Source organism: Halichoeres trimaculatus, unplaced genomic scaffold, assembly GCF_033239565.1.
Source record: "Halichoeres trimaculatus isolate MK-OKI-2021-1 unplaced genomic scaffold, fHalTri1.1 fHalTri1_scaffold_1, whole genome shotgun sequence".
NCBI lineage: Eukaryota > Metazoa > Chordata > Actinopteri > Labriformes > Labridae > Halichoeres > Halichoeres trimaculatus.
In genome coordinates this window covers 40,101,446-40,243,839 of record NW_027437179.1, presented here as the reverse complement: position 1 = coordinate 40,243,839, position 142,394 = coordinate 40,101,446, and the positions used below count along the sequence as shown (strand labels likewise).

The following is a 142,394-nucleotide window of genomic DNA, read 5'->3' as shown; positions in this document are numbered from 1 at the left end:
ATTTCTGCACTTTCACATTATTACAGTTTATCAGTCAGAGTCTGAATAGAGCCGTACTCCAGGCAGCAGTTAGATCTTAGCAGTAGTATCTACCACTGAGAAATAAAAAGTTGCTGGGTCACAACCAATGAAATTTAGGTACTCGACAACTATGGGCATAAAACCATTCATTTTTATATTGAGCTTTAAATAATTTTCTAGAAGTTCTTGAACGTAAAATTATAGCTTATACTATTGTTTACTGAATACATTTTAGAAATTCAGACATAAAGAGAAATATAATGTGTAACTGCAAAAAATCTCAAACCTGAAGCTTTCCTGAGGAAGCAGTCTCATACTATTCTTGCAGAGTAAGTAAGACTGTGGACTGTTTTTTAAGACAAGGCAAGTTTATTTATAAAGCCCCATTCATAGTATTAATTGAATCAAACATCAGGTCCTGATGCATTGCTGAAACACATTTACAGAATGACACATTTAATCAGAGACACCTTACACTTTATTTTTGAAGGTTGAATAATGAATACATTTAAAAGTCAAAATAAGAGTAATCCAGAATAATCTGAAGCTGGTCACTTAATATAAAGTAAATATTATGAGTTGTATTTGTGTCCTTATCCCCTCTTCCTCTTATATTGTCATTTATTTTAAAGTAAAATGATTCTTGACAGTACAACCTCTCCCTATAATATTGGAAACAAAGTCTGGAAAACAACCATAACTTCATAATCAAACTAAACCCAATAAATAAAACTTAGTAACTCCCCAAAAGTACGATTGAAAAGAGATCTCTTATGTCAGATACAAGTTACATTATCTTATATTTGGGAAAGAAATGAGTTATGATTATCACAACACACACACTATCTCCATTCTCTAGTTTTCACATAAACTAAAGCTCTAACTTCAAATATTTACATCTATGCATATTTTTTCCCCAGTGTTAACACATGGTATATGTTAACTAGGGATATTTGATACCTCTTTTTTTCAGACCGATACCTCTATGAGTACTCCCTCTTGAGTACTCACCGATATCGAGTAACGATACTACTAGTTTTTTTGATACATAAAATTTACATTAACAGTGACAGATCATTTCGATCAAAGACAGCGTAATCACTCTGCCATTAAGTCCAAATAAAACACAAAGAACTCTCTCTGAGTTTATGATTTAAAAAAAAGAAAAAAGATAACAAAAGTACACAATAAAACTAACACCTGTCATAGTTAAGATATTTTTTAGAGTAAACTGAAGTGCAAAATAAAACGGTTTAAATGTTGCAAATAGTTGCAACTACTGCCAGAAGGACTTTCTTGATGTAAGATCGTGTTGCCTTGAGTATTGGCTACTGGTATCTGCAACCTTCACGAGTACCCATACCTTGAAAACAGGCTTGTATTGGCCTGTTACCAATACCTGGTATTGGTACTTGCCCATCCCCAATGTTAACACATGACAAATATAATTTTCTTAATTTACATTCATTTGAAACAAACAAACATGAAAGAGCTGTTCACATTGATCATGTTTGATTGGGTCAGTACCAAAAGCCACAAAATTACATGATAGACTTTAAGGTAATAGAAAAAAAAAACAATTATCTGCTTCTGATACAAAAATAATAATAATAATCACATGAACCACTGTGAAACTAGGTAAATAGAAATTATAAACAGGTTAAATGTTATAATAATGACGACACATTCACGCATCTAATAGATCACGATCAGATTTCCTTCTTTAAAAGTGTTTCACAGTACAATATCTGCTTGGATACCAACAAACAGCTCATTTCAAAAAGAGTTTCATTGAGCTGCTCAGTTAAGACCTGTAGGGGTTTGCCCATAAGCCTGAAGTAATGCTGGACTCATCCACCTTCACAGAGAAACTGGTAAAATCTTCACTGGGACTTTATTCAGGGTGCAAACAAAAGGAAACAGTCTCTCAGTGAAAGTGTGTGTGTAGGTGTGTATGAATGTGTTGGTTTGAAGGTCAAAAAATGAGAGTTTCCCTTTGTCGTAGTCCAGATGAACTCTAATCTTTTTTGGTTTAGTCTTCAATGACAGGAATTTGTCTGGGTCAGGTGGAGAGGCTGCCACAAATTTTCCATCAAAATAAGCTAATTCAAAGGAACCACTGACTAACTGTACCTTCTTTTTTACAGACTCTTGAATCACACCTATGCTCCAAAGTTCTTCATTTATCACCTCAACGTCCCAGCTGTGAGCCCCAGATATGAACCCCTCTGAGCTCACAACAATTGGATGGTATTCAAACCTCTCAGGATTATGTGGAAGCTTTTGTGTATCTCTGTTACTCACTCCTGTCAGATCATTAGACAGGACGAGTTCAGGATGAGCTGAGTTTGGATCCAGAATCACAGGACTGTATGAGACTATCGTCTTCATCTTGTTCCAGATGTTGTAACTCAGGTTGCCCAGGTGTTTGGCCTCATTTATCAGAGCCTCTGAGACCAGCTCTGGATCCTTCAGCAGGGGGCGCTGTTGGACTCTTTTCACTGCAGCCTTATAGTTCTGGAGGAACAGGCTATCATCAGCTCTCAGTTCATTTTCTATGACTCTGATAGTTTCTGAAAGAGCTGCTATCTCTCTGTTCAGACCCTCAATCTTCTCCTTCATTGTGCGACTCTTCTTCTTTTCTTCATCCCTCAGAGCCCAGATCCTGAACTCCTCTTCCTCTTCTAGGAACTTGTGAAGCTTCTTAAACTGCTCCTTAATCAGCTTCTCTGTGTTTCTGGCCTGGACTTTTATATACTCTGCTGTTTGATCACAGTTTCCTTTAACTTGTTGAAAGATTTTCAGTTTATTCCGTAAAGGATTCAGAGATTCCTTTAGCCCCTCTCTGTGATCCTTTGCAGCTTCATCAACAGGACTGAAACTGTGTCCACGATGTACTTTTGAATCCCGACAGACGACACACACTGGCTCCTGATGATCCAGACAGAAGAGTTTGAGTCTCTCAGCGTGCAGACTGCAGAACGCCTCTCCTGAACAGCTCTGATCTCTCTCCATTACAAAATTCTCACACAGGTTCTTTAAGGCCAGGTTACGAGGAGGATCACTCATCGCATTCACCTCCATGCAAAGAGGACACTGTTGGATCTGTTTCCATCTCCACCAGCTCTGCAGACAGTTTTTACAAAAGCTGTGACTGCACAACAAGACAACTGGATCAGTGAAGATGTTCTGACAGATGGCACACAAGAAATTCTCTTCTGATTGAAAAAACATTTTTAGTCCCTGTGTGAACGGAAAAAACAAGCATGAAAAAATTCAGTTGATCCAGAAAGTCCCCTCAGTTACTTTCACTTTGAGTTGTTTCTTTTCAAAATCATAACTTTGTTAAGTAGAATCAGCAGCAGGTCAAAGTAGAATCGGTATTCCGGTTATCCCAGGAACCCCAGTGTTTGTCCTCTTGTCAGTAGCCTGTCTTTGTAGAAGTCCTGTGTTTTCTCTTCTGATGAACTCTGGGCACAAAAAGCAGCAGCCTCTTATGACATGCTTCATGAACGGCCAACAACTGAGGAATGAAGAACACAGCAACAACTCACGCCCTTCAGGTGCATGTGACCACACCTTTACTGAATGTTGTATAAAGATGTGGTGGGACCATAAAAATGTCCCAGCGTCACCTAAATGGGTCACCTAAATGGGACACTAGATCTTGTAAATCTACCCTGTCTTGCCAATCAGTCTATCATCGGACTAACCTACCTTGAAATGCAGCCAGGATGATCTAACAGTGATCCAACACACACTGCGTACAAACGTTCTATATTATTGCAGATAAACGTTAGTCATTATTATTTTAATTTTTTTTTCCCATTTTTTCATTGATGTAATTTTGACCAAGGGATAATAAAGTGAGTACACCATATCAAAAGCAAGAAACGTTAATTTCTTAAGAGTATTTAACTGTAATTAAAAGGTCAGGATCTTTTAAATGAAATAAATTAACCAAAAAATATAATAAATTTAACAAACAAGAAAGACAAAAAAATACAATGAAAATGAAATGGACTCTCTTTTAGAAAAAAATACATGTCAATGAAAGTAATTAATACTAATCAAAAACAATAAAACATAGACCCTGTCTCTAAAGAAAAAACAAGACTCCAAAAAAAACAATAATAAAAACTATAGCCTAAATAAAAGGGAGTTTATACAGTTCTTGAATTGTTTGTAACATGTCCTTTTTCCCAGTCAATCCGTACTGTCTGTCAAACATTTTTAACATTTCTGGCTTTCGACCGTATTGAAGGGCTGCATTTCTTTGGCAATGTAGCTGTCTTTGAGTGCCCACCATTTGGCGCTTTTCTTTCTATTTACTTTGCAGACCAAAAGCCTCAGTAAGAGCGGATTGTCAAAGAACAAGGCTCCGCTGCACGTCCCCTTCTTCTTCTTCGTCGCCACTATTTTCAAACCAATGCAACATATCAGCTGGTTGGTGTTCATGAGCTCACACTTTGTTCATTCTGATAAAAAACAAAATATTCCCACACTGGGACTGTGGCAAGCGGCTTAAGAACCGTATCTTTGGTGCCATCACTCATATTAGCGTGTGTTTCCTCCTTACCCCTCAGGACGCTCGCTTCAGCTCTCTCCGTGTGTACGCGCGAGCAGCCCCGTCTTCACCCCAAAGTTCGCATTTTTGACAGATGCTCACTCCGCTATAAATCCGCTATAGAACCTATGCACCCCGATGTTAGGAAAGATAGACGTAGTGAGCCATCTTCTCATTTAGCCTCTTTGGTCGAAAAAGAGGAGGAAAACAAAAATGCATGCACGTGTCAGTTTATCGAGGCTGGCAAACTTACCGAGGACGTTTTTATTTATCGTTCAGTTAATCAATTTATTGATTATCGTGACAGGCCTAGTTGTATGTATAAAGAAAGGAGGTTAAGAGACCAAACCACCTTTTGTTCAGATTGTAAACGTGCCAATTCTATGGTAAGGTTGGACGTTTGGAAACAAGGACTGCTTTCTGAGGGCTTTCAGGAGCTGCAGATTTATTGAACTTCTTTTTTGTCTTCATGATTTGTTACCAGCGGCTGCAATTTCTCAGCCTGGTCCCAGGCTGAGAAATGACAGCTGTGTATAAGTTCTTTTCCAGAAAGTGCTCCACCAAACCACGTCCTACCTGTTTATCAGGTTAAAAGCGTCACTGGTTTTCCCCGGTACTTTTATACAACGTGACATCAAGTTAATTATGTTTTCAGGGCCTCCACTAATCATCCTGTTGAATGATAGCAGAATCTCTTTCTTTATTAAAAGTGGCTTTTGGCCTCATGATTTTACTATTTGTGCCCTGGTCCTGCCTCTTGGTTGAACCTGGAGGTCCAGTCTGGCTCTGTTATGGTCTGGTGGTTGAATACAGTTTGGTAAACTCGAGTCTCTCTGGAGTTTCTCAAGCTAACTGTAGCCTCTAGTGGAGAAAAGTACCTTCAACGTATGAAATGATACGGTACCTAGGAATCGTTATCAGTATTTAATGATACCAATTTTTGGTACTTTTCTGTATTTATGTGGTAAACATTAATTTGTGGAATAATAAGATCTCAAAGTTTTTCAATCTCCATTCCAATCCAATCCAATCCACTTTATTTATATAGCACATTTTAAAAAACATTTAAGTTCACCAAAGTGCTGCACAGTAAAAATAACACATGAGAATATCAATAAAATAAATAAAAGCATTTAAAATAACACATAGAAACAAATAAGAGTCATAAAAAAGGGGTTAAAACCATAAAAGACATTAAAGGACACAGATCACACAACTCTCATGCTGAGTTAAAAGCCAAAGAATAAAAATGAGTTTTCAGACGCGATTTAAAAGTCGTTAGGGTGGGGGATGTTTTTATTTTGAGTGGCAGATCATTCCACAGTTTGGGAGCCACCACCGAAAAGGCTCGATCACCTCGGGTCTTTAAACAAGTTTTTGGGACCGCGAGGTGAAAGTGATCAGCAGACCTCAGGAACCACGAGGGGGTGTAAATATTTAAAAGGTCAGAGATGTACTGAGGTGCTGATCCTTGAAAAGATTTAAAAACAAATAATAAAATTTTAGAATGAATCTTAAAATGAACGGGAAGCCAATGGAGGGACTCCAGGATCAGGGTGATGCGTTCGTGCCTTCGTGCTCCTGTTAAAAGACGAGCAGCTGCATTTTGGACTAACTGTTAGTGCGCGCGAGAGAAGCCTGATTTACACCTTTGTAGAGAGCATTACAGTAGTCTAGTCACGTAGAAATAAAAGCATGAATTACTTGCTCAAAGTCATTAAAAGATAAAACGGATTTAATCTTGGATAAAAGCCTAAGGTGATAAAAACTGGATTTTACAACTGAATTAATTTGTTGATCCAATTTAAAATCACTGTCAACCTTTACACCAAGATTTAAAACTGTGGGTTTAAAATAAGGTAAAAGAGGGTCCAGGTCCCTGAGAGGGGCCTCCTGGGCTCCATTAGGGCCAAAAATGATCAGTTCTGTTTTATTTTCATTGAAATTTAAAAAGCTCAGGGCCATCCAGTCTTTGATGTCCTTCAGACAGTCCAGCAGACGTTTAAAAGAGCTGCCATCGCTTTTCTTTATTGGCAGGTAAAGCTGTGTGTCGTCTGCATATCTAACATATCTATTCTTCGGTGTATAAACTTGCAATGCTGTGTTCATGTTCAGTACCTAATTTAGTACCCATCCTACCCTCTCGGACAGAGGCTACAGCCACTTTTTAGAGTAAGAGGGTATGGGTCAGTAATTTTATCATCCCCCAAAATGAAAGGGTGGAGACTCTTCTGTAGGCTCAGTTTAGATCCATCTGGACTTGTGTCTAACTCCTTCTGGCTCTATGAAGTGTGGTATGGCTCAGCCTGGATCTCTTTTTGAGACCTGGCTGTGTGTACCCTGTGAGTCCAGCTCGCTTTGTTGAACTAATATGCTCTGTTTGGCTCCATCTGGCCCTGCTTAGCCCAGTTTGTCTCTGTTTAAATATATTTGGCCTTGTCTCTGTATCCCTTTGGCTCTTCTTCGCTCTGCCCGGATCACTTTGTGCCTGTGGTTAACACCAGTTAGTCCCGTCTGGCTTTGATTGGCTCTGCCTGGTACCGTGGTGAACATTTTTCTGCAGAGCTGCAGAATGAGGGGAGGAGGAGAACTCACTGAATGTTTTCATTGGTTGAAGAGTTTTTCCAGCTCACTCTGATTGGCTTGCAGCGCGTGAGCAGGGATTTCCTCAGTGCTCTCCGTCTTTGTCTCAGATTAAAAACACAAACAGTCCAGTCAGGCTTCACTGGTCTTGATAAAGTCCTCCAGTTAGTCCAGGGTCTGGACTGTGAATTCACACAGATCTGCAGTCGAAGCACAAGTCATTAGCAACAGTTTGGCTGCTGTTTTTAACACAGCTGTAGATTCTTCTGTCACATAGAAAGTACCTGTGATATTTCACAAAACAAGGTGAATTCTGGGTAAATGGCACAGAGGTAAATGAATGAGTTACTGTTTCCCTGTGAGGCAGTTTGGGAGACTTATCAGTTTCCCTTCAGGGGCGTGTTGGAGCCAAATCAGGAGTTGAGGAAACCTGTGGAGTTCAAGTTGAGCAGGGTGGAGGGAGAGAGGGAGCAGCAGGGAGGAAATGGGAAGTTTTCAGGAGAAAAAATCACAGAACAGGAGGATTTAAAAGCCAAAGAGGAGAAAGGTGAGTCCTGAGTTCTTAAAACAAGGAAGAAGAAACTGATCTTGTCACTGAGGAGTTAAAAGTTATGAAATAGGATGATGTTTTTCAGCAGGAATGAGATGAAAGTCTAGACGGTGAGAGTCCAGTGGGCTGTGGAAAGCCGGCAGAGCAGAGCGGCGGCAGGAGCGACTGTGGGCGGGGAGAGAGGAAGTGTGGTCGACAGGAGAGGAATTTAAAGTCTCATTGTTCTGGAAGAGAGAGACGAGAGGGAGAGCTGACGAGGAGAGGAGACAAAACTCAGAGAGGGAAACAGGGACAACATGGACGTGAGCTCAGCCATGGAGAAGGTAGGACGGGTACATCCTGGTTTTTAGAGCTGTGTTAGAGTGTTATTCACACTGACTCTCAGGTGAAAACAAGAAGAGGAGCAGGGTCAGGGGTCAAAGGGTCAGTTAATCCGGCAAACACTGATGGAGGTCTGGAGCAATTAGTCTTAAAGTGAGAGTCTTAACTAAGCTAGAGAACTCAAAATTAGATTTGCTGTAACTATTTTAGAAAATCTAAAAGGTCAGCTAAAGTCATGATAATCAAGATTTCCAGGATATAAAAAACTGTTGCTGCTGTTCCTCTAGTAGGAAACCAAATTAAAATTATTTCCCAACTATTCCCCTTCGATGATGATATATAATTTTGAAAATTTTAAAATCTCGCACATTATTTTCCACAAGACCTCGACTATGTTTTGTCTCTCGTCATGTATTTTCTTTTTGTTTTGCTGCAACAGTGATATAAACTAAGGACAACAGCATGCTATTTAAACACACATGGCTCATTTGAAGAGTCAGTAGAGAAATGCACTTTGGTGCCAAACAGAATTTAAGAATCACAGAAGTACTCAGACTCTAAGCTGCCTCCTACAAGCGAAGCATACAGGTGCAGCTTATCAAACTGATGCCAGCTGCATCATATATATCATATATCTGTTTTGTAAAGCGTCTTTGAGTATCTTTAAAGGTCCCATATTATGCAAAAATCACTTTATTAAGTCTTTTTATTGAATTTGTGGGTCTTTGTCTTTCCTCCTAGCCCACAAAATGTGATATTTAATGACAAAACCTGTACTTAGTAGTGCTTGTGAATGTAAAATCCTGACCTAAAACGAGCTGTTTGGAATTTGGGGATTTGCCGACATCAGCAATTCCCTTTTTGACCAATCAGGAGCAAGTCTGACCTGATTGGTCCACCGGAGACGATACTCCCGAACCCCCTTTCCGCCCCACTGCCAAAGTTGAAGAGCCATCACTGCTCTGTTTTTGGCTGTAAACAGCCACATAGTTCCATGCTCAAGCTTCACATCTCAGAAGAAGACGGACTAAGTGTCTAGAGTTCATTTATCAAGGAAATGTTCCAGCTACACTCAGTAAAACTGTGCATGTGTGTGCTAGTCACTTTACGGCCGACTGCTTTTCCAACTTTGGACAGTCCAACAGAGGACTAGCCAATAGACTGGTCCTGAATCCAGGCGCATTACCAACCATCCACCAACAAACCTGGGACCCTGGAAATGTGAGTATTTTAAATGCTGTGTGCTGTGGAGCAGATGTAAGAGCTTTTCCTCAGTGTCCTCCCTGTCTCTGTGTTAGCTTCAGATGCTAACTTTAGCTGCAGTTAGCCTGTTGTTTTAGCCTGTAATGGTGGGGTAAACAAGCTTCGCTGTTTTCTTAACATTGTGCACTCAGAGCTCGTGGCGCTGCTCTCAGTGATGCTGAAGAGCGGGGCGGTATCAGCGGTGGCTCATTTACATATGAAGGCCACGCCCACTAAATCAGAGCGTTCTGAACAGAGGGGCTATGAGAGCCTGGAAACAATGCTGCTGTGCTTACTACCATTTCATGAAGACATCAATGATCCATATTAAAGTGCAGAAAAGGAGCAGAATATGGGACCTTTAAAAAGCACTATAGCACTGATTTAATATTATTACAATCACAAAAAATATCAGAGCTCATCAGTAAAGGAAATGTGTGTATGTTTATTTGATAAAACAAAAATGTTGTGACAAAACTTCTGAAGACTGCAGAATGAAAATGGGTTTTAACTGATACATGGCTTCATAGCCAACAGTCCACTTGACCCCAAAATAGCTCTGTGGGAATAAACAGATTAAAGCTGTTGAATTATCCGTCATGTCAAAGATTAAAAAATGCTGTCAGTGGTCTAAAAGTTGCTCAGGAGAAAGGAAAGGTTCAACAGATGCTAAACCTGTCAGTTTGGTCTGATGACGCCGATCTCTCCGTTCACATCCCTCCAGGTCAAACAGCTGGAGATTTCTAATTCAGTCTGTTAGGTAATCCAGGACCACGAGGTCCTGATCCCCCTTGCTGGGTATGTTCTGGTAGCAGAGTACAGTTTGTCTCCCACAGATCTCCTCCTGTAATTTGTCCAATCAGAGGTCACATTAGTCTGTGGCAGATAACCTGATGGATCAGTGTCACCTGTCGAAGGCTTGTCGATCCCTCTGTGTTCCCCTTTATGCTCTGAGGCTGGAAAAACTGTCATCACGGCTGGAAATAACCCCCTATACACACACCGACACACTGACAAACACACACACAATAGGAGTCAGGGTTACGCTGTGATACTGTATCTCTGCACACAACAAAGAACAAAATCTCTGCAAGATAAAGACAAAGATATACTGATTTATCATAGAAGTCCAAATTTATAATAGCTGTTTTAATGACGATAAAGTATGAAGGAGAAAACCGGCCAATCCTCAAAAATGAAGGGGTGAGATGAGAATCTTGTGATGACAGGGTGATAGCATATGTGAAAGTAAAACCAGTTTATGAAGCTATTTCTACCTTTTAACTCCTGCCCTTGGAAAAAGCTTTTAATGAAGTAAAAGATGTTGAATTCTGTTCAACAACAAGCTCAAAGCTTGATGAGAGAATTTGTCAAATACCTGATCAGAATAGGTGATCTACAGGGAACTGTTGGCCAAGTGATTTAACAATTTGCTGCATGTCTTCCTTTTCTCTCGGCTCCCAACTTTTCCAGTTTCTCCTCAGCTCTTCTATCCAATAAAGGTGATGATGCCCAAAAGATATAATTTAAAAAATCAATCACTCATTGAAAGCATCGTGAGAATAAACGTGATTTCTAGCTTTTCTGACCCAAGTCTAAATATGTCATTGTCATGAGTAAAGATTGCTGCCAGTGGTGTACACACAACCGTCAAGATCAGTTTCTGGAAAACAGTCATGAAAATAATAAATCAAAGCTGATTGATGCATCTGCAACTTACTTATTATGATCATTTGAATCTAAATTATTAGCTCTTAATATCTTTAAATGAGATTGAGGTTTTATCTAATCTAGTCAGATTTAGTTTAATTATATTTTTGACTGTTAAAAGACTGATACACTCTGTCAGATCAGGCTGCAATCTCTGGTGTCGATGAAGGCCAAGTGCACAAAAAAAATGCAGTTCCTTCATTGTCCACTAGAGGCTAGCTCCAAAAGCCAAGGAATCCCCGTCAACACCAGGTATTTTATCATGAATTTCATGGTCAGTCAACCACGTTATCTGACTATGAGCATCGATTTAAAGCACACTGACTGATAATATTTTGATTTCAACAAAAATTTTTGTAAGGAAACTCTAAAAGCAGCACCTATCTTAAGCGTGACACTGTCTGTCTACCTGGAGTCAGTTTTTTCATGCCTTTGAATACTGACAGGGACATGGCACTCATTGCTGGTCCATTGTCTCATTTTTCTGTATCAATAGATACACAGGAAATATCCATGATGCCATGTGCCAAAGTTTTGCAGTCAGGACATTAAACTCCATCAGATTGACTCCGCGTCTCTTTGACCTACAGCTCCTTATCTCGCAGCGTTTCCTGCAGTTTCCCCTTCACATAGTCCAAGTGTTTAGAATTACTCAGCGAGGCTCAGCGCCGTCTGATCCAAATACAACATACTCGCCTTATCAGACGACTAAATATAGAGCTGCCACGCTTTCAACCTTTCTGAGGAAATGTGCGCTTCTTGCTTGGCTCATATTTAGCATTTGGCAGATGCCTTCATTGGAAGTGATTCCTAATTTTTTTCCATGTTAGTGATTAGGATAACTCCATCAGATCAATTGAGGATGTGTGGGATGAACTAAAAATCAAGGACATCCAGGAAATGAAGAGGAGACTGAAACTCGAGCTTTAAATCAATCTTTCAGTACAATTTAAGAAGCCTGAAATAAATCAAAGTATGATTATTATATACAGCAAAATTTAATCATTTTTTATGACCAATAATTCTCAGACTCAGAAAACTTTGTCACAAGGAGAAAAATGTCTTTAATCTCATAGTTGTTTCCCATTATTATAGCTGATCTCCTCTTGTTTGCTGTCTCTTTACTTTTAATCCATAAAAGGGAAAAGTGCCCCCAACACACACACACACACACACACACACAGTCACACACACAGTCATGGTTGCATCATGTCAGCGCTGTAATGGCTGGTTTCAGGCTGAGTAATAAGTTTGTTTCTTAATTGAACAAACTATTCAGTCATGTCTCGACTGATCGTGACTCACATGCTCCTCCTCACTGAGCCGAAGTGACTACAGATCCACTTCCACAGAAGAAAATTCATCAAAACATCTCTGAACTGAAGTGACTTCTATGGTGTTTATATCTGTTCTCATTCAGCCTGATTAGCATCACAACTGTTTCTAATCTGTATAGTTTGAATCAACTATTCAAACTGATAAATACAAGCTAGTTGATGTTTCAGCTGATTGTTATAAGACAAGTGTAACTACCAGCAAATACTTAACCATCTTTTTAAACAAATATTTATTTGGTTTAAACCATAGACTGTTTATAGAGTGGACGTATCATTGTACGGTTTTGAAGCTAAAATTCCCTCGTCACAGGCGCCGCCATTGCAGCAGTTGTGGAGCCAAAGTCTGCGCAGTAGAGACTGTGAGGGATTCTGGGAGAATCTGGAGCCAAGTGACAAAAATAGTATATAGATTTTTTTTCTTTTGAGAGTCTAATCTCTTCTTGACTCTACCTCTTGACATATTTTACAATCCCCCCAAAAAAATACACGACAACGTTGGCTTTTAATCATCGCTACGTGACGTAAAACCTCGTTTTTAACCTCGTATAACTAATGAAAATGAAACTTTTTAGAAAAAAGGGGACTTGAATACAAGGCAGCCAAATTATATCTTCAAATCACCACAACAATCAGACGTGAGAAACATTTCTACGAGGTGTAATAATTTTTTAATGTTTGACCACAGCCCATCTGGAATGACTGGATAGACAGATTTTTTAACCTATACTGCAGCCAGCCACCAGGGGGAGACCTCACTTCGAGCCGAGCAAGCAGATGTCCATTTTTTTTTTACAGTCAATGGTCTAAACTTTGTATCAAAAACAAGTAGCAAGCTGTTTCTGCTGATTGTCTTTACTGTAGGTCATTACTTCACTAAAACTCAGGCCCCGTTTACACGACAAAGTTTCATCTGAAAATGGTAAAACGCAGTGAAAAAAATCTGTGTTTACACCGACTGAAAATGCTGTAGTAAGCATGCCAGGCCTGTAGGTGGTGCCATAACTGTCTTGTCCAGAAGTCGCTTTTGGTAGATTTGCACCGAAGTACAGTTGAGCCGATCATCTGGTGTTTTGGGGAATACTAAGAGCAGAAGTGAAGCAACAGATGAACATTTTGTTGAAAGACAGTCACAGATTCAGCAGATTGAGCAGATTGAGCAGCACAAGAACAACAGGGTAGTTCGCGACGATTGTAACAATGGTATTTGTTGTTTTGTTGTATGTGTGAAGTGGCATGTGACGTCATCGTTTCCACTGAAAACGCCGGCTTACGGTTTACACGGCAATGGTGTTGGCAGCGTTTCAGGAAATCCCACCCTGGAGGCTGTTTTCAAAAGTTTGCGCTTTAGGTCGGCTGAAACGAAACAAAACTTTTGCATTTCACCCTAAAACCATTGACGTGTTAACAGCCCCTCAAGCACTTCAGCTTCATAGTGAACTATTCTGTTTGCCTCATGGTAGAGTTGCCTACGTTATTACCTACAGAAGAAGAAAAAAATTGTTTGATTGAAATATCTAATTTAATTAATTTGAGGCTTCATGATCAATCGCATATCAATACTTGAAACACGGAACAATAGTTTTAAATCAAAAGAATTTTTGCAGATCACTGACTCAATGACATTTACAGAAGCTTAAACAACAAAATCATTTTTATTTTCAATCTCAAGTCCTTTTTAAATGTTTAGTGCAATTTAAGAAACATTATTGCCGGCAAATTTCACAAGAACAAATTCAGGTTTTTAAGGACTTTTCATAAACTTGAGTGTGGGTTGGCGATGCTGCGAGCTCTACTCAGACTGGCTCTAGTGTCTACCACATACAGTAAGGTTGTACGATGGTGCAAAATAAGATATCTATCTGATCCAAACTTCCATAAAATGTGTTAAAAATAACGCAACATTTTTTCTCTTATTAATTTGTAAAGACCCAGCACTAAATATTGTATTTATGTCATTATTATTTGTTTGTTTTATTTTCATTTCACTGACTTGGATTATATTTAAAAGATAATACGATACACTTTTGTATAGCTAAGTTTAAGCCAGCTTTTTAACCCAAATCCGTTCTTTAAGTGAACATTTTCAACAAATAATCCTTTCCTATTGTAGTTGGCTACTAAAAGTAGTTTAAAGTCTTTAATAGTTTTTATTCCTTTTATAATGTCAGGTTTTTGTAGAAACCATGAAAAGAGGGAAGGCCCTGGTGCAGATTAATGAAATTTTTGTGAAGGGAAAACACAAAACAACAAACGAAGGAGACGATCTTTTAATCCCATATCAACCATCAAGACCACTCAGGTCATCTGGATCAGGTCTGCTTTCAGTCCCCAAAGTCAGAACCAAACATGGAGGGGCAGCATTCAGCTTCTATGCTCCAAATATCTGGAACAAGCTGCCAGAAAATATCAGGTCTGCTAAAAACTCTGAGCTCCTTTAAATCCATTTGAAGACTTTTTACGGCTGCCTTTTTATTAGAGCATTTTAAAGACTCATTTTGATAACTTTTTTTTTAATCCCACATTTTTGCAGCTCTGCACTGCAACTTTTATCTCAAAATCTTTTTTACTTTTTTTTTATTGTATTTTATTATTTTTAATCTGCATTTTAATTATTTTCTTTTAATGTGTTTTCTCTGTAAAGCACTTTGAATTGCCTTGCTGAAATGTGCTATAGAAATAAACTTACCTTGACGAGACGAACTGACAAAAGAACTGGAGAAAAACTGAGACTATGGCCAAATTCACACGTAGCCGGGTATCTGGAAAACTGCAAATATTTTCATACGTTTTGTCCTGTCATCCTCACAAACGCAAAGTTTTACGTCACTAAAACATTTTCTGAAACAATGACACCAAAGTTGAGATTTTGGGAAACAGAGGTTCACTCTGATTGGCTGGCAGAGGTTTCACGTCTGAAAAACACTGCCACCTATGGGCTTGGCATGCCCCGAGCCTGGCTACGTGTGGACGAAAGCATTTTTTAAAACAAGTGAGATAGGATATTCATTTTTTAAAATTCCTGGCTCCATGTGGACAAGGCTTTAATTGAGAGAGGGTAAAATTAACTTGGGTATGAAAGGAGAGACATGTGAGAATCATGAGTGAAGTCAAAGAGGAGATAAAAAAGACTGGAGATAAAACTGGACCAGACACAGAGGAAACAAAAACTACAGAGTGAAACACTAAACACAAGGAAAAACACACCACCAGGACCACAAAGAATAACATTCAAGAAAACATGAGGCTGTGTCGTCTCCAGCATCTTATTCTTACATTTCTTACAAAACTAACCAGCTAAATTCATTCTCGTAAAGACGAGTGACTGTGACTCATCAGAGGTTATCAGAAGAGAGGGTGAGAAGCAGTCATTAGCTGCTGGAGATGATGGACGAGTGTGTTAAGAGGTGTGAGAAGAGAGACAGAGTGTGTGTGACTTTAAGAGGCGGCTGATTAGCCTGTGCTGAAAAGGTCAGCGTGATGACGGCTGAACAAAAGCAGCTGAAGAACAACGAGACTTCATTACGCCCCTCAGGAATACCCGACAGAGTGACAGGGTGTGTGTTCATCACTGTGTCTCCAGCTCTGGGAGGGTACGTCTGTGTTTCCCAAACAGGGTCACAAACACAGTTAGAAATGAGAAGTTACCAGTTCATTTTAGAAAGAAGTGCACTGCTACTTCACTGCTGCAGCCTGCTTGGTGTGTAGAAAAACTTCTTTCCTGTTCCAACATAAAGGCGCCTTCACGCACGGAGAAATCTCCATAAATAGATGTTTGTTTTACCAGTTTGATGCAGAAGAAGTTGGCCCATGCATCCTCCAGTCTGACTCACTCTAACATCAGTTTTCAACGTCAGGAATACTTTCTGCACAAACGTCTCTTGAGGGACGAGCTTGTTAATACCTGGTGACAGATGGACAGGTGGACACGCCGTCAGCGGGTTGTTTTTACAGAGCAGTGCTCAGGTTTCCTGCCAGAGGCTTTTCACGCTGTCAGTCATCTCTGAACGATGATAATCTGGTGAATAAACTTAGTTCATGAGGAGTAGGAGCAAACAGCGCAGCTAGGTTTGAAGTTTAAAGACAGTTACACATTTTGTGAAGGTAAAATCTGCCGTTTTAATCTTCGTTGTCTGGTTTGGTAGAATCGAATCTTCTGGAAAACATTGAAAAGAGTTAATCCTAAAAGTTTTTTTAGGTAGACAAAAGAGAAATGAGGTTAAGTGAGGACTGAAGGAGGAAAACAAAGTAGATGAGGAGGATGGGAAGTAGAGCTGGACAGATAAGACTGTTAATGCTGCGGTGATGATATCACTGGGTGGATCGATGAGATCATCTACACCCAACATGTGTGTGCGTAAGTGTGTGTGTGTCCTCTCTTCCTCCTACTCTGACTGAGAAAAGTAAAAACAACATCTTTTCTTTCTCATCCAACACCTCCTCCCGTCAGATTAACCCCCGTCACGTCCGGCTGTTGTACAAATAATGAGGGAAAAATATAAACACTGAACTCATTTGACTTCAAACTGTCAGACTCAGAGTTTTCTTTACTCCTCTCAGTTTATACAATCAGTGAAAAGCTGGTGTTTTTGATGCTGATCGATGAATCTCAGCTCGTGAACTGGAAAGACTCAGTACTGTCTGTGAATAGTTTTTCAAAGACTCAAAAAGGACTTTGAGTGTGATACACATTTTCCTCCTGTCTCCTCTCAGATGTCGGTGAAGCAGCCTGCAGGAGGCTCAGCAGCGTGTCTGGTTTGTAAGCAGAGGTGCTCAGGACTCCAGCCGCACTCTTGGAGGTAAAACCTCTCCCTTTTTTTCCCGAACTATCTCAACAGTCAAAAAACTTGTCATAAAGGTTTTTAAAACAAGTCACACCTGACTATAAGGCCATGTCCACACGTAGCCGGGTATCTGGGAAACATCATGTTTTTTTTTTATATGTTTAAAGTCACTAAAAACATTTTCTGAAAGCTCCAGCCAAAGTAAAGATTTCAGAAAACTTTGGTTTTATGGCTTCATGTGTATGCCGGGGAAAAAGAGTTTTTGGTTCTTGAACATCACAGCTGAATGACGAGGGCTCGTTCTGATTGGCTGGTGCAGGTTTTCACGTCTGAAAACACACTGCCCATTATGAGTTTGCTTCAAGCTGCACTTTTTCTTAATTTTTGAAGAAGAACGAATACCTAGGTATGTGTGTACAAGGCCTAAGTCACAGGACCTGCACAACTATGAAAGAAGCACAGCTTAAAGTCCAGAAAATATGGTACATTAAAACAAATAGATATACAGTATAAAGAATAAAATAAGTGAAAAGGATAAGCTGAGGAGTTTTCCTCTCTTCTCTGCCTCTTATCATTAACCCTTAACTGCCTGAATTAATTCACAATTATCAAAAAAAAAAAAAAATGTTTTTTCCATTCTTAAAGATGCTAAATTAAGACTGTACATTTAAATATAGCACACACAACAGTTATAAAAAGGTTATATGATATAGATATAGATAAGTTTACCCTATGACTTTGTAGAATATGAATCACTAGGTAATAATGAGATACAAACGACATGTCAGCAGCTAAAGACCTGACAGGGTATGTCACAAATTTACGAGAATAGACATCAAGGGGGTTAAGCCTCTCATATGTTGCTAATATAGACATTTGATAGAATAGAGTAGAAACTTTATTGTCATTTAAACAAGTACAACAAAATTGGAGTCACAACAGCAATCAAGAAAACAAAAGTAAGAAAGTGTATAGAAAGTGCAGAAAGCTCCTTTAGAAAATAGATGCTGACAGCTTGTCCATCATTGTCCAGTCAGCCAGCCTCCACCTCCACAGGGTCCAGGACTGAGCTTCTTCAGCAGTCTGTTCAGTGTCTGTCTCCTGGATCCTGTCTGCTCACAGCAGGTGAAGCTCTTCCAATGTGGCGTTGGTGTCTGGTGTTAGCTCTGTTAGCCATGTCTGTGAATAGCATGATGCTACTCTGCCCTCTGGTATTCCCTCTGTTGCTGGGTTAGCACGGCTAGCTCGTCCATCTTATTGGAGATAGATCTTACGTTCCCAATAACGATGGATGGAAGGACAGGTCCATGTCGTCACTTCTTAGCTCACACCTGAGAACCAGCACGTCATCCTCACCTCCTTCTCCTCACCTTGTGGGGAAACATCCGGCCTTGCACCAGTTAGCATTGACATGCTACAGGCTGCTAACAACTGATTTCACATGTAAACAATGCAGCCATGGTTACATGTAGGATCTCCAGACAAACACAGGAGAAAAATTAGTAAAAATATCATTGAAGACAAAAAGTTTGGTGTCCATGTTCAACAATGAACCATACAAAGTAATGATCCACTCCAAATATGAAGATGACAAAAAAGAGACGAAAAAATTACAAGAAACAGACAAAGAAGAGAGAGCTGCTGCAACAGGCAGCCATAGCCAATAGGGCGGCGCCTAGCAACCAGATAGGATAATATATAATGATAACCAGATAATATGTTTTTGTCGTCATACATCAAAGAGTTTGGTCATTTAAGCACAACAGTTGGTTTCCGAGTGGTCTATTCCCTTTATTCATTCTCTTTCTTTAGCTGTACCATCAAAAAAAGGCCCTAAAATCACTGAAATCAGCCCCATGAGCTTTGTAAAACAGGCTGCTCAAAGTCCTGCACTGTTATGAGGCCAAAGGTTTTCTGTTTGAGTCCTAAAAAATAAGTAAACAAGTCTTAATGATGCTGCTTTTTTGTTAATTTCTAAGATTCAACTCTTATCAGATACACACTTAGTGCTGCAGGTGGCGCCTTGGTGCTTGCTCTGTTTTTTTTGCTGTCTCCTCACTCCTCGTCTTCCTCTCCCTGTTGTCTCTTTGATCCGTCCTCTCTGCAGAAAAGCTTGTATCGCCTGTGGCTGCAGCACGCTCGACCACGCTCCAGGATCCGACGTCGAAGCTGACCAGCAGATCGGACGCCTGCTCGCCGACTCGCCCTGCGCTCATCTAACAGCTAAGATCAAAGGAGGAGGCGGCCTTCGCATGTACAAGAGGAACCGCATGATCGTGACCAACCCGGTGGTGTCACGCAAAGACCCGACCTTCAACACCACCACATACGACTGGGCGCCGGCCGGCCTCAACCAGACGCTGGTGAGGATCAGTGAGAAGTTCAGGAGGTTGGTTGTTCGTAGGAAGCTGAGGCCTTGTGAAACCTCAAAGGTGGAATGTCTCCTACAGATGATTGAGGTTTTTTTATTCATGGGTGCTTTTCAAGACACCTGAGATCACCTGGCACAAGCAGAAACAAGGAAAACAGGCTTGATATCAGAGGAAAAGAAAATTATCTATATAAAAAAATTGCAACTGTCAGCTTCCTGGTCTGTATTTGAAACTGGAAGAGAGTCAGAGTCCTGGAGACTTGTAGAGACTTCCAGAGAGTACGGGTTGGTGTTAAGGTATGAAATTGGAAAACTGGATACCAAGATTATGTTTCATCCAGCGGAGTCTGCTTTTTGCTTCTTGGTCACAACAGAAATTCACTGAATCATGATGAGAAGCTGCTGCTCAGACCTCAAACTGAAACCAGAAATGTTTCTGAGCAAACAAAGATTCAACGACGACTGTCGACAAAATTAAACGCGTGCCAAAAGTTACTGAAAACAAATAAGAATGAGAAAAGTAAACATGACACATCCAGAAAAATACTCCTCTACATGTTCTTTGTTAGTTTCTGCTGCGCTCTTTGTACATCAGACCGTCTTGGTCGTCTGGTTTCCATTAAAGACAGACTTCAGTATGTTTCAGGTTTCAGGGCCTATAATTATGAAGATGACAGTGATTACTGAGCTCAGCGGCTCAGCGGGAGAGACGAGGGGACGTTAACTCTTAAAGACACAAACTCTGAGTCCGCGCTCGTCTCGTTTGGTTCATCAAACACTTTTTTTTTCTGCTGTGAGATCAACACGAAGAGTCTGATCCTGCAGCTGCAGACCGTTAGTCACCATCTGACATCACACAGGTGTCATGTAAACACCTGGATGTGTGACGACATCAACAGACTCATTTCCTCTGTCGTCATTGCAAGATCGCAGTGTTTTGTAACAAACTCATTCACAGCGTGAAGTGAAAACTGCTAATAAATAAAGTTTGTTTACGTCCCCTCTGCTCCTCCTTCAGGCCATGCAGTACATGGAGCTCATCCCTGAGAAACAGCGTCCAGTCTCAGGGACGCCCGGCGCCATGGAGCGACGCAGACAGCTCCTCAGTCAACTCCCGATCTACGACCTCGACCCCATGAAGTGTCAGAGCCTGAGCGGCGAGGAGGAGGTACAGACACTCAGTTAGCACGCTAACGCTACCTCATCAGATCATGTTCAGTCTGTGTTTGGTTTTCACTCTTAAAGGGATAGTTCAGTTTTTTTGAAGTGGGGTTGTATGAGCTCTATGTGACCACTAAGGACATTAGATACAGTAGAAAGTTGTCTCCTCTCCCTCAGTAAGACACAAACTTTAATCGATGGTGACGAGGAAATAGGCGCTAACAGGGACAGACGGTACCAAATTCAAAGGCTATTTTCTCTGCCTACAAGAACTAAAATCAAAAAGTAATACCACAGTTTAAGAGTACGATACATAAAAGATTTTTTAAGTGCATTAAGTCTCCGTAAATATAAACATTTATCTGGACCTAACTAACTGGTCATGTGTCCTTACGCGCAGCGCTAGTGCGCTCCGTCCCCCCTCCTCCTTTCAGCTGTAGGGAATGTAAACAAGCTATGCTTCAGGCGCTGGTTGTAGCCTCCTGTAAGTTTGATCAAGTATCGTAATTCTTTTGTTTGTACTCTAAGGATTGGGAGGCAGCGTAGGAAATTCAAAATGAGTGACTATGACAGCGACTATGAAGTTTCATTCACTTTGGAACCAAAAGGATACCTGTATGAACCGGAGCACACAGAAGAAGAGCTGCTACAGATGGCGACTTAAAGGAATACAGAGGAAACATCCACGGACACTGGACATCAAGGTAGAGTCGGAAATACTCAGTGGTGTAAATGTCTGAGCTGTGACTCAATGCCCACGGATGCTGAGTGTTACTGCTGTCACGAGTGGAACTTGGTTACAGACACTCTTCAGGATTTGTCTGAGGACACTGCTGGCTCTCAAGCCGTCTGTATAACTCATCTCACAGATTTCCCTGCTCCTCTGAATTCTGGAGTGTCCTGTAACAGCAACAACAACAACAACAGTCGTGGCAGCAGTAACACTCAGCATTTCGATGTCCAGTGTCCGTGGATGTTTCCTCTGTATTTCTTTCAGCCTCCATCTGCAGCAGCTCTTCTTCTGTGTGCTCCGGTTCATACAGGTATCCTTTTGGTTCCAAAGTGAATGAAACTTCATCGTCGCTGTCATAGTCACTCATTTTGAATTTCCTACGCTGCCTCACAATCCTTAGAGTACAAACAAAAGAATTACGATACTTGATCAAACTTACACGAGGCTACAACCAGCGCCCGAAGCATAGCTTGTTTACATTCCCTACAGCTGAAAGGAGGAGGGGGGACGGAGCGCACTAGCGCTGCGCGGAAGGACACATGAGTTAGTTAGGTCCAGATAAATGTTTATATTTCCGAAGACTTAATGCACTTAAAAAATATTTTATGTATCGTACTCTTAATCTGTGGTATTACTTTTTGATTTGAGTTCTTGTAGGCAGAGAAAATAGCCTTTGAATTTGGTACCGTCTCTCTCTGTTAGCGTCTATTTCCTCGTCACCATCGATTACAGTTTGTGTCTTACTGGGGATGAGGAGACAATTTTCTACTGTATCTAATGTCCTTAGTGGTCACATAGAGCTCATACAACCCCACTTCAAAAAAACTGAACTATCCCTTTAACCTTCTCTGTCCCAGATCTCCTCCATGCTGCTCTTTGTGAAGGACTACAAACAGGAGGCGCTCGGAGTTGGGGAGGTGGCCTTACCTGGTGAAGGCGGAGCTCTGATGGAAGCAGCCAATCAGAGGACGGCGAAGGAGGCGAAGGACAACAGCAACAAGAAGGATTCTGTGGAGCACAATTCAACCAGTCACAGCCCCGCCATGGCTGTTGGTCCCACAAACGGGACGGAGGAATACGTAAGCACATCAGGACATGTTTGTAGTTCAGATCCTGGTCGTCGGCTGCAGCTGTAATCATGTTATTCATTCCTGTTTAAAACAACATTTGGGACATTTTTTAACTCTTAACCACAACATTTAAGTCGTGTTTTCCTCCCCCTTTTCACACAGATTAGGGTGACCGTTTCCCTCACTTGAATTATTCATCTGGAGCACACATTCCTAAGCTTTCAACCCACGACCCCTAAAATAACGGTGACAGAGACTGATGACCTCCACTGGGTTGTTGGATTTTGTTCACTGCCACAGGCGAATGTTATAAAACTGTGTCAGAACAGAAAACTCATTCAGAGAGGCCAGATCGTTTAAGCCCAAATCCTGCTGCAGCAGATTTCAGGATTTAGGAGCAGAGGACTCCAAACTCTGGAGGCTTTCAGCACCTTTCAAAAGAAGTAAATCGTATTACTGAGAGGGAAGTAAATAAAAGATCACCTTATAAATAAAGATTAGTGATTTGATCTGCAGTGGGGATTTAACATTAAAGAAGCGGCGCAATCGTGAGAAAAGACGACCATGGGGAGGATCAAAGGGTGTAGCACCTGAGATGAATGTGATAAAAAAAGTCTGTTTTGTCTGTTTTTTGGATCAAAAACAGGAAGAGAGACATAACAGAAGAGTCCACTCTTCTTAGGTAGTTTTGTTGTTTACATAGTCAGAGAAAACAAGATTATTTGGGTCTTAAAAGAGCGTTAAAGACGCTCTGAAAATGGCCGGCAGCTAATGAGCTAATATCGGCCGATACCTATATATGGTGCATCCTTAAAAGATTCTTTTGATTTAAGCTGCAAGCAGCGTTAGACGGGTCCTCGGGGCTCACGCCGGCTCCTGCCCCCCCACAGTCTGTCGTACCGTGCGTCTCAATGAGACGAACATTTTGGCGTTGGTTTGATCTCTGAACGACATTCCCAGCCCTCGTTAGGGCCATTTTAGTGTGTCCAGGGGGCGCTATAGGGCATATTATGGGATGTTGGGGGTTATGTTTGGTATCATATGGAAATTTAGGGTGCTCATAATGTGTGTGTCAGTTTTAGTGAATTTCTGAGCATGCTTGGGGGTGTAATAAGCAATCAAAAAGTGTAGAAAGCTTAAGAATGTGTGGAAATGTTATTTTTAAAGAGAAATAACCAACTTCCTGTCTGGGAAAGGTCAGGGTGTCGGCGTATAACTTGTTGTCTCAATGAGACAAACATTTTGGCGTTGGTTAGATCTCTGTACGACATTTCTACTGGCCCCTATGGCTGTTTAAGTGTGCCTAGATGGTGGGAGCATATTATGGGATGTTTGGAGTCATACATGTATAGCTGTGTTTCCACCAAGCAGTCCGGTTCAGTTCAGTACGGTTTGGTACGGTTTGGTAGAGTTAAGCCTGATTCCGTTTGCGTTTCCACAGCAAACTGTACCCTCTCATGGTAGGCAGCGTGTAAACCGGATGCCAGAAGCCGCAGCTGTTAAACTATAGCGCAACGCCGTAGCAGTGCGACACAGTTTACCCTGCTAATAAATCTAACAAAGAAGAAAAACGCGACACAGTAAACAAAGAGCACGATGGAAGACATGCAGCATTTTGTCCTCTCTGTGATTGTCATGTAGCTCTTTGATACAAAGAACAATCAAGCTTTGTTTCAGAGAAGTCTGTGTGCCGCCAGGAGAAATGCAGCCGTTGTCCTGTCAGGGTAATTGACGATTCTTTCCACCAATCAATGGTCTGCAGTGTGTTGCTCCACCTCCCGAGAGCGGATCGGTTCAGTCTGGCACCCATACAAAAGGGTCCCAAAAAAGTAGGTCGGCTCGTCTTGGTTTTCAGAAATCTGGCCAGGGATGAGTCAGTGGAAACGCTGCAAAAAGCGCGCTGTACCAAAACTAACCGAAGCGGTCTGCTTGGTGGAAACGCGGCCTTTTATATATAATACATTTTTAATGTGTGCGCGAGAAAAACAAAGCATTTCCCCTGTATAAGTTATATAAGTATAAGTTAAGCAGCTGCAGAGTTGGATGAGTTTTGATGCTCTCACGGGTCTGTCATACCTGTTTTACCTCCACTGTCAGAGTTTCGTACCTTTCTGGCCGTCTAACGTTAGTGTTGTTGTATTGTAGTTGTAATTGTAATGCTGACTCATTCCAGTAGATAGCGGTAATTCACCAAAACCTGTCACCCGCATTGACAAATAGCGTTAGCGCCGTGCATTGTGGGAAACTGTTTGCCTGATAGACTGGCCCGTTGCATACTGAGAAATTTTCCTGGATCAGTAAGACATCAGGGGATTTTTAGTAAACTGTAGATTTTGCAAGTTTTTTGCAAACTACCAACTACAGACTGAATTTCAGCCACAATAGTCGGAACTGTTAGTTTAGTAGGAGGTTTGGAAAACAGCCACCGTCTGTCTGTGTCAGCCCTGTGATTGGCTGGCGACTGCCTCTCGCCCAATGACAGCTGGGATAGGCTCCAGCCACCTGCAAACAAGAAAAGCAGTTCAGAAAATGAAAGAATGAATGAAGATCTCTTCAAATAAAAAATCTCAGGTTTGCATGTGATCCTAGTTTAGGAATTACAAGTTTTTTGTTTTTTTAAATCTGAGTTTGTTTAACTTCCTACTCTTCTCCTCTGTCCTCCCTCCGCTCTGTAGCGTTGTGCCGGCTGCCACAGTGAGGTATCAAAGGAGAGTCCAGCTGTGTATGCTGAGCGAGCTGGGTACCATAACGCTCTTTGGCATCCCACCTGCTTCAGGTGTTCAGAGTGTGACTTGGGATTGGTGGACCTGGTCTACTTCTGGTCCAATCAGAGGCTGTTCTGTGGAAGGCACTACTGTCAGACCGTGTGGCCTCGGTGCTCGGGTTGCGATGAGGTAAGACGACAACGCTGCCTCAGGCTGTCCGTAGTGATCATATCTCAATTTAATGGATTTCTATAAACAAACCGAAGTTTCTGATAGTTTTATCATTGTTTTTCTCTCCATTTAAACAAAAAAATTTCAAGATTTGATCCAATCTCCCTGCTGTAATCCCATCAGATTACTTTTAAACAACTTGGCCCTGGATACCAAATAAAGGTGGCGCCTTTTAAGGCCAGTAGCGAATGGGAATGCGTCCCATTACAGAGTGTGTCAGTGTTTGGGGAGATAGTGAAATTGGTGGAAGATTTTAAACTTTAATGACTTCTTTAGCCAATGTTTCCGTTTGAGTGAATAAAATCCTCCATAACTCAGAAATGAATCATAAAAGTCAAACCTGACCTTGTTTGGAGTTCAGGGTGTTCAATCAGCTGTTTGGTGATGGTGGCCTGTAGGGAAAGGGGTGAATTTTTGCTGCAGTACCACAAGTGGCCTCTGGGTGGACACAGTTGCACAAAACTGCTTACAGAGTTTAATGTAAGTTGTTAGCTGTATTTCTGCACCTTTAATCTCACATTAAGGTCTTTGTCAGAGCCTCACGTTAGGATGCTAGTTTGATATGAGGAGATATGCAAAGCTTTATTTCACATCTTTTGTATTTTAATGATTGAAACTTGATTAATTGTTGAAGTTTTGATTATTCTCTCTTATTTCCTCCTCCCTCAGCTGATCTTCTGTAAGTCGTTTCACACGTCAACAGATGGAAAAACGTGGCATCATCAACATTACTGCTGCTGGAAGTGCGGGCAAAACCTGGATACACCCTGTCAGCACTGAGACACACACACACAGTTTATAATCAGGGTAAAACAGATCAGATTGAAGACGTTCTGGTTTCTAAACCTAAAAATGTGAGACAACACAAAAACAAGTTATTACAGGAAATTGGAAATTTTCATCAACAGAACAAAGTAGCTCATAAATCCCATGAGTGAGGCTGACATTTGGTTTTTGAAGTGATCTGTAGTTAATATATTGATGTTTAAAACACTTAAAGTGAGGATGAAGTACACATACACTTGTTCAGTGGAGCAAACTGGTGTTTGAAGCACTTTGGGAAATGTCTGACTGACACAGAAGTGTTTAAAGTACTTCAGGACGTTTTGAATTTTTAGCACTTGAAGTGGAGACTGAGTGGATCCAGATGATCTGGTTTTAGTCTGTGTGTAGAGCTACTAGACCGAGGAGCAGAGCTGATAGAGAAACGTAGAAGTAAACTGACTCTAAATTATTTAAATAAAAAGTGAGAAATGGATTAGTTCCAGGAACTTTTCTGTTTGGACAGCAGGAACCAGGGTCTAAATTTAGTTCAGGGTTTTGGATCCTCCTCTTAAAAAGTCTTTGCAGTGGTTTAGGAGCTTTTTGGGGGACAGACACTCTACTTATGTTTGTAAATGATGAGATTACACAGAACCACTTTGTCCACAGGGGGCGCCAAATTCAACACGAATGAAAACATAGCACTTTCTGTGATGCTCATATTTACATCCTGATTTCAGACATGCAGCTTCATTCTTTAAAAGTTTCGGATTGTTATGAATTTATTTCATGTCGGGCCTTTCAAACTAAAGAAACGAGCCGTCTGATTAAAACCTCGGAGAACTGGACAGGTGGACGCTGGAACAGGCTTTTAGCTAATTAGCTTCTAGAAAACATTTCAGGAGTTTTGTCATTTCTAGACTCTTCACAGTTTTTACTGCTGAAGTTGTGATTTTTACGCTGGTTATGAAGATTAAGTTTTATTTAAATATTGTTTTATTCTCTTCCCTCGCTGTGTGATGTTTTGTTTCTTCTGCTTTTTTTGGTCCTTTACCTTTAACCCTGGGTCGATGCTGCTGTTAAACATTTTATGAATTATCGCCTGATAGTATTTTTTTTCAACATTTTCAGTAACTTTGTTCAATGAGAGAGGTCTTTGAGGTAGTCATTTGGTTTGATGCCTGTAAGTTTGTTTTTACAGTCTGCTAAAAGCTTTTTTAAACTGATATCAAATCTTTACTTTGCCAGAAATATTTTCTGTTTCATAAGTTTCTGAATTAAATATTAGAAAAATGTCAATAATTATGGTATTTGACAGGAAATATCAAAGAAAATAAAGTTATATCAAAGCGAAGAGAGGCAGTAAGCATTTTTTTTCCTCAGTTGAAAGGAAAAAGATAATATGTGTGACTTTAAAGAGGGGGTACTTTGCTTTTTTTAGGTCTTAACATTGTCCATCTGGTGCCCATTTTGCATCTTTACATGGTTAGTGACTAAAAAAAACAGCATTTTTTTTCTAATGCGTGTTTTAGGAAACCTGTATTTCATTTCTTTTTAGCTGCTGTCTCTTTAAGGTGCCCCCACCACACAAACCCCCTTTTTTCTGATTGGCCAGCCTTCCATGGTGCTGCTTTGGCAGACCTTGGTGTTTGAGGCCCTGCCCCTTCAACCTGTTAGAAGCTCCTTATGTGATGATATCATTTCAGTAAGTCTTGTCAAGATCTCGTGCTGATCTTTTTTTTTTAACGGACAGATTCGGGGATTTCTACAACACATGAATATGTAGAGGTTTTCAAATCTGAACATCCATTTTTAAAGTATGGGAAAGCAGGATACCCCCTCTTTAATCCCAAGGCATCTCGTCTTTTTCATGTCTATTGAAATAACTATTTGTTCTGGAAACTTGCAGGTCTGCATCTTTTTAAGCTTCTTATGCAGCCAGAACAATAAAATTAACAATGTTTCATGTTTTCAGAGTTAGATTTGTTTGAAACCCTTGAACTCCAGTTTTATTATGACTTTGTTTAAAAGTTTTGATGTGTTTAAAGTTTAAACCTTAAATGTTGCGACTGCAGATTTTCAGAGATCAGATGGTTTAGTTTCAGGTCAGAGGTGAGAGCTTTGATTCAGTGATTCAGTGGATTAAAAAAACAGCTTCCAACCTGACTCACACACTTTCACTGAGGTGTGTATGTGTGTGTGTTAATGTGTGTGTGTGCTGACCTACTGCCTGCAGGAATGTGAGGTATTCCTGTGGTTTGCAGCCCAGCGTTCCTTGGCCGTTACATCACCGCGCTGATCATCTGACAGCTGCTTCCTGAACCAAGACAGAAAATCCAGAAAAGGATATTTTTAGTCCCAAACGGAGATAAATGAGTTTGGTTTGGAGAGTTTTATGGCCTCTGGGAGCACGCAGCTCGGTCAGGGGGCGCTGGAGAGGGTTTCATAAAACTAAAATCTGGATGCTGTTTCTGTTTTCTGAGCGTGGGTCCCCAAAGTAGTTTAGAGAAACTGTTATTTTAATATTTCCCAAGTGTTGGTGCATATTTTAAATGTGTGTCTGTACAGTCAGGATGTGAGCGCACAGACACACTAGAACAGAAACAAATGGGCTGCATTTTCTTCTCTAAATTATTTTCATTGCTGGTTCAAAAGGTTTTCAATCATTCATTTTCAAAAATGGTTCATTAAATAAAATCACTTTTTATTTAGAAAACCTGTTTTCTTCACTGTTTTTCTTTGTCTGTTTCTTGTAGTTTTTCGTCTCTTTTTCATCGTCTTTGTATTTGGAGTGGATCATTACTTTATATGGCTCATTTGTTGGTCATGGACACAAAACTGGTTTTATCCTCAGTGATATTTTTACTACTTTTTCTCCTGTGTTTGTTTGGAGATCCTACATGTAACCATGGCTGCATTGTTTACATGTGAACTCAGCTGTTAGCAGCCTGTAGCATGTCAATGCTAACTGGTGCAAGGCCGGATGTTTCCTCACAAAGTGAGGAGAAGGAGGTGAGGACGACGTGCTGGTTCTCAGGTGTGAGCTAAGAAGTGACGACATGGACCTGTCCTTCCATCCATCGTTATTGGGAACGTAAGATCTATCTCCAGTAAGATGGACGAGGTAGCCTGGATGCAGGAGACAGAGATGGAGCATGACTGAAAAAGCTCAGTCCTGGATCCTGTGGAGGTGGAGGCTGGCTGACTGGGCAATGATGGACAAGCTGTCAGCATCTATTTTCTTATGGAGCTTTTTGCACTTTCTATACACTTTTGTATAGAAAGTATGCGCGTGTGATATATAAAATGCATCAACCAAAAAAATAATAATCATAATAATAATAAAATACCGCAGTAACTTACTAAACAATGATATTATTAGTGTATTCATGAGATAATATTTGTACATCTTGTGATATAATAAAGTATTTATCTAAGTATGTTTATGTAGCTGAAAGGGAAAAAAGAAAGATAAGATGAAAAAAGTAAAGAGATTTGTTTTAGTTTACCATAACTATTTGGTGTAAAAAAAAAAGAAAAAGAAAAACAGCCACATAATTCAAAAAATAAATAAAATAAAATAAGATAACAGGGGGACATATCTTGTAATATTCAAGATACAATTTATTTTCGACATTTTCTTTTTTTAATTATGATTTTTTAAAATTTATTTAATCTGGCATGGTGAGATGCTAGCTGGGTTAAATATGTTTTAAAGACATTCACTCTCTTAATGAAGGTTTAATTATAGAAATGTAGAGTTGTGAGTCTCTTTCTGTAAAACGAGGCGGTGGCGCCCTCGTGTGGTTTTACTTTCAAAGACATTTGTTATTGTTCACATGTCCGACGGTGCCTGAACGCAGCAGCGTCTTCTGATTGTACTTCCCCTTTAAGCGAGGATGAAAGGCTGTTGTGTAATTTGGGTGAAAGAGAAAGAGGAGGAGGAGGAGGAGGAAGCTTTATTTGACAGATCGAAGGAGACTCGCACAGGTAGGTTCCCTCCTGGTTTTTCTGTTTCTGTTTCAACACAGATTTTATTTGTCTTCACCACCTGCTGCGTCAGTCAGAGAGGGTGTGTTACCTTCAGTGTCCTCTTCGTGTTTCTGTTGTGGAGGTGTTTTTTCCTCCTGCAGGTTTTACAGATCAGCGATCAGGAAACACGTGTTTTTAGAGACGGTTTGTGTTTTCTGACTGTCAGTTTTCTGTTGGAGGTGTTAGGGTCTCACCGACAGCCTCAGGACGGAGAGTCCGTTTCCTGCACCTTTCACACACTTCTGACGTCTCTGTTTGATCATAGCGATAAGAGTTTATGTAACAGAAACACAACCTGGCTTAAAGTTGGAGAAAGTGTGTTAACACGCTGAATCTCTTCATGTTTTGAGTTAAGAAGATTCATCATTTCAGTGAAATGATTTTCAATGCTCGAAAACTCTGCCTCAGGGTTGGTGTCAGAATCCGAGTTTTCATAATAGAGACCAAGACCAGGATCAGATACTCAAAGGCGGACTTCATGAGTGATCCAGAAATAGTTTCGTCAAAATGAGATGCGGAAAAAAAAGAAATTAAGAGTTAAAAAGAAGAAATGCTCTCCAAAACAAATGCACACCTTGACAGGAAAGAGAGGCTGTATTTTAGAAAACACTACCGATTATGACCACAGGGGTCACTGCAATCAACACCAAACAGATCGTACTCGGAGCCTTCTTAAAGCGGACATATCATGCCCTGATTTAATACTTACATATAATATAATAAATTTGAAAACAAGACCTTACACCCCCTGAATTTTCAAAAAATGAGATATTGTATTTTTCGAGATTTGATGCCTCTGAAAATAGGTCATTGCCAGTTGGCCGCGAGATTTCGACCTTCGTGACGACACGAGGATCCTTTCTTTTTATTGGAGTAATCTGATAAAGCAGCTCCTCCTCTGTGATGTCAGTTAGTCACACAACCGCCACCGAGGGATACACCCACCAAGAGCCGACTGACTGAGTGCTGGATGCAGGGACTCTGCTCTGCTGAGCAGCTCGGCTTTACATGGTGAATTAGCAGTTGAAACACTATAGTTTAAGCAGACGTGGTAATACTTGTGAGACTGTGATATTTGCATGCTTGTTCTGAAATGCACTGTGAACCTGGACCACAATAATGCTGCGGTAATAACATAGTGAGGAACTGACGGTAGAGGCGATCTTTAGACGACACTTTCAGCATGATGGATAAAACAGACAGAGAAAAGTGAAGGAGCAGGATGGAACCCTGTTATAGAAATAGTTTATAGGTGAAGTCAGCCTATATTTCCACGTATAAACTATACATGTTACAGTACCGGTTTGACTCACCACACTGAAGCATCCTGAGATGATCTGTGTCCAGGTGGATTTTCTTCCTCCTGAGCTGCAGAACCGTCCGGGTCTGACTCGGGGTCCAATACAAAAGGACGTATCCTACACTCTGCCATTTTATTAGTGCTATCAATGCCTTACGGTGAAGTTTTGGCAAACAGCAATCTTGCTCGGTCTGCTCCATTCAATGTGGTGATTTTGTAAATACTGCAATGCTGGAAAAACCGCTCCCTGGCTCTACCCCCTCCATCCCTCTGATAGAACTGACCAATCAGAGCACAAAGGGCTGTGACGTTGTGAGGTTACTGGAGGTCATTCTCCAAACGGAGCGTTTCAACGAGATCTTCAGAATGGCCTAAAATGAGGATATTGAGAACGCCATTGTGGGGCAATGAAGGAACTAAATGACTTGTACTGAGGGCAGAAATGCTTTACAGGCATCCTAGTCTGGCATAGTGAAAAGGAGAAACAAGCAAGTTTTTAAAGCGTTTCAAAGTTTACAATGTCAAATCACGACCTAAGGAATATGAAAAAAAAATGCTCCACCTTAAAATGTCCGTTCGAGACACGGTCCTAGTTTTATTCGACAATTACCCAAAGAAAAAACTGCAAAAACATAAAATGTAGTTTAAAAACAGAGCTTGAAAATGTGACTTTTCCAATTAGTAAACAAAAATAACCATCTGTTTTCTCAGACCAGTGTTATCTTCTAATGCTCAGTAGGCATCAAAAACACATATAAGGAAACTAAACTTAATGTAAAAACCCACAATGGACTGAAAAACAGAATCAGGAGGTCATGTGATCAAACTGCACGCAGCATAATAACACAGTCATGGTTCATCTGCAGAAATATTACGTATACGCTCTTTTTATAACCACTGATGTTTCCTCGTTGTTTCAGATTTTAACGTTATAATCAGCTGTGTGGAGCATCTGTGAGACTTTGTCCTGATTTTTTAAATACTTAAATTCAAATACAAATCAAATCACCCCAAAAAAGTAAAAAAAAAAGAATTCTTGATGTTATAAAACTGTTTTTATGTCTCTGACTGACCGTGACGGACGCTGAACCGTGTCATATGGCCGTTTTATAAGTGTGACAATGAGTTAAAAACGCCCACATAACGCTGCTTTTTATGTCACAACTAAACATTGGAGAGAAATCCCCCATTACGTTCATGATTTAACAAAAATACACCACAGCTTTAGAGTTCAACATTTGTCAACAATGAATGATTATTCTGACATTTTAAGATATTTGAGCTGTAAGAACCCACAAAGGAAAGCCATGTGACATTATTTGCTGTTGGTATCATATCGAATTTTATTGCATAAGTTTTTACATTGCAGGATAAAATATGCTGTTTTGGAGGATTTGAGATTTTATGGATGTTTGGAAAGGCATCATGGGAGCCCAGAAGATGGTGATGCCCTGTTTGGGGAACACTGTCCTGCCTTATATCTTATTATGTTGCGTCCTGTTATCGCATATTCTGTTGTTTTGTACTCTTTCATTTCGTATCCCATCGTATCGTGTCATATCTTATTGTGTCCCACCCTGTTGTTCAGTTAATATCGTAACCAATCGAATCATTTGGTATCACAGCGTATCATAATATCGTATTGTATCCTGTCTTACGGTTCAATTCATATCGTCACAGTTTGTCGTACCTCACTGTATCATATCGCATCAAATTGTATTAACCATATCATAATGCATCATATGGTGTCCTAAATATTGTAGACTGTCATATCATAAAGCATTATACCTAGGGGTGCACCTGTCACAATTTCCTGGCTGATCATTGATCTTTAAAAGCCTGACTTGCCGATACTGATTTGGGCTGATATCGATTTTTATTTTTCATTTTTTGTAACTGAAGGTATATACCTTCAATGTTCCAATCTTATTTTATTGAAAACCATTGAACAATAGCTGTAAAACAATAAAATCTTTATGTTTTAACTAGGGATAGACTGATTATCAGCCGGGGCCGATTAACAGGGCCGATATTTGGCATTTTGAAGCAGATCGGCATCTGCCTTCTTTTTGATCCGACGGCCGATAAGAAACAAATTTAAAACTATGTTGTTGCAGCTGTCTGCAGTCACTACTAAATCCCCAGCACTATCCCACCAACAATATCATCCGATTGGTTACAAGCAGAGCCATGGCTTGGGTAACAGCCAATCAGCAGTGCAGTTACATTGAAATTTTGGAAAACTTAATTTACTGAAGAAAACTTTAGCTATTTTTTTACGTTTTTATTTAACTTTATAAAACATGCTGCTAAATAAACTCATGCTTAAAGGTATTTGAATGAAGTTTAGTGTTGGAGTTTTTATTGTTCAAAATTTTGACGCCAATATTTACTTTGACTGGAAATTAACATCAGCTTCAAATATCAGTTATCGTCTCCTTGCCTACCAATGATCGGTACCAGTATCGGTCCCAAAAAAAACATATTGGTCTATCTCCAGTAAGATCAGTTTCATATGTTTCTGTTCTTTTAACACATTTTTTATTCTTTTTTTTTTTTTTTTTTAAATTGCTTTAAGACTGTGCAGCACTTTGGTCAACCTTGGTTGTTTCAAAATGTGCTTTATAAATAAATGTGATTGATTGATTAATTGATATGTAAAGATGGGCCGATCACTGATCGTCAACCTCTGATCTTTGATCCCTGATCCCCCAAATTAAGGAAATCAGCACCGATCGATTGGTGCGTGTCTAATCATATCCTATTATAACCCGCCTGCCCATTGTATTGTATTGTATCCTATTATTTCATATCATATCCTATCATAACCTCATTGTTTCCATTCATATCATTGGTTTACTTATCCTATCATACATAGGGATGGGTACCTTTCACATTGGAAACAATATGTTACTGATGCTGGTACCTGGTGAAAAAGTACCGGCCCTCAACGGTACCAATTTGCGGTACTTTTCTGTGTGTTAATGTAATAGATGTAAAATTGTTTAATAATAACATCTCAAAATTTCTCAGTGTAACATATTTCTTTCTCAATTTATAAACTTGCAATGGTGCGTTCATGTCCAGCATGGAAAATCGCCTACTCTTCCTCACAGTCACAAAGATGTGTTTAGGTACCGGAAAAGGGTCATGTTTGATTTGAAGTACTCCAGTATTCGTGCTACAGACAGAATTCAGTTGGTATCTAAAAAAGTACCTAACTCTGCATCCAGGGGCGGATTAATGCACAGGCTTACCCCGGCTACAGCCTGGGGGCCCCACGTGTGAAGGGGCCCTCTGATTGGTTGGACTATTTTTGGAAATTTAAATATGCTACCTATCCAATCAACAGGTGCCAATGTGGCCACGCTAAACAATTTGTTTACTTGTGTTGGGGCTGTCACCAAAGTTGCCAAGTCTGCTTGTTATACACTTGCAAATCTCGTCAGTCCCGTAGGTTTTTGGGCTTGATTTCTGAAGTGTGGTTGCTGAAAAATTAAATAGTTTAAAGTTTTTATATTGATTATTTATTGTCAATTTGCTGTTATTTATGCATAATAGGGATGTATTTTCTTTTAATCAAAGTTTAAAAAATAAGTTAGTCAATGTCGAGGTCTGGCAACACTGCCTGGAGTGTGTGCGCCTGTGGGATAGTATGATCTATAAGGGAGGGGCATGAATACCTTGATCCTCCAATGTCTGTTTCCAGTCATTTGTACCAAATTGTTTTGTATTCCATCATTTTTTAATCTATTCTGTAATTTCAGATTACGCTGTATCATATCGTTGTATTTCTCATTATTCGACCGCTATCGGAAATCATCCTGTCATTTTATATCACAATGTATCACTTTGTATCGTTTCGTATCGTATTATCATTTAGTCATTCTTAAAGTTTGTACGTTGTTCAGTCTGTTCGTCACAGTGAAATTTGACGCTCTGCCCTCGGAGCTGTCTGTAAACTCTGCGTAACGTAATAAGAAAATGAAAATCTACCTGTTCTTCTTGATCCTCAGGACTTCCCCGACCTGAAACGAGCAGCAGAGGCTTTAAGGAAAACCATTCAGGCGAGCAGAGAGGGGAAGAAGTGAACATTTATTCTTTTTTTTTCTTTTTACAGGAGTATAAGCCAGGATGGTGCTGGTCATGCTGTCAGGAGGTGTTCTGGTTGTCCCCGTCCTCGCCTTCATCACCTCCTTCCTGTTCTGGCCTGGGGCGCTGTTAAAAATCTACAACTGGTAACAAAATCGAACACAGTGTCTCTGGTTTCTCTGAAAACTAAAATACATATAGTGTGTTTTTAACACTCCAACACATCATGACTGATCAGAACAGAGACATGTTTCTGTTTATCTGGGGCTTTTATTTTGAAGGAGCAGGTCTGTTAGCGTGACCTGGCCCAGTGGACTTTGCCTGAGCTGTAAAACAAAACCTGCATGTTGGCTACTTTGCAGATTATGATTGCTGTTTCTCTCTCTCTCTCACACACACACACACACACACACACACACACACACACACACACACACACACACACACACACACACACACACACACACACACACACACACACTCAGTGCTGAGTCAGAGTCATATAATGGGGTATTTGTCCACAGCTGTGCGTGAAAAAAGCTAAAATTTCCAAACTGTGTAAATGTAAAAATTTGGCAGGACAAAAGAGGAACTTTGTCACCGTGAAGGACTCGCATAAGCGGTTTATGGGGGTACAGCTGGTACTCTGTGAGTCCAAAAAGCCGGCCCGATACGGATCTTTGAATCTGGACTTAAAAAAAAAAAGTTTGAGTGTTTCCCAGAAGTTTCTGTTCTTAGGATAAATTTAGCTGCTGTGTTAGTGAAGCAGCTCTCTGGGATCTATGTCAGAGTAAAAACTTCAGACGTCTGACTGTGATCGTGATAACAGTTTGATTTCTGACTCTCTGCCGTCATCCTCTGCAGGTACTGGCGCCGCAGGCTTGGATTGGTGGTCCGATACTCTCACAGCGGGAGTTATCGCTTCTGTTATTCCAGCCGGGGGAAGCCAGGGGGCGCCACGCCATCTGTGCTCCTGCTGCACGGCTTCTCGGCCACCAAAGACATGTGGCTGCCTGTCATCAACGTAAGACACACACAGACGGTTTCACCATCACATTTACACAAAGATTATTTCCTCACTAGTGTTTCCTCAGAAGAAGCTGGACTCCTTTTTTATAAAGGTTTGGTGAGCTGTTATAAGCAGCCTTCAGTGCAGTGCATTCTGGGAGACTCATGTCCATAGATGGTTAAGTTTAGTTACACTCACCAGCCACTTTTTTAGGCTCACCTGTCCAACTGCTCACGAACACAAATTTCCAATCAGCCAATCACATGGCAGCAACTCAATGCATTTAGTCCTGTAGACATGGTCAGTTCAAAGCGAGCATCAGAATGGGGAAGAAAGGTGATTTAAGGGACTTTGAACGTGGCATGGTTGTTGGTCTGAGTATTTCAGAAACTGCTGATCTACTGGGATTTTAACCCACAACCATCTCTAGGGTTTACAGAGAATGGTCCCAAAAAGAGAAAATATCCAGTGAGCAGCAGTTCTGTGGGACAAAATGCCTTGTTGATGCCAGAGGTCAGAGGAGAATGGACAGACTGGTTGGAGCTGATAGAAAGGCAACAGTAACTCAAATAACCACTGGTTACAACCGAGGTCTGCAGAAGAGCATCTCTGAACACACAACACGTCCAACCTTGAGGCAGATGGGCTACAGCAGCAGAAGACCACACCGGGTGACCCTCCTGTCAGCTAAGAACAGGAAACTGAGGCTACAATTCACACAGCAACACCAAAACTGGACAATAGAAGATTGGAGAAACGTTGCCTGGTCTGATGAGTCTGGATTTCTGCTCCACATTCAGATGGGAGGGTCAGAATTTGGCCTCAACAACATGAAAGCATGGATCCATCCTGCCTTGTATCAACGGTTCAGGCTGCTACTGCTGGTGTAATGGTGTGGGGGAGATTTTCTTGGCTCACTTTGGGCCCCTTAGTACCAACTGAGCATGGTTTAAAGTCCACAGAAAAAAAGGGAAAAAACAAGAAAAAAAAAGAAAAAAAAAAGAAAAACAAGGGGAGACAAAAGAAAAAAAGACAGAAAAAAGGAAAAAAGGGGGGGGAAGGAAAAAAGAAAATAAGAAAAAAAGAAAAAAAAGAAAAAAGAAAAAAAGAGAAAAAAGAAAAAAGGGAAAAAAAGAAAGAAAAATGAAAAAAGAAACAAGAAGAAAAAAGAAAAGAAAAAGAAAGGAAAAAAAAAAAAAGAAAAAAAAAGTCCACAGCCTACCTGAGTATTGTTGCTGACCATGTCCATCCCTTTATGAGCACAGTGTACCCATCTTCTGATGGCTACTTCCAGCAGGATAACGCTCCATGTCATAAAGCTGGAATCATCTCAGACTGCTTTCTTCAACATGACAATGAGTTCCCTGTACTCAAATGTCCTCCACAGTCCCCAGATCTCAATCCAATAGAGCACCTTTGGGATGTGGTGAAACGGGAGATTCTCATCATGGATGTTCAGACGACAAATCTGCAGCAACTGTGTGATGCTATCATGTCAATATGGAGCAAACTCTCTGAGGAATGTTTCCAGGACCTTGTTGAATCTATGACGCCAAGGATTAAGGCAGTTCTGGAGGTAAAAGGGGGTCCAACCCGGGACTAGCAAGGTCTACCTGATAAAGTGGCCAGTGAGTATATATATAACGTAGGTAGTGTCAGCGTTGTCCAGTTGGGTCCCACTGGAACCCAGTTGGTAACCCTGGTGCCTTCAGGCTTTTGTTGAGTGAGCTTCTTCTCGTGAACACAACATGTAGTGAAACCAGTCGTTGACCTTTGTTTGCCTTGTGTGTGTGTGTGTTTGTATTCTCCTCCAGTATTTCCCCAAAGATCAGCACGTGGTGTGTGTGGACATGCCGGGTCATGAGGGGACGACTCGGACCGGAGCCCAGGACTACAGCATCGTGGGCCAGGTGGAGCGAATCCACCAGGTTTGTATGAGTGTGTGTGTGTGTGGGTGTTTGTCTGGTGTTTGGTGTTTGCTTCGAAGCGCTGATGGAGTCCTCTGTCTGTTTGTATGGTCTCTCTGATCAGTTCGTGAAGAGTATCGGTCTGGATCAGAGACCGTTCCACCTGGTCGGGACCTCGATGGGAGGAAACGTCGCTGGAGTGTACGCCGCTCACCATCCTGCTCACCTGTGCAGCGTCACCTTAGTCTGCCCGGCAGGTAAACTCAGACATCCGATCAGTGAGAGCTTTGAAACCTGAGACTGCTCCATGGATAATAAATCCCCCTCCTCCTCCTCTTCCTCCTCCTCCTCTTCCTCCTCCTCCTCCTGGGGGCCGTGCAGGTCTGGTTTATCCCACAGAGACTCCTTTCATCAGCCGTCTGAGGGAGCTGGAGAAGAGTCAGCGGGAGGAGTCGATCCCTCTGATCCCCTCAACTCCTCAGGAGCTGGAGGACATGCTGCGGCTCTGCTGCTACACACCCATCAAACTCCCCCGACAGGTGAGCACAGAGCGACTTTCCTGTCATTTTCACCAGTTTGTTTATTTCTCTGCACATTTCAACCTGTTTAGATCTGTATTTAAAGGTGTTACTGTGTGTGTGCTCAGGTGCTGAGAGGTCTCCTTGACAACAGGATCCCTAACAATGGTTTCTATAAAGAAGGTGGGTAGTCTCATCTCCCAGCATCCTCACACCTCTCAGTCATCTTTTCTCTGAATCTGAATTTTTGTATTTTTGAATTTAAAGAACATAGAAAGTTCATTTTTCAAGCAGATTAAAAATTAGTCCTGTCGCCATCAGAGAGGGTTTTTGTGGGTCTTAGCCTGAAAGTTACAGTGGGGAAAATAAGAGTCGAACACTTCAACTTTTTTGTCATTACATTTATTTCCAAAGCTGCAATTCAAACAAAATTTCTACCAGACATTGGTATTAACTCAAATAATCCACACATGAAAAGAAATCACAACGTTCAGGTCCATAAATAATGATTATGTGGAGTGAAGTACAGGAGCTCCTTGAAGATTTCTGACCAGGGAGTCAGAAAGATAGTCAGAAGAGTACTCAACGAGCCAAGGACCACCCTGAAAGTGCTCCAGAAAGACTTGGAGGCAGCAGGTACGATTGTTACAGAGAAAACAATAGGCAATGCACTCCACCACCATGGCCTCTATGAACGCTCAGCCCTCAAGAAAAGGCATGTTGAAGCTGGTTTAAAGTTTGCTAAACAGCATCTTGACAAGCCTGTAGAATACTGGGAGAGTGTTGTCTGGTCAGATGAGACCGAAACTGAACTTTTGGGCTGTCATACTACAGACCATGTTTGGAGGAGAAATGGCTCTGCACATCAGCCAAAAAACACTACACCATCAGTGAAGTTTGGAGGTGGAAGCATCATGGCATGGGGTTGTTTCTCATCTCATGGTGTTGGTAAACTTCATATAACTGACGGAGCAATGAATGGAGCCATGTATGGGGAAATTCTTGATCTGAATCTGCTGCCATCCACCAGGATGATGAAGATGAGACGTGGCTGGACCTTCCAGCAGGACAACCATCCAAAGCACACAGCAAAGTTGACTCTCAAATGGTTTCAGAAAAAGAAAATCAATCTGTTAGAACGGCCTAGTCAATCACCTGACTTCAATCAAGTTGAACATTTGTGGAAAGAGCTAAAGAAAAGGGTTCACCAGAGGGCACCAAAGAATATTCCAGATTTAAAGACAATCTGTGCAGAGGAATGGGCCAAAATCACACCTGAGCAGTGTGGGCCATTAGTTCAAACATACAAGAAGCTTCTGGAAGCTGTCATTGCAAACAAAGGCTTCTTCACTAAGTATTAGATGAGTCTCAGTTAACGTGTTCAATACTTTTTTCTTTTGTTATCGTACTGAATTCACCATAATCATTATTTATGGACCTGAACGTTGTGATTTCTTTTCATGTGTGGTTTATTTGAGTTAATACCAATGTCTGGTAGAGTTTTGAAATGTGATGAGAAACAAGTTGACGTGTTCAATACTTATTTTCCCCATTGTATACCCAAAAAATGTCAAGCATTTAGGTCGATTTTTATTCTTACTTGATATACAGCTGTACGTTCTATAGCTGTACTTAAAGCCCCCATCACTTCCAATATTGTCGTGATAGCCGATCTGCTTCAAAAATCCATTTCAGAAACAGACGGGTGACGTCAGGAAGACTACGTCCGTTAATCATACAGTCTATGATTTTTGCCATTAAATTCAGTTTTAGATCATGCTTTTCAAATTCTGCTTTGGCCTAAAGGTTTGAGTTGAACCTCAGCCGTTTAAGACCTGTAGCCTCTGTACATGGGGGCGCTTCAGTTAACCCTGAGCTCCATCTATCTTCTATTTTTCTGTGAGGCTGTGGTCAGTTAAACGCTTCCTGTCAAACACCTTTAATGTTAAAGGATTCCCTGAGAGAAACTAGTGACCGCCCGACATGCCATCCAAAATTTTATCGCAGTAAATTTAAATAGAGCATATTCTCCCTGGCGCACGTCACTACAAAACACTTTCTGAAACTGAAAAAATAAACTTTGTATCCGTGTGTGTTCATGTTTTGTTCAGTGTTCATGGAGATTGTCGGGGAGAAGTCTCGTCACTCGCTGCAGGAAAACCTGCATCTGATCAAAACACCTGTCCAGGTGATCTGGGGGAAAGAGGACCAGGTAAGAATAATGATTACCTTAAAATAAAGAATAATCTGTAAATCGGCATGAAACTCAAACTGGATTCATATATTTAAAAAGAAAACATATTTGATGACAACCTGCCTCTGCGTCTTCAGGTGGTGCACTCGTCCGGGGCGGCGGTGCTGGAGGCGGCGCTGCCAAACTGCCAGGTGGACGTGCTGGAGAACTGCGGTCACTCTGTGGCGTTGGAGCGTCCCAGAAAGGCCGCAAACCTCATCATGAACTTCCTGTCTGCACAGGAAGTCAGCGATGGAAATGTGAAGAAAGTCTCCTGAAGTGCACTTTTGAACTTTGACTGAAGGCTGCGATGAAGACGATGGATGAAGTGATGAAGACGATGGATGAAAATGAAGTCGAATGAGATTTTTCTATTTTCTAGTTTGATAAAAGAGTTTTCTACCCTGATAGAAAGTTCTGTGAAACTGAAAACAATGCACAAAGAGGGGGCTGACTTTCAAATGTTCCTGCAGTTTATACACACACCCACACACACAAATACACACATTATCACACATACACACTGTGTATGAGACTGTAATCCATGTTTAGATGTTCATATAAAACCATTCCATGTTGGGATTTTGCACATTTCTCTTCCAGAAAAACCTGAGTGTGATCTCTTGTTTTATGTTTATGTTGTGAGTGTTTATCCGTCCTTCATGTGACAATATATTTAACGTCATAAAATCCCTTTTAGATTTATTTAAAGTGTGTGAGGGGATTCAATGATTCCAGCACCAGAACAAAGAGTCTGTACATGTAGACTGCTGAAATAAATCTTATTTAAAAACATCAGGTTGTTTGACCGATGTTGACTTTTGTGTGGTAATGTGGCACCAGACCGCCAGGGGGAGACCCAACAGGAGATATTGATGTCAGACGTCAAAGAGCGCATAATACATTTTAGATGTATCACTCCGCAGCAAAAGTGTTCGACCTTCTGTGCTGTTTAAAACATGATTGGGGGTATGTTTCTATCACACAAAATGACAAAAAACGGTTCTCAAGCCTATTTTTGACTTCTTATAAAAGCCCAGAATTTTTAAGTCCTCATTAAGTCATCCACAATTTCCCAGCCTTCATATTATGGCTGTTTAAAAATCTTAGTTGAATCATAAGCCACTTTGATCATGGTGAAGTCAAGCTTATGAAAGGCTTAAATTCAAACTATAAGCTAATTTTGGCAAATTATAAATGATTTGTGTGATTTTCTGAAATAATCTACGTGAATAAAACATCCATAGTGTCAAAAGGCAATAATATCTTTTTTTATGAGAAAAGGATCAGTTTTGTGTTTCTAATGAGATGCACAAGGCTAATTTTTTCATTTTTTCTGACACATTTTCACCTTTTAAACCAGTTTGTTTTTCTGTTTCCAATATGTCAAAGATATGAAGGCCAGTTTGAAAACCATAAAAGTAGGGTAAAAGTCAAATACTGTTTATTACTTTACTTTATATGCCACGTATTATTAAATTCACAACGTGATAATAACTAATGCTATTTCTAATTTACCTCAACCCTAAACTGTATTTTCCACAATAACTAGAGGGGCAGATCTCAGTCTATTTTTTGGTATTCGATTTTGAGACCGAGTGATCCATCTTACTGTTTTACACCTCTGAGGGTGTTGACTGCGCCTGCGCAGATGAGCTGCACACTGGTTCAAAGTTTGGATGGACGCTCTGAGGATCATAACACGCTGACAGCTCTCATGTTGGTGTTTGAAGTGAGTCTAATACAGCAATTATCGGTTTATTTGAATATTAATTATTGTTAAACTTTAATATATCCACAGTTAATTACGTTTTACTGTCACTGAACCGTTATCGTGTCCGGAGAAAACATGCTAACCCGGTTTATCTCCTGTTTGACCTCCTGTTAGCTTCCTTTAGCTTCAGGTTGCTCAGCTCTGAGCTGCATGTTTGACATTTACACAGGAAACACCGAGCTGTTGGAAAAATCGAGACGGAAAATACAGTATGCAATATTTAACTACACTAAAATTGTTGGTTAGCTGGACGAAAAATAAGTTTTGTTAAGCAGTTTCGGTAATTAAAAAATATGTGTTTTTTTTATTTAAGAAAATATTTCCTATTGTTTTGTTAATTTGTTAATCCGTTTTTATTCCTTTGACTCTCTTATTATAATGGAGAATTAACCGTAAAATATTAAAATACACCATCCTTGGTAAATACTTTCATGTATTCATTTTAGTTTAGGAAAAATTTTCTGCATTTGTTTACTCAGACACTTTGTATTTTTGATTATACACTTGATTTTGTATTTCAGTTATTTATTTGATTTTTTTTTTTTTAAAGGTTTTTTTGTGTTTTTTTTTTTTTTTAAGTTTTTAAGTTTTTACTTATTTTATGCTCTGGCAAAAACAGTTTCCTTTGGGATTTGCAGAGCTAATGTTCTCACAGTCTTTTCTCAGGCTCCTTGAATCAATTAATATTAATAATAATAATAATAATAATAATAATAATAATAATAATCAGGTTTATATAGCGCTTTTTAAAGATACTCAAAGACACTTTACAAAAAAGAAACAAATATAAGAAAACAAAGAAAAGGGAGATTATATTGAAGGGGGTCAGGTCTTAAATATTTATTGTATTTGTTATAATTCTAGATTTAAATAATATATTATATTATATAGTATATTATTTAAACTTAAATAATTATTATACTTTTATAATTATCTTATAATTGTAATTATAATTATTTATTATAATAATATTTATATATAAACTTTATTGGGGTGAAAATCATGAATTTTCATTGACAAGCCAAGTTTGACATAAACAAATGTACACACAATTAAACACACTTCTCTCAGACTTCTCTGAAGCTTCTTTTGTGCGTCTCTCAGGCTCAGTAAAACCTTATTTGGCAATTTTTAACCTATATTTCACCACTTTCTGGGATATTACATGGCCGTTTGGTTGTGGTTGGATGGTAACTCACTTACTTCATGAGTTTTTTTTTTCTTGATCTTTGTTTTCTTCAGTCTCAGTTTTTGTTTTTGTTCCAGTGCGAAATCAGCTGATCCACCTGCTGAAGCTCGAGTCTCTGGTGTTCTAAAATAATGAGACGTGAAGACAAGAAGGACGACGCTTCTCTTTTCCAACGGGTCGTGCTGAAAAACGCTGCACCATACCACTACCTGAAAGTCTGCCTGTGAGTCGCTCTGACGTGTTTATCAGGGACGCTGTTTGTTCTCTTTTCTTCAGCCGTGTACTCACACGTGTTGTTTCTGTGTGCGCAGCGTGCTGGAGAATGAATCCATCAAACCGAGCGCAGTGGAGCTGAAGCAGTTCATGATCACGGGTCTGAAGAATCTCTTTGGAGAGGTGAGGTCGCTGAGGTCAAGCTTCGGCGTTAACGTGAGGCAGGCGAGAGTTTCTGTGACTGAGGAGGTTTTGTTTGTGCTTGTTTCTGTGCTCAGGTTGGAGCAGCTTTAAACTTTGACCTGTTGAAGTACGATGAGGACACCCTCGTCTCTCTGCTGCGAGTTCCAAGCAGGTGAGAAGTGCAGCGAGAAACTTTTAATCCTCTGAGACTGGGTGTTTTTTTTTAATGTGTTTGTTTGTTTTCAGGGGATTAGTGAGACTGTGGAGCTCCCTGACTCTGCTGGGCTTCTACAGAAACCAGGCCTGTGCCTTCAGAGTCCTGCAGGTCAGCAGAATCCACTTCAGAGTCCTGTGTGTGTGTGTGTGAAGGTGGAGGTTTTACTTCTTCCTCTGCTCTCCCCTCCAGGTGTCCCCGTACCTGCTCTCGCTGTCAGGAAACAGTCGGGAGCTGAAGCTGGACTGACGGAGGAGCAGGATGAGTTTCAGGTGGAGCCGCCTCTTCAACAACCTGCAGCGTTTCCTCTCCCCCGTCACCGCTCCTCCTCTCTCCTGCCGCCTGCTCCACATCGGCCAGCGAGCCTCCCTCTCCAAAGCCTTCTCGTCCCGTGACGTGGAGCTCTTCGCTGAGCTGACAGGCGACACAAACCCCCTCCACCTGGACCCCGTCTACGCCCGCACCACCTCCTTTGAGACGCCCATCGTCCACGGCGTCCTCATCAACGGGCTGATCTCCGCCGTGCTCGGCACCAAGATGCCAGGGCGCGGCTGCGTCTTCCTCTATCAGGAAATCCGCTTCCCGGCGCCGCTCTACGTTGGGGAGGAGGTGCTGGCGGAGGCGGAGGTCAGAAAGATCAAGATGTCGTTTGCTTTCATTGCCGTGACGTGCTCCGTGAAGGACAAGGTGGTGATGGAGGGGGAGGTGATGGTGATGATGCCCGAGGATCAGCAGCAGAAAGGGTGAGGAAGAGGAAGGAGACTCAGGACAGAGACGGTGAAGATGACCGTCTGCTCTGCCACGTGTTTCTCCATACTGGAAATCTTCATGAGGCGTTTATTTTTGTTTTTATGATCAAGAACTCAAACTCTGAAGCATTTTTCAGCAGTTATTTGATGTGTTATTTTTGAATGTTTGTTGAAGATCTCCCCTGTTTATTCTTTATTTGGAGAATTCTGTGCGTGGAATAAAAACATGAAAAACATTAATCAGTGAGTTGTTCATACCTATTTTCATACTTCATAATTAAAACTCTTAACTTTTATTTCTAAATCCTTCTCAAATTAAGTTCACCCAAAAAGAATCTACAAGACTCAGTTTGAATAATCCTTTCTGACCTTTTATGACCCTCTACAACCTTTAATTAGGGTCCACGGCCTGAGCCAAGGCACCTTCTATCAAGAGCTAGAAGGTGCCCTGGCTGAAGGCGGAAGGCACTATTGTTCCTGCTGCGTTTCTTTCTTATCATTATTATTACGCACTCCAGTAAATCACTTATTAGAGACCCTAAACATGCTCAAAAACTCACAAAAATTGGCACACAGGTTCTATGCGCCCCAAATTTTCGTTTGATACCAAACATGACCCTGGATATCCCATAATAAGCTCTGTAGACCAACTGAGGCACGCTAAAACGGCCCTAGTGGCCACTAGGAATGTCGTAGAGAGATGAAACCAACGCCAAAACATTCATCGCATTGAGACGCAAAAATCATACACTGATACCCCTGACCTATCTCCAACAGGAAGCCGGCAATTTCCCTTTCAAAATAAGATTCCCAAACATTTTTACCCTTTCTGAAAAAATTAGCTTGTCAAAAACCAAAAATGGTACTGGCTTGAGAAATTGGCTCACATGACAGACTAGACCCTGCTCTACAAAAGTAATGTAGGAAGTTGTTATTTTGGGCCCGGTTTTTGAACGGCGAGCCCTCAAAGTAGCCGACCGCTTTCGGCTACCTCCATGTTACCAGATGAGGAGAACACGTTTCAGCTTCAAGCACGCAACCCCCTGGTGCCGCATTAGGGCCTCTAGACAAAAAAGTAAAACTCATACAGCTTTAAAAATGACATGGTTGGATTTCTGACAAAATTTCCTACAAAAATATCAAATTTTTACACAGATTAAGTCAACATTGTGGTCTATAGGACAAGTAGTTTGGACATTTTGCTAAAATAAATCCGCTATTTTCAGCACTTAGGGCCAGGATTTCTCACGCATTTGGGCCTCTAGAGAAAAAGGTAAAACTCCTACAGCTTTAAAAATGCCAAAAATGGATTCCTTACAAAATTTCCTACAAAAATATGATATTATTACACAGACTGGGGTAAAATTGTGGACTCTGTGAGGACTTCTTTACATAAGATCACTGATAAATTGTCAGTCTGCACTGTACTTGATTTGTGTGTCACGCTAATTAGGAGTTCCATCCATGCAGCAACTGGTGATGTCATTCAGCATAGCAGAGGATACGTTACCATGGTATCAACTGACTCTCCCAACATCCCATAATATTCTCTCAGAGCCGTTAGGCTCACTTCCACCCTATGCACACCAAAACAGCCCTAACTGGGGCTAGGAATGTTGTAGAGAGATGAAACCAACGCCAAAATGTTCGTCTCATTTTGTTGGACACATTGGAGGGAAAACCGGCAGGAGCCAGAGGACCTGTCTAACGCTGCTTGCAGCTTTAATTTATGTTTGAAACCAGATCTGGCAGATTATGCGTGAATAGATTAGGTTGGTTCCTCAGCCACCGACAACAACACATCATCTCTCGAGACCCATGAATCACTGACAGAAGTTTTAATAGGTGTATTTGAAAAATTTTATCCTCAAATCAAGAAACAAAATTCATTGTGGTTCAATTTAATTATGATTTTACATAGAAACAGCATATTAATCATATCAGAGGAAAAACATCTAGATCAAATAGCAATACTGTATTTACATAAACTGAACGTTAAAGCCTTGTGTAAACTGCTCACAGATTTTTTTCTTAGTTGTGTGGAGTTTAAGGGATCTTTTTCTTAAAAAAATATCAACATAAATGCAATAGTGATTCTACAAAATTGAGCTATACTTATCAATAAGGCTGCTTATTATGTTCACACTGATCCCCTTGTTGTAATTCAAGTATAATGGAATTCACAGACTTATTCTATTACAAAGAAATGCAAAAAAATGTCCAAAAATTATATAAAATACTGTTTCCAAAATCTACATAAGGTCTTTTGAATGCAGAAGAGATTTGGGAGGTGTAAATATGCTGTACAAAAAGAAATAAAAGGAATTAAAAGGAGATGTGTTTCCGTTTTGGGTCACAATTTGATATGGTGCAGGTATGAATTAAAAAAACAAAAAGATGTCACTGTTATTTATTAAATTTAAAAAAGGATCACAAAGCAGTTCTTGAATACTGTAACTGTTAATGTGTCTGTTAAAAAAATGTGTTTTTTTAATCTGCAGCCTTAGAAAGCTAAATTAGATTGTTTTGTTTAAAAGGACGCCAGGCTAAAGAGTCACTACTTAGTATATGATAGGTTTTCTGACAATTTGATGCAAAAATCAACATTTAAAGTCAAAAATACTTAAAAAAAATAAATAAATAAAAAAAAATCTAAAACTATTTTCTATGACTCAAAGACACCTCAGTATTAATTTCATTTCGTTTCATACCAGTTAAAAACTAAAAAAAAAAAAGCTTTTTAAAATCAAAGTCAACTCAAAGTTTTGTTATCTGTTCCTGGTGTATCAGTTGCTCGCAGTTCCTCCCCGAACCAGCAGGGGGCGGTGACGGCCCTCCCCGTTTTCCTCAAACATCCAATCATAGCGCAAAAGCAGCCTGGTGACGTCAGATCGACGCAGAGCTAGGCTAAGTTACTTCTCTCCTCTCCGGTTGTTGATGTTTCCCAGCAGGGAGAGTCAGAGGTGTTTCCCCCGGCGTTCAGTGACTGACAGACGGATCTCCTGGTCAGGCCTCCACCGTTAACCCTCCGGGATGTCTTACCTGGAGAAGCCGTCCCCCGGCAGGCTGCTGCTGGACGACACCGTTCCTCTGACGGCGGTGATCGAAGCCAGCCAGAACCTGCAATCCCACACGGTGAGCGTTTACTGGATTTACCTGTCACCTGAGCGTTAACAACCTGAAGATTTACCTGTAAAATACACTTCAGTGTTTTAGTAAAGGGTGGCTGATCAACTCGTAGCGAATTATTTAACGATAACTGACAGAAAGGCAGGATTTCTGCGTCACTGGTTCCATTATCGGACACAGATGTTGACACTGTAGTTTGGGTCATTTATCTGTTCAATCTCACTGATAAACCTCCCGTGACTACTAGAACAGTTTTTAAAAACATACATGGATCCTTCTGACTGTTTTCAGACGTGATGTAGCTCGTTATTTATTCATGGTAGCTCTGTGCCAGCAGCGGGCTATAGCTCTGGATCCCTGGCACCGATTAAGCAATTTCCAGGAAGCTCGTCTGCATTCACAAAACTGCTGATATCAAAGGATGTAGACCCGGGCATTGACATCGACTATCTAAAGGCCCGGAAGCCGAAACTGTGCATATACTGCAGCTGGAACCATCGATTATGTACAGATCAAAGAATCCCATTTAAAAGTTTTGAGATTTACAGATTCCCTTATATTGACAGCTATATAAGCTTTTTGAAAATACATTTTAAGATTTTTTTGAGTTCATAATAACGTGCCAGAAAATTCGGCATACATTTTTTTGAAGGAAAAACTTGTGTATTTTAATAATTGATCAAAAATGAGAGCTTTTGCTGACAAAATTTGAGACGTTAGCGCCCGTTTGTCCAGGACAGAAATTTGGTGATGCAAACACAACCAAAGCTTTTTCATAAATGCTTTATCAGACGAATTGAAGAGAAAATAAAACTATTCTCATCTTTACATATAAAAATGTGATACGCTTTACAAATCCGTTGAAAAATGTAGAGATAAGAAATTAATAGGCTTTTAATTGGAGTTTGGTGCGGCGTGATTTCCCGTTAGCACTTTGCTTTTAGAGGTTTGCGTTCAGACAAAAGAAAAATGACACCTTTATGGTATTTTGTGAGTTGTTTTGAAATGTTTTGAAACAAAGTGACTCTCATTAACTGGGTCATGATAGAGCTAATCATCCGTCATGTGTCCGATAATGGGCTCATATGTGCGGCGGTTTGTTGTTGACAGTCCGGCTGGAATCAGCTGAGGTAGTCGGTTAGCTTAGCATGCTAATGTCACACATCAGACCATTCCTGGTGTTGTTGTGTTTATAAAACCTTACCGAAAACAACATGACCCACTTTTAATGACAGTTTTAATGATCAGATCGATGTGTGTGCTTCTGTTTTACCCAGATTTATGATATTTATGAAGAACTACTCCACCTAAACAGCAGCCAACCTGTCCCTCAGATGTAAATTATTCCTGAATTGTGAAATATAAACCAGGTCAGATGACTCTGCAGAATTTCTCAACCTGTAAGCAGCTCCAAAACTGTTGCAATATCACTGGGACAGGCCTCTAGATGTTATATACCACAATGTGCTCACTAAAACAGGACAAAGTTGAGACCTGTGTGGAGCTCTTTGGTCATTTCCTGTTAGTCAGCAATTAAAAGTCAGTCATTGACTCAAGTAAAGAGAACGTCATGATTCTTACTCTGCATATCTTCCCCTTTCGCAACCATTAATCACATTGCAATTGTAGTAAAATGTGCTTAAATGGAACTAATGTTTATTACTCAACTACAAGATGAACCACAGGGTCATTTTTTAACAGGAAAACACACTAATAGGATTATATAACAAAGGTATATGCTGACAGCTCCTTTCCTGAGACCTAAGTGGATCATGTAAATGTACATCAGCATGAGTACAGTGGTTCCTGAGGCACTGAGAAGGCCTGACACAGAAAACAGGACTCTGATCCAGTGTTTTGCTGCGTCACCATTGTTAAATATTTCTATTTTTAACTGCGTCCACAAGCAAAAGTACGGCAGGCTGAAGGTCAGGGCTGTGTTGAACCGCTTAATTCGAGTGGAGAAGAAACAGAATTGTCTGAGGGAGAATGTCAGGCCCTTTTTGGATACCGCGCTCTGCAATGAGGTGATTTAAAGTGCTGCAAAATGAAGGTTATGAGATCACGATGGATGAAAAAAGAAAAGACAAGCAGACTAAAAACTTTAACTCATGAGAAGCTTGTTTTCATAAAAACAGGACACACAGATGCAGAGAAATAGTGTCTGGTGGTTGATAGAGCGATCATACTGCATGGAAAACATCTGTCAGTGCACATGTACGGTGGCCCTGAAGTGCAAAAAAGAAACATGTCAGTAAAAACAAAAAACTAGATTTTATGGGTGGATGTTGAGATAAAAGAAGAGAGAGAAAAAAACATGTCATACTTGTGGCATACCACGGAGAGGATCGGCACACCGGTCTAGCGACTGTCACATGCCGCTGCCCCCTCCTGGCACGTTATTGGTCACATCCATCAGATGTTGTGGCGTGCTGTTCTGCTCTCTTTGATCTCATTGTCTGCGACAGGACGGGAATAGATGTCAGGACCTGAGCTGTGAACATCCTGAGTCTGGACTGTTTGTGAAGCTGCTCGATGAATGAGTGAATGAGTGAACGTGTGAGAGCAGGATTAAAGAAACCAGAGCCAGTCTGCAGGGTTTAGTCTGTGAGAGGATTAAACCTGGAAAATTCCATGTTTACATCAGAGATCGTGTTTTCTTAGTTTGGTTTCACTCTCAGACCTTCGCTGGGGAGCGAACAGAGCGCGGCGTGACCAAACAGATTCTCCGCTGATCAGCGTTTAGTCTGAGCCAAACAGAGAGTGAGCTCACCTGAAACCTGAAACCTTTGATTCAAGTTCAAGAGGGTTTATTCTCTGGCTCCAACCTCAGAACGAGACTTTGTTTTTTATTTCTAACGATTTGAGCTGCTGATGGCGTTTTCTGGTATTTCAGGCATTTGAGTATGAGCGGCATGCTTCATCTAGATCTTAAAGCACCATGTCCTGGACAGAAGCAGAACATGAAAAAGTAGAAAAGTCTGCACCCAACAGGTTGCTTTGATAGAAGTTTCACAATACCACAACCACAAGTGATGTTTTCTTCTTCTTGTGTGTGGATTCTTCTTCTTTTCCTGGTATTTTAGGCTCATTAACCCAATAAGTCTGCTGCTGCTGGGACCTAAAAATGAGAGTGACTGATTTAGCGTCTAGTCATCTTCAGTTTTGATGTTTCCTGATTAGTTAAGATCTGTCTGTTAATAAAAAACAACTTACTATTTGTGGTCAACAGATTGAGGCTCATTTATCTTAAAGGTTACAACATAAGCTAAAGGCTCAACCCAGAGGTCAAGGAGTAAACATGAGTAAAAGTCTAAAACACAATCAAAAGGCTAAAGGTTAAAAACAAGCTAAAGGCGAAAACACAAACTTGAGGCTAAAACATGAGCTAAAGGCTAAAACACAAACTTAAAGCTAAAGGCTAAAATAGAAGCTAAAGGCGAAAACATAAATTTAAGGCTGAAACACGAGCTAAAGGCGAAAACATAAATTTAAGGCTAAAACAGAAGCTAAAGGCGTAAATATAAACTTCAGTCTAAAACACGAGCTAAAGGCGTAAACATAAACTTAAGGCTAAAACACGAGTTAAAGGCGTTAACATAAACTTAAGGCTAAAACCCGAGCTATAGGCGTAAACACAAACTTAAGGCTAAAACACGAGCTAATGGAGTAAACATAAACTTAAGGCTCAAACACGAGCTAAAGGAGTAAACATAAAATTAAGGCTAAAACAGAAGCTAAGGGCGTAAACATAAACTTAAGGCTAAAACACGAGCTGAAGGCATAATCATAAACATAAGGCTAAAACACGAGTTAAAGGCGTGAACATAAACTCAAGGCTAAAGTGCGAGCCTAAGGGTTTGAACAAACTGAGGACTATAACACAAACTAAGGAGCTAAAACACGAGCTAAAGGCCAACTTTTAATTAATAGGGGTAAATACTTATAAAAGGCTAAAGTGCAAGCGTAAAGCTCTAACACAAATTAAAGGCTAAAACACAAGCTAAAGGTTAAAACACAAGACTTACAGATGGGCTAGAGCAGTAAAAATGAGCCAAAGACTTAAACAAAAGATTAGAAGAAACAGGAGCTAAAGGCTGAAACACAAGTTAAATGCTAAAACACAAGCTAAACGCTAAAACGCAAGGCGTTAAGATGAGCAGGAACAGTATACATGATTCAAAGACTAAAACACAAGCGTAAGATGAAACATGAGCTAAAGGCATTTACATAAGCTAAAGGGTGAAACACAAGCTAAAGTCTAGTAGCTCTACCTAACTGTTGATAACTACCCTACCCGCCGTGTCTTGAACAAAGAAAAGTAGAGTTAAAAAGAAAATCTGATCTTTATCCATTTCCTTTGTCCTGTTGAGAGTCACGTCTTCACCACAGTTTGTGTGAGACTCTGGCAAAAGGTATTGCTGCAGCTCAAATGAATCACACCTCACTCTGTCTTAATACTTTTACATATCATTTTAAATAGATTCAGGTCTAAGGATGGGTACAGAATTAGGTACTTTTATAGGTACCAACAAAAATCTGACTTTGAGGTCTTATTATCAAACAAGTTAATATTTTTTACCACATAAACACACAAAAGTACTGAAAATTGATACTGTTGAGTACCGATTGCCAGGTACCAGGTATCTTAACAAATGTGAAAGGTTCCCATTTCTATTCAGGTCTAATTCTTGTAGCTCTTTGAGACTTTCCGCCAAATGTTTCCCATATGATGTAACATTATCACATGATCCTCTTAGATTTCACCAGAATGCTGTAATATGACATTTTCATTGAGCTTTTAACAAATAATACCTCAACATTTTAAACATACCATCATTAATCCACTTTTTGATAACTTCTTTTTGTAATTCTTTGATCAAATTTTTCAGTTTTGAGTCTTACGTGAGTCACAAAGAGTTTTTATTAGTCTGTTTTTTTTAACTTTGGAATAAAATCTAAGAAGGAGCTGGACTTTCTTCTCCTGATTGTTTCCTCCTCTTATTTCACTCTGAACACGCTGTATTTGCTTCTCACCATATTTCTGACGTGACTCTTAAAGTGCTTCCAGCTGGACGACTGTTCAACATTAAACCGAGAAACAACCGTTTGAGTCTTTCAACAAATGTTCAGAGGTTTTAACGTTCAGCATAAGAGCTCTGTTTTTCTTCTTGGTCGTTAAAAATCGTCTTATGTTGTGTTTTATTTAGAAAACAGAAAATAAAGACTGTTTTTCTCTTCTCTTTCAGGAGTACATCATCAGAGTCCAGAGAGGAGTGTCTGCAGAAAACAGCTGGCAGGTAAACGAACCAATCACAGCCTGCGCTGAGGAGTTCACTTGAAGTGTTTCTCCTGGTAGATTATTTTGAAAAAGCAAAAACAGCTCGTGCACAGAGCAGAGAGAGATGAGCTGATGTTTGTCAGGTGATTGTGAGGTCACACACGGCGAGCTCTGAGGACACGAGGTCGATCAATCAGCAGCTGTTTGTGGAAACATCGACCAATGAAAACCCCTGTTAGACCAATCAGGAAGAGATAATTAACCACCGTGTTTCTGTGTTTGCAGGTCATCCGGCGGTACAGTGACTTCGACGTCCTGCACAGCGGTCTGATGGTGAGTTTCACGTCCTTCACTTTAGGTTTGAGGTGTTGTCTTCTTGCACTTCCTGTCCTGTAACGTTTTGTTTTCCTCGCCTGGTGTGACAGCGTTGATAAGAACGTTCTTGTTGGTCTGATCTGGTCTGCTTGTCCTGTAATGATTGGAGTGATTTTAATAATTTATTCCTGCATTAACACAGAGCTGATGATGTTCCTGCTCTAATGTGGAGCCACAGCTGAGATATTGTCTCTGAATAATTCAGGACTGATCAAACTTACAGTTTCTGCAGCTCTACGTGAGTTCACGTTATCACGTTTCTGATTTGTTGCGTCATGCTAACACCTTCTTTGTTCAACATCACACTCGTGGTTTAATCAGGAAGCCCTGAGCTGACTTACTGAGGTGATAACCAGGGTGGTGTAACACTGCAGAGACATGTTTTTGTCATAGTCAGGTTCACAGACGTGTGTTTAGTCATGTTTTCAGTTAGTCAGTACGTCTAGGGGAGAGGGGGAATTCAGGTGTAACAGCAAACAAGGAAACAAAAGTAAGAAAGTGTATAGAAAGTGCAAAAAAGCTCCATAAGAAAATAGATGCTGACAGCTTGTCCATCATTGTCCAGTCAGCCAGTCTCCACCTCCACAGGGTCCAGGACTGAGCTTCTTCAGCAGTCTGTTCAGTCTCTGTCTCCTGGATCCTGTCTGCTCACAGCTGGTGAAGCTCTTCCAATGCGGCCTTGGTGTCTGGTGTTAGCTCTGTTAGCCATGTCTGTGAATAGCATGATGCTACTCTGCCCTCTGGTATTCCCTCTATTGCTGGGTTAGCACAGCTAGCTCGTCCATCTTATTGGAGATAGATCTTACGTTCCCAATAACGATGGATGGAAAGACAGGTCCATGTGGCACTTCTTAGCTCACACCTGAGAACCAGCACATCGTCCTCACCTCCTTCTCCTCACCTTGTGGGGAAACATCCGGCCTAGCACCAGTTAGCATTGACATGCTACAGGCTGCTAACAGCTGAGTTCACATGTTAACAATGCAGCCATGGTTACATGTAGGATCTCCAGACAAACACAGGAGAAAAAGTAGTAAAAATATCACTGAAGACACAAAAATTCTTCTTCTTCTTCTTCTGGCTGAACACTGAGGCATACCAAGACCTGGTCTGATGTCTGAATCCCATGATCATGATTAATCTGATTAAAAATTTAATTCAATTCAACTCATCTGCAGAATGACTCAAAATCCCTTAAGTGTCACAGGCAACGCACTTTGGGCAGTTTGTTCAAGATGATTTAAGTAAAATAAAAATAAGAATAGTCAACCAACATAGAGTGTTATGCTCACTCTGCAGGAAAGAGTTTTCACCTCTGCTTCGTTGCTTCAGTCACACTACCTTTTGCAAGTTGCCTCTCAAGATACCTTGCACAAGGCTCCAACAAGAAGCACAAAGTTTTTGTTAACATGAACTATTAAAAGTGTTTAATAAACCGGCTAAGTGAAAAAATATTCATTCTTTCTTGAATCTATTTGCTCATGCAGAATGAAACATGATTAATATCCACAGCAACCCTGAGATTATTCTGATTCAATATTCAAATGTTTGACAGCACAACTCAAAACAAAATTCAACTCAGTTTTATTTTTTCAATAGATAGATTGTATCTATAGACTTTATTAACCCAAGGAAAATACGTGATTAATCATGATTTATCACAGGATAGACATGATTATCTTGATTAATTTTTTAATCCGTTGAAAGCATTAATTTTGAGAAATGAATGTGCTAAATTAAAAAAATGCTGAGACTATTTATGACACAAATTATTCTTTTTTTTTTTTTTACCATTTTTTGTTTCAAATGTGAAAGGTACGCATAGCAATCACATTATCTAGGTGTGTCAATTGAGCTATCCTTAGTCTGATTTCAGTCAGACTAAGCTGTTTACATGCATTTAATAGTCCAAACTGACTAAGCTCATAGTCCCATTTCTGAAGCTGCATGTTAACATACTGAGTATAAAACCTCCTTTCACAAGCACTAGTGAATATTTTTAAAAAACAATTTAGGACAATCAACCTCATAGGGATGGGAACCGTCCACATTTGAAATGATACAAAACTTATACCTGGTACCTGGCAATCGGTATCGGTACTCAACGGTACTAATTTTCAGTACTTTTTTGTGTTTATGTGGTAAAAAAAAATCAATGTTTTTAATGATAAAATTTAAATTTTATTTTCAATTTAACGTATTAATTCTTCAGTATAGGGCTGCACGGTGGCGCAACAGTTGCAACATGCATGCGTGGGGTCTCTCCGGGTACTCCAGCTTCCTCCCACAGTCCAAAAACATGCACATCAGGTTAATTGGTCACTCTAAATTGTCCCTAGGTGTGACTGAATGGTTGTCTGTCTCTGTATCAGCCCTGTGATTGGCTGGAGACCAGTCCAGGGTGTACCTCGCCTCTCGCCCAATGACAGCTGGGATAGGCTCCACCCACCCACGACCCTGAACAGGATAAGTGGGTCAGAAGACGAATGAATGAATCTTCAATATATAACCTTGCAATGCTGTGTTCATGTCCAGCATGGAAAATCTCCTACTCCTCCACTCCCTCACAAGGATTTTAGGTACCAAAACATGGTACCTTTTGGTTTTTTGTGAAATGGAACCCGGTACTTTTGACAGAATTTGAGGGTACCTATAAAAGTACCGGGTTCCTTACCCATCCCTATATCCTCAGACGATTTCCAGAGCTGCTTCAGACATGTTGTGACAGTCACCTTGCTAAAAAATTAGGGTAAAAGTAATAAAAAAATAAATAGGGATGCACGATATTATCGGCACAATATCGGTGTCGGCTGATAAAAGCTTAAAAACACGTTTATCGGTATCGGCAGATATGAAAATTTCTGCTGATAAGCACAGCCGATAAGGTGCTATTCAGTTAGGATTATTATTATTTTCCATCTGAAAAATAATCTCCTTAAATAAAATGTAGCACTTCATTTATTTGCACTGCAGAGCTCTGTGTCTGTCACCAGGTTGTTACAGTAGCTCTAAAACAATCAAATGCAACTTGGTTATGTTTAAAAATGCATTGTACATTTAAAGTTCATGTGATCTTAAGAAATTATTTTTCTGTATTTCAATACTGAATGTCTTGAGTTTGAAAAAATAATACATTTCTTATTTATGGTAAAATCAAATGTGTTTTGTCTTGTTTTATGTGTTTCTTAAACAAATAAGACCGTCACAATTAGAGTAACATATAAATTCCAGTACAGGATAGACTTAGCTTTCTTTACAGTGAAAATAACAAACAAACTTGTGATTATCAGTATCGGCCAAAAGGGGTTTCGATATATCGGCATATCGGATATCGGCAAAAATCCAATATCGTGCATCCCTAAAAAAAAGGAACAAAATAATGAAAATAACGTTAATTCTTGATCTTGATGGTCTTGTACTGAATCTCTGTGTTTTAAGTATGTGATGGGTACAATAAACTAATATCATAATGAACCAAAGGTTATAAAAAGGAGGATGTTGCGTGGAGGACTGGGAGGAAGAGTAGAGACAGAGAAAAAGAGCAGAAGCTGTGAACTACAGTTATGCTTTATAGTAAATTAACAGCAACTCAAAGGAGTTAATAACACTTTAAAAAGCAAAAAGAGGATTCGCTGTGGCTGTGACCTGCTGGTGGATGAGCACACGGTGGAGGACACAAAAAAAGCTGCGTGGCTGACTTTAAAATTGCTTCCCAGACCCTAGTGAGACAGTTATCCTTTTCCTTGAGTATTTTCCTAGTATACCAGTGTTTTTTGAGATCGATCATTTTTATTTTGGAGTGTTTTTTCCTTTCCTTCATGTGGTTGGACTGTTTTAAGCCCAAACTTTTGGGGCAGTAGGAGCGCAAGCGTGTCAACAGATTGTGTTTTTCTTTAGAGGGTGGTTGGGTGTAGTTTGAAACTCATAGAGATGCAGCTTTGAACAGTATTTGTTTTTATATTTCTAAACTTGTTATTGAGACGTTTGCTGAAGTGATTATTAAATAGCTCGTCTTTAAATGAAAGCTTTTTGGTTTGGTGCAATTTATGTTAAGAAGACTATCATGTTTCCTTAAAGATGTCTCCCTTTGGAGTAACATAGCGCCTGTTCCCGGCTGAGCGTTACAATGTCTGATTTGGACCATGTGTCCCTGCAGGGCTACCGTAGGCTTCTGTAAAGTGTTTTTCTACAACTGTGCACATGTTTTTCTGCAACAAAGATAAATCCGTAGCTTCATTTCCACATCAGTGTCCTGTTTAGTGAGTTTATCCAGGCAGGCTGGTGCAGACTCCTCCTCGTGTTGCTCTGCTGATGTCGGCGGCTTTAGTGGAGGTTTGTGTTGCTGTGGCGGTCTCGTGCACTTTGTGATAAGGCACATTTCTCGCTCTGTTTCAGGTGTTTAGATAAACAGGCCGAGCTGCAGCCTTTTGCTGAAACAGCTTTTGAATTTCACAGCAGATTAAAGTTTGTTTGTGGTCTGACGCCTCAAAACTTCTCCCTTTCCAAACAACTTTGACGGTTGAGTCTATTTGGGCACTAAAATGAAATGAGAAACTTTTAAAGAAGCTGTTTTTGTTTGACTGGGGAGTTTTTTTGTTTTCAGGAGGCTGAACAGGATTTCCTTTACACATCATTGAGTGAGTTTGTTGCAACACAAACCGCAGAAACCTGCTCTCTTCATGTCTTAAAGTCGGGACGCCACGCTCACCAGCTCGTCTTGGCCAACTCTGACTTCCTCTTTGAGACGTAGAGCGACCGTTTGTTACGACATGTTCCCGTCTCCTCCTTTCATCAAACACTAATGAGGCTTTCATGAGCTTAGGTTGTGTTGACACGTTTCAGTTGCTGTTGTGTATCAGCTCTGAATGATCTCTGGAGACAGTGCTGACACAGATTGAGCTGCTGGGATTGATCTGACCTTTCACCTGTTTACGATCTTTCTGTGAGCGGAGACGCTTTCAAGTTAAACTTTAGAAAGAGGGCACTGTGGTCATTGACTCCAGATCCATTAAAGATCAGAGAATATCTACTTCCTGTCACCAATAAGGGTTAACCATTGATGAGTCAGGTGTGTTGATGCAGATATCAGGGGTCTGCTTCATGTGTGTGATGAGCGTCTTCTCCTAAAGGAAACGAAATGTGATGAATGCGTCTAAAACGACCTCATTTAGCCTCAAACCATCGCTCAAACAGCCGAGGAGCTTAGCCGTGAAACTGCTCAGAGCTCACAAACATCTGAAACTTGTGACCAGGTGTTGCAGCACAAACTCTCGGACTCTAAGTAATAAATAATGTCAGATTATCTGGCTTACTCTGGAATAATCTGACCGCTTTAGAGCACAGATCTGATTATGGGGCGCTGACTCTGCAGGCTGTTTGTTTTCCTTCCAGTGGAGACGAGGAAGTGAGCAGATTTTCTGCTGAGGCTGGTTTCCTTCAGGGGTCTCCATCCGACCCTGACCCCCGTCAGCTCCTCTTCTCCTGTCAACAGGACACGGGGATGTGGGAACGCTGATGTTTGTCTGCTTTAATCTGTCAGAATGAAAACAGAAACGTGGTTTATTCCTCTCCTCAGGTGTGTGGCATCAGCCTCCCTCTTCCTCCCAAGAAGCTGATCGGAAACATGGACCGAGAGTTCATCGCAGAGCGGCAGAGAGGGCTGCAGGCTTATCTGGACTCCATTACCCAGCATCCTTTGCTCTGCAGCTCCTTGCTTGTGAAGAAGTTCCTGGACCCAAACAACTACTCTGCAAACTACACAGGTGTGTTCAGTGAATGACTTAAAATGTAAATGCAAATTCAAATTCTTAAGTGAAATCCTTTAATATTAAATTCATGTGTTCATAAGTCATAAGGTAATCATGACACGTGTGTGTGTGTGTTCTGCTTTCATTCCTCAGAGATCGCTCTGCAGCAGGTCTCCATGTTCTTCAGGTCAGACCCAAAGTGGGAGGTCCTGGAGCCTCTGAAGGAGATGGGTAAGCTTCCTCTTCAATCTGCAGCTGACTGTTAAACACGAGACTGTACGCAGTCTTACAGAAATGTAAACAAACAACAAAACCCACGTGTATCTTTCTGTGTTAATGGACTGTAAGAATAAACAGACTGGCTTTTTTATTTTTTATGATTTTATTTAATATTTTGCATTTTGCTGTGCAAAACAGGGTTGTTTAGTTTGCTCTGTTATAAGAGAGATCGTTTTGGCATTTATTTGGCTGGTTAAACATTATGGTTTTGAAATAATTGAACAACAGAAAAAAAATGGGTAGACTAATCTTCCAACTAATCGTTAGATTAGTCGACTAATCGATAAAATAATCGCCCGATTAATCATTTTAAAAATAATCGTTTACCCCCAGCCCTAGTGTTTACTGATTATAAAGTGCCACTAACAGCTGTTTTCTTAAAAAAAGAAAAACACCAAAAAAGCATTCGCAGTAAGAGTGTACAGATGAGGTTGTGAATGAAGGACTCTTATCAGTGACGAGTTAGTGAAGGTTTTTTGTCTTATTTTACTTTTCATGTTCGACAAATGGATATAGCGCCTTTGAGATATGGTTTCATGAGGTCTGGGTTTAGTTTTGTAAAACAAACTGTTGTGCAGAAAGTCCCACTCAATCGTACATGATGCTAACCTGCTATCCTGAGATGACGCCGCTAGCTCGCCACCATGGACTGTGATAAGGATGGGTGCCAAATTAGGTACTTTTATAGGTACCGACTGAATTCTGTCAAAAGCACCAGGTACCGATCCATGTGAAATCAAAAGGTACCATGTTCAGGTACCTAAATGCATCCTTGTGACTGTAAAGGAGTGGAAGAGTAGGAGATTTTCCATGCTAAAGATGAACTCAGCATTATAAGGTTATATATTGAAGAATGAATATGTTCAATTGGAAAAAGAAAGATTTGTTATTAAAGAAATTGATATTTTTAATCAATAAGTTACAATGACTTCCTGGTTCATGGCTCGATATCAGAGTTTGACCAGACGCCAAAGACACCCTTTAACTATAAAACATGACGTAATACATAACACTTTATGAAGGCTTGAAAAACATTTGTGAGCACAAATGAAAAGCAAATCCAAAGAAATTGAGGAATAAACATATTACTTCCTGTTGTACAGTGAGGGGCGCTGTACTCACTAATGCTGAGGAAATGGTCAACTTTGGCGGTGTTTTATAGCCGTGCCCAGTGAGTTACAGAAAAATCTTGAATAGATTTTCATAGTGAATGTGTGTAGCATATACAAGCCAAGTTTGGAGTTGATAAGATGAAAAACCTGGTACTAGTTCAATGAAATACATAGGCTATAAATCGTCAAAATCCAGTATTTATGTCCGAATTGCGAACTTCCTGTTAAGAATTCACCATGGTCTTAAGAGACTTTTTTATAGGTCTAGACATGATGGTCATGGGTGAAAAATTTCAGGGCTGTAGCTCAAAGTCAGTCCTGATCCAACATTGTACAAGAGAGCTGTTAAGGTTTTCATGAAGCGTCGGAAATGGTCATTTGTGGCCACGCCTTTTGAGTTACAAAATATCTTTTAATAACTTTTCATTGTTAATGTGTGAAGCATAAACAAGCCAAGTTCGGAGTTGATTGGATGAAAAACCTGAGAGTAGTTGGTTTAAATACGTACCCTGTAACTGCAATTCTTCCCGTTGCCATTTGGGGGCGCTGTACTTTCTATGGAGCATAATTTTGCGCTCATACTGAAATCATAAATTTTCACAGCTGAATAAATTTTGTGGCGAGGTGCGTTCATGACTATCTCAAGCAAGAAAAATGTTATGCTGTAAAAATGTTAACAAACAGGTGACGATCTCTGTTTGTTTCTTTCGTTTTCAGGCTGGAGGATCAGGAAGAAATATTTCCTGATCAAAAACAAAGAGCAGCCAAAGGAGCGGTATCTGCTGAGCTGGGTGAGTATAGATCAGTCTGTCACTATCAACAGGAAAACACTGATTTAAGGTGGAATCAATGAGGGCAGATCTGTCAACACACTTATTGAGTTACCTGTGTGGTCAGGAAAACCAAACGAAAATGGATTCAGATCTGAGATTTCGCAGCTTTGATTGAGGGCCAGGAGTTGATCAATACATTTCCTGGAACGAATCCTCGAACGTTCAGAGTTCTTCCTCCTGTTTCTTTCTGAAAAGACTCAAAAAGAAGAAGGAGAAGTTTTTCTTCCTCTTCTCTCTGACTGAACAGGAACATTTCCAGGAACATTTCACAAACTGAAGAAACTCTCACGATCCAGAACAGATTAAATCAGCTTAATTCAAACTCAATCAAATGTTCTTCACGGGTTTTAGCATCCTGTCCTGTTTGAAACAACAGATCTCTCAGATAAAATGAGTTTCATAAAAACTCAGTTTGAATCATCACACACATTTCTTCCTGATTTTGTTTGTCTGATTGTTTGAAGTGGAGGACTTGTATTGAGTCAGAAAAGCTTCCTCAAAGCCTCAGAGACCACGTCAGCATCTTGGGTGATTGATTGAAGACTTTCCAGGAGTAAATTGATAAATTTGATTTGAGCCACTCGGGTTTTTCCAAAGCTAATCTGGAGGAAAGCACATGTTGAAATAACTGATTCCCTATGTGTGTGTGTGTGTGTGTGTGTGTGTGTGTGTGTGTGTGTGTGTGTGTAGGTTGACCTGGGTCCTGATAAGTTCCTGTCAGACAAAGATCTGCAGTCAGCCATGAAGCTGCTGACCAGCTTTTCTGTGAGTACACACTCTGCTAGTCTGTGTGTCTGTGTGTGTTTGTGCTGTAAGCTCTACTTCAAAATGCTTAAAAACTACATATTTTTATCAGTTTCAAACACTTTTTAGTGCAAGCTTCTGCATCCAAAACAATTTATGTAAAATAAATGTATGGTTTTAAACATAACAATGTGAAAAATAAAAAATGTGGACTGAACATTGGGCAGAAACAGACTTATGGCTGTTAAAATCAAGGTGTGGAGAAGGTTAAAGGTCCCACATTCTGCTCCTTTCCTGCAGTTTAATCTGGATCATTGATGTCTTCATGAAATGGTAGTAACATGTTTTGGTCCAAAAAGCCAATAAATCAAGCACAGCAGCATTGTTTCCAGGCTCTCATAGCCCCTCTGTTCAGAACGCTCTGATTTAGTGGGCGTGGCTTTCATATGTAAATGAGCCACCGCTGATACCGCCCCGCTCTTCCACGTCACTGAGAGCGGCGCCACGAGCTCTGAGTGCACAATGTTTAGAAAACAGCGAAGCTTGTTTACCGTAACATTACAGGCTAAAACAACAGGCTAACTGCAGCTAAAGTTAGCATCCTGAAGCTAACACAGAGACAGGGGGGACACTGAGGAAAAGCTCTTCCATCTGCTCCACAGCACACAGCATTTAAAATACTCACATTTCCAGGGTCCCAGGTTTGTTGGAGGATGGTTGGTAATGCGCCTGGATTCAGGACCAGTCTATTGGCTAGCCCTCTGTTGGACTGTCCAAAGTTGGAAAAGCAGTCGGCTGTGAAGTGACTAGCACACACATGCACAGTTTTACTGAGTGTAGCTGGAACATTTCCTTGATAAATGAACTCTAGACACTTAGTCTTGTCTTCTTCTGAGATGGGAAGCTTGTGCATGGAACCATGTGGCTGATTACAGCCAAAAACAGAGCAGTGATGGCTCCTCAGTGATGCCTTAAAGGGAATCGCTGACGTCTGCAAATTAACAAAAATCCAAACGGCTCGTTTTAGGTCAGGATTTTACATTCACAAGCTCTACTAAGTACAGGTTTTGTCATTAAATATCACATTTTGTGGGCTGGGAGGAAAGACAAAGACCCACAAATTTCACTAAAAGACTTAATAAAGTGATTTTTGCATTATAGGTATTTGTACTAAGTAATTAAATGAGGTTATATCATGCAACAACCTCCTGTTGTGAGGGAAAAAAAGATGAAGTGTTAAAACTGCAGTACCACTAGTGTCCACTTGAGGCTGGCTCCAGAAAAGCAGAAGCCACATACACACCCATTCAACAAAGCCGATCTTTACGGCAGAAATCAACATGTTTAAAGCTTGGTTCAAAAAAAGTTTTTAGTCTGAATAGATCATTTCCCGTACGGCACACACTGTATGGGAGGAAGTATTTTTCATGACTCAGCAGTTTTAAAGATATTACAGGTACATGTTTCTAATAATTAGAGGCCCAGCTGACCCGGCTAACAAGTGGGCACTCTGTAGCTGTTAGAAAGGGGCCCAAAGCCAAACTGAAGTTAGGGTGACTCAGCATTAAAATTTGGCCCTTGAGAGTGACATACTTCAAAACTCAGCTTCAGAAACAGATGGGTGATGTCACAGAAACAACCTTCATGTTTTATAAACTCTAAATGATCAAACTCCTCTTCCTCTTCCTCCACAGACTCCCTATCTGTGTCCGCTGTTGTTCTCCAGCACCAGTGAGTCTTCAGCTCTGCTCATCAGACCGTTCAGCGAGAAGGGCTCTCTGAGAGACCACATATGCAAGGTATGCAGAGCGGCGTGGACGGCGTCACCGAGTGGGCAGGTTTCAGATAAACAACACAGGATTATTACATCAAAATGGGATTGATGAGATTTGGGATTTTTGTGGATTTAAAGATGTCTGTATTTTAGTTTTTCAGTTGAATCAAAAAGGAAAACAGAAAAATAACGCTGAGTTTAGTTTCTGTTTAGACTTTTTCTTGTGGTGAAAGAAGCGCTGACTCCTCTCTCCTCTCCTCTCCTCTTGTTTCCTCTCCTCTCTCCTCCCCTCTTGTGAGCAGGTGAAGCCCAGAGAGAGTTACCTGAAGAAGTACTGTAACCCAAAGAAGAGTCAGGGCCTCGAGCTGCAGCACATCAAACTGTACGGACGACAGATCCTGGAGGTAAACACACACACACACACACACAGATACAGTAACACACACACACTTTCTTCTTCTTCTAACACTCTCTGTGTGTGTGTTTTCAGGGTTTGAAGCTCCTCCATGACGGCGGTGTGTTTTTCGGTCACCTGCACGCATCAAACGTGATCGTGGATGAAGGTGTGTGTCGACTGACAGACGTAGAGAACGGCATGCTGGGAGTCCCGTCAGCGCTGCGGTCGGCTTTCACACAGCTCAGGAAGATTAATGTAAGTGACAGAGTCAGTTGTTACTTTTATATCTGCTCTGTTTCCCTTAAAGCCAAAGCTTTAACTGATTTTAATCCTGTTTTTATCAACTTTTTACACTAAACTCTGAAAGGTTGTTCTTAAATCTCGGAGGTCTGAGGCGTTAATCTCCAATAATTGATCACCAAAGTGTTTAACATCATGAATACAAAAGAAAAATAAAAAAGATGCTTTTTCGATTTGTGACTTTTCTTTAATGATAAATCACTTTACACATGAAATAACTGACTGAACAATCTAAAAACAAACTAAAACAGATATTGCAGTAACTCGTTTCTACCACTAGGGGTGCTCTTGAGGATAGAAAAGACAGAAACAAGGGTTTCAGAGCAGGAATTCATCGTCAACAAGTCTTTTGAGGTCATCTGCTCCTAATACAGCCACTGATTGAATAATGATGTTAAACTCAGATTTATTGATAATCATCACAGAGCGCCTTGTTTTGAAGAGACAGAGTCGTGAGAGTCTCTGAAAAGACATCGATTCTCTCCGGGTGAAGAAAATCTTCCTTTTTAAGGTTAATCCATATCCCTGTGTGTGTGTGTGTGTGTGTGTGTGTGTGTGTGTCCTCAGAGCACAGAAAGCATCGACGTCTTCTGTTTTGGACATTTACTCTACGAGATGACGTACGGCCGACCTCCAGACAGCGTCCCCGTCGAACAGTTCCCCCCTGTCCCCTACACGTCTGTGGGTCAGTTCATCTACACACACTCAGACCAGCAAACACACGGTGCTGGACATGTCTGAAATATCTTAAAATGTCCCAGTTTCACATCTTGATTCATTGTGTGTTTGTCTTTATTCGTCCAGTGTCGGTGCTGCAGTCCATCCTGTCCACAGAGGCCTGTAAGGGAAAGATGCCGACAGTTTCAGAGCTCATGCAGACACCGTGAGTTCACCTCGAGTTTTCATGATGCTGATCAGAAGAGGACACTTTATTTTTTATGTGGATTAGGGTTCTGCAACCTTTACTTTTATAGGAGCCTTTTTACCTCAGCTCACCTGGATTACAGTCATTCAAGAGCCACACAATTTACTTTATCTTCACAATGAGGATAAAAACATTCTGTACACAGTTAAAATCTAAACGAGAAAATTTTTCAAGTCATGAAATTTTATTTGTGATGACTTAGTTTTTTTTTTTTTTTTTTTTACATTTGCAAACATGTCAAAAAGGAAATTTAAAAACAGTTTCCAAAATTTGTAAACATTAAAAAAATGAAATGTCTGATTAAAAAAAAAAAATTAAATTAAAAAAAAAATTGCAAAACTTAAAAAAATGAAATTTCAAAACTTTGAATTTTTTTCCCCAGAAATTAATAAGTTTGAAAAAAAAATTAAAATTAAATTAAATTTGAAGAAATCATAACATTTTTGGAATTTAAAATAATTGCAAATTTCAATTTTATTTATTTATTTCTTTTTGCTAATGCCACATCCCAAGCAATTATATTAATCTGGCAAGTTGTCAGTTAAATTGAAAAAAATAAAAATGAAATATCTAATTAAAAAAATGAATTAACAAAATACAAAAAAATTGCTAAACTTAAAAAATTGAAATTTCAAACCTTTGCAAATTTTTTTTCCAAAAGTTAATAAGTTTGCAAAAAAAAATTAAAAAGAAAATTAAATTTTAAAAAATCACAAAATTTTTGGAATTTTAAAAAATTTCAAATTTCATTTTTTTTTTAAATTTTATTTTAGCTGATTATTTGCTATGGAAAGTTGGTGGGCTGTTGATGTCAAAAATATTTTTTTAAAGCTACAAGGAGCCACTGCAAAGGAGTCAAAGAGCCACAGGTTGCAGATCCTTGATGTTGATGATGCTTTGAGCTGTATTTTTCACCATTTGACACTTTTACAGGGTTTTCCATTGTTAAAGATCTGTAATATAACACTGTCAGTATTGTTAAGTGACTATAAAATACATTTTTCTTGAAATCTTCCCTGCACCCATACCAGAGCAGATGTCTTATTCTTATTTTTGCAGCTGATGAGTCTTTTTTGTGTTTTGCAGGTTGTTCAGTGACGTCCAGCTTCAACACTCAGAAAAACTACAGCTCAAGGTGAGAGGCTGTCCCTCCTATCAGACGGTCTGTGCACGCAGAGAGAGTTTTCCTGCAGGTTATCAGCTCAGGTTTGAGTAACATCATCTTCATCCACCCTTCCAGATTCCCAGCCGGCTAAAAGAGGCGCTGAAGACGGCGAAGGAGAGTCTGGAGAAGAGACTACAAGAGGAGCAGAGAGTGGTACGTAGCCTCCCTCTTTTCACGTCTTTGGATAATCTTTGTTTCTTCGCGGTGTGAGTGGGATAAAAGATATAAAGTCTGTGTTTTGTGTGAAGAATAATCCAGAGTTTGATGTTGGTTTAAAGCTCCACCAGCACAGGAGGCTGACCAGAGCTCAGTCCCACCACGGCTCAGAGGAAGAGAGGAAGAGGAGGAAGATTCTGGCGAGGAAGGTAGGAAACACTCCCAGACGGACAACAATAGACAGAAACGTCATAACAAACTGAACAAACTGAGGGATTTATTTCTGAACAGCTCTGCCTCGAAATGGTCTGTCAGACTGAGGCTCATGGGGTGTTTCTATTGTTCAGTGTGTGTGAGGATGACAGAGCTCGTCTGTGACCGAGGACAGACACCCACAGGAATGTTTCTGTTTATAGAGACTGAAAAATACACTTAGATGTTTTAAATGTTTGTTTGAGACCTAAAGATGTTGTTTTCTTACAGATGTGTTGTTTTCTTGTTTCTGCAGAAGTCCAGACAGTCGGCCTTTGAGAATGAAGAAGATGTGTCCGTCAGAAACAACAATAACTCTGGTATGGAGGCCTAACACGGCTTCAACGTGTCTGTTGTTCTTCACTCAACCTCCTGACATATTTTACAATCCCAGAAAGAAATACACAAGAACAGCAGCTCTCAATCATCATTAAACGTGACGTGAAGCCTGGTTTTAACCTTTAATAACTAATGAAAATAAAACTTCTCAGAAAAAAGAGGACTTAAATACAAGACAGCCAAATGATGTCTTCAAATCACCACAACAATCAAACGTGAGAAACATTTCTACCAGGTGTATTAATCTTTTAAAGTTTGACCACAGCCCATCTGGAATGACTGGGGAGATGGATTTTTTTTACCTATACTGCAACCAGCCACCAGGGGGAGCCGTTTTTTTTCACTGTCTGTGGTGTCTGACAAAAAACGTGTTTTTGAACCAGATGTTGCCCCTCGGCAGTGACGCAACAACTTCCACAGAGCAGATAGAACAGGACAGGAAGTCAAACACTGACACAGCATTAAAACATCCAGTAACCTTCAAAATAAAACAAACTGTCCAAAGCCAGACCACATTTAGTTTGACTACTTTACCTTTTTTTTTTAATTTTTTTTTGTTGTTTTTTTCTTTTTTCCTTTACAGAAGAAAGCAGCACAACTCAAAAATAATGAACACTAGGTTTTCTATTCTATACGTCCTTATGTCACAATAGTGAAAAATAGTCAGCTCATACAATATCAGTTCACTGGGCCTTCAATGTCGTATTCACAATCTGTTTTCCCGGTATTATAGAAAAGTTTCTGCCCTTAGATTTTGTGAAAAAGTTATTCTTTCCATACTTTCAGTTTGAGACATAATATTAATCCAGTCAGTCTTTGTTGGAGGACTAATTTGCGGCCATTTTCGTGTCACAGCCTTTTTACTAGCTGCAATAAAGTCTTTGATAGATATTTATCCTTCTTTGAAAAGTGGGTTGTGATGTTACCACGATAGTTTGAGGAGAATGAGCAGTCAATCCCACCATCAAAAATTTTGTTACTTTGCTTTTGAGTTTAAACCAAGGTCCAATATTTAACAGTGTGTTACTCAGCTCCTTTAGAGTCCACCAGTTTGTTGAATTCAGGACACTTTGAGCCTTCAACGCCTCATTTAAGGGATCCCTTGAAATAAGACAGCCGTTGACATGATGTTCCCCAGGGCCCTTTAGTCCTAAATTGTAACTCAGACGCTTTTTAATTCTTTAAATGGTGGTTTTTAATTTCATGTGCTGATTCCTTCAAGGAAGCAAATAAGAGACATAATTATTTGAATATTAGTGTCAATACGGTAAATTGCCTTTCCTGACCTGATGTTGAATTTAAGCATCCCCAATCATTTTATGTTGAGTTATGAACTTTAATTTTTTGGATCTGAATTTTCAAAAGGTGAATTAATAAAAAATAAATTCAGATTCCTGTTTTTCATAGCAGAATAATTCAATGCCATGAATTCAGTGGTGGTTTTATTTCAGTATCCAACATTCAGTTGCTGTTAAAATTCAAATAATTACGTCTCTTATTTGCTTCCTTATTCCTTTCATCTGGAGAGAAAGCTTTGATTTCTTTGTTGGGTTATTAGTAGGACAGATGGTTAATCTCATTCTTACAGACTATCTAAGCTCATACCTGGAACCTGGTGTGAGATTTTTTTTGTTCTGAATAATTAAACGACTGATGATGATGATGATGATGATGATGATGATGATTTTCTGTGTTTGTCTTCAGGTTCTGGAGCCAGCTCTCCTCCCACGTGTCCCTCCTCTCCCACACCTCCATCCACTACAGGTACGTCCACCTGTCTGTCCATCCATCTGTCCATCTGTCTGTCTCTGTTTGAGAACTAAACACGCAGATTAGCTCCCCCTTGTGGTGACAGGTCACCACGCAGCTCAGGTCAATAACAGCGTCTTCTTCATCAGCTCTGAAAGTGCACGAGTGATATGAATCTAACTACCTGAACTAACCTGTCTCTGTCTCTGTCTCTGTCTCTGTCTCTGTCTCTGTCTCTTCACCTCTTCTCTCCATCACATGATAACCTGGTTTTCAGACAGGTATCTGTCTCTGCTGTGAGATCCACTGTGTCCTGTCTTTAGATAAGAAGTCAGTTCAGGGAAGGAAACGCTGATGTTTCATTTTGGAGTTTGACAACAGGAATAAATGAAACATTTTTAGGGCCCAAAAACACAATACATCATTTATTTTTGAGAAGAATTCAGAAAAATATTAAATCAGCTGAGATTTTGGCTTTGAAGATGTATCAGGGCCACTAAAGAAATTTTTTAAATGACTAAATTTTTGAGAAAAAAATTTTTGAGAAAAAACTTTTTGAGAATTTTTTTTTTCGAGTTCGTAAATAGCAAATTTACAACTTTATAAACGAGTAAATTTGCTTATTCCATGGTACGACAGTGTTGGTTTACGTACCGAATGCTTATAATGATGCGATGACTCTGGGCTAAAACCAATAACATCATCTTATTGCTGAGTCTAACCCAAAAGTACAATCTGCTAAAGCTGTCAGTTCGGTCTATTTTTCTGTGAAGTACGTCACTTCATAACAACCTACAAATTTAAAGCCACATATTAATCTGTAGGAAACTGAAATTTACTAGTCCATAAAGTGGTATATTTGTGACTTTATAAACCAGTAAACTTTCGAGTTCAAAAAGTCAAACATTTGTGATTTTACAATCTCAGAAATTTTGAGTTTTCTTCTAGAAAATTCTATTATTTATGTCTTAAAGTGGCCTTAATACGCCGTCGTATTAAGCAAACATTCAAGTAGGGAGAAATCTACTGAACTGGTGCTCTACAGCACTTGGAAAGGCGCTTATAATATATGATAACAGGGAATTTATAGATACCATAGCATCAGACATCTTCAATTTTTTGTCTGATAAACCATTTTGTTTTTTTTAAATTAGGATTGATAATCTCTTCGGAAAACAAGTCAAAACAGGTTTTTAGGGTTTACATAAAAGTGTTTAAACTAACGGATAAATTAGGGATTTAAGGGTGTATTTGTGTTGTGGTAGTTTTCAAATAGTTTCTTTTGGTCAAGTAAAACCTGTCAAATCAGTCAAATCTCTCTGTTTGTTTCTGCTCAGCTGGTTATTTCTCTTACTGCAGGTTTCAGCTGCTCAGATGTGTCAGTTAGAAAAATATTTTAATAGTTTTTAAGTGACAGAAATGTGTTAGTTGATGAACCCTTAAATAGTTTTGGTCTTTTCCTGTAATTTATTTCCGTTAAAAACAGCAGCATATAGCTTTAACTTCAAATGTAGCATCAGTTTCCTACCCTGGTTTGAGTGTCTCCTCTTCTCCTTGATTCCTCTCTTCCTCCTCCTCTTCCTCTTCCTCCTCCTCGTCAGTCCTGGTCAAACTGTAAATACTGATTGAACAGATAATTGTCATCTCTTTCTCTCTCCTCTTCCTGTGCCGTCTCCACCATAGAGCATGCTCCATTCTGACCGTGTTGGGTAAAGTAAAAGATTTATAACATTGATGATGATGATGATGATGATGGTCGTCGATGGTTTTTGAGGATGTTGTTCACCGGGGTTCACAGCACGCTCTTCATCCAGACGGCTTCGTAATGATTAAATACAGTGAGAGATAAAAACAAGAGGATCAGAGGCAGGAAGCCGCTCTGTTATAGTCAGACAGGAGAGAAAACCATCTTTGTTTCTACCCTATGAAGTTTAAAAGACCTCAGTCTGTTTACAAATTTACCGATTCAAATCAAACTGATGCTTGATACTGACAGAAAGTGTTTGTGTTTCAGGAAGTTCAGAAAAAAGTTTGTTAGTCTTTGTTTACTTTTTTAAAAGTCTGTATCATGTTTGTGTGCCTTGGAAGACCTGAAGAAGTTCATCTTCTCCACCATCAAGCAGCTAAATCTGTGATTTAAAGGTACAGTGCAGAAAAATTCAGTGAAATCCAGCAGCCAGACTCTAGATTTAATCACTCCTTCCAGTTTTCAAAGCTATGGTAGCCTTCAGGGACAAATTTGTCACAATTTTACCGAATGTAGACATAGAAACTTGCTAGCTTGATGCCGTCTGAAGAGACGAGGTTGCTGCTGGTTTGGATCAGGGTGAACCAACATCTTCTTAAAAACCTCACAATCTGCAATGATGTCCAAACTTCAGACATCCAACCTGTCCTCCATTCAAACCTGCACTTCTCATTGGAGATTGTGATGTGTCAGTTCTGTCTGTCTGCTCGGTCAGTCGGTTGTAGCATGTCTGTCTGTTTCTGTCTGCCTGTGCGTCTGGTCCCGAGGCGGTTTGTCATCGGGACGTGTGTCAGTTATTTTAAATCTCTAAAATCTTCTTTTAAAAGTCGCCTTTTTGCCAGTTTTATCATTTTAATGAGGTTGAAGCTTTGTTTGGTGTGTATGGAGTGTGGATAAAGGTCTAAATCTGGTGATGAAGAGCCAGCTTTTATCGACAGATCGAGCAGAGATTTCACATTTCATAGTGAAGTGACTGCTGGACCCCTGTGAGGGAAACTGTGGACTTCACTTCACAAACACTAAACTGTTCTGTTCACTGCAGTAAAAAAAAGTGCATGTTATCCCTTTAAAGATGCTCATGAAGGTTTCTACAGGTTTGGTTTCCATCTGTCACACCGACGTGTCCTTTCATTACGCGGCAGATGAAAGTGAAGTCTGTGGATCCAGTCCAAGCTTTTTACCCCCGCTTCACGTCCGGCTCCACAACATTTTGTGTTCCCAGCAGTAACCTCTGGATTTTTATCCAGTTTGGGATGCAAAATGGCACAGCTGAAAGTCCCGTACCAGGTTTAAACTCAATTTACCATCAGTCCATCCGTTTATCAAAGTGAAGCTACAAAAATGAACAGAAAGTCTGGGAAACACAGAATACAGGGCTATAATTTTTGATAAAATGTGATAAATAACTGCTCGAACTCTCAGAGACAGTTGCTGTGAGAATCATCCAATCAGAGAGCTCCAGGCTCTGTTGCCATGCAGATTACAGTGAGGCGAAGGTGACAGGAATTCTGGAACTCTTTACAGTAAAGGGCTCTGAGGTCACTCTAATGTGAAAATTCTAGAACTGTTTACAGAAGCAAAGGTTCTTGGGTAGTGTAGTTTAAGCTGTAACACATATTGATAAATAAGCAAAGCATTTAAAAACAGCTTTAATACTAAAGTGTGGAATTTTTAAAGTTAAAAGCTGAAAGAGTAGTGTTAGTTAAGGATAACTTTAAATTTTCTGACCTAAGTTTGGTTGGAACTGATGGTGAATTGAGTTTAGCCTGAACCCTGATCTGAAGGAGCTGGTTTCACAAAGATAACAAACAGAATCCCAGAAAATCAACAGAAAATACAGGCTTCAAACATTTAACAGGAGAAACTTCATGAAGATTTGCTCGAGTTTTCAGTAAATAGACCTGAAAACCTGCCTTTGGACGGACAAAAACTGTTGCATCGAAAATACGAAATCGAAAATAAAGATACTTAAAATGTAAAAAGTCACAGACTTCCTTTGACTTAATTTTTCGAATTACTACTTAAAAGCTATTTTTAAAAGAAAAGCAGTTCCCCAAATCATCTCTAGGGTTGCTAGTCCCTCCATGAGAGAATCGCTAACCTCTGTACAGTTTGGTCAACAATGGTGAATTAAGTAGGAAAATTACAGTTTAATTAAATCAATTAGTATTTAGCTGAACCATGCAGATCATGACAGAAGAAATATACCTAAGCTGTTGTTTTGCACAGAAAAGCACGTACCTTCACTTTCATGAGGGCCTGTGTCCACTGTCTGCATTTTTTGTGCTAGCAGCAGCGCCAACATCAATTTTAGAGCACTACTGTTGCTAAGTTCTGCTGCTCTCATTCAATCATGTCTGTTGTGTCTGTTTAAGTTGATTTATTAGCTTCAGATTCCTTTTGTTTAAGTATCTTTGAAAATGTAGAAATGTAAACAAGTCATGTAAACAAGTCATGTCTTAAGTTTAACCGCAGCTCTCTTGAAAATAGTTTCCCCTAAAAGAAAGGCCAGGTTGCTGAGCGCTGAAAGCATCAAGCTGCACTGGTTTTAAATAAATGGACACAGGCCCTCAGGCTAGTTTAAAAGTGAAGCTAGGACCAGCATACATCAGTGATCCAGGCAGAACTACCTTTGTGAAACCAGCTCTCAGAGACGCTGCATGCTGCGCAGAGATCCCAGCTTTCTATTAGAAAAAAAAAAGAAAAATATCTGCACCTTTCATTCATTTTCCTTTTCTTTATTATTCCCAGGAGGCCAGTCTGCTCCCCCTCCTCCTCCTCCACCCCTGCCTCCTCCTATGCTGGACTCCTCCTCCTGTCCTCCTCCTCTGTCCCTCTCTGACGGAGCAGGAGGAGGCCGCGGCGCTTTGCTGAGCTCCATCCAGACTTTCAGTAAGGGCAAACTGAAGAAGGCCGAGACCGTGGACCGCAGCAAACCCGTCATCTGACCCCGCCCTGCCGCCTGAACCCGCCCTCCTCTACGGCAACATGAATGAGCTATGCACTGGTTCTGCACTGTGGTCTGAGCTGGTTCAGGTTCCTGAAAAACAGAATCAGTAAAGAAGAGAAAGTCCAAGTATGGTTTGGTTTTTATTCCTTTTTCTGCTTTTTTCCTGCTGTTTGAGTTTTGAATCCGTTGCTGTGGTTAAAGAGCGCCGAGGACGGGCGGTGTTAGCGTCAGTCTGCCCTTTGAGAAACTCCAGACAGTCCTATGCTCGGTGGTTTTCTGACCAACCAGCCGACCTGCTTGTCACCTGCGCTTCTTGCTTGTAAAATTTGCATTTGAACATTTGGAGTTTGACTTTTGGGAGCCACTGTGGGTGCTTCATCTCTCTGGATGATGAGGTTTAACTTCCTGGATCTAATCCTCTGATCCTGAAGAAGCCGGGGAACTGGACCAAACCTCAGCTTTCCTTCATGGAAGATCCTGTGTCCTCTTTGACGTGTAGCCTCCAGACTCTCCTGAGACTGTTCCCCTGCAGGACGACGGTGATGACGAACACCTCCATGAAAACATGAAGCATCAACACTTTTGTCTCCAAATCCCTTAATCATAATTTTCTTCAATCAAGTGCAGAGTTTTATCAGAAGAGTCTAAACACGTCTGCACCTTGACTCAAGAAAATAAACGCTGCATTTAAAGAAACTTTATCTTAAAGAATAAATATGATTTTATTTATTGGAAAGCTAACAGATCTATTTTCACGTGTTTTATGAAGCGACAAACAGCCTGGATGGATCTGAAGAAGTGTTGCGATGTGTTGGTCTGACGTCATAATTACCGTCAGGCTGTGTGGTTGTTTGAGAACAGAGATTCGTTTTATTAATATTGTGCAATGACTCACCTGCAGTCTTCATCCCTGACAGAAACACATCCCAAACTCTGCTCAGTCTTTTTAATCAGGCCCTCTGATTGGTCGCCTAGATTAGTTAAAACACGGACGTTTGAGACCAGGTCTGAGAAATATTTTTGCAAGAATAATTAGCTAACCCCACATTAGATTATTTTTATGCTCCCACTAATTATATAATCACATTTTGTTAGTGGATAGATCATTAACTGTATATAAAGATGGACAACGTGCCCCCACCTCTTTTTGTTGTACAAAAGTGAAGCCAAAATCTTTCCCATTTCTAGGAGACAGAGTCTGAGCTGTAGATGTTTTTTGATGGAGCTGTGATTTCGATGTCATGCCCCCTTTCCATGAATGTTAATATTAATTTAACTTCCTGTAACACCTTAGGTTGGTATATTTCACCACAGAAGAGATTTTTTTTTTTAATTTACAGCGGAAATTCACAGTTTTTGAAGCTCAGTAGCTCTTGTTTTAGTTTCTCTTTTGCTTAACATTCTTAAAAAGCTTTTCACTGCAACATTTAAACGTGTACACCTTTAAGGCCGGATGCGACGTATAAGTAATTCTAGACAATAACCTACACATTGCGTTCATCCTTAAAGGTGTATACCCATAAATGTCGCATCTGGTCTGAATGTGCTAAGAAACTCTAAAGCACTTTGGAACATAGCCTCCTTAACACTCCATGTCAGTTACTGTCCCTTTAAAAAACAAAACAACAATATGCATTCTGGAACACAGCATTCTAGAAGCCTCCTCCACTGCTGTCATGGGGTAAAGTTGTGTTTCTGTTTTTTAAATGGCAAATCCTCTTCTTTAAACTTGTTCATTTTTTGTTCACGCCGTGAAACGACACCTCAATTCTTTTTAATATACAGCCTATGGATTTGGCTTCACTTTTGAGGAGTGGCCACGTTGTCTATATTTATAACAATCCATGATATGTAATTCAAAACTTTTTTGTCCCATTTTTTTTCGAAACCTTACTTTCTTTTTTTGTTTCGTTTGGTAGGAAATCTACGAAAGATAGATTATAAAATTGCTGGAAAGAAAGATGCACAAGCTTGTTCTTTACAGCAACATGGTGCCATCATAGTTTAAATCCTGACTCCTGGGAAATATTATTTATACAGAGAAATGATTTCTGATACCTGTTGCTGAAGTAAGTTTAGGATGTGCCACTATGAGGTAGCTGCTCTCCATCTGACACCTGTTTGTCCTAAATCACATCTTCATGGATCAACAGTGACAGGAAGTTCAGCTCATATGAGATTTTGCTTCTTTGCACCAGATTAGAAGGTTTTGTTGGACACACAAAACCTGCTCCTTTGCTTTGCATGCTTGTTACTTACAGTCACATTTAGAAAACATCACAGCAGCTTCATAATTAAACTTACAATGGCTTGAAGCTGTCATGTCAAAATTGGAGTCTTTTTTTTTTTATTTCATTGAATGCAACATAAAGACAGATAGAGCATCATGTAGTCCAAATAAAGTATGAATGCAACAGATGGATCTCACTGCAGCAAGAATTCACACCCAGGTCGTCTGAGATGTGACGTTTGCTCATCGCTGCCTTCATGGAATCTGCAAACGTACTGATACAGGTTAACAGCACCTGAAGAAAACAGAAGTGACTTTAGTTTTCCTTCATTTTTCGGCTGTTGATGGTTAAATCAGACCCATGTTGTGTTCCTCTTTCTGATTGATTTTATTGTGCCATATGGATGCTTGTGCCTGTAAATGGAAACCTGAATGTTTTGTTAAAATATTGTTTATGACCAAGTGTTGGGTGTTTATGAAGAGCTGTCTGATTGGGATATTCACACTAAGGCACATGGGATGTTTTCATTTCAGTTAAACTGGATTATTTTATTATTGTTTGGTTGGGAAACTCGATGAAACACACTCACACTCAAGTGTTTTTTCTTTTTCGCTCTTTAATCCAAGTTTTATCTCTCAGACGGTTTGTTTTTGACAACTGCTTTGTGCTTGAATTGTTTGTTTTCTGTTATTCAGTGCAATCCGGTCCAATGGGATGGTCTTGAATGGTTATAGAATTGTATCTGAATGTTTCTCTGCAGCACTTTACCCAGGAGGGGTGGAAGATATGTCCAGAGGTGTTTGTGTCAAAATAAAGTCCTGGTGATAACACTGGACTATAAGTGACATTAATATAAAACCCACTCATCACATGTTTCAGATGCTTCAAATATTTTGTTCCTTTTGAGAAAGAAAGCTTCTCCATATTAAACTCTCCATTAAATGCAGCAATGAAAGGATTCTCCTCGTCATAAATGTTTGAATAAAACCGTCTAGCAACCCTGCTGTGATGACTGTATCAACTGAATGAAAATTTTATTAAAAAGTGGTTCAAGGAAAACTGTTTTGTTTATTACGAATGTTGTTTTTTTTCAACACACCGTATAGAGAGGGATTCATTTTTATTATCTAGGATTTATATTCCCCATCTATTAGTTCTTTACCCATATTAGGTATAAACAGGGGCGTATTTAGTTGTTTGGGGGCCCAAGGCAAACCCAGTCAATGGGGCCCTCCATGTCCTTGTAACTCATCTTCCTCAGAGCGAGACTGGCCTTCCCTGGGTCCACTGTCTCTTTCCCAGAATCAAGGCATGAGACAGTGCTAATCTTGTACATGGTAACTTAACGCAACTAAATGCATTTCCTCAAGTTCTGTACTTTAGTTTGATTTTGAAAAAAGTGAATACATAATTTAGTCCACTTTGTCCTGGATTTGAAATCTTTTATGGTCAATTGACAGCTTATTTGTCCCACAGTGGGGAATTTACAGAGTAACAGTAACAAACAAGAAAGTATGACGTGAAAAACATTACAATAGGTAAAAATTGAAAAAAATAATTTAGTAAAGAAAAAATATGTAAATATCAAGCACAACATAAAACTGGAAAAAAATCTACTGAAAGAGGTGATATTTACAGTTACCATACTTTTTGGTACTATTATTTTAAAGTTAATGTATTTTTATTTGACCCCCTGTCCAGTGAGTTATGTTTCCAAAACAGAGATTTTGTACAATAATGTTTATCACCAACTCAAAAAGTTTGATTTTGAGAAAATGATCCTGTTTCCTGGGCTCGATAAAGTCCTTAAAATCCTAAAAGTCTCATATGTTCATCTCAGATCTCAGAGGAACATTGGTTTTATTTCCGACTTGGTTGAAAATAAGAAAAAAAATGGGGAAAAAGTGTTTTTTACCACTTTCTTCCTGAATCAAATTTTCAGATGTGCTGTAACATGGAATAGCCCATTGAATAAGAAGGGAGGGGGAGTACCCAAAACCATCATTTAAGATTAAGCCTTTTGATCAAGTCAATACGAATATTAATCATCAATAAAAAACATATAGACAGTTATGATCTACTGCCAAAAAATAGTGAGTTAATAAAGTCCATTTGAAAAGTCTCTGTGTGAAAAGTCTCACATTAAGGCCATTTTTCCAATATAATTTGTAAAATGAGGGAGTGGTAAAAACAAAATAATTTTTCAAATAAATTTTTCCTCTTTTCTGATTCCCAGTATTTTGTCTGCTCGTGCTTGAAGCAGATGAAACGATTTTCCACTCCCTATAACAGCGCTTCACAGTGTCCTTGGATTTCTCCAAGTTTCCCCGCCTCTGTCCCCACCGCCCTGCTATGATTGGCTCCGAGTCCTGACGCGTCCGAGCTGATATGTAAACTAAAGCTGTGATTGGTTGAAGTCCTCTGACCTCGTCGGGGCTCCTCCTTCTCTCCGGCAGAGGACAGGTTCAACATGGCGGCGTCCCTGAGGTGCTTTCTCCGCTCAGGAAAAGTGAGAGATTATTCAGATGTTTATCGTTTAAATTATGACCGGATGTTTGTCAGTGATATGAGGGATTAACGAGGCCTTTGTGTGTCCTTACAGAATGCTGTGTCGGCGCTCGGACGGCGGGAGTTTCACAGGAGTTCTCCTGCGGCTGTGCAGGTCAGTGTTAGCAGCTAGCAGGCTAACCCTCTAGCTGCTGCTAACCCTCTCAATTTATATCACTAGGTAACATTGTCAGCTGATAAAATACGGCCTTTGATCGCTTTCATTCAATTCTAGCCTTTTATACTAGGTTACACCCCCTCATTAAAGTGACATGTCAGTATTTCCTGCTGTTGTCTGCTCAGTGTGCAGTGATGCGGGCTGTCACTTCATGTCAAACCTGAGCTACATGTTACCCTGCTCTAAAAATCACTGATCATGTTATACTGATGGCTTTAGGGGGTTGTTTGTGTTATTTTTGGGGGTTAAACTCACAAAAACAAGACAGATTTCTTTCAACCTGAGTGTATGATTTGTGTTTTTGGCTTATAAAATAGGATAATCTGATCTAGTTTGAGGTCATAAATGTTAAGTCAGCACTCATGATCTATGAATGAAGGTGAGTTTCTTGTTGTAGTTGAATATTTTGGGCTTTGTTTGCATTTTTTTTGTAGTTGAAATGTGTCAAACATGGAGTTGTTTTATTGTTTTTATTTATTTTTAAGCTTTAGCAGAGTTTGAGCTAACAACAACAACAACAGCAACAACAACAAACATGTTTTGCTTGATAAAGATAGAAAATAATAACACTGAACCAAGATAAAATCATAAATCCATTTTTTACGCACATGATCTACAGAGAATGATGTGAACCCTTTTGATTGATAAAACTAAATATGTACCCAAACCCCAGCCTGAGAGGAAACAGCAGTTGGGAAATAACAGTTATAACAAAGGAAGAAAGGAAGAATTAGAATAAGTTAGTTAGCTAGAATTGGGACCACTACAGTAGCATTAAGAAATAATAAACATGACATACAAGGAAAAGAATCCTGGTAAAAAAAAATGCACAAAAAGTCAGCTGTCAGCTAAAGTGACTTTGGAGTCTTCAAAAAGCATTCAGACTTAATTAGTCCAAGATGAAAGATTCCAAACGTCTGTAATGTAAACTGTTGCTTTGAAGGAAAAGACACATTTCATTTGAATATATTCATCATAACAAAGTGCTGCTGTTTCCTCAGGTGACGGTCCGTGATGCCCTGAACCAGGCGATGGACGAGGAGCTGGAGAGGGACGAGCGGGTGTTCCTGCTGGGGGAGGAGGTGGCTCAGTACGATGGAGCTTACAAGGTGAGACAGGCTCTGAACACTTCAGAGGGGCCTTTTCTTTTCTTTTTGGGGCTTTACACCTTTGTTGGACAGTGAACAGAGCAGGAAACAGGGAGAAAACAGGGAATGACATGAGGGAAAGGTGCCTCAGGCTGCAGCAGACTCGGGCCTCCCTCTGCATGGGCATGTGACTGAACCAGTTGGCCAAGCCTACGCCCCTATTGAGACAAAATGTAGACTTAGTTTATGAGGATAATGATGGCGTTGATGTTATAGTAATGATACTAATATTAATGATGATAATAACAAAACACTTCAGTTAAAAGCAGATCCCAAAGTGCTTAAAGACGGACAGTGATATCACTAGAGAAAAACAGCATCTTCTGGTCCAAAATCAAACTTGTTCTGGAGAGATAAATTTGATGCATCAAAAGAGATTTTTAAAAAGGAAATTCCACATGACCCCCTGGTGGCAATACTTGGAGTAACACCTGCTGGCTTGAATGGGAGGGCTGGAAAATACTTCATCACTATCTCACTTACAGCGGCCCTGAAGTGTATCACCATACGCTGGCTGAACCCAGACTCTCCCACTTCCAGAAAGTTTGGGACATTTATCAAATGGAATAAATTATAAACCAATTAAGACTTCAAAAAGAAACTTTCAAAAACATATGGAGACCTGGACTGGCTTTGTTAATGCAGTAGAGAGGGATGATTAATTTAGGGGCAGCCCAAGATCATACACCTCTTTCCTAGGGATTAAATTTGCATCTGTACATGTGATATCTCTGAGTGGATTAGACTTTATTTCTTTAAGTAGACATTTTTATTTATTTATTTACTTTTAAAAAATTATATATTTTTATGCTTCAGATTCCCATCCTGCTTTGAGGACCATTTGTGTACTTGTTTGTCCATGCTCGGGCTGTATCACTCCATAATACAGGAGCTAAACTGTTTGTGCTTGAGAGTCTATCAATAAAATGAAGAGTGAGGTTACGTTAGCTCTGATTGGTAGATGACTGGCAGGACATAACCAGGATTTACTAACGATACACATTACAGACACGTGTATGAGCACCGGACTGCTAAACTACTTACAAACTGACAGTGTTTACATGTTGTCACGTTAGCCTAAAAATACATCAGAGCACAGGCCTGGCACTAGCACAACAAATAGCTGACTACTACAACATTTGCTAGATGTCACGTTTCAAACCATAGCGCTACGTAACTGTACTGATAAATACCTAACCACAGCGTGTTGTATCCAGTGAAAAGTTAACTTGAACAAAGAAAATTTGTTTTGATTCAATCTTCATTTAATTCCAACACGAACAAATGCCTCTCTAAAAGCCATTTGTGCAGAGACTCCTGGCCACAAGGTGGCGAGGGAGTGCAATCAAAACAGATCCTCCTCGTAGCATCTTTAATATCCAGATTTACAGCTGTAAGAAGAAAATGAGAAAAATAAAGAAAAAATATAAATGTGAACACACATATTTATTTTTATAGTTGTTGATGAGAAAAATGGATAAAAACTAAGTAAAAAAAAAAATACAGAAAACAGCAAATTCAAAAACAAGACTTTGAGAAAGACAAATGAGAGTCTCTTCTGCACTTCTTGCAGCTTGTTTTATCAGTTTAATTTTTTTGTGCTTTAATTGGGAGACAGGAGATAGGGCTGTCCCTGCATTAGGCCGAGAAGTGAATCTCTGATCAGTCACTTCAAGTAGGGATGGGTTCCCTTTCACATTTGAAATGATACGGTACCAATGCCCGGTACCTGGAAACCGGTATCGGTATTTAAAGGTACCAATTTTTGATACTTTTTTTGTGTTTATGTGTTAAAAAAATATAGTTAAAAAAAAATCAAATCTCAAACTTTTTCAATTTAACACATTTATTCTTCAGTATTCAAACTTGCAATGCTGCGTTCATGTCCAGCATGGAAAATCTCCTACTTTTCCACTTCCTCACAGTCACAAGGATGTGTTTAGGTAGCCGAACATGGTAACTTTCGAGTTTATGTGAGTCGGTACCTGGTACTTTTGACGGACTTAGGTCGATACGTATAAAAGTAGCTAATTTGTTACCCATCCCTTTCTTCAAGGACTGTTTATTTCACACCAACATCTCACCAAACTAAACCAATCCTTGACAAACTTAGTAAAGGAAGATGAGCGGAAAAACAGGAAAAATGGTGAACTTTGGTGAGTTTTATCAGGTCTTCACAAATAAAACGGACAAATAAAAGTTCAAAAAAGTCTGTGTGGGCTAAGAAACACTCGAGTGACATTTAGAAAAATACTCCTCATAGATTCTTCAGATGTGTCTGGCACAGCGACAGTCTAAATGTGTGTTCTTTGTGCCTGGTGTGTGTGTGTGTAGGTCAGCAGGGGTCTGTGGAAGAAATACGGAGACAAGCGCATCATCGACACTCCAATCACAGAGGTGAGACGTCTTCACCCACTTCACTCATTGTTGTTTTCTGTTGTTCTTACAATAACTTCTTCTTCTCTTTTCTTCAGATGGGCTTTGCTGGTATTGCAGTTGGAGCCGCCATGGTGAGTTTTATTTAACCCAGCCAGAATCTAAGTGACATCCCTAAATCATGTCACTAGCTTTATAAAAATGAAGTTAATTATCATTTCTGTCCATGATTGTTGATCTGATCCGTCCTGCAGGCCGGCCTGAGACCCATCTGTGAGTTCATGACCTTCAACTTCTCCATGCAAGCCATCGATCAGGTCATCAACTCTGCAGCAAAGACCTACTACATGTCCGCCGGTCTGCAGCCAGTGCCCATCGTCTTCAGGGGCCCCAACGGAGCGTCGGCCGGCGTGGCTGCTCAGCACTCGCAGTGTTTCGCTGCATGGTGTGTTCACTGACCCCTGACAGTTTCATAGTGTAGTTCTTTGAGATGACTACAGCTTGTATCACTGTATCTATCTGCAGGTACGGACACTGTCCTGGTCTGAAGGTCGTGAGTCCCTGGAGCTCAGAAGATGCCAAAGGTCTCCTGAAATCCGCCATCAGAGACGACAACCCTGGTGAGACGCTAGATTTGAAAAGATAATGAAGTCTTTTTAAGAATAACTTGATTTGTCTAATTGTACATTTTGACACGACCTGGTCTCTGCCTGATCCACAGAACATACTAGAAGTGACGATCTGTTGGTGCAGCTTTTCTAAACTCTGCTGAATGTGTGGCTTGTTCATGTTACAGTGGTGTTCCTGGAGAACGAGCTGATGTACGGCGTTCCCTTTGAGATGTCAGAGGAGTCCCAGTCCAAAGATTTCACCATTCCCATCGGCAAGGCCAAGATCGAGAGAGCAGGTGAGACCTAACAGCCTCACTATGACTCCCTGTGATTTCTCTGTTCCTGCTCTCCTGACTCTCTGTCTTTCCTCAGGGAGCACTATAACCTTAGTGACTCACTCTCGGTACGTCAGTCACTGTCTGGATGCTGCTGCCGTCCTCGCTAAGGAGGGAATCGAGTGTGAGGTAAAAATAAAAAAAATAAAGGGTTTTTATGTCTGATGTTACCCTGACAGTAGTTTAACAGACACTTCCTGTCCTCCTTTGTGTCAGGTGATCAACCTGCGAACCATCCGTCCAATGGATGTGGACACTATTGAGGCCAGCGTGATAAAGACGAACCACCTGGTGACGGTGGAGGGCGGCTGGCCTCAGTTTGGTGTCGGAGCGGAGATCTGTGCCAGGATCATGGAAGGTAACGGCTGCATGATGACGTGTAACAGAGCTGCTCTGTCAGTCTGATACAGTTTGTTTATGGTTGATTTGACATTTAGATGAAAACGGAGGTCTGAATCAAATTTATCGCCTGGGTTTTAGCTTTTATTAGGAAAACAAAGAATGTGATCTATCAGGATTGGACTTTCAAAAGTTTGAGCATTTAAAGGAGCTGTGAGGAGTTTCAAAGTGATCTTGAAAAAGTCTCTTTTCTAGATATCTGCCTGATCCTAATCCACACTTTATAATGAGACTCTCAGCACTAATATTGCAGGTTTCAGGTTATTCTAAATTGCTACTTCTTAGCTTCCAGTTGGGTGTAAGTCTCAACACCACGCTGGCTGATGAAGTCTAGCAGTGAGAAGAGAGATTTGTGTTTTTCTCTGCTGAAAATGATTTCTGTGATTAATTTTGTAGTGATGGTGGACACTGGAGCCTAACTGTCAGACAGAAAAAGGACAGAAAAGAAGAAGAAAGAGAAACAGGAGAGAGATAGAGCACGAGCTAAAGGCTAAAAGGGCTAAACTGTTTGTGATAGTGTTGACTCCAACCCACAGTCAGCAGTTATTCTGCAGTGGTCTGTTCAAACTTGTGAGTCTATCAATAAGGCCCCGTTTACACGACAACGTTTCATCTGAAAACACTAAAACGCAGCGAAAACACAGGGAAAAAAAACCTGACTGAAAACGCTGTAGTAAGCATGCCAGGCCTGTAGGTGGTGCTATAACTGTCTTGTCCAGAAGCAGCTTTTGGGAGATCTCCGCTGAAGTAGAGTGCAGCTGATGCAGCAGATTGAGCAACACAAGCACAACATGGTAGTTCGCGGTGATTGTAACAACGGTACTGTGTGACGTCAGAGTGTGACGTCAGCGTTTCCACTGAAAACGCTGGCCTACTGTTTACAGTTGCCGGCAACGGTGTTGGCAGCGTTTCAGAAAAATCCCACTCTGGAGGCTGTTTTCAAAAGTTAGCGTTTTAGGTCGGCTGAAACGCTGTTTCCGTGTAAATGTGAGGCTGAAACGCAACAAAACTTTTGCGTTTCACTCTAAAACCGTTGTCGTGTAAACGGCCCCTAAAAATGAAGAGTGAGATTACAGTAGCTCTGATTGCATCTTAGGGCACCAGGCTGCTAGCTGAGCTAAATATAGACAGCTACTAAACTACAAACAAACTGACAGTGTTTACTTGTTGTTAGTGATGGTGAGATGAAGCCTCATGAAGCATCGAACCACTTGAGCCAAGTGGTTCGAGAAAGGGTTCATCTCTCGAAGCTTCATTTGCTCACAAAACCACCTGCTGGTCAGGCACATAATCACAGGCAGTTATAGCTTAACCACATAATGTGTGATTCATTGAACTTCTGTGCCTGTTTTTGCTCTTGGGAACGACTGTTAATTACAAAAATAAAAATGAAAAAATGTTCAACCAAATAATTTCTCTACAAAAATGAACACATATAGCATTTTTTTATATTCTGTGTGTAAATTTCCCATAAATGGTAGTATCAATGATATGGCAGGTCGTGTAATAATGTTTTTCTGTTGCTTTAGGAAAATTGCATGAGCTCAAACAGGCAGAGCACAGTGAAAGTGTGGAACTAGGGAGCACTGAATATGCTTATATATGGGCAATATAATATAATATACAGTACAGGGGAGATTTTACTCATTTTTATTTTGAATAAACGGTTCTTCAACTGTTTCAAACTATTTTCAAACTAAAAACGCTATCCCAACTCTAGTATCAACACTATCAGTGACCGATTAACTCTATCAAAAGCCTACATTTTGAATGGAGCCTGATGGGCTTATGCTGCTGTCAAACCTTGCGGTAAACTCTTAACCACTTTCCGAAGCAGTCACGTGGTACAGTCGGGCAACGAGGCTTCGGACGTCATCATTTTTGGCTCCTCCTCCTAATGAAGCAAGCCTCGATATGCGCTTCACGGGAACGCCCCCTCCATTACTCGATACACGCTTCGAAGCCTCGACACATCTTGGTAACATCACTACTTGTTGTCACATTAGCCTAAAAATACATCAGAGCACCGGGCTGCCGATAGCACTACATGTAGCCAGCTGCAACAACCTTTGAAAGAAAACTTGAACCCAAGAAAACTTGTTTTGATCCGATCTCCATTTAATTCCAAAACAAACACACACCTCACTAAAAGTTATTTACGACAGTGTGCAGAGACTCCAGGCCACAAGGTGGCGAGGGAGTGCAATTCAAACAGATCCTCCTCATAGCATCTTAAATGTCAGCGAGGGAATTAAATGAATGATTTAATCTGTTTGGATTTTGAGGACATACAGCTGTGTGTCGTCTGCATATGTGTGAAAAGAGGCACTGTGTTTCTGATCGATCTGGGTGAGGGGTAGCATGTAAAGAGAAAACAGAAGAGGACCGAGATTAGATCCCTGAGGTACACCACTTCAGAAAAATATCTCATCTTTTGGGTAAACTAATGTGGAATTGCCGCCAAAAATGGCTGCAAATTAAATTCATGTGTTGTTTTACGATGCTAAAATCAAATAATGCTGTTTTAAAGGGACAATTCGGTGTTTTTGTAATGGGCATAAGGTTCTAGATAACTGTAACTTTATGTATAACTGTACTATAAACATCTACTTGAAGCACTCTGACATACATGATAAATTATTTCCATTTCTAAAATCTCCAGCGATCCAGCCGTGATCAAAGAGGAATCTAGTTGTGTGGTTAGTCCCATGTGAGGACATCAGACTTTAGCTTTTTGAAGCTTTACAGAGTTTTTATGTGATGGAGAGCAGTGGTAAGCTGACCGGCCAAACCTGGAAGTCCTGATTTTAGTATTTCCTGGCACACAGCACCTTGATTTGTGGTGTGACATTTTAGCATTGAGTTTGTAAGAATATGAATCCAAAGGACACGTGATAAACTTTGACCCTCCTCTGCGTGTTTTCAGGTCCGGCCTTTAACTACCTGGACGCTCCGGTCACCAGGGTAACAGGCGTGGACATCCCCATGCCCTACGCCAAAATCCTGGAGGACAACAGCCTGCCACAGATCAAAGACATCATCATGTCCGTCAAAAAGACCCTCAATGTCTGAGAAACACACACACCTACACACACACACACACACGGGACAGACCAAACCTGAATCCTCTTTGTCTCTTACGCACAGATGGCGCTAACATCGTCAGATAAAACATGTAAACCACGTGTAAATACAGCCAAACGCTCCTTTTAAAAACGCTCCTGATTAAAACGTGTGACAGCCAGATGTTGAAGCTCACAGATGTTTGTACCAGAGCTGTGGACACACACACACACACACACACACACACACACACACACACACACAGCTCAGCCAAGTCCTTTCATCAAACTCTGTGCGGCTCTGGCTGCTCTTTCCACTTCCTCCCTTTCAAAATAAGTCGCTCTCTTCTGTACGGTTTTAATTCACTCTGAGGGACTTTGGTAACAACAGAACTATGGTTTGAGAATAAAAACACCATGGTTGGATCAGTTTGTGTGTCTGAGATCAGCTCAAACGTTTGTTTCCTAAAGAATTGTGTGAATTTACTTTCCTGTGCACCTTCCTGCTTTGTGTTTCAATGCAGACTTTAATGTTTCTGTAGAACGGAGTATGAAGCAAAGTTAAATATTAAATCTCTAATTATTGGTTAGACCACACTTTATATTTTATTTATAAACACATATTTCTTTTTTATGAATTCGGAAAGGTTTCTTTTGTGGTGTCTTCAAATGAAAAAAGGGTCAAAACTTGTTAAAACACCCCGAACTTTAAGTAGTGAGTAAGTTTAGACTAACAGACTGATTTAAACCTTGTTGTAGTTCTGTTGTTAATAAACTCCATTTTAGACTAAAACATGTCAGACTCAGTCTGTAAACCTAATTCCTCGCACTGACCCGGGTTGGTCTCTGACATCAGTGAAGACTGGAGGAGTCCAGCTCTGGAGACGGGGGGTCGTCAGGAGTATTTATTGTAGCTGCAGCAGCTCTGTGGATGTTTTTGTTGCTGTAAATGAATCTGTTACAGAAATAAAAACCTTTCAGTCCCTTATCCAGTCTGCTTCTTCTATACTTCACTACACACACTCACCACTTTATGAGGCACACCTGTCCAACTGCTCGTTATCGCACATTTCTAATCAGCCAATCACAGCGAGCATCAGAATGAGGAAGACAGGTGATTTAAGGGACTTTGAACGTGGCATGGTTGTTGGTCTGAGTATTTCAGAAACTGCTGATCTACTGGGATTTTAACCCACAACCATCTCTATGGTTTACAGAGAATGGTCCCAAAAAGAGAAAATATCCAGTGAGCAGCAGTTCTGTGGGACAAAATGCCTTGTTGATGCCAGAGGTCAGAGGAGAATGGACAGACTGGTTGGAGCTGATAGAAAGGCAACAGTAACTCAAATAACCACTGGTTACAACCGAGGTCTGCAGAAGAGCATCTCTGAACACAACACGTCCAACCTTGAGGCAGATGGGCTACAGCAGCAGAAGACCACACCGGGTGACCCTCCTGTCAGCTAAGAACAGGAAACTGAGGCGTCAATTCACACAGCAACACCAAAACTGGACAATAGAAGATTGGAGAAACGTTGCCTGGTCTGATGAGTCTGGATTTCTGCTCCACATTCAGATGGTAGGGTCAGAATTTGGCCTCAACAACATGAAAGCATGGATCCATCCTGCCTTGTATCAACGGTTCAGGCTGCTGCTGCTGGTGTAATGGTGTGGGGGAGATTTTCTTGGCTCACTTTGGGCCCCTTAGTACCAACTGAGCCTGGTTTAAAGTCCACAGCCTACCTGAGTATTGTTCAGGGGTCTGCAACCTTTACTTTCCAAAGAGCCGTTTTGCCTCAGCTCACCTAGATAAAGTCAATCGGGGGCCGCAAAATCTTCACATAAAGACAAAAAGTGTATAATCAGGTGAATAATTATCTAAACGAGAAGTTTTTGTGTTTATAAATTTGCACTTGTGATTTCTTAGTTTTTTATTTTTAATAAATTTTCAAATTAAAAAAAAAAAAAAGAAACTTGTAGAGTTATAGATTTTATAAATTTGCAAAATGTATGAAATTTGAATAAGTTAGAAATTTAAAAAAAATCACAAATTTACAAAACAAAAAAATGTAAATTAAAACGTGCAAAATGTAAAAAAAATTCTGAAATGTCATAAATTTGCAAAAATAACTAAAAAATGCAATTTCAAAATTTTGCTTCATTTCCAAAACTTGTAAAAACTTTCTAAAATTGCAAAAAAGGGATTTTTATTTTAAAAAAATCAAAAATTTGCTAAATTTTCAAAAAAATGTGGAACTTTTTTTTAATTTGCAAAAATGTAAAAAATTGAAAAAAAAAAAAATCAATTTTTTTTTTTTAAAACTGCAAAAAAAATCCCCCAAAATTAAAAGCTTTGTTTCAAAAGGTAATGCATTTTTAGTAAAAAATAAAATTACATTAATTTTTTTACTTAGTGTCTGTTTAGTTATTATTAATAACCTCTGTAAGAAAAATACTAAAAGACCTTTATTTTAAGGATATTTTTAAAGCTACAAGGAGCCACTGCAAAGGATTCAAAAAGCTGCATAAGGCTCCAGAGCCACAGGTTGAAGACCCCTGGTGTAGTTGCTGACCATGTCCATCCCTTTATGAGCACAGTGTACCCATCTTCTGATGCTACTTCCAGCAGGATAACGCTCCATGTCATAAAGCTGGAATCATCTCAGACTGCTTTCTTCAACATGACAATGAGTTCCCTGTACTCAAATGTCCTCCACAGTCCCCAGATCTCAATCCAATAGAGCACCTTTGGGATGTGGTGGAACGGGAGATTCTCATCATGGATGTTCAGACGACAAATCTGCAGCAACTGTGTGATGCTATCATGTCAATATGGACCAAACTCTCTGAGGAATGTTTCCAGGACCTTGTTGAATCTATGCCACCAAGGATTAAGGCGGGTCTGAAGGCAAAAGGGGGTCCAACCTGGTACCAGCAAGGTCTACCTGATAAAGTGGCCGGTGAGTGTATACTCCACTATACTCAACTATACCAAACTACTCTCAACTAGGTTGTGCTGAATAACTGCAGTTCATCCAGTGTCCACTTGAGGCTGACTCTGGAAGTACAACAAATGTAACGATACACACCGTACGAGGGTTAATTTTTGATAGTCTAAAATATATAAAGATCAGACTTTTACCCATCCAGAGCCAGAGGTCAGCTGATTGACAGCTAGGCGCTCAATAGCTGTTAGCATGGAGGCTCAAAGCCCGTCTCATTTACGGAATGGCTACCATCAATGACGTGCTTCAAAACTCTGTTTCATAAACAGATAGGTGATGTCACAGAGACTTAGTCCACTTGTTGCACTTGTGTTTTAGTTGATTAATTATTCATTCTAAGGTCTAAGGCTGTTAATCTTCTATTTCTGTTTATGACGGGTGGCAAAGGTGGTCATTTAATTGACGTACAATTCTATGCCTTTTCAATTTTTTTGAATTTGAAAATTTTAATTTTTAATTTTTAAAACAGGACCCTGAAATCTCCTTGAATTTGTTGTTTTTCTTAATTAATTTAAAATTAAATTAAACTATAGAAAATAAACAAAAAACCATAACCACAAAAAAATCATACAATTGCTTAAATAAACAATAACAAAAAAAACTCCTTACTGAAATATTACTATTCTCCACCACTGATTGATTCATAAAATGCCTCGTCCAGCCGTCTCTTTGCATTAATAACTGAAATCTCAGGATGCGCCCATGGTTTGTTTTGCCTTTTGGAGTCTCTGTGTTGAAGCTGCTTTCTGTCGCCTTGTTGTGTTAAAGAAAAGGAAAAACTCAGAAGAAGCTTCCAGCGTTTTTATTTGGCAAACCTTTACGTACAACCAGCAGAGATTAAATGATCTGCAGCAAACCGAACAGTCAAAAAATCGCTCTGTCTCCATCTTTCTCAGCTCAAACATAAAAATATAAACATTTTCTGACGTCGCTCTGAAAAGTCACAGAACAAACCCTGGTTAGAAAAAAACTATACAACCATAAAGCTCAGCGTGTTTTTACAAAATGAGGGATTATTCAGTCAGCGTCACCACGAAGGATCGATATCAGGACGAACGGAGCAAAAAATAAAAATGTCTGGAGTCACTTCAGACTGACTTAAAGATTTAACCACACGGCTTTCTCCTGCAGTCGAAACTATCAAATAAAAAAGATCAAATTTCTTGATTTCTTTGTGTTAAAGTCTCTGATTGCTCGTGTCATTTTGATTTTACGTCTAAAGCGCTACAGATTCTGAGATTAAACAAAGATGTCTTTATAAACTCATCTTTGATGGTAAATAATGGTGAACAACTAGATGTCAACACGGGACATGTTTGAGCTCTGATCCTTCGATCAAGTGTTTCCACGTCTGCACGACTCAAAACTTCCCAAACACCTTCATCAAAAATCATTAAAGTAAAGAAATTTGAGGCTTTTCTTTCACGATTGTTAACACAAGAGCACAAAACCACAGCTTCGGTCTGCATTAAAAATAAAGATTTTTAAATTGAGGCGCCAGACGAATCTGTAAAGAATGAAAGATCCAAAATTTAAAGAGTGTAATCATTGTTCGATCATTTTGAGAAGCTAAACTTCAAAATCTGCTGGATTCAGGCTTCAAGATTGGAAATGAAAAAACTTTGGACGAATTTAAACTCCTGGAAAATCAAAACGCAAGGAGGCAGAGTGAGGAAATTCATATAATGTAGCTAGAGTAAACTAAAGAGGAACACAACAGGGTGATTTAAGAATCTAATTAAAGACTGAGGATCATTTTATGAGACGTGAAATGTCGGAAAAAAGCATCGATAAAGAAGCAGAAACCGTCAAAGTGTACCTCCGTGTTCAACAGGAAGACTTCACGCTGCAAATGAGGAAGCATCTGGAAAAGTTTGAGGAGCAGAAGAGCACAAATTAAAACATTTTTAGACATTTTCAGGAGCACGTGTGTGAAAGAGGCTGACGTAACTAACCGCGATTGGATTTGATAATCATTAATTCCTGCTTGTTCGACCGTTATCCAGAAAGAAAAGCAAAGTTTTCTTACTTTTAAATCAGCGCCACTTCTCTGTAGAAAGACTTTTTATCTCTAACTTTTTGCTTCAAACATCTTTGAGTTAAAGATTTGTTTAAAAAAACTGAACGAAAACACAAACTTCTCATTCCAGAGAACTCACGCTCAAGTTTAACCGTTTGTGTGGAAATCAGAAAAAAGATACGCTTCTTTATTCCTCCCTTAAAGTAGATCCTGATGAAGTAAATAAGAAAAAAACGAAAAAAACAGATTTGATGAACCCAACCGTCAGAGGCAGAAACGATGCTGATAATCTCGTGATGAAGAATCTCGAGAGTTTTGTTCTTGAGCAGTTTTGTTTTTAGCGTCTCCATCGATTCCACGTAAAAGTAAAGCTCTTTTTAGTTCTCTGACCTCCTACAACTCCCACAATGCCTTTCAGCGTTTTCTGCCTGAAAAAAGTGGGTGGGGCTCATGTCCTTTGTTCTGTCTTGGAGGCGGGGTTTGTTGAGTTTCTGGGCGGGGCTTACACAGTCTCAAGGAGCTGATAGGTCGGACCGTCCAACCTCTGAGTGTCCCTTCAGCAAATCCAGCCTCACCACCACCACCTTCCTCTTCTTCTGCTCCGAGCCTTCATCCTCCTCCTCCTCCACCTCCTGCTGCTGCTCCTCCACCTTCCGTTTGGCTCTCTCCTTCCTCTTCTCCTTCTTCTGCTTCTTCGCCTTCTTCCTCCTCCTCTTCTTCTCCTCCTCCGCTGCGTGGTCGTCCTCCTCCGCCATCGGGACTTCACCCTGCACTTCCGCCTCTTCCACTTCTTCCTCCACCGCCATCTCTATCTCCTCCTCTTCTTCTTCTTCCTCCTCTTCTTCTTCCTCTTCTTCTTCCTCCTCCTCCTCCTCTTCTTCCTCTTCATCCTCCTCGATGTCTTCTTCCTCCATGTCAGTCATCTGTTCTCCTTTCAGCTGCATTTGTTTCATCCTCCTCTGTCGTCCGTTCTGCGTTTGCTGATGGAGAAACAGAAGTTAAACACCTGCTGTGCTGCCACCGTGTGGATGTAAAGATAACTACACCACCAGCTGATGGAGCGACTCACCGTCTTCTTGTCCCGGAGCCGGTGCAGCAGCAGCCTGACGGTGTCTTTGTTCTGACACAGCCCCATGGTGTTGAGGGCGTCGAGGGTGGAGCCGGTGCAGCCCTGCTGGCGGAGCTCGGCGCCCAGAGACGCCTGCAGGAAGTTGTTCTTCCAGACGTTCCTGGTGAAGAGCGGGATGGAGAGCGCCACCACGGCCCGGCGCTCCAGCTGCATCTGAGCCTGCTCCTCGGACAGCTGACTGCAGAAACAAACACAGGACAGTCGAGGAAGTGCTTCAGAAAGAGAAATCTCATTTCAACAATTATATAAAGACGGTAAAAACATGTTTTTCTATAAGCTGATTTTTTCTCTGCATCATAGAAACATGTTTGCGCCCTGTGTCCTGACTTACTGTCCGCTCTTGGAGAGCGCGTTGAGGTCAGGAAACAGCGAGGTGAGGCAGGTAAAGACCAGCGGAGCCTTCTCCTGAGTCCAATCCAGACAGCGCCTCCAGGGAAAAGTCGCCAGCGGCTTCTTGCTCGAAACCTTCTCCTGGAAAGGACTGTCGGTCTGCCGCGTCAGCGTCTTCATCTGCAAAACATCAAAAACAATAAAACAGTGATAAATACGCGGGTGGAGATGACTGGAAGCAGTATGTAGGAGGTGCAGGGTGAGCAGGGCCGGCCCTTGGCATAGGTGCGCCATCTGCTGGTGGGGGCGCGAATAAACATTGGTTCGGTGTTCATTTGCTGGCGTGAAATAAAAGACGAGGAGGGATGTCTGACTGATGCTGACTTGGCCCTTTTACTGCTGGAAGAATTTGTTGATTGTTCCGTTTACAGTATTCTTGAGAATGTACCAGGATGTAGTTTTGTTTAGACCTATTTCAAGTGCGTGATATCGCCAGCTCGTCCGGTTGAAGCTCATCACTTCAACAGGACGAGCGCAGCAACTTCACGGTAATAAAACCAGTTGAACTTAGCGATTTTAAACATCGTCATTTAGTCAAAATTAAATAAATGACCTCGTCACTATCCATCCTGCAAACAGCCGCTGAAGACAGAAGAAACTTTTGAGTGAAGTCCTGGCTTCTGTGATTAGCCTCCAAAACAAATGCACGCGACCCGCAGATCTGTACCTTTACGGCAGTATGCACGCGCTAGCGCTCATGGGTAGTTGAGTTCTCCTCCCGGTCAAGTGGGGATCTTCCATAGTGCTGCTTTTAAAAAATATACGCTTACTTGATACGCCATGTGTTCTCTCTTGTATAATAAATAAAAAATATGTAAAAAAATAAATAAATAAAAGGGTATTTAAAATAATCTGTTCTGTCATGTTAACCTCCTTGCGCCCCCTGACCTGCTGCTGCCGCTGCTTAAGCTGATCAAAACTTATCTAAGGTCCACAATGTCACAAGAGCGCCTTAATGGACCTGCAATAATGAGTGTTAATAAGGAAATATCCAGAAATGTCCAATAGATGCTTTTGCAGCTCGTAAGTCAAGACGTGTCAAGTTTTAAATTCTAACATGAGAGAAAGTGTTGTGTTGTACTTTTAGTTTGCCTTGGTTGTTTTGTTTTGTTGATTATTTTAACGACAGGAAGTGGGATGTTACCGTGTTGTAATAGAGAGAGAGGTTTTTTTGAATTGCACTTTTTCCCCCCCAGGGACTTTTGCACAAAACTTGGAAGTGTTATTTATTTTATTTATTTTTATTATGGTTCTAAATTAGAGGTAGACCGATATATCGGCCGGCCGATATATCGGGCCGATATTTGGACATTTGTCTCTATCGGCCATCGGCCGTATTTTCTTTTAAAAAGCCGATTTTTGATCCGTTGTATAAAATGACGCAATTTTTGATCAGGCACAAAAAAGATGAGCACCTCAAACTTGTGGAACCACTTGGATACATTACATACTTTTGTTCAAATTATATTAATAAGTTTAAATTTCTTTTTTGACATTTTAAGAAGAGTGTAAGAGTGTTGTAATAGATTTCTTTTAGTTGCTCAGAAATTGCTGCGTTTCACAAAAATGTGATAAATATATATTTATTTAACAATCGGCCTGAATATCAAATTGGAAAAATCGGCTATGCATATCTGCATCAGCTGCCCAAATTTGGAAAGCATCGGCATCGGCATCGGCCCCCAAAAAACCCATATCAGTCGACCTCTATTCTAAATATTCCAATGATGTGCATTTTTGCTCATTGCACTGTTTTTACAAAAGTTCTGTTTGTAAAGTTTTAGTGCACATTGAAGTAATAAAGATTTATATATGTTTATCTTCACAATTTATTATGTGTCTATTTTATTGTTTGCATGTTTGCGTGTTTGCCACGGAGGGCGGGGGGTGGCGCGTTTTTGTCTTTCGCCCAGGGCGCCTGCTGAGCTAGGGTGAGCCGGCCCTGAGGGTGAGCTACTTTCCTCACCTCCTCCTTCAGCTGTTTCCTCCAGAACTCCATCATGGGCTTGTGGGCTCCTTTGGTGGACCAGAGGGTTTTTAAAGCGGCCCTGTAGCAGGACTTGCTCACCAACAGAGCAGCTTTGCTCTTCTTCCCCATCTTGCGTTCTGTGCTCTTCTTATCTTTCAGCTTTGACTGAAAACACAAAGACAGATAATGGTTTAACAAGTGTTGACTCCTGTTGTTGTTTCTGATGGTTCTCATGTGCTCTCAGCAGATATTTATAATCTATGTGGGAAACTACAAACAATACAACTCAGAGTGTGGCAACAGAGGCCTGGAAAAGTTTTAAAATGCTAAAAGAAAACACTCACTGTAGAGCTAAATCGATTCCTCGAATGATTCGAGGTACTCCATTATAAAAATTAATCGAGTAATTTTCTCCGCCTCGAGGAATCGTTTAATTTTAAAAAAAGATCAAAGAGTGGTATTTCAAATAGAGCTGAGGCCATATTAAGAGTTTTCAAACCCCTCAAGCTACCTCTTAAACAAAATAGCAACTAGCAACAAATCTAGCTTCTTTTCTGGAGTTTGAAGACTAACGGGTCATTCTACGAAACGGGTGCCATTTGGGTCCGCAACATTTGATGAGATGTACAAGACAAAAAATTTGTCAAAGTGTGTTTACAAATTTTGGAGCTACCAAAGCAAGTGCTCTTATTGACATGCTGTATCAGAAAATTCTATTTCTTAAAGAGAAAAATTTTCATTTGAAAAATAACTGCTCTATAAATAAACAAAAATGTATTTTATCCGATTACTCGATTAATCGATTGGATTTCCAGTAGAATACTCGAATACTAAAATATTAATAGCTGCAGCCCTAACTCACTGGAACATCTTACAATAAATACAGATTAACAAAACCAGGTGAGTGGTATGAAAGGGTGTAAACAGAGCGTCCCAAAGAGGCTGAGTTTTTCAGAAAGTTAGGATAAGGTCAGGTTCCTCACTTACAGAGTCTGCAGTGATAAAATAGTGCATAAAGGAGTGAGTAATGGGAAGATAATGAGACAAAATGTGGGTATTACTGAGTGGTAATCATTAACCAGCCCAAAACAGTTGCTGATGTGTTTACTCCTTATGTGACAATGAAAGAAAACATACCAGATTACATCTATATCATTCTACAGAAGCTACAGTCTCTTTAAACCCTTCAGAGTTATGACACATGTATTCATTGGTGTAGGTGTCAGTGACCCACCTGCTGTGGGGGCTTCAGCCATATGGACCGCTTCGAGTTCTGTTTGCGTTTGCATTTGCTCCTGATGAGCTGCGCGCAGGTCTCACACATGAAGGACTTGTCGTTCACGGTGATGTCCGGGAAGACCCAGTGCACGGTGTCCGGGGTGGTGAAGGTGTACACCGCCCTCCGGCTGAAGCAGCGACCCTGCCGCTCGAACTCCCGCTTACAGCCGCAGCAGTGTCTGTCCTCCGGCCGCCGCACTGAGTTCCTGCGGCGGTTGCCTTGAGACGTGCAGAGAGAAAACACCGGCGTCTTCTGGGGGTCTCCTGAAGTCTGTGGCTGAGCTGAGTCCTCCACATCAGGTTCACCAGGACAGTCCACTTCCGCCCCCACAGCCGGCTCCGGGAGCTCTACAGGCAGCGGCGGCTCCTGCTCTGCCGACGGAGTGAAGCTTCCCTGGGTGTGTGAGGCCGGGCCGTCCGCTCCCGGTGCTCCGGAGCTGGAGCAGGGCTCCGTGGAAGCTGCAGAGTGGGCATAGTCGTGTTCGTTCGTCTCTGAGTTTGGGTTGATTTCTTCTCCGCGGGGATCTGGTTTTACACTCGTCATTTTAACAGAAAGTCTCAAATTCTGTGAGTAGAGAAAAACTCCTCACTGCTCATGGAGCATCAGGCTAACAGTGAGTCCGCCAGAACTGACCCCAAGACCCCCACACCGCGTTTCACAGACCGTTACAACTTAACGCTCCAACACGGGAGCAGTTTGGGATTTATGCGTGAAAAACTGAAGAGAAAGCAAATAAAGATGTTTTGAATCCAAAAACGACTCCAGAGTTAGAGAAAACCCACAGAGGAACAGGATGTGGACAGTGATAAACACAACAGTTTCCGTTTTTCAAATGAGTGCAGGCTGCAACCGGCGCCCTCCAGTGGTGGGAGGCCAGTATTACATCCCCGTTTAACTTTAATTTAATTTAATTTTAATTTACAGAGTAACAGGACCATATAGGAAAGTATGAAGTGAAAAACATCACAATAGGTAAATATTGAAAAAAAAAAAAAAATAGTAAAGAAAAATTATGTCAGTCAAGCACAACATAAAACTGGAAAAAAATCTACTGAAAGAGGTGATATTTACAGTTACCACACTTTTTGGTACTGTTATTTTAAAGTTAATGTATTTTTATTTGACTTCCTGTCCAGTGAGTTATGTTTCCAAAAAAGAGATTTTGTACAATAATGTTTATCACCAACTCAAAAAGTTTGATTTTGAGAAAATGATCCAGTTTCCTGGGCTAGATCAAGTCCTTCAAATCCTAAAAGTCTTATATGTTTATCTCAGATCTCAGAGCAACATTGTTTTTATTTCTGACTTGGTTGAAAATAAGAAAAAAATGGAGAAAAAGTGTTTTTTACCACTTTCTTCCTGAATCAAATTTTCAGATGTGTTGTAACATGGAATAGCCCATTGAATAAGAAGGGAGGGGGAGGACCCAAAACCATCATTAAAGATTAAGCCTTTTGATGTATTTTGAAGCATGTGAAGTAAGATTTAGAAAAAAGAAATGCTTTCAATTGAAGAGAATTTCATATATCAGTTTTTAAGAGATGCTTTGGGGGTTCCTGGGAATCTTGGGGCCCCAGGCAACTGCCTGTGTTTGCCTAATTGTAGCTACGCCCCTGGGTGGGTATAGGCCCCCTCCAAAACGTTTTCTACCATTATTGTCTTTTCAATGTATATTTATCTTATTTTTTCATCAATATACAGCGCTTTGACCTACATTTTATTTGTACTAAGGGTTGTTAAAAATTTAAATCAATAAAAAATTAATACTAAACTCAGCATGGCATCTTGAGAAGGGAAATACACTAAATTTCCTTCAAACAACTCTTAATTTTCTTTTCCTTTTTTAAAAAATAAAATCCTTGACAAAATTAACTAAACACAAAATGACAAACTATTCTGTGAAAGCAAGACTTTTATTTTCCATTAACTCTTAGAATTTTTAGACTTTAAAGCCTTAGTCTACTTAACTTGATTATACATTGCATTGCTACGTTTTTTTTTTCTAGATCAGACTGAAATACTTAAAGGGTACATCAACGTTCAATTTTGTTGTTGTTTTTTTCTTCACTTTTATACTATTTAGGTCTGTAAATAAAGTGTAAACTGTTGTTGCTTGTTGTCCCCTTTTTTTCATTATTTTTAGATGAAAAAAAAAGTCAGAAGTCTGTCACTTTTTTTAGTGTAAAAAAAATTTTGTTGTCAAAAAAAACCCCCAAAGCCCTAAAAAAGGGTTGGGGAGCTCCTGAAAAGAAAATGCTGTAAGAGAATTGATGAGTTACCGTGATTTGTTTTCAGTGCCTTACTTTGAAAGGTCGCACCGGAAGCGGAGTTTAACCGCGGTGTTCTGATGAATCTAAATGGATGTTGGTTAGGAGCTTTAACCCTCTGATTTTTCTCTTGCAACCTTTTTACAGCAGCCATTCTTCTTTTAAAGGTAAGACAGGAATGTTTTTATATTATATATTCTTTTAAACTGAGGCTTTGACGGTTTGCTTGTGCTATGCTAACTATGCTATCCGCTGTGAACCTCTGTCGCTCTGATTAGCTTCATTCAGACAGAGAGAGGGGAGGGGGTTCAGAGACCACCAAACACAGCATTCAATTACAGGTTAACATCAACCCTTTCATGAACCAAATACTCTCCAAAACGCATTCAGTATACGAGCAGGATCATTAAAGCACAGCACAGACTGTAAACAAGAGCTGGAGATGCAGCGCGGTGCTGGGTTAATAGAAAGTCTGTGTTTGTGCTTTAAAGCAGGGGCGACTTTAGGATATGACGTCAGGGGGGCTCAGCCCCTCTGGAGACTGTGTTATGGAGACTTTCTTGCAAGTGTGTGAACCCTAGTGTAATTTAATACATCCAAATTTCTACTTGTATAAATAATACTAAATAATTTGTGTTTACATCACACAACACTAGAGATAATGGAATGGAAGGTGGAATAAGCTGCTTTTGCAGGTAAAAAAAAATATCATGAAACATTAGTGTACTACATATTGTAAAACAGGAGTCAACCCTGTTGGTTAATTGTAAAATTTTGCTTATTCTAAGTTTTTTTTTTTTTTTAATCTTAGTCCTATTCTCACTTACTGAACACAGATCTGTTCTCCGTTACCCTTTTTACCCATAGATAAGACATTGTTTGCATTTTAATCCTTGTTTTTTTTCCTGAGGAACACTTTTTCCCCTTAACATAAAAATTCATTGAGAATTAAGTGCTTAGTGTTCTCTTGTGTCCTGACTCTGTTTCTGAGGCTAGCAGAAGTCTCTGGTTGTGTCTGAAATCACTCACTCATTTACTCACTACTCACTATATAGTGAATTAGATGTATTGGACTATATAGTCCACTCAATCAGCTAAATTAAAACAACATTTTGGACACTAGTCACTCATTCGCACGCCGCTGACAGTGATGTATTTACTCTTGCGCCGCTCACGGACGGCTGGGGATTTACAGTTCTATCTTTTCTTAAAAACTGCAAAACAGTATTATTTTAGTGATACCTCATATTATATTTAGCTTATTTTCTGCAACAGCTAAATATAATAGAAACATTTATTACATGTTATTTTTAAAAAAATAAACCATATATTTGCGAGGAACTTATGCTGTGTTTAAGAATTACAAGGTCCAGTGAATGCATCACCCGCGTGGAACGATTCAGCGGCTAACGTCCGCACTTTGAATTGCATTGCTGAAATGTGCTATAGAAATAAACTTGCCTTGCCTTGTTTGTTTCTCAGCTCAAAGTTGTGAGACGGGCTCGTCTGAAAGTTAAACAGGGAGCTGAGTGTTATTCTCTGACAGTTTTTAATGTTGTTTCATGCTATTAGTAATCAGTGTGAGTCATTTCGGACACAGTCTCTGTATCTTTAGGTTTACTCAAGGACGTCAAGAATCAGAAGGAAAAGCTTTCCAGGTTGCATCCAAAGGTACTTTATTCATCAAACAGGTGAACAAAGCTTCTGAGGATGAATTCTGCAGAATTCAGACTGACTACACAAAGACAAACACTGTCTTTTATACAGTTTCAGTGTGTCCAGTCAGATTATAGATGCATGGAGCTCCTCCCCTCAACTTTCCTTATGTAGGCTTAAGTCAAATTGTGTCCTGCATTCATCATTTTCCACATTATTGTAACAGTCTTCAGTTTTAATGGTGACCTGACGTTCTGACCTTTCTAATTAAAAAATTAGGCCCATAAAGGCCTCAGTTTATTAAATCAGGCCCATACAGGCCTCAGTTCATTACCTTTTCATTGCATTACTTGTCTTACCATGCATGATATATCACAACATAGGGAGCTTACACGGCCGTAGCACAGCGCGGAAAATATCTAACATCTCAGAGTATATCAAGGCTACAGATTGCACAATTTCTTCCAAACTCGACAGGTGTGTTCCCCATGGGTTAATAGCCTATCTTACAGGTTTTAGCCAGAGGGAGATATCCTCACTGAGCAACATGAAGAGGAATTCATAAAATGATCCCACAGTTTTACTTCATGTGTCATTTCATATGAACATCATAAACCTTAAAAGGGTCCAAAGCCCCTGCTTTAAAGTGATACTCCGGGATGGAACAAGTTGGGTCCTATCACAAGGTTTAGGGCAGAAATTACCCCTACAGCAGTGTTTTTGTGCAGCAGAAGCCCAGAGCGCTCGCACCAAACACCCCCTCCCTGCTCCTCTGCCGGTTTCCTCTGCACCCAGACGGGGCCATATTTTACTTGACCAAAAACACAAATAAACGGACTCCCACCGAAAAAATCTGATATCAGTCTGCATTCACGCTTTATTTAGAGAATTTTCAGCGCGCTACTTTCACACAAAAACACAGCTAAATAAGGCTCATCTTCTCATCTCTTCTCATTTCTTCTCATCGTGTCGTAAAACGGCGCTACCTCCGCTGCAGAGCCACAGCTGGCTACGTGGTGCTCGCCGCTTAGTGTATCAGTCCGCGCGTGGTGTGCCAGATATAAACAAACGCAGGTAGTCTGCCAGGACTAAGAGACACGGAGACGAAGGGTCATAACTCACTATTAATTTCATTGCTCTAAGACTAAAATTGATCTGCAGGACAGTTTTTCCAAAGTTATGTTTTCTAGCTTTTTGTGCCTTTAATGAGAGAGGCTGGATAGAGCATGAAACAGGGTGAGAGTGGGAATGGCATGTGGGACACAAGCCACAGGCCGAATTCAAACCCAGGCCACGCGCTCAAGGGCGAAACCCATGGCCCGCAGACGACCTAGACCACGAGGCCATCTGTTCCCCATCTGCAGGACTACTGACAAGTTTTCTTCACCATCATTTTGACCACTATACAGATCCAGATTGCTATTTGGCACTTTAATTTGGGAATACACTCATTTTTTTAGATTGAAATTAAAACATTAATGCTTCCAGTTTCAATTTGTGCTACTTGAGTCATAATTTCTTCTTGTAAAAAAACGAGCAAAGAAAAAAATGAAAAGATGTTTTTTTGTGCGGGAGAAGTGCAGCATCAGATGTTCAGGGACTCATTTGAGCCTTAAAATCAAATCAAGACAAAAACAAAGGAAGTCTGCTCTAACCTGAAGAATATATCAAGTGTTAAAGGTTTTATTTGTCAGTAGGACCTGGAAAGAAACAGTCTCCCTGTCTGTCAGAGAGTAGATTTTGATCCAGCTGTTGGGTCATAAAGCTCTAAATGGTTTAAGGTCAGATTTCTTCAGTCATCATTCGATTCGAACCATCCAGACTGTTCAGATCATCTGCTTCCTGTCCTCAGAGACAAAGACGGAGAAGCATCGTTCAGTTTTATGCTCAAAATATCTGGAATGAGCTTTGATGATACCAGGTCTGCTGAAACCCTTTACAGCTGCCAGTTTCTGTTTATTCTTACATTTAAAAACTGTCTTTTCACCCTTTAACCTTCTGTTTTTACAGTTTTTATTTTTTCTTTGCTTTAATGGCTTGTTTTCATGATTCTTAAATGTCTTCTTTCAGTATTTTTCCCTGACCTTTGATCCCATTAATGCCTTTTTGAAGCACTTTGAATTGCCTTGATGCCAAAATGTGCAACATAAATTACTTTTCACTACTTTACATTCCAGCTGAGTTATGAATTTTGCATCAAACTAAGACTTGAAACAAGGATCTCTTCCTGACTTTGGTCCATAAGAAGGATGCAAAGAGATCTTGCCAGAGGAAATTTTATAAGACAATTTTTGTAAACAATAAACTTTATTTAATTTAATATCATTTAATTTGATTAAATTAGATTTAATTTGATTTTAATTTATTTTATTTTATTTTATTTGTTTAAATTTAATTTACTTTAATCCAATATTATTTTATTTTATTTTATTTCATTTTATCTAATTTTATTTTATTTCAATTTAATTCAATTTGATTAAATTGAATTATATTTTAATTTATTTTATTTTGTTTTCTTTTCTTTTCTTTTCTTTTGATTTATTTTATTTTATTTTATTTTATTTTATTTTATTTTATTTTATTATATAATTTTTTTTAATTTAAACTTGCCTCTGTTGGTGCCGGTCTGTCTGCCACATGAGAACAGAGCAAAAGCAAGTGAGGTTTTAAAACAGCACGTGGAGTTGAGCCCCTCTGCACCCGGTGGGAGCTTAGTTTCAGTTCTGCTTCTCAGGTTTCACAGGAAATAGGCTGAGCTGACCAGGATCCCCGCACCTCACATAACCCCACTTAAAAAAGCACAGACTGTCCCTTTAAATATTCCATACAGCAGCTTATAGACATTAACATTTTAACGGTTACTCAGATGCTGCCAGGTTTTCCTGCCTCAGCTGAGTCTGATTCTGATTTCTGATGTAGGACTGGATGAGAATAACTCCCTGAAGCTGTGTGAGCTGTTTCATCCTCATCTGCCGCGTTCATTCATGTTTTTAATCTGCATTTGCTCCTGTTGCTCATGAAAGGATGTCCGCAGCTTCTCGCCGGCGATTTATGGACACATCAGAGACGGCAGACTAGTCAGCCACATGATGTCTGGACCATAGCAACACAGCATCAGCTGGCTGCCTATCTCCATGGCAACCGTCTCACAAGCTGTTCGTCCTCTCGTTGCAGGTGTCGGCGGAGACAGAAATGATCTACTCAGCAGTCTGACCCGAAGGGAACCAGCGCAGGGAGACGACAAGACGCCTCAGAGCTGCTGATGGAGAATGGAGACCTGGGTCACATGGTGTGTGTGTGTGTGTGTGTGTGTGTGTGTGTGTGGATGTGTGTGTGTGGCCTTTAAAGCTGTACTGTGTTATAGCAGGCTTGCTGAATTCACAGAGCTTTCTCTATGAGACTTTTATGTTTAGTTTGATAGATTGTGTTGAGGTGCTTTGATCCTGCATCATTTCTAACGACCAGCAGGGGGCCATAGCACAGAAAATGGTGCTAATTTGTTGATTAATCTGTTTTCTTCATAAACTTTTTTTCATTATGAGTCCATAAATTAGGTAGTCTTTCTTAATGTGATACAAAGCTGGTTATTTTAGGGGGGCCGTGTTTACCATTTAGCGGTATTTAGCAGAACAGACTTGGAAGAAATGTAAGATAACATACATAGATATGTCAAACTTGTGTTGAATCACACAAATGTAAAATTTGGTCATCTGTTTGTGCTATTATAGAATTAGCATATTTATGTATCCTACCTTTTTCTGTGCGTCATTTGTGCCCCCTTATCATACAGTAGGAAAGCCCCCAAAGTTAAAATGCCATCTCATAACCCAAGAAAGCTAAACCCTGCATCGACGATTATATATATATACTATTAATAGTATTGATTTGCAGAATAGTCTCGTTCTGTAAACTTAAATTAATCACAGAGATAATATAAGAATAGAATACAACATACTTTAACTCTTATATATATTTATATATATATATATATATATATATATATATATATATATATATATATATATATATATATATATATATATATATATATATATATATATATTTATATATATATATATATATATATATATATTTATTTATTAGGGATGGACCAATATGGATTTTTTGGGGCCAACACTGATATTGATTATTTGTCATCAAAGAGGCTGATAACCGATATTTGAAGCGAATATTAATTTGCAGTCAAAGTGAAAATATTTATGTAAAAATTTTGAACAATACAAACTCCATCACGTAACTGCATTCAAATGCCTTCAAGCATATGTTTATCAAACAGCTCCACCGCTTAGCAGCATGTTTTATAAAGTTAAATGAAAACTAAAAAAATAAATAGTTAAAGTTTCCTACAGTAAATTAAGTTTTCCAAAATTTCTGTGTAACTGTAATAAAACTGGACAGAATTGAGATTGTGCTGCTTTTTACAGGCATGTAATGAAGTTGAATTATTTTTCTGTTTGGTTTTACATGACTGATTTTAAATGACCATCTAGGGCTTCCATAGTGTAGACAGGGAGAAATTCTGTGCAGAGAGGCATCAAAACAACACAGTTTTGGATGGGTTTCGTATCGGCTGTCTGATTAAAAAATAGGCAGATACCGATATGCCCCAAACTGCCAAATATCGGCCCCGATAATTAGTCTATCCCTAATATATATATATATATATATATATATATATATATATATATATATATATATATATATATATATATATATATATATATATATATATATATATGTATATATATAAATTTATGAATTATAAAAATATTTTTATAACTCATAAATTAATTAATAAATTTAGTTATTTATATTTATTTGTGCAAGTTCCACCTGTGGTGTGGATGTGTTGGCATGTTTCATCAACAAACTTTTATATTGTGTGCCATCATAACCTTGGAACTGGCTAACAATGCAGTAATGACGTCATTCAGGAAACTGGAATTCACCATTATCATACCAGATATTTCTTCCCTCTCTAAGGCCACTATTTGGAATTCAACAAATGAGTTTAGCAGTGAAGGGCTTTAATTCAGAATCTGGCCACAAGATATTACTAAATATTTCCATTTCACAAGGTACGCATAGAGTGTGACTAGCAATCACTGAACGGCCCCTACTGTGACACTCTAAAAGGGAGGATAGGGATGTACTGCAGTAACATGTATTCAACTATTTGTCAAAATATGGTCACCTTATCTGTGGGTGGAAAAAAACCGAGAATTGAAAATCATGGGACACTGCACAAAAGTGGAACCTACTTCTTTACTTTATGTTCGTCTATGAAACAGTCCAGACATGAGGCTAGGTCTCCAAGTCTGTTGTAAAATTATAGCACGTACCAATATGTCATATTATTCTCAGAAGTTCAGAAAGAGGCTCTGAATGGACAATATTGATGATAATGGACGAGTTGTTTATACCTGCTGTTCCATCTCCGTCCAGATGGGGGAGCCGGTGAGTCTGAACGTAGGGGGCTGTGTGTACAGCACGTCTCTGTCCACGCTGCAGCGTTACCCTGACTCAATGCTGGGCGCCATGTTTGGAGGAGACCTCCCCACTGTCAGGGACGCTCGCGGGAACTACTTCATCGACCGTGACGGGCCGCTGTTCCGGTGAGTGGGTTTGTTTTGGATAACCAAACACATGTAAGTGCAAGGTGGGCGGTCAACCAAACGTTTCAGATATGTTTCTGTTTTAAGAAGTTTTTGCAGATATTCAGGTTGGAAGAAAGCAAATGCATACGTACGTGTTGTTATGTTTGCAAAATAAAATCAGCCAATCACAGCAAAGTGGGCGGGGTGTAGCTGGAGTCCTGTTGAGGGGAAAACAGCCATGAGGACTGGAACATTCCTGATGATCATTTTTTCCATGATCCAACAGCTGTAGCTCTAGCCCACGTTATCAGCTCAGGGAATAAGGCCGAGGTGCAGCAGGTGTTTCTCTCCTGACCCCTCAGACTCTCACAGAATCTTCAGCTCAGCACTCTGGATTGATCCGGTCTTTGTGTCTGCTGTCTCAGCTACATCCTCAACTTCCTGCGGACGTCGGAGCTCACTCTCCCGTGTGACTTTAAGGAAACCGAGCTCCTCAGGAAGGAAGCTGACTTCTATCAGATTGAGCCCCTGATCCAGTGCCTGGGAGACCCCAAACCACTGCTTCCCTATCCCACGGACTCCTACGAGGAGGTTGTGGAGCTGTCCAGCACCAGGAAGCTGTCCAAGTACTCCAACCCTGTCGCTGTCATCATCACTCAGCTCACCATCACCACCAAGGTCAGTGCCACGGGATCTCTCAGTGATGTTAGAGAGTCAGAGAATGTAGAGGGACTGGAAACAGGTGATATGACCAGCATGGGAAGTGCACTGCCACCTAGTGTTTGGGAGTATACATAGCTCTAGCTGCTACAGCAATAATCAAATATTTTTCCCTCCTTTTCCCAGGTCAAAGCAATGTTGGAGTCCATCTCCAGCAGTTTTACAAAGTGGAACAAACACATGATGGACACCAGAGACTACCAGGTGTCCTTCACCTTCGGACCATGTGACCACCAGCAGGAAGTCAGCCTGCGTGTCCACCTGCTCGACTTCATCTCTAAAGCTGTATGCCACCATTTTCTCACAGGGATCTAAAAAAAAAAGCATCCAGTTATGATGTGTTTGGTTGAATCTGTTTATCTTTTTCAGGGTTTCACGATACGCAACACACGTGTTCACCACATGAGCGAGCGGGCCAATGAGAACACCGTGGAGCATCACTGGACGTTCTGCAGACGGACTCATAAAATCAACGACTGATTGGAAAAACTCATGACAGGACTTGAACAGATGACACCAGACTGTGCACACAGGAAGAGGCTGACTGTTTGTTTTCTTGTTTACGTTTTCTCTGACGTCTTATTTGGATCTTTCTCTGTTTCCTCTGAGCTAAAGCACAATGTGAGGTTACAGGAAGGCTTTTACATTGGCAACATGGGAAGTATTGTGAGATACAAGCCTTACTCTATCATCTTTACTGTGTGGCCTAAAGTATGCGGACAGCTCTTTAATGTTTAAAGCTCCTCTAGGAAGATTTCAGCTGGTAATGAGACTGACTGGAATTATCGCTAATGTCTTAATATGAGCTACAAAAGACGAATATCAACAATAGATAAAGCTCTTGCGAACTACAAGTAACACTAATTGTGAGCTAGAATTCATCACTGAACTTCAGTTTCGACATTATTCATGTTCTTGGGACCAAATGGGTGAAAATCCTGTCAATAAGTTTGCCAAATTTCAAAATAAAAGCCTAAAAGCAGAAAAATGAAAATACTTAAGCAATGAGATTATTACATGAAGCTTAGCAATTGTATATCAAAATCAGTCTCTGGAGGTCAAATCAGTGTAGAAGTAATAAAACTACAGTTCCTCCTGTGACCACTTGAGGCTGTCTCCATAAGCACTAGAAGCCACATACACACCCATTCAAAAAGGCTGATCTTTACAGCAGTAACTAACGTATTTACAGTCTTGTACAAGAAACTTTTTTAGTCTAAGTAGCACATTTCTCTTTGGGATGAATTTTTAGATAACTCATGTTTTGAAGATATCAGAGCTATGAAGTTGGCTGAGCCTGAGCTATTTACAGGAAGGCTAAAACCCACCTCAACTCCATCTCTTTGCCTCTGGTAAGGCTGACCAAAAATTAGTTTTAGCTACCATGTCCATTAAGGCAACTGCTAATAACTGGGTCCATGTAATTCACAGTCTATGACAACAATATAATGATCCCTGATAGCTGTGATGTTTGGGGGGAAGTCACACATTGTACGGTACTATAAGGATGTCTGTAGCTTTTCAGTAGTATAACAAATCTGATGTAAACTGATTCATTTTGATTGTGATTAAATAAATTTAAAGCTGAATACTTGGGTACCTTCAGGTTTTTGCAAGTAGTGCTTCTGTTGGTCCTTAGACTCAAGTAAATGCTGTTAAAGTGATACTCTAGGATGGAACAAGTTGGGTCCTATCACAAGGTTTAGGGCAGAAATTACCCCTACAGCAGTGTTTTTGTGCAGCAGAAGCCCAGAGCGCTCGCACCAAACACCCCCCCCCGCTCCTCTGCCGGTTTCCTCTGCACTCAGACGGGGCCATATTTTACTTGACCAAAAACACAAAACACAACTAAATGATATAGGTCTGCATTCAGGCTTTATTTAAAGAATTTTCAGTGCGTTACTTTCACACAAATCTCATCGTGTCGTAAAAAGGCGCTACCTCCGCTGCAGAGCCACAGCTGGCCACGAGGCGCTCGCAGCTTAGTGTATCAGTCCGCATGCGCGGCGTGCCAGATATAAACAAACGCAGGTAGTCTGCCAGGACGAAGAGAACTAGATGAGAACTAGAGCCTTATTTAGTGGTGTTTTTGTGTGAAAGTAACGCACTGAAAATTCTCTAAATAAAGCGTGAATGCAGACCGATATCAGATTTTTCAGTGGGAGTCCGTTTATTTGTGTTTTTGGTCAAGTAAAATATGGCCCCGTCAGAGTGCAGAGGAAACCTGTAGAGGAGCAGGGAGGGGGTGTTTGGTGTGAGCGCTCTGGGCTTCTGCTGCACAAAAACACTGCTGTAGGGGTAATTTCTGCCCTAAACCTTGTGATAGGACCCAACTTGTTCCATCCCGGAGTATCACTTTAAGGAAGGCAAGACAGGCCCTTGCGATTTCCTGCATCGACTCCTGCAGGCCTCCCTGTGTGTCCATTTAAGCCTCAGCAGATTACCCAGAATGCAGCTGCACGTCTGGTCAGCTTCCAGTAACAGCTACAATCAAATTCAAAGCTCTTCTTCTGGCTTACCAAACATTGACAAGAACAGCTCCTGCCTACCTGGGGTCCCTCATCCAGGTCTACACTCTTTCTGGTCCTCTACGCTCTGCTTGTGAAAGACGCCTGGTGCTCTTAGCCCAGCGTGGCTCCAAATCACTAGCCAGACTCTTCTCTTCTGTTGTTCCCAAATGGTGGAATGGATTACCAACTCTATACGATCCACAGAGTCCCTTTCTACTTTAAGATTTCTGAAGTCTCATCGATTCAGGGAGCACTTCTCCTCTTTGTCGTTAGGGGGAGAATGAGTCAGGAGGTCTCAGACCCAGCTCATAGGGAATATTTAGCAACAATCACCGTATGATTTTGAAGGTTGAATTGTATTGTTGCAGTGATTAATTATAGGTAATTATGGCTACAATATGGCACTGACTAAGGTTTTCCCTTCTGTCTAAGTTCTTGCTTGTGTCGTGTCGCTTTGGACAAAACGTCTGCTAAATGAAACTGTAGAACAGAAATTGTAGAAGACGCACAGGAAGTTGTAGGAAGAAGTGATCAAGGTAGACATGAGTCACAGGGTCATGGCCTGGTGCCTTTGTTTATGGCGCGCCTTTCTGCTCAACTAAGCTCCTTAGAAAAACACATTTTGAACTTCCTTTGTGTACCAGGCTGCTAAGTTCAAACTGACTTTTAAACATAAAACTGTCAGTAAATGCTGGATAAAGATTTCACTGAGCTTTTAAGCCTCTTTTAGCTTCTAGATTTCATTTTACGGCAGCTTCACAATACCTGTGCTTTCAATGTGTAAGATTTATTTAATGTATAAAGCTGCTTTGAGCTGCACAGTGGTTAATGGTTGGCACTGCCACCTTACAGCAAGAAGGTCACCAGTCTGAATTGTGGTTTGGGCAAGTTGGGCCTTTCTATGTGGAGATTGTATGTTCCTCCATGCATGCGAGGGTTCATTACATGTACTTTGACTGATTGGTGATACTAAATTACCCGTAGGTGTAAGTGTGCATGTGAAAGATTGTCTCTGTGTGCCAGCCCTTTGATTGACTAGCTACCAGTCCAGTCTCCAGGGTGTGCCCCACCTCTCACCTGAAGACGGCTGGGATAGGCTCCAACCTACCGTGACCCTGAGCAGGATGAGCGGTAGAAATTGGGTGGTTGAATTTAGCAGCTTTGACGGACCAAAGACCGATTGGAAACATGGTATTGACTCACCAAATGCTCACAGGTTGGGATTACCAGTGACAGGACTCCAAGGACTCTTGTTTTACCAACAGACCTAAAGGATCATGTTGTTTTATAAATAATCTCCATTAAATGCAGATGAATGCAAACAATGTGGGCGGGGCTAAGACTTTGGGTGTCTGCAAGCATTTCTGGCAGGTATGAGAAAAGCTTCGAGATAGTGGAACACATAGGCCGAAACCAGACAATGGTGGCCGTATGAAAATGAATTAGCGTTCATAACATGTTTTCAGATTAGCTTTTGGCTTTTCGCCTTGATTTGACAGGAGAGCTTGAAGGTGAGTCGTATCTAGGGTGTAAACATCGCGCCTTAAACTGACAGTATGAAGAGGATGTTACAGAGACGAGATCACCGTGAGCTGACAGATCATCAGAGTGTGTGTGTGTGTGTGTGGGGAGAAGGAGCCCTCACTGGATGTCCTGTCACGCTTCCGCACCGCAATAACGCAATGTGACATGACATTAAACATCCACAGCAAACTACAGAGAATCCTGCTGATTCAAAAGGATGGTTTATGCTGCTCAACAGCTGAAGATGGGATTACTTTACCAAATAAAAATAAATGACTTATTTAAAGAAGCAGTATTATATTTCTATTATCTGAAACAAATATTAAGGCAAAAAGGTGAAGATAAATATTAAACGAGAGTCAACTTTTAAATTTTGAGGGTGAATGAATCGGAATAATCCCACAAGCTGCTCTTGATGGCCCGACTAAAAGATCACATGTGATCTGGGAGAGATCAATACGAGATCTGCTCAATTTGTGACATCATCAAATGAGGAATTTTCTTAACAGGTGAAATTTGACTTTCTTATGATAGTATGATAGTATAATATATAAATAAGTAATACAATATAAATGTATTAAAATTATATATATATATATATATATATATATATATATATATATATATATATATATATATATATATATATATATATATATATATATATATATATAGAGAGAGAGAGAGAGAGAGAGAGAGAGAGAGAGAGAGAGAGAGAGAAATATTATTACCTCAAGGAAAATAAGTTGTACACAGGGCTACTTGTCCGATACAAACTTGCTCAACAAAATTGATCACTTCTTGATAACAATTATAACAGTATTTCAGAAAATGTTCACAATGGGATAAGGAAGTAGTGATTAAATTTTGGAGGTGATTCGGATCACTGTCTGGATCCAGGACTTTTTTAAGGATTCTCTATTATTGTGAGATAGGGCTGCTTTCACCATATGTGTAAATAACTCCACCATAAATGGTCGGATTGATTTGCAAAACAATACAAGACAAGGTCACCATAATTTCTGACAGATGTAAAAGTACGATCCAGATCCTGGCAATATTCTGGATACTAAGATCTGGGATATGAAATAAGTACTGGGTCATCATATTTTTTTTCAACACTGTCAGGTAACAAATTGTGTTGTGTTTTTCAAGTGATTAATGATTTACACAAAATGTTGGTAGGAAACATCTATACATTTCTGAAAGGAGCTCCTTTGGGTCTAGTCCTGTTTTTTGGAACATGCCTTGCAAGTGCCTACAGTGGGCATCGCATTGGTGACAGCTGCCCCTGCTCTCTGGAGGTTCTAGAATGCCTGGTTCTCAAGTGCTTTGAAGTTCTTAACACTAGAAGTCCCAGGGTTTTCTTACCCCTGCTGCCATGCCCAGAGGACAGCCAAATGGCTGCTCAGTTAGAATGTACAACTGAACGGCCTTCAATTAGCCACCATTGTTTTGCAAATGCAGCCTTTACCTGACAGATTGGCAGTCCACAGATGTGATACATGATCAGGGGGGAGGGGTGTGCCTGAAAAGAGCCTGGAAGCTTCCAACATCTACTGAAACTTTTTGCATCGGGCTGTTAGAGTGTGAGGCAAGTGTAGCTGTAAATATCTCTGATATAATTAGAAAAAATATTTCTTCCATAACCCGTATTAGAGTGCCCTTGTCCAAAACAGCTGTTGACTGTTTAGTTTAAGTTTACTTTATTTATTTTGAAGTTTGTTTTTTTATAGCTATACTATCTCTATATTCTTCTTGATAGAACTTTGTTTATGTCTGTACAGCCTTTTGTGTGACTGTGAACACTGTAAGCTGCTTCATAAAAGAAACCTAAACTGAACTGACTGCCTCTGTCACAAGCTCCCTTCAGGTCCATTGTTTGAATGGCTGCTATTTTTTTTTGGCAATATATCTGCTTGTATAACTGTTGGTTCACATTTCACACACACACACACACACACACACACACACACACACACACACACACACACACACACACACACACACACACACACACACACACACACACACACACACACACACACGCATATTAAAAGAAAAAGATCCCGTGTTTTTTTCACTTTAATAGAGTGTTGAGTCTCAAGCATGCAAAGTTGACATGGGGTGCTTTGAGTAGCCTGGATAAAGTTTAGCTTTATCTACCCATATTTGACATTTACTCCTGAGAAACACAGAAAATCCTGGTAAAAACAATAAAATAAGAAAAGAAATAGTTAGAAAGATGGATGGAAAATGTAAAAGCAGGCCAACTGGATGTAAGGTGGAAGGGTGGGTGTGGCTGTGACCGATGGCTAAACTAGGGACCCGAGGTGGATAAAAAGCTCGCTCACGGCCGGTGATAGTTCATTTACTCAACCTGTGCATCAGCAATAAATTTCAGCAAGAAATAAAAATCATAAACTGTGTTGACCTCATACTGAGAAGGGAGGGGAAAATAACTTTCTGTCGTGATCACAAAAGTGGACAAATTATAGCTTGTTGAACATAAAATGAAGTCATTGACATTTTATACTAGTTCTAAACCTCTACCTCTCTCTCATAACATTACAGCACATTGGTTTATTCAGGTGAAGGCATAGCAACATCTTTCCCTTTTTCAGTAGTTCAGGAGAAAGTAATTGCCTCATTTACAAAACAATGGTGATCAGATGGCTGTTCACACCTAAAGTAGAGATGTTGATTCCAGACTAATCCAGCCACTTGGCTGCCCCTTGGGCATGGAAGGTAGAAAAGCCAAATGGCTGGGCTGTGGGACTTCTAGTGTTAAAGAGACAGTAGCTTCAATCTAGATTTTTGGGTTTAACTTCTAAAAATTAAAGAAAGCAGCATTCGTTAAAGCAGGGAACTCTAAATGGTGACTTGTCCTTTTGTTGCCTGATCCAATGTGTTACCTGTCTCACTTCTAGAGGAGGGTTTGTCATGTAGCTCAGAGCTACTGTTGGCTCTAATGTACGGTAAGGTAAAACAATGCAAACAAGAGCAGGTTTTACTCAAGGGACAACATCTAGAATCCACTTGAGGCTGGCTGCAGAGAGACCAGAAACCATTTTTATGGCAACATATAAACAGCCTGGTTCAAAAACACAGCTTGACTCTGAAATGCTAACTTTGCTATCGGCACACACTGTACAGTGGAGGATTTTTTTCAAACTCCAGGGTTTAGAAGTTATAATTATCACAAGTTTGTCCAACCAGAGGCACAGCTCAGCTCACATGACTGTCGCCCTACAGCTTTTGGAAAGGAAGCTCGTAGTCCGCGTCATATCCAACATGGCCTCGTCCAGCAATGGGCTTCATTTCACTGAATCAGGAACAGATGGTTGACGTTGCAGAGACTATGTTTATATCCATTACAGTCTATGCATAACCAGACAGAAAAAGGACAGAAGAGCAGAAGAAAGATAAACAGGAGAGAGATAGAGCATGAGCTAAATGCTAAAAGGGCTAAACTGTTTGTGCTAATGTTGATTCCAACCCACAGTCAGCAGTTATTCTGCAGCGGTCTGTTCAAACTTGAGAGTCTATCAATAAAATGAAGAGTGAGGTTACGTTAGCTCTGATTGGTAGATGACTGGCAGGATATAACACTACAGAGATGTCTTCATGGGTTCAGTTCAGTTCGTGTCAGTTCTCCACAAATTTTGTAGCATTTCCACTGACAAATCCTATGACAGATCTCCAAATAATCAAACTGTACCGTCCCAGCCTTCTGTTGGGGTGCCAGACTTCCAATCCGACCCAGAAGGTGGAGCTACAACACTGCAGCGTGTTGACTGGTTGAAAAGAATTGTCACTTTCCGTGTGACAGCGGCTGCTGTATTTCTCCAGGCGGCACACAGCCTTCTCTGAAACAAAGCTTGATTGTTCTTTGTAACAAAGAGCCACATGCCAATCACAAAAGAGACAAATTGCTGGATGTCTTCCATCGCTGCTCTTTGTTTACTGTGTCACGTTTGTCTTCTTTGTTGAATTTATCAGTGGGGTAAACTGTGTTGCGCTGCTATGGCATCACGTTATTATATAACTGAACGCTGCCTACCAAGAGGGGGCATGGTTGGCTGTGGAAACGCAAATGGGCTTAGGCTTTACCAATCCAACCTGTACCAAGCTGTACTAATCCATACCGGACTACTACAGAGCCCTTTTTGGAGCCAAACGTGTGCTCTTCCAGTTAGCAAAACACACTAAACAGCTCTCCTGTTGGAAAAACACATTTAAATGTCTCTTTGACTGATTAAAATATGATGAACTGCCCTCTTGGGTGGCAAAAACGTCGCTGTATGCGCCTTATTTCTGCACATTTGCACACCACTGGATACAAGACAAGTAGGCAAGTTAAACAATAGGGGTGGGCGTATCGATCTAAATATCGATGGTATCAATACCAAGATGAGTATTGGTATAGGATCGATACTAGCGTGATGATATCGATATTGCAGTTTCTCTTATGTCGTCCAGCAATTTACTTTACTTTACCTTCCTATGCAAATGGGAACTTTTTGTTATTTTGCACTTGTGATTTTTTTTCTTAAACAATTGTGGTGGTAATTATTTTATTACTTTTATACAGTTACAATGTTTTTTTTTATTGTTGTGGTTAGTTTTAAAAAAGCATTTGTATTGCCTAAAACCTTTGTGCTGTGTTTTACTATAATCATAATCATAATCAACCAACTCAAGGCAAAACCACAAAATTATGCAATGATCATTACATTTCATGTAGGAAGTATCAGTATCGGTATCAGGGATACTAGACCTGTATTTACTTGGTATCGTATCAATACCAAAATTCCCAGTATCACCCACCCCTATTAAACAAAGTTGATACAATTTTTTAGAAGGTAGCTGAGCTAAAAAACAAAAATAAATGAATATAGATACATATTAGTTATTATGTAATTTTGTTTATGGATCTGTCTACTTGTCAAAAATGTAAAATTAAACAGTAAGCTAGTTATAGTAAGAGTTACAGTAAAATTATTTTGCATTTTAAGCTCCCTTGTATTGACTTAAATCAGTTAACAGATGTATACAATTAGTTAGAAGGCTAATTTATGCATTTTTATGCTTTGAAATAGTCTACTTTGAGACTGTTTTTGCATTTTTCTTCTAGCTTGCCTTGTTTGCTATTCAGTTAGACCACAAACACAAAAATAAGGATTAGCTCCGCCCAGTTATGACATCACAAAAATATATTCATAAACAGGGAGAGCTGCTCCTTTAAAAAAAAAAAAAAACACTTGCTGTGATAGCTGTTTTTTCTGTTTTAAACTTATTTAGATAAATCTATAACTTTTTCCTGGTGGTGTTTTAAATGCTCCTGGTGAGTTAGACCTGAGAGTATTTACGGTCACTCGTGCCTGTTCCCAACCCCCACCCCTCGGCGGGGTTACTAGAGCCCGCCCCCTCTGCTCTCTCCCCGGCAGCCTCCGCCTCTCCTCTCTGGTCTGTCATCCACACCGCTGTTGTTGCAGCCATTTTACCGTGGAGCGTCGGCAACAGCGGCGACCGGAGGATGCCGAAACAGCAACGTTGAACGGTAATTTTCCCCTTTGGTTGTGTGCTCTCATTCGCGCGTGTAACCCTTACGTTACCGACTTCGCAGTTTCGTGGATAGACGGTGGCGGGCTGAGGGCCAGGCCGATCACAGGGCTGAGGGAGCCTGTGAACTAAGAGCTGCTCAGACAGAGGAAAGATTACTGGGAGAGTGTTTGGCGACCAATGATTTTCACTGGCACTTCACAAGTCTGTGTTAAAAATGGCGACGTTTCCTAACTAACCACTGGAAGTATAAATTAGCCTCCATGTGGGGAATAAATGTGTGTATTTTTGATCACAGCTCAAGGGTGCAGACTATAAGTGTTACCACAAATTCAACGTGTTGGTGCGTTCGTAAGGGGGGCGCCCGTGAGCTAAAACAACGTACGTTTGCGCATGTTTTTTTGGCTTGCCTCTTATTGTTTGTAGCGTTTTATTAGCCTTTCTGATCAACTCATCTGGATATAAAAATAATGTTTTAAGGTTTCTTTGTTCTTATCAGTGAGGTGACCTGGTTGTTTTGGAGGGTTTTTTTTTCAAGCTAGTTTTAAACAAGCTAGCTAGCTAACTAGGAGGGGTCTGTTTAACCTTCCAACACATCTAACTGTGATTTACCAAGCTTATTACTGTAGCTTTAGCCTAATTAGTCAAATATTATTGGTTGAAGCTAGCATATGGTTAGTCACAAATTAATAAACCCCATTTATGACCTATGTTATCAAATAGGCGGGCACGCTTTTTGGCTATGGAAACAGCGTTTAGCTCCGTTTATGCTTAAAGTTAGCGTTCATCAAACTCTGACTTGTTTGGTTGTTTCGAGGTCAGAGAGCTGATACTATACCTCAGAATCATTTTCTATCGAGTTAGGACAAATTGATGCTAGCACAGAATAGCTGATGTTTTGAAGTAAAGAGTGACCATGCTAACTGGCCACCCTCATTTGAATTAGAGGTGTCCCAGTCCGATATTGATATCGGCTATTGGTCCGATATCAGCAAAAAAACAAGTATCGGTATCGTATCGGAATGCATCTAAAATCTACGATATAAGCAGTTTATGTTTAATGCTGATTTCGTATCGGATTAATATTGGTATCGGCCAATACTCAATGCTGTAGTATCGGTATCGTATCGGAAGTGAAAATGTAAGGGACATCCCTAATTTGAATATATCAGTGATTGTGAGCTGGCGGTCCCCAGTCGACATGGTCACATTTTACTCTGAAACACCAGCGGCAACTGGCTGCGAGCCAAATTTGTTTTCTGTCACAACCAGATTGAACTGTAAATGAATAATAACTTCTAATATTCGTATACCAGTTTTTAAGTTGTGTAGGTTATAAAAAAGTTGGTCGGAGCCAAGGCTACTGCAAAACTTTGGACCCAAAGTGGCTAGTAAATATGTTAAGATTTAACTACGATAAGCAGAACCAGATTTTAAAGTAAAACTACCATGTGTAATCAAGCTATTAGCAGTCCTAGAATATAAATTCATTATTATTTTTATATTTGGTGCAGTTCTCTGTAGTTTTCTGGCCTGTTAAACAAAAAACAGGTCTGATACTCTGCAAGGGTTTGTGGTTTAATGACTCAAGGTTATGTCTCCATATTTTACTATCTGTGAATGAACACAGATAATGCAGTCATTAGCATCAAGTGAGTGCTAGATTCTGTCTAAATACATCTGTCCTCTAAATATCTGTCCACTTGCTTATGTATTCTTACAAATTGGGGAGTTGTTTACCATCCATCAAAGTGATGTTATTTAGGTTTAAGAATGTGTTTTTTTGGTGGTTAACCCCATCGCTTATCTTGATAGCCATTACTATTTTCAGACGGCAAAGGCATCTGTTATGGCAGAAGCTAACAAGTTACTAATTTGTTGCGATTTTATTGTCCTTTGTAACAATCAAGTCAGTGGCTGGTCAGTCTCTACTAGGCTGAGACAAGCTAACTGGTCGTCAGGAAATCACATAATAGCTATGTGCTTTAGGGACTAGACCCAGTTTAAGAAACAAACCAAAACGATGTACACCTCAAAATAGCTTTTCCCACCCCTACTGTAAAAGACTGTTTCTCTAACCTAGCTAGCTGGCTAACAAGTTTACATAGCTAACATTGTAAACTGTAGTGTAATATTTTGAAGATAGTTGTAAATTACATGGCAACTTTGTTTACTTTTGACTCTTTGATCCAGAGATACTGAAGTACATTGAAACCAGATACTATCACTTGAAAATGTACTTGTTTGTCGTATGAAAGTTTGCCTGTTCTACTTGTTTGAATCAGAAGGTAATATAACTCGGGTTATATTTAGCCATAAAGAATGGACTGGATACATTCCCATTCACCTGTAATTAAAAAAGTGCTTCTGTTGGGCACATTGGACAGTTGTTCTGGATGTGTTATTTGAATGGTGTAGTTGTGGAATTAGCATACAGCTGTTTAACAGGACTGGCTAGCTATCATTCAGATAGGTGCACATTGATTGTGGAAAACTAGCTAGTATCTTATTACTGACGGACTGATGTGAAAATAATTTATAGACTGCCAGTTGCTGAATAGTATTTCGATAAACTCATTGAAATTATAGGAAAAGGATCCAGCTTTGTTGACCATGAAGGCCAAACTGAAATGAGACAATGAAGTCTACTGGAAAATTACTGCATTTGTGCTGTTTTACTTGTTTCACCGGTAGCTAGCTGTCTAACTAGCTAACAGAGCTAGTTTTTTTACATTGACTTCCAAAATATTCCACATTTTTACTGCTTTCTCTGATCCCTTGGTCTCACTGTAACAAAACAAACCACTTGATTGGATTGCTGTACCAAGAATTGTGGGAAATGTTGTGTTGCAAACAAGGACTGCTTTCAACACCGTGGCGCAGTTGGTTTTCAAAAGGCACTCTACAAAGGAAGCAGCCTCTGAAATGGGTCACAGCTGTAACTAGAGATTCTCTAGATAGCTAGCTCCTGTAGATTTCCCTTCATCATCTTAACCTCATAGTACTTTGTCATGTTTGTGACCAAGGCTAACTAGCTAATGCAACTAGCCAATGCTAGCATGTTTGAGTGTGAGTGATAGTCATTGCCTTTTTAGCTACAGTTGTGAATCGAAACACCACCAGGCCTCTTAATCAACATAATCCCAAGGATACAAAATGGGCTGCGTGCATTTAGTCGTGCATATTCTTGCCTGAGTTGGAACAATCATGGCTGTTTATTGCTAACAAGGTATAAATGATAAACACATACAGCAATACAGCTTATTCTGAAACCCATTATAGTTGAACTGGCTATTTTAACACAAATACTGAATTTGAACTAGACTACAAAAAGTTTAGGCTGGCTCAAGAGTCTTTTTCATACATTAGTCTTGAAAAGTTGGCTGTTAAACACTTTGCGTTTTTGACCAGAAGCACCAGAGTCTACACTTAGTTTAGGGGTAATAACTTACCACTAAATTCAGCTAGAAGTGCGTTATCGACAAAACCCAATAATAAAATTTTTCGGCAATAGTTGGTTACATAAGCGTGCCTGAGTCACCACAACAGGCGACGGACAAGCAACTGCGACAACACCCCAAGCAAAAACATAGAAAGTATGGGAAAGTTTCACCCTAAAAACTAAAAAGACACCAAAAACTTACTTGATTTGCAAAGTAGACCTTGCCTTTCATAGAAGTACTTCTGTGGTGAACATCTTCCGCGACAGGACAAATCTTCTCTACAGTGGGGAATATCTGCTTTAGGGGTGTAACAATAAGAAACAGCCAAATAAATTAAAAATCAAGCAAAAAATTAGAAGGGCCTGAATTTTGGTGCGTGACTGCAGGTACTCCACACGAAGTATTCAGTTTCTGGAAGTCTGGTGCTGATTATGTAAGATATATATTCATACAATTGCTCTGAATAACTAACAGCAAGTTTTTACAAGGTTGTGTGAAGTACAGATCGGCTAACATCAGCCATCAGTCTGGGGGGCCGTTTACACGACAACAGTTTTAGGATTAAACATCAGGTGATAAAAGGTATTGTTGTGTTTCAGCCTCTTTTTACATGTAAACGTTGTTTTAGCCGAGCTTAAACGCAAACTTTTGAAAATGGCCTCCAGACTTGATTTTTTTCTGACACGCTGTTGCCCTGTGAACAGTAAGCCTGTGTTTTCAGTGAAAACGCTGATGTCACAAGCGTACAACAGTATCGCTGTACACTAACGCCACAGTACTACCATGTTGTGCTTGTGCTGCTCAATCTGTTGAATCTACGGACCGTCTTTTAACAAAATGTTGTTTTTTAATTGGGAGTTGTTATGTGGTGTTTAGTGTAATGGGGTCTGAAAAGTGGATATGACTTTACTTTTTTTCAGGCTAATCCACTGAGAGCTGTCGGCTGCTTCATTAACACACATGGTGTTACGAAGGGTGCTTAGGGATGGGTACCAAATTAGGTACTTTTAAAGGTACTGACCAAATTCTGTCTAAAGTACTGGGTACCCATTCACGTGAAATCAAAAGATACCATGTTTAGGTTCCTAAACACATCCTTGTGACTGTGATGGAATGGAAGAGTGGGCAATTTTCCATACTAGACATGAACACAGCATTGCAAGGTTATATGTTGAAGAAGAAATATGTTAAAATGAAAAAATATATATTTCATTATTAAACAAATTGATATTTTTTACCACATACAGCCAAAAAAGTACAGAGAATTGGTGCTGTTGAGAACCGGTAACGATTACCAGGTACCGGGCATTGGCACAGTATCGTTTCAAATATGATAGGTACCCACCCCTAATTGTGCTGTGATACTGTGATTTTTTTTTTATAACTTCTAATACTACTCCTTTTTCTAAAGATAACAATGCCAGTTCTCTGAGGAAGTAGTGAAAAAAACAAGCATCAGGGAAAAAAGGGAAAGATTAGTCCACTATCAAAAAAGTCCTGGAGCTCTGAGGGGTAGGACCTGCGAAGGAAACTTTTCTATGGTGTCATTCTTTCTAAGTGGCCCTCATCATTTTTGTACTGCCCTCTACTGGTATAGTGGTGTTTCGTAATAACCTTTATGTTCTCACCATACGTCACTGCTCTGATTTGGATAACCTACCTGGTTCTTCGGCCTGTGATTGAAACACAGACAATGGGCAATAACACGTCAATGGTTTTAGGGTGAAATGCAAAAGTTTCGTTGTGTTTCAGCCTCGCGTTTACACAGAAATGGCGTTTCAGCCATCCTAAAATGTTAACTTTTGAAAACAGCCTCCAGTGTGGGATTTTTCCAAAACGCTGCAGACACCGTTAAGCCGGTGTTTTCAGTTGAAACGCTGACGTCACGCTCCGCTCAGAGCGCAAACAACGCTCACAATCTGCTGTATCTGTGACTGTCTTTAACAAAATGAGCATCTGTTGCTCCACTTCTGCACAATACACCAGATGATCGGCTCAACTCTACTTCAGCAGAGATCCACCAAAAGCACCTTCTGGACAAGACAGTTGTAGCGCCGACTTTAGGCCTGGCATGCTTACTGCAGCTTCAGGCCCTTTGCGTTTCTGTTTACGCAGATATTTTTCACTGCGTTTTAGCGTTTTCAGATGAAATGTTGTTGTGTAACCAGGCCTTAATCTTCTGGTTGAGAAACACCCATTGCTTGGCTTTTCAACTGAGTGCATTTTGTGTACTTGATTGAATTGATCAATCTTTGTTGTGAAGGGAGCCATGTGCCTGTTGTTCATTATGCATTTTGATGCCCTGATGAGAATCAAGTGGTAGGGTATTGTACGGTTAGGGGCTTGTTGTGAAAATGAGTCCCTCAGATGTAATACGCAAGATTTGTAATGCAACCAGCTGCCACGCGCTGGAGCTGTTGTCCAATCTGCTTTTGTTATGGATACATACATTTTTCATCTTGGTGATTTTAATTTCCCAGTAAAAGATTGTCTCTGCATGCAAGTTGCTGTGACAATCACACAACCCACTATCCAAACAGTGTGAAAAGCAAACCTCCCCGTCCTTTACATTTCCGCTTATTGTGATGCAGCCTCTGTGTTTATACCCAAAACAAAGCCGTGAGTGTCATCAGTCACTGGATCCCTGTGAGGTTGTCTTATCTCTTGGGTTGTTCAACAGGGTGGCAGATTGGCTGTTTGCCCACCATTCATCTCTGTTGGTCAACAGTCATTGACCAGAGGGCCCTTTACCACAGCAAGTCCGATGAAATGATGGTGCACCAATTCAAGGAATGAAAAGGGCTGATGGGATACATTACGCATGTTCCTTCAAAAGTCTTTCTCTCTGCATTATGTCGTCCCTAGAATCTGAGTATCAATCCAAGACCATAGCTCGAGAGATCTTCAAGCTCCTGCTTCTCATTTGTTGTGGCTGCCTTATGCAGTATGCTCCGTGCTACTAGTGGTAACCTCAGCTAAAGCATCACTAAGGGTTCAGCTGTGGCATTAAACCCTCTTTAAATTTAAGCTGATTGCATGTGCAAAGCAGCCCACTCGTCAAGCATTCTGTGGATTTGCATGACGTATGACATGCACTTAAGTCAGCAGCACAGGCCCATGTGGTAGCACATCGTTGATGGCATCCTACATCAGGGTGTGTGCTCCCATGGGGGTTTGTTGGTTGTTGTACTGCACTGTGGAGCGTCTGACTTGTGTCCAGCCAGTTCGAGATGAAACGCGACAAACCGGTGATGGTCAGACATTGTGTTATCTGTGTTGAAGCTTGTAACTGTTGCATCTTCTAACTGAGCTTGAGTCGTCTAAATGACTTTACATCGGCATCTGATCAGTTATGGGCCCAAAATGCTCATCATATGTTGTCTTCGAAATTGACTTACTGCAAACCAATTTGGTACTCTTTACCTGTGGACATTGTGCTGCATTCACTAACAAATGTGTAAGTGTTACTCTACACACCACCCAGTTTTCTTCTCACCATTGTGCATATGGTAGTGAACCAGAATCATTGTTAACTGACAGGCACGTGCCTCAGTTCATCTATAAAAGGTAAAAGGACATCTGTTCGGTGCCTCAGGAGGAGGCGCCGTCAACCTCGCCATCCTCGTTGCCAGCGTTGGCCACAAAGCCCACTCCCCCGTCCGCTCACTTATGAGGTGATCAGTAATCAGCTGGTGCTCCTGGGTGCTGTGATGGACATCACAACAGGTGTCCAAAACAGACGACGCATTAAAACAGTTGCTGGATATTTTGCACACAAATACTCAAGTATGTGTGAAGAGTGAAGCTGTATGTGCTTATGTCTTTATTTGGTTTGCATTTTGAAACGTGCGGTATAACTTTCCTTCCTTAGAAACTCTGCATTTACCATACTCAATTATCTACTTAAGATAAAAGTTGGTTCATTTAAAAGTGTACATTGTTATGTTTTGAATTGTAAAACTAAGTATTGAATTGAAGATTCCATTACAAATGTATAATATGGATGAATATGCATCAACTTCAGGGTTATTTAAGACATCCAGTCAATTCACAGTTTTCATTACTGAATTCTATTCAAGTCTGAAACTAGTTTAAAAATATCAGACATTTAAGTCAAAAGAGTATGCGTTTACATTTTTTGTTGAGTGGGTCGTCATCATTTGGGTGCCCCTGGTCTGAGGAGGCTCTGAATTTGTTTGCAGATTGAGAACAAATTCAACTTAGAAAATAGTAACCCCCAGTCCAAAAATATGAGGCCTATGCAGAAGTGGTACTCACCATTCAAGATTCCTCTTAAGAAACATTTTAGACAGGAGCCAAAAAATCCAGAAAAACATGTTAACAGTTCTTTTTGAAAAATAACATGTGTCATAGTACCTCATATCTCTATCAGCACACACTGTATGGAGGTTGAATTTTTGTGGAACTTTTTTTCCCCAAAGTTATCAAATGTATGAGTTTTGCCCATATAAGGGCATTGCCAACCTTACTGATGGACTGGTACTCTTTACCCTCCTCTTTGCTGCTTTCAAACACAAAGCTAGGTTGCTTCAGCATTTCCAGTTTGGCCTCCATCATTGATGGGCTTTAGAACTCTGCATCAGAAACAAATGGGTGATGTCACCAACCCTACTCTCATAAAATGTTTTGCTTTAGAGTACTGCATTAGTCAAATATCTGAACACCAAATTTTCATGCCCCACACCAGAACAATTTCCCACTTAGATGAACCAAAGTTCCAAGTGTCCAAAGTACAAAAAATACTGACTTTTAATTGATTCATCACACCAAGTTCAATGAGATAAACAAAACCTCTGGTGTGGCCTGGGCCAAAAACAAATTTTGCTAGGTGATATAATGTCCATCAAATTTTTAACATAAAACAATGTTGTTGTTAACATTATTTTGAAACCAAATTAAACATTAATATAATGGTATTATATCTTAATAATGCATTACAACCTTTCAAATGCAATAAACTTTTATTTCTTATGAGTGTTTTGGCTATTATAATTGGAATATCATTAACTTTCAAATATCGTAACAAAACAAAACAAAAAAATAAATAAAATGAACTCTTAGTCAAAAATCGCTCTCAGCCTAATCCCAAAATATAAACAGTCCAGTTGTCTGGGTGGGTTAGATGTGTCTGCAATAAACTTTCTGTGAGTGCACACCATTTTACGCCGTTCTTTTGGATTTGACTTAGTCTATTAAGTGTCTCAGTGAGTGTTGACTGTCAGGACGAAGACGCTTAATCTACAGGTGCAGTTTTTCCCCCAGATGGGCAAACTGGGTCTGGTGGTTGTGTTTTAGGTGGACATGCTAGTTTTGTTGTGCTGCCTTTTTTTGTTGCTGCACACTGGCTTGTTCATGATGATGGGCTCACCTTGTTCATTCAGTTTGAAGCTGAAACATTTCTACAATTGGGCTGTGGTCTTAAGCTGTATAATCATCTTTTTTCTAATTTCTACTACCTTAACTTGCATTTCCCAGGACAAGCTCATGAGGCTCACTTGCTGCGCTCTGTGTGTTTACGCTAGCCTGATGCTAGCAATCCTGCCTCCCCTCGGAAACAAAGATTCTGGATTACGGACAAGAGCGTTCACTCCATTCATTCAGCTACAAAACAAACGCGCCCAAGTGCCGAGAGCGATGCACTGAGTGAACCCTCAAAACCCTGCAAAATGATAGAATTAATTTCATTTATCATGTGATTAATGGATTATTATTATTAATCCATTGTCCCAGGCTTACCTCTGGCTACATACAGCTGCCTGAATGTGGGCTTGGGTCCAAATCTCTCTCATCAGCAAATCAAGGCGCTGCTCTTCCTCTCTCTGGTTTACCGTTTTGCTGCCCCGAAGCTGCAGCTGAAGGCAGCTCCTGTGTTTTCCCTTCAAAGGCCACCTGTGACATCACCCTGTGAAGTTGCCTACCTCACACTACCTGCTGTGTTCACACATTGCCCTAACCTGAATTCACACAGACGTTTTACTGAACGGCTGGCAGGAAATTTTTGCATTTGCATTCGTACACCCAGACAATGAGGTGATCTGAAACCAGGCCGGTGTTGATCTGAAGGGAAGTTGTGCCCTGACGGATAAGCACTGATTTATAAATGTTTGGCATTGATAGATTTTGATTCACATGGTCTGTTTCAAACTAATCCAGGCGTTTCATCGTGAAGCAGTTAACCAAAACACCTCCCTCACACACCTGCGCGAGCTTTCCCCATCCAGCCCATCCCCCCATCGGCTCATCCCTTTATCACATTCTGCCAAGAGAGAAACTCCCTACAAGCCTCGTGCAGTTATGGTGAATCATGACAAGTTGGCTGGTTCAAGTTGCTCGGCTCTTTGTCTTCGTTTTACAACCTTTAGCTCCCTCACCCCCTTTTTCTCCTTTCTCCTGTTTTATTCCTTTTCATGTCACACTTCCCTTCACTTCCCGTCCACTCCTTTTCTTCCCCACTTCTCCACGTCTTCCTGGCAAATTATTCTCCTTTTTCATCTCAGACTTGCTGTGAAAAATCTCAGCTTAGATGACTCACTGAATGGGTGTAAACCCCGTTTAGAGGGAAAGCTTAAAGCTTTTCAGCACAGGTTCATGCATCTAAAAAACAACAAAGAATTTCTTTAAAAGACCATCACACTTTAGAGAAGACGGCTGGTCATCATCAAAATTTGTTGCATATTCCCATGCAGCTACCACAGCACACAGCAGAAATTATTATTTTAGTCCTGATCTAAAATATGTCAACAAAATTCCCAGCTCTGAAGGTCTTTTCTGTTTCTCTTGCTTCCAAAGCAGGCCTACTAGTTTTTTCAGACAGCATATCTTATCCAAAGCGTAGGGTTTTAAAACTTTGGATGTATTTTCAACCCCTTGTAATGAAAATTTTTAAGTTAGGGAGAAGGTGTAGTTAGCCCATGGTTACAGGGTGAGACAAGACCTGACACGATGAAGACAATTTTACCTCAAGTCAGGCTGAACTTTATCTTCAAGATGCCACTGACTTGGAGCTAACAAAGTACCTCCAGTTATTATAAGTCATTTAAAAATGAAAGTTTAGCTACTTAAAAGAGCAGAAAGAGGTTGAAGGGAAATACTTTTTCAACAGCCAACTCAAACAATAGCAGAGGGTATTGGTTTAAGCTAACAAATAGAGATGTTACAATCCAGGCCCCTTATGCACGTTCAGTCATTAAACGAATGGGACTGTTAGTGTCTGGGCCTGTATGCATGACAAGCCGTTAGCGGGAAACTGGACCATTTGTAAACAGCTGAAAAAAATGGATTGGTGGTATGCATGAGCCAGGTTAACGAGCCAAAGGAGCGTTAGATTTAATGGAAATATACGCTACAGTTACAGGTGCTAACGGCAGGATTACAGTGCCTGTTGGGCTGTTTAGAGGCAGACGCCGCGCAATACGTTACATTTTGAGACAAAATATGTAAATACAGTGGACAATCCTTTGGTAAAGTGGTGATGTGTAGTCATTAGGGGTGTAACGGTACATGTATCTGTGCCGAACCGCTCCATAAGGCTGTTCGGTTCGGTACAGCGCTGTATTCGAATGAGTACAGTAAGTTTACGTTAGCCGCTGCACATGGCTCATTAATATTCGCGTGAGTACTCGTCTATGATTGGCTGAGCAGGGAAGGTGTTTTAATATTCATGAGGAAAGTGGTCTGTGATTCGTGCTTTGTGATCATGTGCATATCATGTGGACGTGACGTCTCACGGTGAGCCAATCAGAAGATGAATATCAAAGAGCTTCTGTAGCCACAGGAGCTTGTGTCTGAATTGTGCATCATGGCTGCTGCTAACGACCAACCGGAGCTTGAAGAGCCTCCTCCCTCGCTGTATAATGGCGAGTTTTTGGTTTAATAAACATGCTAAACAAGTAAATGGTTTTGCGTTGTTCCATACTGTACCGAAATTGTACCGAACCGTGACCCTAAAACCAAGATACGTACCGAACCGTGATTTTTGTGTACTGTTACACCCCTAGTAGTCATACAGCAAATTTAGATTAAGAAGACATGAATTTTTCAGTTAACAGATGAAATAAAAGTGACAATCGAGGTCTCAAACCGGCAAGGCTCGTTGCCGTCAGTTTACAAGTTTGATTCACTCTTTGCTTTGATACGTCTGGGTCCTTCAAGATGTGTGTGGTGAAATGTTGGAGTTCATAAACTGCTCTTGCCGTAGCACTTGTTCCACATAGCATTTTTCATATTGATAATTTTATTATTGAGGTTTTCTACTGTGCGCTCAAAAACACCACACTCATTTACTCAGTTCATGATCGCCAAACTTTCTCTTTCTCTTTGTTAAGCTGATGGACTCACTAACAGAACGTTGGGACTAATGGTGCTGTTTGCTTAATGCTTAGACATGCATACTGCTATGAAACGTCCCGTTTGGCTGCAGCGTTAGCCACATATGCACCACTGCAAGTAATCAGCCAGTTAACTAATTACACCATGAAAGAGACGCAGGTGCAGATTATGTCAGAAACTAGAAAAGCAATTTCTGAAGAAATTGCGCTGTGAATGCAGAATGCTGAAGCAGCTTGCGCTGAACTGCTAATGCAGAATGCTGAACATGGATGACTGAAGATATGTCTGAAAATTGCTAAATGAAGTCTTAAATAACTCATGCTGAAATGCTACAGCAGAAGCTAAACATGAATGACTGAAGATGTGTCTGAAAATGGTTGAATGAAGTCATGCAAGGCTTGCACTGAAATGCTAATGCAGAACGCTGAACATGAATGACTGAAGATTTGTCTTAAAATGGTTGAATGAAGTCTTTAAAAGCTTGTGCTCAACTGCTGATGCAGAATGCTGATCAAGAATGACTGAGGATACGTCTGAAAATTGTTTAAAGAAGTCCTGTAAAAGCTTGCGCTCAACTGCTAATGCAGAATGCTGAATTAGCCTGCCATGAACTCTTGGATGAAAGGAAATGAATGGACAAATAAATGGAATGGATGAATGAATTTAAAGTTGAAATGGTTGCATCTATTCAAAAATTAAAGGAATGAATGAAATTTTAAAGAACATTTATAGAAATAATGACCTGACTGAGGGAAAATGTAAGTCTGCTATCTTAAACCCTGTTAAAATGTAATCCTGTGTGTCCTATGTGTGAGTTTTTTAACCATGTAAGCCTGTAGGCTGAGGCCCATCTGAAGCCAGATGTTGCCATGGTGATCATTGTTTACCAACTGCCATCAGAGAGCTGGTGGAGTCTGTTGATTCCCAACACCCCTTTTGAAATCAGGGTGTAAAGGTGCTTGCAATTCTGACAAAAAGAATGATCATGAAGCATGAATCAGTGTGATCCAAAATTGGATTTAAAAGTTTGAATGGCTGAATCAATTCAGGAATTAAGGGAAGGAATTTAAATTTAAAGGAAAAAATCTAGGAAAATAAGGAGCTGACTCAGGGAAATGGAAGTCAAATGCTGTTAAAGTGTGATACTTTCTGCCCTGTGTGTGTGTGTGTGTGTGTGTGTGTGTGTGTGTGTGTGTGTGTGTGTGTGTGTGTGTGTGTGTGTGTGTGTGTGTGTGTGTGTGTGTGTGTGTTCAATCATGTCAACCTGTCTGCTGAGGCTTATCTGAAGCCAGATTTTATATTGGTGATCAATGATAAATTAACAGACACATGCTTGTCTTTGTTCCTGGATGTTTTGATGAGTTACTATAAACAGCTGCATGAGATCAAAGGTTTCCACGGAGACCAGCTCGTTAAAGGCAGCAGGTGCAGGTGCACAACTTTGCCCTTGTTACTGTAATCTTCTGAAGATTTTGTGGCAAAGCAAGAGTCCGAATCTCCTGTCACCTTGCCAAAACCGTGAGGGCTAGAATAAAAATGAACACACTGTAGGAATCCTGAGACCCAGAGGAAGCTGTTGATCTAAATTTCATGCATGAAGGTCAAGAAACGAACCCACGAGAGCGATAGATAGATGAGGGAAAATTTACTGATATCTGAGAAAACCCCTCAGGAATTAACATGGAGGTATATGGGGATTTTTTTGAACTTCTCATGACAGTTGGCCATTTTGTGAAAAAGTGCTCCATCCTTTTGCTTTAAAAACCACTTTGTCAGAAGCAGGACAAGCCCTCCTCCATTTTGATATATAAAATGCCTATGTGGAGCGAACATTGTGACCAAAAGAGCAGTTTACCCAGAAATTTTTCAGGTCTTGTTTCCCCCTCTCTGTGCTCTGTCGTTTGAATCTCCCACTCTGAGCCAAAACATTCCGTCCAATACACACCAATGTTAAACGGCTCAAAGAGCTGAAATGCATCATGACCTTTGAAGGGTCATTGTGAAGAAACTATGAATGCTAGGAAACATTTGAAACCAACTGAATGAAGCCAAAAGGTAGCTTAATATTTTAAAGTTTGAATGGAGTTTGTAGCTGAATGTATGACTGAATGAGGAGCGTTTGAAGCAGGCTGAAAAAATGTCCTGAAAGGAGAAAATTTTGAAAATTCCTCATTCATCTCTATGAGACCAAAAAACGCACAAATTCTGAAATATCTCGAAAAGTATTTGTGAAAAGTGTCTGAAGAGTCATAGCCCCCTTGTCCCAACTGAAACACACGTTTTGAAGTTTGAACGGTGAAAATCGGTTGAAGTTTGCTGGAGTTTTAGCGGTCCAAAAAAGCGGGCGGAAGAATGAAGAAGAAGAAGAAGAAGAAGAAGAAGAAGAAGAAGAATAAATTTTTTTGTCACAGAAGAACATATACTGTGAATGCATTGCTGCATTCACAGCAATAAGGGGAACTTCCTGGAAAAACCCCATCCAACAAAGTCAAACTGCGCATGACTACCACTCATAAACAGTGATAAACCTGGTGAGCGTTAATGACGTCACTGAGAGAAGATCAAGAAAAACATTTTTCACCAGAAGAAATAGAGATTTTTTTATAAGAATTCACAAACAGCTGTTACCAGTGAGTCAAACAGATAAAAAACAAAGAGAAAGAGAAAGTTTGGCAATCTTGAACTGAGTAAATGAGTGGGATGTTTTTGAGCACACTGTAGAAAACCTCAATAATAAAATCAGCAATATGAAAGCTGCCTTGAGGAACAAGCACCACAGCAATGCTCCAGTGACTCCAGGAATAACTCTTAAAGCGGTTTATGAACTCCAACATTTAACCACACACATCTTGACCCAGACATATCAAAGCAAAGAGCGAATCAAACTGGTAAAACTGATGGCAGCAAGCCTCACCGGTTTGTTTTGCTGTATGGCTACACATCACCACCTTCCCAAAGGATTGTCCACTGTCTTAGCATGTTCTTTCTCAAACGGTAGCACATTACATATTTGCCTTTAAACAGCCTAACAGGTGAGTTCTTCCTGCAGTCAGAGCCTGTAATGGTGGGGCCTATCTCCATTAAATTAGCTGCTCTTTTGGCCCGTTAACCTGGCTTATGCATCCTGCAAACCAATTTTATTTTTTTATGTTAGTACGGTCCGTTTCCCTTGCTAATGGTGGGGCAAGCATGTAGTCTGGCACAGATATTCTCAAAGGACTATTTTTTTGGGAAAAAAAGATGTTACACACTTAATTGGCCATTTTTCAAGATGGCTGTCATATCAATCAATCTATCGCTATTTTTATAACACCAAATCATAACAATCATTATTTTTAAAAACTTTCCAAAAACATTCACAGGTTTCTACCTGTTGACTTTAATAAAACTGGATTTTACTAACAGGGAACTAGCGTCAAACAGGACAAGAAGAGACTCCAAAACTCCAAAATAAAAAATTATTCAGAGTCAAACCAACATTTTGAAAGATTCTACAAGTTTAAAAAAGTAAACCAAGTGTTCAGTAACCACTGTTGCCAGTAGCAGCAATGTTATGATACGACACACTCTTGTTTGGGATACGACGAGGTTCAGGTCTACCTACATCTACACAGACCATTCATCCAGTGCCATTTAACTCCAGTGTGAACTGTGACCTTCCATGTAAGTATGCATGAGCAAGTATTGCCCTACTTATTATTGGCGGGGCTCTTCTGCGCTGGTGCAACCTGTCAATTCAGGTGCGTCTATCTAACTACATTCTACGAAACCGAGGTGTAGACCAAAAACGTGTGTTTCAGTGTTTTATGCTGTGTATCATTCAACAGAAATGGCATCAGTATTAAAAATTATTGCTATGGGTCGTTGCCTTTTTCCAAAGGAGTGATGAATTCCTGGCTGTGTTAATGAATACTCGATAGAAACGGCAACCATCTTGAATTTTTAAGTGTCTGACATAGTTTTTCAAAAGAGTGGCCCATTGAAAGTCTATGTGCCAAATTTCCTGCTTGCATCCCTATTTGAACTGTTTTTCAGTCTTGTTTTGTTTTAACATCATCAGTCGTCCGTGGGTCTGTGCATTTTGCTAGGTGGGAAGCTAGTATAGCATGGGAGTTGCTAAATTAAGACGCTGCGTCAGCTGATTATTGGGCTTTCCCTAGTCCTGATGATAACCTTCTACTAGGGGTACACCGATCACGATTGTCTGGCCGAAAGCCTGACCTGCCGATACGGATTTGGGCCGATACCGATTTTTATTTTTTATTTTTTTCATAACTGGCAGCATATACCTTCAATGTTCTAATCTGATTTTATTGGAAATCATTGAGCAATACCTGTATAACACTAAAATCTTTATGTTTTAACTTAAACAACCAATAAAGTGTCCTGAGTTTTAGGTCTCAGAGCAAAAAACAACAACGCCTGGCTGTCAGACCTTCTCGGAGGTTTACAAGAACAGTTTTATATCTAAGGATGGGTTGATCATCCATCCCCCAAAATTAAGGAAATTGGCACCAATCGATCGGTACATGTCTACCCTCTACTGTATTTAGGGCTATTTATTGATTGGTGAACTATAAATACCACAGTTTATTGGTATACCAAGGTTTATTTGGCTTACTTGGAACACAGTGGTAATTCCTGTTAGTTTTGAAGACTTGCCTACCATACTGGGGTAGATAATCATAATTTATCATTACTTAATTATGCATGGAAATATATCTATTTAATTTTTTTACATACCAAGTTAGAAAAGCCTACTCTTGGCAAAACATACTGTAGCAGTCTCATCCTTGCTTTGACATTTACAGATTGATGATTTGATCTCGTTCGATGCGGTTGGATCCGTATTGACTGATTGCAAAGCTAAGTCATCTGGATCTATACCTGGACTGGAAAAGTTGAATTTGTTAGAATACACAGCCCGATACATTTTCCGATCCTACGTGTCTTTGTCTTAAGAATGTAACCCTTCAGGTATAGGTAACCTACCTTGACATGTTATGTTATATATGAGCCATAAGAGCGGAGAGGTAAGGCAGTTGAAGCTCAACCAATAGGAAAGAGGAAAAATGACTTGAAGCAGCTTTTTTACATTTCTGTCCTGGGAATTTTGCATTTTTTTTTACAGAATTGAGACCAAAGAATTTAGTCTTGGAAAGGCAAGATTGATGAAAGGTCTGTAAGGTCAGCACCTGCAGTATCAGCAGGGAGAATCTCAAAAGTGCAAGTCTACACAAATATCTAATGGATCCAACTGGTTTTTCAGCTTTGCAAGGTCTAGATTTGATCTTTAAGTCGCCTCAGAAAGACAAATGTTATTTTAACTTCATGTAAAGGGGAGCATTATAATTTTCCAGAATCCTTGTATTACTGGATCACTTTATCGTTTTTCCTGAAAAAGGATCCCAGGGCATTGTTTCTGCGGTCCCAAAGGTCTTTGTTGCCACGGTAGCAAATCAAGCTCGTCAGGACTGGGGAATACGTGTGCAGAACCCACAGTGAACCGAGGGATGGTCTCACGCCGTAGCTTCTGTTCATTGACTTCAGCTAATGAGCCAGCTGGGGTCGTTTCTGTCAGCAGATGTGCAGCGTTACTGTTACTGCGTGGTGATGTGGGGATGTGAGGTGTTTGATTACACCGCCGCTGACAGTTAACGAGCTTTTCCCCCGAGCATTAGAGCACCTATTAAAAAATCTCCAGTCTGTGTGCTCACAGCTGCAGCAGTTCAAGTTTGTGTCAACATTTGATATTTATTTGACCCGCATCAGAAACGTCTTGGTGTAAGCTCAGCTGCAAAACAAGCCTGAGCGTCTGGATCGAATTTAATCGGCATGTTTGAACCCCGCTGATATTATTACGGTGGTAGGAAACGTGTCTGAATTTCAGCCCTCTCTAAAACCTTTTCACCATGTTCATTTTAAGGAATGATTCCACTTCATGTTGCCTAGTAAGCAAATCTCCCTGTGGCTAAATGGTAAGATAGACCATTGATCCATGGGAAATGCACCTGTTGAGTTTGGAAGAAATTGCGTAATCTGTGACCTAAATATACTCTGAGATGTTAGGTACTTTCCACGCTGTGCTACTGCTGTCAAATATTCACTTGTGTGAGCTCCCTATATTGTGGTACATCATGCGTTGTAAGACAAATAATGTAATGATGCAAGCAGCGATGAGCGGGCCCTCGCCCAGTTCTTGCAAATCGGAGCATGTCCTAGCTGCCACATATGTAGCAAAATGTGGCTCAGCCAAAAGCCCTAGGTGTAGGCATGATGGTTATGGCCAAAACATTTCAGGCCCATTGCTTAAAGTAGCAGGACGGGCTGCAGGGGCACAGCACTGAACGCGTGTCTGTTTTCGTGCAGATTGGACAAGGTTTAAAAATTCAGAACTTTGAGCCAAAGTCGTAGTCACACCGAAAATAATTATATAAAATTAATTATGATCAGTGATCTTTGTTGTGTGTAGTATACACAAGCCAAGTTTGAAGTTGATGTGAGAAAACACCTAGGACGAGTTCGTTCATAAGTAGCCTAGAAATCGCAAAATTATGATGTTTAGGTTCAAATAGCGAAGTTCGTGTTCAGAAATCGCGATAGTTGTAAGAATTTTTTTTGTTGAGCTGAGCATGCTTGTTATACACACCAAATTTCAGGGCTGTTGCTCAAAGTAGCCTGAGGGGCTGCAGTTTTAAGGCCCTAGGGGGCGCTCTCAAGTATTCAATTTCGGGCAAGCAGTGAAATCATACATTTTACACCAGGATTGAATTTTGGGGCTCGGTGTGTTCGCCTTTTTTTTTCAAGAGAAGGGCACGCAATTTTGGGTTTAAGGCACACACAAAAGAAGGAAAAGAACCGCAAGGGTTTCAATATGGCTTCGCCCGATTCTCGGGGCTCGGGCCCTAACTAAGGCCGGTAGGGCCCGATTTTTTTTTATTAGAAAGATTGGAATATTTAGACACCATTGAACTTGATTGATACAACAATGTGGAAAATGACGGAGCCAGTACACGATTAGAATTAAGCGTACGTGAGGAAAGTTGAGGGGTGGAGCTCCATGCAGCTGTAGTCTGACTGGACACTATATAAACCAAAGAAGCGCCATTGGTAAAACTTAAGAGTAGGGATGGGAATCGAAAACTGCTTCCTGTTGAGAATCGATTAATCCACCGATATAGTTAACTTTAGTGCTTAACGATTCCCTCATCAACTCTTTACATTGTGCCTGAGCCGCCGGACCTTACGTCGACTAGTCTGCTTCAGCTATCTTAGCTTAGCAGTTAGAGGACGTTTCCCAAGAAAACTCTGATTCAGGATTTTCAGCTTGAAGTTTTACTGATGAACTTACTCAGTACATTTGAAGTGGTGCTTGATGCTTACGAATATGGGAAACTGCATTGATATGCTAGCAGTTAGCATAGATCAATATAACTTCAGCTTCAGAATAGAATTTCAGCTTTCATCACAGAAACAAATCACATCAACTCTTTGTGAAAAATACTGAGAATTTCAAATGTCAAAAGCTAACAGGCTAATGAAAGGCTCATGGCTGACTTCATAACTACGGGAAGGTTCCAAACAACTTAAACCATTGCTATAACCACTTTGAGACACTAGATGGCCTACTTGAATTATTAATATATTACAACACAGTAAATCAACGTCACATTGTGTGCAATTCTTACCTGTTTCTTTATAATTATGCCCAGAAATATTCAGACTCAGGGACCAATTACATTTTATTCACTTACAGTATAAACTCAATTAAAAGTTGTTGACACAGAAAACCTGTAAAGCTACTTTTTGTACCCAGAAAATTCACAACAGGAATTGATAAGGGAATCGATAAAGAATCAGATTGAAAAGCAGAATTGATAAGGGCATCGGTATTGACAAAATCTTATCAATTCCCATCCCTATAAAAGAGAGGGTGTGGAGCCACCCCCTATGAACCAATATAAAGAGTAGTGTTTGTCCTTGTGTGGGCAGTCTGAATCCTGCAGAATTCACGCTCACAAGCTTTGTTTACCTGTTTGTTGAATTAAGTACCTTTGGATGCAACCTGGAAAGCCTTTCCTTCTGATTCTTCAGTAGACCTGTAGACACAGAGACTTCTGCCAGCCTCAGAAACAGAGCCAGGACACAACATTACCCTCAGTGTGTGAGCTTGAAAAGCTTTCATCACACGGGGAGTGTTTTTGCTTTCCAGGCGCTGAAACCAGAAGACTTTGTGGTGTAAAACCTTGAGTTGTTCTCTCCTCTGATACTGTTAAACAAAGACTTTCTGTGTTGTCTTTTCAGGACATGCAACATGGCTGACACGGTGCGAGGTCCCGTGGTTGGCCGGCCATTGGCCTTTGCCAATGAGGAACGGAGGGCTGTTCACTCCTGGTCCCGGATCTCATCCGCAGGGCACAACGTCCTTCTGGACGCTCTGAAGATCCTCAGCCCGATGTCCCGAGACCTCTCGAGCAGCGAGGAGTTGGTCTCCTTCCTGCAGGAGCTGAGAGAAGAGGGCCACAAGCCCGTGGTGCTGCGCAGCAAGGACGTGTACCGCTACCGCTCCTGCACCAACCAACCTTTGACCCTGGACAGGCTGAAGCCAACCAGCAGGAACGTAAGACCCAACGCCAAGAGGAGAGCAAGAAAACCCCTGACCAAGAAGAGGGATGTGCACCCATCCTGGAACATCTCTGAGAGGAACAAACCCAGAATCCACGGCGTCCGTCCTCCAGAGCTGCTGGTGGACCACAGGGCCATCATCTGCAGCAGGACGCCGGGTTGGACTCTAGAGACGTCGAACGCCCTTCAGGTGCAGCCATGCCTCAGACTGACCAATATCGAAGGCTCGACTGGCTTCCACACAGCCAGACTTCAGATTCACACTTCCTGGGACTCACCCGCTGAGCTGCACTCTGTTGCCTTTTCGCAGCAGCAGCACCCTCCAACACTTTCAGGAATACCTTTGCAGCCTTCACAGAACGGTGGTGGGGCGCCCACCAAAGCTGTGGCCTTGTTCAGCCAGAAGAGCCTGTCCTGTCCCATCCGATTGGACGGGGCACTCATCGGTGATTCTGCACCGGTCTTATACGCCAACGGCCGGGCGTTCCCAGAGACTCACACAGAGCTGACCAGTAACGGTTGGAGGGGGAACGGCCTCCACAGGGACGGCAGCATCCTCAAGAAACCGAACAATACAACCCGCCAGAGAAACGGCTGGAAGGACAAGAAAAGTTTTAGGTGGAAAGTGATCAAAGTGGACGACTCTCGCTCTGTGGCTGACGCCCGCAGGAAAGCGCAGAAGATCCTACAGGTCGACCTTTCTCCGGTAATCCAGATCCAACCTCTTCAGCACGTGCTGAGAAACTTCAGATACCAGAGTAAATGACAATTCCCCCCTGACACTGTCTCATGTCGTCTCCTCTCGCAGATGTTAGTGTTTTACATCCATCAGCCTCAGCTTGGCCGAGCGCCAGCGTTCATGACAGACGTCTCTCATGGTTTTTTGTGATCTCTGCTGAGTGTTGGGGTAGAGAAGTTAGAATCTGTCAGTGGAAGTTCTGGTTCCTGATGGGGGCACTCTGGTGTTGAAGGCATTCAGAGTGAAGTGATGCTTTTCCCAGCAGGCTGGGGAATGACCGTCAGCCAAGTGCCGGTGCGTTTTCACTTCCTAAGTTAGTTTCAACCAACCATCATTCTGCGCTGAGTCGTCCTGCTGCTTGTCGGCTTTGCCGATGAATTCCCGGATGCAGCGTCCACTGTGACTGTTAAATATCAATTTTCTGCCCTTTTCAAGGCACTGGGAGTGGCTATCAGCTGTTAAAGAGAACTCATCTACATTACAGGGCCATTTTCTTTATGTGTTTTATACTTGTAGCGCTTTAAACAGTGCAGTTTTTTCCGCTGGGAAGGAATTGAAGGTCTAGTTGGGATACGAGGATCCCGTTAGATGTAGAGATGAACTGTTGGCGAGCCGTTCTCAGACTTCAGGCGAGCAGATATGGTGGTTGGTTGGTTCCTGTGAAACAAATACACTAAACAAAGCGAGAAAGGTGTTCAGTTTGTCTTCCTGTTTTTCGTTTCTTGTGTCTTCACTGAGAATCCAGAGGGTCTTTCAGCGAGTCCAGCAGAGAATCCGAACCACAGCCCATTCAGAGATCGATCGATTTGTTTTAGATCTGTTAGATCTTCACAAAGTGTTCCTTTTTGGTTCCTTTAAGCCTCACATGAAGACTATCATGAGGATTCTTAAAGTTTTCATGTCTTACTGTGACAATTCATCACTCAGAGAAAACAACCAGAGGGTGGAAGACAACCTGTTAAACCTTTAGACTCCTGAGCTGAATCCTTTGAAGGTACACATGGGAACGACGAGGGTTCTGAGAAATAAGTGTTTATTTAATCCAGTTCTTGTCTTTATTTAAACTGATGGAAACATTTTAATTTGAGCTCCTTGTTTGAGTTATTCCCCTGACGTTCTTCCTTTTGCTCTCTAAAGCGGTCCTGCTTATTGATTAAGTTAAGTTTTTAAGCGATAGTGCGCTGGTGCTGGGGAATGATCATCAGCTGCAGGTTTAGTGCCGCTCAAGCTTTCTTTTGTCCGATACATTTCCCTTATTGGAAGATGAAGAGTTCTCAAATTAAGTCTGAAAGACATTCGTGTTTGGCTGCAGGCCTGTTTGGTTCAACTTTGAATTTTTTCACTTCAGAGATTTACTTCCATCACTCATTTGCTCTCTGTTTGTTCGATCTGATGGAAAATTAAGCGTTTAAGTTCTTCCCTGTGTTGAATCTTTTTGCCCAAATTGCTAACTCAAACAAGCTCTTTCGCCATAGCTTCCTACAACACAATTTTGTAACTATTCTCCCTTCCTGCAGCTCATATACGAAAATATTTGAAACCATTTCACTAAGTTGATTTGTCTTTCTTTGAGCCTGCATCAAATTAAGCGTTTAAGTTCTTCCCTGTGTTGAATCTTTTTGCCCAAATTGCTAACTCAAACAAGCTCTTTCGCCATAGCTTCCTACAACACAATTTTGTAACTATTCTCCCTTCCTGCAGCTCATATACGAAAATATTTGAAACCATTTCACTAAGTTGATTTGTCTTTCTTTGAGCCTGCATCAGTTTCTGCTTCAGGTGCTACTGTTGCAACGAGGATGCGAAATCAGTGAACTGGTAAAAGAATATAGACATGATTCAGAAGCATTTTCAGGAAGACTGATAGAAGTGCTGCCCCCTGCAGGTTTGGATGTCAAACTGCCTTGAGTGCTTTCCAAAGGTTTCTACTGTGAAGAACCACATGAATCCATTTTCATTCTGTGAAAAAACTCCATTTTAATCTCCCAGAGTTTGATTTGTGATGTGTGGCTAAAACCATATCAGAGTAAACAAAGAGTGCTTTGGTTTCTGTTTGATCGCTGAAGCAGTTCATGAATATCTGAACGTGAAGTCCTGTCACTGAGGTTCTACTGATTATGAGTTCAAATGTGTTTTAATCTCTGGGAGATGCCAGCAAAGGGACCGCTTTTTTTTCTTTATTTAAACTTCAATTCCAGTAAAAAAAAATATACATCTTTTAAACCTTAAACTATCAAATTAACAAAAGAAAAAAAATGAAAAGACAGATTTCTGAACTTCTGTTCCATCTTCCTGGTTTTTGATTTTGTTACTGGAAACCTGATGACCAGAATGACACAGATGTGAAATTTCAATCTGTGCTTTCTGACTCAAGGTCCATAAGCTATGAATTATTTCTTCCCTGTTTTGACCCAGACCATATCAGTGTTTGGTGGTCTGCTTTGCAGGTTTCCACATCTCTGTTCTGTTGAAGAGTATGATCTGAAAGAGCCCTGCCTCCCGTCTGATCCGTCTGTTAGCCGTCATGTTCATGCTCATTGACGACTCCCCTTTTCTAGGTCTTCTTTCTGTTAGTTTCGTTTGTGCAACACTTGTATATTATTGTATTTCCTACATGATCTTTGAAAACTTTTTGTTCAATAAAACAGACATGAAAAGACTTGTTGTTCTCTGCAGTAACGTCTTCATCCCAGGTTTGACACCATCTCGAAGACAGAGGGCTTTTGCATGTTTTTCAGACCTGTTGACATCCAAAAACTTTTTGAATGCTCAAATTTTCTTGGCTGAAAATCTGAGCTTCAATGAACAAAGGAATACAACATTAAATAGACATATTTTGATACTTATTTCTGTGCTTAAAAATCTGAGCAGCTGTCAAACTTTTTTTTTTATCTCATCTGCACAAAGGTAAGTAAAGCAAGTGAAGGCAAAGGTAAGAGAGAGGTTTTACTTCATTTTTATGTGCTGATCACTTTGAAAAATAATGTTTGAGCAGATCACAGCTCACTGAGTTTATGAATTTCCATGACTATGCTAGTTTTTTAACATTATTATTGTGGCTCTTTATTTGGATTATAACAAAACATAAATATCAATTAATAACTGATCCAGGCAGTGTTACACTATCAACTTAATTCATTATTTAGCTACCACAAAATAAATGGCACAAATTGTCATTTAAGGTAGAAAGGGTTTGCCCAGTGTAGGAATATTGGTTTCATTGAGCACACTGTACCCAAACACCATAGCTTCTAGCGCCATGCCAACCGCGATTATAATACAAGAAGAAGAAAGGTAGGTATGATATGGATCTGAAATATCGCCATTTTAATTATGGAGACCAAATACAGTGCAGTATTAGGGATTTTTATTTTTTTCTTGGCAGAAATACGGCACTGTGATAGCTCAATTTAGCTAGCAGAGAGCTTAGCGATGTTTGCTAACTCCCGCTAACGGTTTCTCATCACTTCCGTTTTATGGACGCCTCGTTCGCTTCGTTCGATACGTCCGCCATTTTTAATCCGTTTTTCGTCAGTTAAACTAACTCGGTTCAGAAGTTTACATCCCCGTGAAGGCTTGACCTGAACAGGCTGACACACAAACAGGTTATAACACACACCTGTCCAAACCTGTGACTTTTTTGATCGTCATTAGTGTCGGTGTATTAATTAGTGGGTTTCTAAGCTGCATATTTTCATCCATAGCTGCGCAGATTTTCTTGATGCTCAGCCACTGGGATAACAGACGAGTTGTCTAAAGACCTGCAAGAAAAGGTAGTTAATACATATTTTTCTTCTTTCTTATTTTTGAAAATGCCATTCAGTAATGTACAATCCTGGATAAAGAAGTAGAAATGAGTCCTCTGACGAATACTAACACATTTTAAA

The 142,394-nt window shown here is 40.3% G+C and overlaps 9 protein-coding genes across 17 annotated transcripts in view; 7 read left to right on the top strand and 2 right to left on the bottom strand.

Moving 5' to 3' along the window:
• Window positions 1–27,494, top strand: part of lmcd1 (LIM and cysteine-rich domains 1) — a 29,203-nt gene extending 1,709 nt beyond the window's left edge. Inside the window, exons 2-9 of one of the 7 annotated variants that reach the window (XM_074676231.1) lie at window positions 7,567–7,718; window positions 7,810–8,044; window positions 17,042–17,127; window positions 19,220–19,475; window positions 20,502–20,651; window positions 22,235–22,456; window positions 25,123–25,341; window positions 26,053–27,493. In XM_074676231.1, coding sequence (XP_074532332.1) covers window positions 8,018–8,044; window positions 17,042–17,127; window positions 19,220–19,475; window positions 20,502–20,651; window positions 22,235–22,456; window positions 25,123–25,341; window positions 26,053–26,163 — 1,071 coding nt within the window. In that variant the 5' untranslated portion in view covers window positions 7,567–7,718; window positions 7,810–8,017 and the 3' untranslated portion in view covers window positions 26,164–27,493. Of the gene's footprint in view, window positions 1–3,250; window positions 3,585–7,566; window positions 7,719–7,806; window positions 8,045–17,041; window positions 17,128–19,219; window positions 19,476–20,501; window positions 20,652–22,234; window positions 22,457–25,122; window positions 25,342–26,052 lie in introns of those variants that run through there. The other 6 variants (XM_074676158.1, XM_074676465.1, XM_074676391.1 and 3 more) reach the window with 6 other exon arrangements.
• Window positions 1,882–3,531, bottom strand: LOC141789536 (zinc-binding protein A33-like). The gene is made up of 2 exons (XM_074668997.1): window positions 3,523–3,531; window positions 1,882–3,264 (listed from the first exon to the last, which is right to left on the bottom strand). The coding sequence occupies exons 1-2, from the start codon at window positions 3,529–3,531 to the stop codon at window positions 1,882–1,884; spliced, it is 1,392 nt and encodes a 463-aa protein (XP_074525098.1).
• Window positions 27,495–30,026: 2,532 nt separating the features above from the next.
• LOC141792518 (monoacylglycerol lipase abhd6-A-like) lies at window positions 30,027–42,164 on the top strand. The gene is made up of 9 exons (XM_074673211.1): window positions 30,027–30,135; window positions 35,598–35,715; window positions 36,434–36,593; window positions 38,393–38,506; window positions 38,610–38,742; window positions 38,867–39,024; window positions 39,132–39,186; window positions 41,115–41,215; window positions 41,335–42,164. Exons 2-9 carry the CDS (start codon window positions 35,612–35,614, stop codon window positions 41,512–41,514), a joined length of 1,005 nt encoding a protein of 334 aa, XP_074529312.1. The 5' UTR covers window positions 30,027–30,135; window positions 35,598–35,611; the 3' UTR covers window positions 41,515–42,164.
• A 710-nt stretch (window positions 42,165–42,874) lies between these two features.
• Window positions 42,875–45,772, top strand: rpp14 (ribonuclease P/MRP 14 subunit). 2 transcript variants are annotated; one of them, XM_074674699.1, is made up of 6 exons: window positions 42,875–42,968; window positions 44,277–44,422; window positions 44,511–44,595; window positions 44,691–44,767; window positions 44,842–44,920; window positions 45,002–45,189. In XM_074674699.1, the coding sequence occupies exons 2-6, from the start codon at window positions 44,331–44,333 to the stop codon at window positions 45,056–45,058; spliced, it is 390 nt and encodes a 129-aa protein (XP_074530800.1). In that variant the 5' UTR covers window positions 42,875–42,968; window positions 44,277–44,330; the 3' UTR covers window positions 45,059–45,189. The 2 variants fall into 2 exon arrangements, with proteins under 2 accessions (XP_074530800.1, XP_074530792.1); XM_074674691.1 differs by lacking the exons at window positions 42,875–42,968; window positions 44,277–44,422; window positions 44,511–44,595; window positions 44,691–44,767 and having other exon boundaries at window positions 45,002–45,772.
• A 2,668-nt stretch (window positions 45,773–48,440) lies between these two features.
• On the top strand, window positions 48,441–78,095 carry pxk (PX domain containing serine/threonine kinase). 2 transcript variants are annotated; one of them, XM_074667416.1, is made up of 19 exons: window positions 48,441–48,693; window positions 53,937–53,987; window positions 54,254–54,301; window positions 59,919–60,105; window positions 60,244–60,321; window positions 62,199–62,272; window positions 63,005–63,079; window positions 64,753–64,857; window positions 65,135–65,236; window positions 65,323–65,484; window positions 66,097–66,214; window positions 66,334–66,412; window positions 67,541–67,589; window positions 67,695–67,772; window positions 67,898–67,984; window positions 68,284–68,347; window positions 70,071–70,130; window positions 71,799–71,824; window positions 74,614–74,745. In XM_074667416.1, exons 1-18 carry the CDS (start codon window positions 48,592–48,594, stop codon window positions 71,813–71,815), a joined length of 1,536 nt encoding a protein of 511 aa, XP_074523517.1. In that variant the 5' UTR covers window positions 48,441–48,591; the 3' UTR covers window positions 71,816–71,824; window positions 74,614–74,745. The 2 variants fall into 2 exon arrangements, with proteins under 2 accessions (XP_074523517.1, XP_074523508.1); XM_074667407.1 differs by lacking the exon at window positions 71,799–71,824 and having other exon boundaries at window positions 74,614–78,095.
• Window positions 78,096–79,452: 1,357 nt separating this feature from the next.
• Window positions 79,453–88,687, top strand: pdhb (pyruvate dehydrogenase E1 subunit beta). Its single transcript, XM_074680865.1, has 11 exons — window positions 79,453–79,552; window positions 79,646–79,705; window positions 80,770–80,877; window positions 83,251–83,313; window positions 83,391–83,426; window positions 83,547–83,737; window positions 83,818–83,912; window positions 84,089–84,199; window positions 84,276–84,367; window positions 84,455–84,596; window positions 87,564–88,687. The coding sequence occupies exons 1-11, from the start codon at window positions 79,514–79,516 to the stop codon at window positions 87,707–87,709; spliced, it is 1,083 nt and encodes a 360-aa protein (XP_074536966.1). The 5' UTR covers window positions 79,453–79,513; the 3' UTR covers window positions 87,710–88,687.
• Window positions 88,688–91,592: 2,905 nt separating this feature from the next.
• Window positions 91,593–98,305, bottom strand: LOC141798549 (uncharacterized). Its single transcript, XM_074680486.1, has 5 exons — window positions 97,447–98,305; window positions 96,210–96,377; window positions 94,185–94,363; window positions 93,794–94,031; window positions 91,593–93,704 (listed from the first exon to the last, which is right to left on the bottom strand). Exons 1-5 carry the CDS (start codon window positions 98,032–98,034, stop codon window positions 93,237–93,239), a joined length of 1,641 nt encoding a protein of 546 aa, XP_074536587.1. The 5' UTR covers window positions 98,035–98,305; the 3' UTR covers window positions 91,593–93,236.
• A 1,475-nt stretch (window positions 98,306–99,780) lies between these two features.
• On the top strand, window positions 99,781–109,290 carry kctd6a (potassium channel tetramerization domain containing 6a). Its single transcript, XM_074671956.1, has 6 exons — window positions 99,781–99,925; window positions 104,589–104,703; window positions 106,881–107,050; window positions 107,458–107,710; window positions 107,879–108,037; window positions 108,122–109,290. Exons 2-6 carry the CDS (start codon window positions 104,677–104,679, stop codon window positions 108,230–108,232), a joined length of 720 nt encoding a protein of 239 aa, XP_074528057.1. The 5' UTR covers window positions 99,781–99,925; window positions 104,589–104,676; the 3' UTR covers window positions 108,233–109,290.
• Window positions 109,291–117,231: 7,941 nt separating this feature from the next.
• Window positions 117,232–140,083, top strand: ccdc71 (coiled-coil domain containing 71). Its single transcript, XM_074679869.1, has 2 exons — window positions 117,232–117,349; window positions 137,448–140,083. The coding sequence occupies exon 2, from the start codon at window positions 137,458–137,460 to the stop codon at window positions 138,532–138,534; it is 1,077 nt and encodes a 358-aa protein (XP_074535970.1). The 5' UTR covers window positions 117,232–117,349; window positions 137,448–137,457; the 3' UTR covers window positions 138,535–140,083.
• Window positions 140,084–142,394: the final 2,311 nt, after the last annotated feature.

Coding starts and splice junctions, on each gene's coding strand:
- LOC141792518 (XM_074673211.1), top strand. CDS start 35,612: ATGGTGCTGGTCATGCTGTCAGGAGGTGTTCTGGTTGTCCCCGTCCTC. Junction 35,716..36,433: donor CTGTTAAAAATCTACAACTG/GTAACAAAATCG, acceptor CATCCTCTGCAG/GTACTGGCGCCGCAGGCTTG. Junction 38,743..38,866: donor CACCTTAGTCTGCCCGGCAG/GTAAACTCAGAC, acceptor GGGGCCGTGCAG/GTCTGGTTTATCCCACAGAG.
- rpp14 (XM_074674691.1), top strand. CDS start 45,071: ATGAGTTTCAGGTGGAGCCGCCTCTTCAACAACCTGCAGCGTTTCCTC.
- pxk (XM_074667407.1), top strand. CDS start 48,592: ATGTCTTACCTGGAGAAGCCGTCCCCCGGCAGGCTGCTGCTGGACGAC. Junction 53,988..54,253: donor CTGCAGAAAACAGCTGGCAG/GTAAACGAACCA, acceptor CTGTGTTTGCAG/GTCATCCGGCGGTACAGTGA. Junction 60,106..60,243: donor CTACTCTGCAAACTACACAG/GTGTGTTCAGTG, acceptor TTCATTCCTCAG/AGATCGCTCTGCAGCAGGTC.
- pdhb (XM_074680865.1), top strand. CDS start 79,514: ATGGCGGCGTCCCTGAGGTGCTTTCTCCGCTCAGGAAAA. Junction 79,553..79,645: donor GCTTTCTCCGCTCAGGAAAA/GTGAGAGATTAT, acceptor GTGTCCTTACAG/AATGCTGTGTCGGCGCTCGG. Junction 84,597..87,563: donor CTGTGCCAGGATCATGGAAG/GTAACGGCTGCA, acceptor GCGTGTTTTCAG/GTCCGGCCTTTAACTACCTG.
- LOC141798549 (XM_074680486.1), bottom strand. CDS start 98,034: ATGACGAGTGTAAAACCAGATCCCCGCGGAGAAGAAATCAACCCAAAC. Junction 94,032..94,184: donor GCGCTCTCCAAGAGCGGACA/GTAAGTCAGGAC, acceptor TTGTTTCTGCAG/TCAGCTGTCCGAGGAGCAGG. Junction 93,705..93,793: donor GGCTCCGGGACAAGAAGACG/GTGAGTCGCTCC, acceptor TTTCTCCATCAG/CAAACGCAGAACGGACGACA.
- kctd6a (XM_074671956.1), top strand. CDS start 104,677: ATGGAGAATGGAGACCTGGGTCACATG. Junction 107,051..107,457: donor CGTGACGGGCCGCTGTTCCG/GTGAGTGGGTTT, acceptor CTGCTGTCTCAG/CTACATCCTCAACTTCCTGC. Junction 108,038..108,121: donor TCGACTTCATCTCTAAAGCT/GTATGCCACCAT, acceptor TATCTTTTTCAG/GGTTTCACGATACGCAACAC.
- ccdc71 (XM_074679869.1), top strand. CDS start 137,458: ATGGCTGACACGGTGCGAGGTCCCGTGGTTGGCCGGCCATTGGCCTTT.